This window comes from Nannobrachium achirus, assembly GCF_963921795.1.
Source record: "Nannobrachium achirus genome assembly, chromosome: 2".
NCBI classification, from domain to species: Eukaryota; Metazoa; Chordata; class Actinopteri; order Myctophiformes; family Myctophidae; genus Nannobrachium; species Nannobrachium achirus.
The window spans coordinates 28,477,300-28,603,636 of NC_137811.1; the positions used below are offsets into that span (position 1 = coordinate 28,477,300).

Consider the following 126,337-nt stretch of genomic DNA (forward strand, 5'->3'; position numbering starts at 1 on the left):
ACGAATAAGTGATTGCATCATTGTTTCGTAACCTGTGGATCAGGATGCCAAAAAGTTGCCACAACATGTTGTAACAAGGAATAATGTTAACAATGTTATTATAGATGCATGTTGAATAAATTCAGGTCACTGCTCTAGGATAGGAAAAGCAGTTTGTATGTGCCTGATCTTCCGTTTAGTTTTAGTCCAATTTATTAGTAAGCATAGCACGTTCTAAATACTTTGCTGACTGTAATGAGCAAAGTAAGGTTGTTTTTTTGTTACCTTTTTTTTTTTACTCATTATGAAAGTGCAGATCGTAAGTTTTAAACTGCGTGCCACATACATTAAAATACATGCATGCTTACTTGAAATGAATGTTGCCATTAAAGCTCAAAACAAGAAGATTTGTGTTATCTCACACAAAGGCTTGGATGCCTAAATTATGGGTTTTTGATTGAAGCAACCTCACCTGCAACACGCGACCACAGCTGATTCTTCACTGTCCTGTCCTGAAACCACCGGAAAAGGGTGTGATTCAAGTGGCAACGTGGGGCTACTAACAACAGTGAGCGGATACCATATATCCACTATATATTGCATGTGTGCGTGTGTGTGTGTGTGTGTGTGTGTACAGGAAAGGATGTGGCAGACCGCTGGTACGATGAGGTAAAGCAGTACAACTTCAACCGGCCTGGATTCTCCTCTGGCACTGGTGAGCTACTTCATGTTCAAGAATGCACTCTTTTCATGCATCTACTAATCTGCCTCTGTTTATGTACCTATCTACCTTCTGTAACCATCTACCAACTGTAACCCTAGCTATCTGTCGATTGATCTTAAAGGTTGATCGCATTACTCCGTTCCCTGTTATTCTGTAGGGTCCATTTGTGTCTTACAGCACACAACCAGGCTGTGATTCAACACCAATCAGCCGTATGTGTAAGGATTATAGAGTCAGACCAAATGTGAGCAGTATGAGCAATAACAGGTTACACACGTACACTACATCAGGTATTGTTCAGTATGAACATCAATGTGTTACACTACAGGTATTGTCCAGGCTGCGCTTCTAAGACCCATTGTCCACAGCAGCTGAAAGGTCACATTTCGCAGTGGCATATGAAGGTCGTGTGAAAGGCATTGCATTGTCACAGTCGGGGAACAGAATGTGGCGAGTTCCACATGATTCTCCTCATTCCAGTGAATCACACTTGGACTGGTTCCCAGTCTGACTCATGAGAGGGGAATGAAAGAAGAATTAATGGAGCGCTGGAGACGGAGAAAGAGAGAGAGAGAGAGAGAGAGAGAGAGAGAGGAAAGAGAAGCGATTTAAGAGCCTGGTGTCTGTAAATATTTAGAGGAAATATACATGGTGTACTAACAGAATGTCTCTCTATTTGTCTCTCTCTTACCTTACCATTTCTCCACCTCTGTGTCTGTGTGTCTCTCTCTCTCTGTCTCTCTCTCTGTCCCCCCATCTTCTCTGTGTATTAAGGCCGTATCAGAGTGTACGGTGGAGAGCTATCCACCGGTGGAGAGCTTTCCACCGCAAGTCAGAAAATAAGTGCAGGACATCATAGTCACGGGGCCCACGGTGAAGTCCTCCCCCGCCTCCCTCTGGTTCAGACGCAAACTCCGTCTAGATTGACCAATCAGTGAACGAGGTGTAGAGCCTGTCTGTCTGATAGTAAAAACAGAGAGATGTGTTGGGACTTGCGGTGTAAAGCTCTCCACCGCGAGGAATGACGTAACGTTGTAGTTTCATGACTCAAAAAGACTCGAAAAGACTACACGGCGGTGTAAAGCCTTCCACCGCCCAGGCGACTATGATGTCGGCTTTACTCTTCACTTTCTGTCCTCTCCCTGCTTTGTCTCTTTCCCTCACCCCCACCCTGGTCTCATCTCTCCATCTTTTCTGTCATCATCTTTCCTCTTTCCGTCTGCCTTCTCTCTACCTCCTCTCCACCTTCCCTCTATCCCTCTCTCGGACCCCACACTCCCTGGTCTCATCAGTTTACTGCAGAGATGAAAGAATGTAATGATTATTTTCATTCCACAATGGAAAATTCTTGATCTCTCTCTCTCTCATGTCATCTCAGGTCATTTTACGGCGATGGTTTGGAAGAGCACTACGAAGCTGGGTGTGGGAAAGGCTGTGGCATCAGATGGCTCTTCCTTTGTGGTGGCCAGGTACTTCCCCGCAGGCAACATCACCAACCAAGGACACTTTGAGAGCAACGTGCTCCCAGTTACTGCACCGCCAAGCTCCTAAAGACGGAAGGAAAGACTCTCCTTTTTCGAGGCCAGTTCAGATCAAAATGTGCAACTAGTCATCACGCTGTTACGGTTCCAACTGGAGAGACTTGTCGTGTAATTACGCCTCTGTCCACACTGTCCTTTCTCGGAACGACCTAAATAAAAGTTTAAGCTGCCACCAAAATAGTATTCCGAAAGAACCCCGATGGGATGATACAGTTTTAAGAACATTGCAGAGAATAATGTCAGCAGTGGGAACTAACCCGTCTCAGAAGTCTGTTGGCAGATGTTGTCGTTCATCTGAACTGGCTTTAAGACACTGAGAACTGATTCCGTCACTGCAGATACCGCCCACGGTACCAGGCAGACTGTCTGGAGTTATGTTTAGTCACGGGCTGAGAGCCAGAGTCCTTTCCCCTCTCCTTACAAGTGCCACTACCACCATCCAGCTTTGGCTTTGAAATACGACTTTGGACTAATTTGAGGGGGGGTGTCTGTCTAATCAAAAAGTTGATAACTTAGAAAACTAGGAGCTGTCTGGGTCCTAAGGACTAGAGTTTATAGAGCCACTAAAATGGAATGAAAGGTCTTGCTAATATTTCCATCCCTGTTTTAAATGTGTTTTTTTTTTTTTACTCTATACTGATAAAAGCATTCCATACAGGCCTTTTCAGACACTGAGATAATCATACCCTGTTCATATCGATAAAGGCTGCATTATAAACAACTGTAATTCATTTGAACACACATCTTCTCTCCATGTTTATACAAAGTATGATCAGAAATTCAGGTTGGGCCAAGGCAATTATGATCTTTTTAATTCGAATTGTATTTAGTGTTTGACTTCAAATACAAACTAGCATTACTATACTGCGTGTCACTGTTTGTGACAATTACAGTATTTTTTAATCAAGAACTGAACGGTATAGCCTATGTCAAAAATGTTTTTTGTGTGTTAAAGCCCTGTTACAGAAGCCAAGGTGTAGACGTCCGCATGAAAAGCTGACAAGAGGAGGTGGAGGTGAAAGGGTTAGTGTTACTCGAGGAGAAGTTACTTACTGTGTTTGTCCAACAATGTGCTGTGAGTGAGTGCACAGGGAGTGGATAGCCAAGCTAAGTGTCTTGCTCAGGGCTTTAACCAGGCAACACAAAGCCCAGGGGAGTCGGGATCAAACCAGGAACCTTTTGATTCTATACATTTCCTGTGCGCTATTAATTTGGAGGAGGCCTCCTGACATTGGCGCTCCACCGAGCACTTTGGTTGTTTTGTGTGATCGTGTGGTGTATTGCTTTTAATTGTGTACTTTTTCTTTTTAGTGTATTTTATATCAGTTGTTTGTTTCATTACATTATTGTATTGTGATTTTCTGTACTTGAAGATGATTGACAAAAGTGATTGTCAAATGACTTTGTATTAAATCATTTATCAAATGTTTCTATAAATAAAAGCATCAAAATCAAGCAGGATTATCACTTACAAGTTAAAATCGTAGATAGAATATACTTTTATTAAGGCAACCAAAAACACCCAGGGAGAATGTGGGAGAATTGATAGTGGGAGAAGGTCATTAAACACTCAGGTAGGTGGTCAAATAGTTCTCTAGTGAAAGCAAAGAGCACGGCATCAGCATAAAGATAAGAGGCAGCAGGATGGCTTGTTTCATAGGACCAATCTGTACTCAAAACAATAAATATCAGGCCTGTGTGTCATGGTGTCTTGGTATTCAGTTGGTCAGAACATACAGGGGCAAAACAACCTAATGTAAGAAATAATTCACCTACAATTCAAACTCGTGTACATACACTGCATGCAGTATATATGGGCCGAGGAACTCAGTAAGGCAAAGACATCATGAACCATAATATACAGAACCAATCATATAACAATCTCCAGGAACAGGAAGGAATCATTCATATTCAAAAGGCGATAGATGGTAAAAGATGAAAAAAAAGAAAAAGATCTACTGTAGGTAGAGTTGTAGTATCTGTTGACAGTTTTGTTATTTTGATCCATCAATGTAATGAAAGCAAACAGCTCAGTGATATTGGTCGGCAAGCTCAAAAAGCTGCTATCATGAAAGCTGGTTAAGGGGGTTTGGGGGCCCTGATGCACGCAAGTAAGCCACAGTCAAGCTGTTGTTAAAAATCATAACATGCTTTTAGAAATGTCAGTTCAATCATTATGCGAGTACAGAATTGCAAATACTTTGCATCTTGTCTTCTACTCAACATTTCATTTTAATCTTCATCAATGACTTATCAGATGTTTGCTTCAGGGAACCGTGTATTGTAATCGTCATCTGGGCTGCCGTAACCTCTGCCACGATGACGGTGGACTCTCTGATTTTCTGGCTTTGCCTTGAATCTCACCTCTGAGTAGTTGAGCTCTATGTCTTCTTCACTGGTCTCTGTGTCAGAGTTTGTCTGCTTGGGGTACTTTGGAGGACATTCTCCTTTGATGTTCTCATAGTCCTCCAGCCCTTTCTTCTCATCCTAAGAGTGATCAGTTACATTTAAGCGCCATCAGATCATTTGTGAGTTGTTCATTGTTGTGTGCATTGTATTTGTTGTAGATGTGTATGAGTTTGACCCATGGCACGCATCAAGAACAGACTATCCACCATGTTTCCATGAACGCCATACAAATGTCCTATTGATCCTGATATGAAAAGATGCTTTGTTTAAAAATGTATTAAATGTAAATGCCATAATTGTACATAAGAAACAGATTCTTACTCTAGTGGCGATATTGTATTGATAAAGTATTCAAGGACCCCTGGGGGTACCTGGATCACTCTCTGAAAACCATTGTTGTACAGAGATGGTGGATGATGGATCAGTCAAAATAAAACCTATCCATATCTACGTATTCAGAGCCTTATGGCCATAAGGCTCTGAATATAATATTTAGATGTTATTATTACTCAAAATTTTTTTGCATATGTTTTGTTGCATATGACATTGTTATATATCATCGTTGTCGGTGGAAAACTTGTCCAGAACCGTTTGTTTTGTATTTATCATTTTAAAAATGATTTAAACTAGTTAAAACAGCCGACCTACAAGCACATAACGCCTCGCACCGCGAGGCATTGTGTGCTTGTAGATCTGGTGTTTTCACTACTTTTGAGTGACGGCCTTGTATGATGAAGCAGTGCTTTGCTTTGCTAAAAAAATTACAAATTTGAAACTTGGAGATACGAGGTTTCTGCCCGACAGTGACGATATATGCATATGACAAGATTCTGAAATTAATGACATAAATGAGATTGCTCCATAGACAACATGCTGTTCAGGAATATGGAAGTGGTTATTTCAGTGTTTTTCGCAGACCTTTGAATATATTTTTGAACTCAAATCTTTGTTTCCGGGGGTTCCCTGGAACAACATATTTTGAGATAGGGGTCCGCGGCCAAATACTGATATGGCAACATTAGTTTTCATAAAACTGTTTAGGATTTAGAAGACATTTCTAGGTCATAATGGGGTAAGCCTGATAAATACTCCCCGTGCCAAAAAATACCAATCTACAAGCTCAGTACTGTGAGCGGGACCCGACAGAGAATCAATTTACGCTTAATACGCAACAAATTGAACGCTTTATACACCAACACTTTTCCGAGCCAAGAGGATTATTATAAATGCTTTTAAAGCTTAGAGGTGAAGAGGTCCAAAATGTAGGTGGAAAGAGAATAATTATGCAAGTGCTGTTGCTGAAGCAACCACTAATTACAAAATGTAAGACTTTTACGTAAGCCCCATATTTAAAGGAGCAGTTCACCCAAACTCAATCAATTACACACTCCATGAAGCCTTGAATTCACGGAGATTGTTTTTAGTTTTTGTCACATTCCTAAGAAAAACCATGTGATGACCGGCAGATTGACCTGCATTTGATTCTCCGCCGGTCATCACAGTATATTGGCTTAGGAATGCAACAAGTAAAATAAAAAGATCTCCATGAATTTAAGGCTTTGTAATCAATAGAAAATACATACTTTTTTGTGTAAACCCCTTTAGTTTTTTTTTACAGTATAAACAGCAAATAGCAAAATATGGCAAAGCTACTCTGCCCTACAAAGCCAAAGTGCAGTAACTGCGAACAAAAAAGTGACTGAGAAATTGGTCCGTAAGCCTTATGTTCAGATGAAAAATTGTTGTTATTGTATAATGTTCTATCATACAGATTCGTTAAAATAGCATTGTAATAAGGTTTTTACTGGATTGCAAATTCAATGTACATCAGATGAAAGATCGCTCACCTTTTTATGTGGCTGGACCACCTTAGCATAAACACCATCCTCGCCAGCTTTTGCTTTTAGCCCTGGTGTATTCCTGAAAAACAATAAAAGAATTAGATTTTATTTTTTATTTTTTTCCTTGGAAGTGCCTTCTCAGTTGTTGAGCACCGGATTTGATAATTGGGAAAGTCTCACTTTTCCTCATCTCCAAAGTATAAGAAGGCATAATTGACAGCATCGTCCCGTGTGTCCCCATCTCCATCCCTGATGGGCTGTTGAGGCGAAGGGGTCTGAACAGAACGATCAAGCTTCAGTGAGCAGTGGTAGAAAAAGTACAGAATTCCTTCATTAAAAGTAATGGTACTGCAATGTATGAAATACTCTGTTAGGTCACGGTCACACCGGAATAATATTCTACCTAATATGAGAGTGGATTCTGCCAATGCAATTCAATAGAAAGGAGCTCCATTTCCATTGAAATGCATTGGCAGAACCCACTCTCATAGGTAGAATAAAAGTAAAATAAAGCTAAAGTAAAATAAAATACCTAAAACTGTTCTTAAGTAAATGTACTTTACACCACTGTCAGGGAGTACAGTAGAAATGGAAGCAGTTCATTCACTCCTTCAAAGAGAGGCTGTACTGTAAAGGGTGATTTACGGTATACTTATTTGCATTCCAATGCCACGTTTGTAGATCAATGCACAACAAAGCATGCAATCAAGTATAAACAAGGTGATTTACAATACAGTAGTCTGACAGTTGTTGACACAGCACATCTGACAAATACTTTAACTATATAGTAGTTGTTTTTTATCTTTCACCATGTTATTGCAGCTTTGCTTTGACATTTTATATAATGTCAACGGCCTGAAAATGATGTCACCTGTTCTCCAAAAGGCAGGTTCACAGTGCTGTAGACAGTGTGGATGTTGTTACACAGCCTGAAAAGAAATGATAAGAACCATAACCTCTGCATGTGGTACTGTAGCACAGAACACCACACATGGAGACATCATTCACAAACAATATGTTGTCATTTACATTTAGAATTCCACAAAGGAATGTTCACTTTATTGTATACTGTATACCATAATTGCTGCTGCAATGATTATATGTGATAGCCTATATTCAGAACTCTCGTGAATGTATATTCATCAACATATATGCACATGCAAATAAGTAGATTATCATGACTGAAAAACAGCTTGTGTGAACAATGTAACATGCATCACAAATGCACTCACATTTGTACTGAATGTGAATGCAAACTAAGTGGGATCAATGAGTTGAGATTACATGCTAGCCCTTTCAGCTACACAGTGTGTTCATCAATATGTCCATAGACCTACATGGACAGTGTCCGTGGCAAAGACGGTCTTGTCCGTGACAAATGTACCGAATGCCAGTCTCCTGGTTTTCAGAATATGTATGACACTTATTTACTACGACACTGGCATAATTGGGAGTAATTTGAGTGGTTCTCAAATGTTTTATTTGCAAGGACCACCTTAACTCGAGAGTGTACAAAACAAATGGAACCATAGGGGTGGCAGTGGCTGGTAGAGTTGTCATCTTAGAACACAGAGGGTTCCCGAAGGGTTCCCAGTTAGCGTCGAAGAGTCCTTGAGCAAGACTAGGGCTAGCTCTTTATGTTATTCTCCTTCTTCTTCTTATTCTCATTTTGTCCATGGAAAAATTGAAATTTGACAAAATTCTATTTCAACCATCTTGACCTTGAAGGGTGTGGTGTTTGTCTTCCTGCTGTCTTACATGTTGTCTGGACGAGGCCTGCCGGGTCTGGAGTCTGGCATTTGGTTTGGGTCGCCTGTCGACAGATCCTCTCTGCTCCTGTGAGACTCTGACACACCAGTTTCACTCACCAGGTTTTCCCTTGTGCTGTTCCACTGACCCTGAATAGAACAAACACGCACACACATGCACACATGCACGCACACGCACACACGCACACACACACACACACACACACACACACACACACACACACACACACACACATGCACACACACACGTAAAACATGTCATGCATTTTCTGTAGGATATGTTCAGAGAACTAAACAGCAAAGTGGTCCATCACCAGAAAAATGAAAGGGTTCCAACAAGGAATGGTATTAGACGTCCCCTGCTGGACTGACTTGTTTCTGTTGTGTCTGAATAAAAAGGCAAAAAAAGAGACCAAATTAGCTATGAATGTATGTAAGTTTGATACAGGGTTTATGTTAACGGTTTGCCTTACCTGTACATGAGACAGATAAGTAGAACGACAAGCAGTAGAAGAAGAAATAAAAGGACGAATGGCATAGCCTTCATAAAGCTTCCTGTGATTGGGGAAAGGGGAAAAGCATCATCATTTGGTTTGCATTTAGCTTGTGATTTTCATGTTCATGTAAAATAAACGAATACTAAAAGGCTTGCACCAAAACATAGTCGCCCTGGGGCAAATCCGGAGACCTTGAAACGGTCGCCACCTGGTCCAAGAACCGGTCCAATACAACACAAGAACTGGGGGCTAGCATTCCGGTTGGTTACCAAACAAAAATCATTCAGTCACTCATTCACTCACTCAATTAAATAATTTGAATTTCTCACTCACTTTCTAGGAACAAGTCAACCGTGTCAGACCTTTTGGCTGCAATTTCATTCAAGGCCACACAGTAGTACGTCCCCGGTTGGGTCGGGGGAACGGTAAGGTTCTGATCTTCCGAAACAAACTTGTCCACAAATTTGCCTTTTACTGTCCAGTACCATTTATATTGTATGATGGGAGGAAAGCTGTAACTGCTGCAACTTAGCACCACAGAACCTGACCCTCCAGGCTGCAAGCTGCTGCTTATAATGGATGCGTGTTTTGGAGCATCTATGGGGAGGTAAATCATATTAGACATCTGCCATTTTTACCAAATGGGAAATGTGGCAGCCTACTTTTAAGTAACTCCTCAATATTATATTAGGCTACACTGCCCAACAGTACTTATATGACTTTGGGAGAGAATCAAGTTGTGCTCCATATTACAAGACAGAACAGAACACTTAAACCAGTGGTTCTCAAACTTTTCATGTCAAGGACCCCCAAATTGATGTGTATTTGACTGTGGACCCGCATCTGAAAAGGTTTTGTGTCAGGGACCCCCCGAAGAGAAGATTTATGTTGAAATTATGAGATTCACAGTATTCAAATATTTTCAAAATAGCAGATCTACAAGCTCACAGCGAAACTTGTACATCTGCTAACCAATGTCTTAAACTGAATGGCACTTCCCTTTAAGTAATGTACCATTTTAGAAAAGCTTCTGTGTACTAACATTTGACTTTGACCTCAACCTCCAGGGATTTTCCCGCTCCGAGGACGTTGTTGGCCGTGCAGCCGTACCATCCACTGTGGGAGGGGCTGAGAGAGCGGATGGTCATGTTCTGGACCTGATGCCCCACCATGGTCTCCATCTTCCCGGCATGGGTGCTTTTCTCCCAGCAGAAGGACGTAGCGGGCGGATTAGACTGGGCCATGCAGCTCAGCACTAGCTGTCCATTCTCAGTCACCGTGGTACCGGGATTAGCCACCACGCTCACGTTTTTGGGACTATCTATTGTTGTCGAAATACAGAAATATATACTACATAAATACAGCACTTTTATTCAAGAGGAAGGATTCTGCCAATGCATTTCAATGGGAATAGAAATTATGGATGTAAGATGATAAGGTTACAGTAATGGGATCATGCCAACAATGCTTGTGATCATATAATCCAATGACAAACCCTGTGTGTTTACTTCACCTTATAATCTTGTAACACAAATCTACAGTACATAATATGTTGCTATAGAATTAAATGGGAGAAAGTGATGAGAAATGCAGTACACTTACATGTCACCACCAACTCCTTCTCTGTTCTGTCTGAGCCCTCAGAGTTTCTGGCATTGCAAGTATAAAGGCCCGCGTGGGACAGTGTCACATTAAATGACACATGGAGAACATTTGGAGCGTGTGAACCATAGTTGCGAGGCAGTGGCCTAATAGGAGTGTGAGACTTTGACATGGATGTCCTCCTTGACAAGGTGAGTTCTGACACAGGGAAACTTTGGACGGTGCAGTTGATGGTGAGACGATCGCCCTCCTTCACCTCAGACACCATTGACAGTTCAGGTTTGTTTGGGCCGTCTGTGGACAGGTTACAATACAGTATTATAGCTTGACTGTCAGCCAAATTGTCTATGAATAAGAGACAAATTGGGTGGAAACCTTGTATGTCCAAAACCGTTTGTTTTGTATTTGTCATTTTAAAAATGATTTAAACTAGTGAAAACAGCCAATCTACAAGCACACAACGCCTCGCGTGCGAGGCGTTGTGTGCTTGTAGATCTGCTGTTTTCACTACTTTTGTGCGACGGCCTTGTATGATGAAGCAGGGCTTTGCTTTGCGAAAAGAATGTACAAATTTGAAACTTGGAGAAACGAGGTTTCCGCCCGACAGTGACGAAATGCTGAACTGGGTTTTGGCATTTTATACATCCACTTTGTTCAATCAATTTGGATATCTAACGGAGCAACTATTGAAGATATCCTGCCATTTTGGAGTTTGCAAGGTATAGGCTAACTACACAACCAGCCGCTACCAAATAATTGTTCTACTTTAATGTAGATCACACTTACACAACACCTGTATAGACAATCTACTGCTATTCCTCCCTGTTCCAACTGGGTTCGTGGCACTGCACATGTAAGAACATCCATGGTCAGATATTTGAACATGCATCAGTTTTATGGTGCTGTGCCTCTCATTGCCCATCCAGTCCACACGGTTGTGTGCACTGATCCGGTACCAGGAGTAATATGACGGTGCAGGATAGGCATCGGTCTCACAGAGGAATGTGAGAGGGTTATTGACTTTTACGGTGTTGCTGGGACGGGCGTACATGCTCGTGTTCGTTGGCCTATCTGTAACAATGAAAAGCACAGTGGTGAAAAAAAAGCACTCAAATCAGAAATATCAATATTGCAATGTAGAAAATCTAGAAATACTCTGTTAGGGCACAGTCACACCGCACTTTTATTCAACCTATATGAGGGCGGATTACTGCCAATGCAGTTTTTTGGCAGAAATCTGCAAATGGCAGCAAACCACTCCATTCCCATTGAAATGCATTGGCAGAATCCACCCTCTAGATAGAATTTAAAGTTTTACTATGTAACTTTTTTTATAAAACAAATCTTAAAATTGTCCTAACTGTTAAATCGCTAAAGTTTTAGAACACCCACTCCGTTATTTTCAGCTTCTGAAGCCTTCTCTTTATATGTTTTCTATGAGCCGTGAGGGGGGGAGAATTTCGCGCCATGATTACGTAATCTGCATCATCTGTATACGTTGTGTATACGTTGCCCAATCACATCGCCGATCATGCACACATGGTACACTACCGGCCAATGCAGCGCATCTTGAAGTGGGGTCGCCATATTTGTAGTCGCCCGTGTGTCTCTTTACTCAAAAGGTAATTCTCGCCTACCAGGCAGGGTGAAATAGTCCGTTTCTCCGGAATGCCTGAACGCACAGGAACCAGGGACCCCTCTAAAGATAGCTCTCGGCGTTGTGGAGGCAGACGCGGGGGTGTGAAGGTACGAAAAACGGGCGAAAGACGCGAACGCGACCGCGGTTTGCTATATGGCTACTGACCACTAGTTGAGAATCTTACACAGTATAGCTTTAAGTGTGGTGTGACCCGTTTCACAAAATGTATACAAATATTTTGAAAATATCAGATCTACAAGCTCACAATGCATTGGGATGTGACGCATTGTGAGCCATCTTTTACCAGTGTAACATGGTGATAAATCTTACATTGGACTTCAATCTGAAGGCGAAGGGATTTTGTTTTGCCCACACTGTTACCAGCTTCACACGTGTAGGAGCCACTGTTCTCTCTCCGTATGTTGTGAAGCTTGTGTGTCTGTTGGTTAAAACCGGTTACCATTTCCTTTTCATTCTTATACCAAATGTAAGTGACCGGTTTTGGGTTGCTTGTCTTCACTTCACAGGTTAATGTTATGTCATCTCCTTCATTAAGTAGACATTTATCAGTCTTCTTTATGCAAACCTCAAATGTAGTTTTTATGTCAACTCCAACTGGGGCATCTGAAACGGAAAGTGTGAGAATGGTTGGTTCTGATGGTCAACAGAAGCTTGTTGAGGTCTCAAATAAATAAAAGAATGAGGACATTATAAATTATAAAACCTTCCCTACATTTGACATCAATATTAAGTATGTTTGAATTGTCACTCCCATGCTTGTTTTGAGCTTGGCAGTGGTACTTTCCACTCTGTGAAGGCTTAATGGAGTAAATCCTCCAATATGTTCCCCCAGCAGCAGCCTTTTGACCATCTTTAAACCAGGACATGGTAGAGTTAGGGTGCCCTCTACTGGAACAAGTTAGAGTTACATAGTCTTTATCCTTGATGTCCAGAGACCTTACACTGGCAGTTGTACCTTTGGGGGCATCTGTATCAACAGAAGAAAACAGACAAGATCAAATGTAAAGAAGGGGGAAAAAATATACATTAACTCACTGTACAGATCAAGATGATGCAATCATCTCCATGTGTGACAGTGCAAATCCACTAATTGTTTTAAATACATTCATTTATTTAAAGGAGTAGTTGAACTCTACTCTCCATGGCATGACTAATCAATAGAAAAAAAGTCATTTTGGGGGTGAACTACTCCTTTAAGGTTCCTCAAATAGTAGCAAGCATGGTAAGACACTGTTGATGAAGGCAGAGAGACCGAAACTTCGTGACATTTTGAATACAAACTGAAGCTGCTGAGCAAGAGCGGAGGGTGAGATTTTTGTTCATGAATATTTGCTCATGATTGTTTCAGCACACAAAATGTGTTCACGGGCACAAAACACTTACATTCCACCTTTAGGATGATGTAGCGAGCTAAACATTTGTCCTTGTTATCCTTATCTTGTGGATGGCAAGATAGCACTTTACCATCATCTTCCCAGTTAACTTGGAACGTTGCTGTGATATTTCTATAGTTTGAGCCATTCTCCTTTTCAAGTGTTATGGTCTGGTTAAGCCCTTTCAGTTCTGGGTCTGGACATGAACTTGAGGTGGAACACTGGGCTGAAACAATGTCAAACTCTTTCAACATGACTGGTGAAGACTCAAAGATGACCTGGCAGGGGTTATCTGCAATTGCACACAGCAGGTTATGGTAGTACACAATCCAACTACACAAAGGTCATGTTTAGTCTATAGCTGTCATATCACCAGTGGTGGAAAAAGTACTCCATTTTTAAAGTAAAAGTATATCAATATTGCAATATAGAAATACTTACAAGTTAAAGTCCGTAATTCAGAATTTACTTAAAGGAGTAGTTCACCCCCAAAATGACTTTTTTTCTATTGATTAGTCACGCCATGGAGAGTAGAGTTCAATAATATTTCTTGTTTTTTGCCACATTCCTAAGACAAAAATTTGATTAGAGTAAATTTACCCCCATTGATTCCGGATGGGGACCCGTTTCGAAACGGGTCCCCATCCGGAACGAATGGGGTAAATTTATTGTTATCACATTTTTGTCTTAGGAATGCGACAAAAAACTAAACATATTATTGAACTCTACTCTCCATGGCGTGACTAATCAATAGAAAAAAAAGTCATTTTGGGGGTGAACTACTCCTTAAAGTAAAAGTGCAAAGGTATTGGTATCAAAATATACATAAAGTTCCAAATGTAAAAGTAGGCTACTCATTATGTAGAATGTCCAGTTTCACAAGTTATCATAATCATATCTGTCTAGAATCTATTAAAATATTTTGAAAATGCCAGATGCACAAACTTACAACACGTTGTGATGCGAAGTGTTGTGAGCTTGTAGATCGGCTATTTCCAAATTGCAAACATTATATAGGGTTGAAGTGTGTATATTTTGTAATAATAATCCAAATCTACAAAGTAACTATATAGTAACTAAAGTCCTCAAATAATTTCAGTGGAGTAAAAGTACAATGTAGTGGAGTAAGTATAGAAATGTAGTAAAAGTTTAGAAAATCCAGCAAAAGTATAGAAAATTCAAAATAATCCAGTTAAGTAAAGTTGCCTCAAAATTGTACTTAAGTAGGCCTACAGTACTTACTTATAGTTACTTTAGTTTGCACCACAGGATATCACTGACATGTTAACTTGCCTTGTACTGTAAGATTCACCTCTGGTTTAGTTATCCATTTGTTTTCTTTCCCAACAAATCTGAAAGCATAGTTTCCACTGTCTGCTTTTTGTAGATTGCTGATTAAAATATCACATCTGGAGCCTGATCGAAAGTGGTCTGAGCCGATGTATGAAACCCTTCCGGCGAGGTCTTGAGGCTCAGGGTGTGTCCGAGTGTTGCTGCTGTACATAACGGTGCCTGTAAAGTCTCTTGATGTGTCGCTCCATTCTGCATTCTTTATCCAGAACCAACCCAGTGTGCGTTTTTTATCAACAAGATAAGTAACACTGCAATTGATTGTAACGCATGACCCCTCTTTGGCTGTCAAATGCGTGTCTTCCGTTTTGAAGGGATTTGGTAAGAGATCTGAGCCAACAGAATCTGTATAGTGGTGAAAACATTCAATTTAAACATTGTACATGATATGCATGATTCTATGTAGGCCTATGTAATGTGTGTGTGTGTGTGTGTGTGTGTGTGTGCGTGCGTGCGTGTGTGTGTGTGTGTGTGTGTGTGTGTGTGTGTGTGTGTGTGTGTATGTACATAGATGTATGTACTGTATGTTAAGGCCTATGTGTGTATGTATACCGGTATGCATGTAGGCTATGTAGGTAGGCTACTGTAGTATGTCAAAATAGAGTATCCTACTACTACATACAATTCTTACCTCTCACCAACATCAAATATGCCAACAAACTGCATGTCCATGCATTATTTTTGTGAATCATGTTTACAATCTTGAAATCTGAAAAAAGGAAAGGAAATATATGAAAGCAGGTTGTGGCAGCTCGCTTCTATCATGTGAAAACTGGGCATTAAGACATTTTCTATTTTTCATATTTGAACAGGAGGTTGGAACTAGAAGTGTATTCCTTGTACAAATGTAAAACAAATGTACTATGGCCCTCTACCACTGAATTATGGATTTATTGTCCCCGTGGGACAATTTGGTTTGCACTAGTAGTCAACATAACCACCACACATCATACAATACCTAATAAATACTAAAAAGTGGCTCAAGGAAATATTTCTGAGTGGCTCAAGGAAATATGGTTCAGATCATTCATGTTAGTGCCAATGGTCTTTTGGCTAAGTTTAATGATGAAGCTGAGGTCATATCAAGGTAAAAGGTCAAATAGACTCAATAAGTGATGTATAAAATATGAACATTATATCAACAATGAAAGCCCCCAACTCTCTGGTCATTTTGTCTGTACCATTTCCACAACTGTGGCAATGATAAAATGTGTTACAATGTTCATTTTATTGATGTATTGTAGGGGATGGAAAAACATGAATAGATTCAAATAATTGTTTTATTCTAACTGTAATGTTTTTGGTATAGTGACACATTTTGGGAGAGGTCAAACAATTCTAAGAATACAATATGAAAATTGACTCTGGTATGTGTTCCTTATGGTATGTACCATACATGGTCAAGGTTTTGGGGAAATAGCATAGATATTTCAAAGTCAATTTCATAGTACGACGGAGTATACATAAGTTAACAGAATGACAGTGTGAATGCTTTTTGTTTATTGTAAAGAATATTGTATTTTTTTCCAATAACAGAGAAAAGATTGCCAGAGAGATCAAGCATTTTACATTTCCTAACTTATTCACAAATGTTGAATTCCCACAGAAATGCATACAATGGAGGACACATTTACATGTACATAATTCATGATTCTTACCTCAAGGGCACTTCTTGCAGTAGTCTACTTTGGGGCTCAGTACATCTCCACCTACTGTAATTCCAGATCAAAACTCAAATAATTTGCATCATTTTGCAAAAATAGATGTTTTCACTTCCTCTATTGTCCAATGCTTTGGTGCATTAAAAGGCCATCCACCAACGTGTGAGAAACATTTCTGACAATATTTAAAGAAAAGACAAAAGAATAGCCTCTATACTGTTACTGCAGATTTCCAGAATGCAGCTAAATGTTGATTGTATTATTATTTTGTATGTTGTTTGTATTGTGATGTAATATTTTGTAACATGTACCGAAACATTTGTGTGATTTAGCATTTTAAATTATTACAAATATAAACTTGAAACTTGCTATCAGATCTTACTTTACAAGAATCTTAATGCCATGCCCCTTACTTTAGGTACCTTCCCCTTTTTTTCTGCAGCTGCCAAGGGCTCTCTCACTTCCCCCATGGTAATCTCCGCTGACAAGTCACAATTCAGTAGGCTTTAAGCTTCACTGGTTCCAAGTCTCTCTTTTTTTTTTGTCAGTGCTGCATTCCAATCGATTCATCAAACAGACACAGTGATGTTCATGCTCTGGTCAGGATCCTCACTCACTTGTGTAGTATGATTTATTATGGCCCGAGCACTGGACCAGTGCAAACCCCTGTTGCAATGGAGTGGAATTATTTTATGCACAAATAAATCACATTTTTGAAGGCCTACAGGTGCTAAAACAAGTTGCACAAATGATTTATGGATCTTGGACATTCTTCTTCTTCCAGTTAATTTCTGTTGGGGGTCGCCCACAAGCCACGTTTCCATCTATTTCTGTCCTGGGCTGGCATCCTCTTCAGTCTCTCCAGCCACCTGCATGGCTGCATGTCCTCACCACCACATCCATAAACCACCTCTTTGGCCTTCCTCCTTTCCTCTTACCTGGCAGTTCCATTTTCAGTATCCATCTCCCAATATAGCCATCACAATAACTCTTCCATACATGTCCAAACCATCTCAGCCTCACCTCTCCTATAACCCACATCGTCCAACCTGGGCTGTCCCCCTTAATACACTCGTTCCTGATGATGTCCAGGGACTGTAGCAGTGACTCAGTCACTCAGCCATTTATAATACAAGAAAGAAAGAAAAGCCAACTTAAACCAATTTAAACGTGGTTGAATATAGCAGCATATGATGGCAGTAGTGCTCTCTCTCTCTCTCTACTTTATAAAATGCTATAGCGTATTTCATTTCTGAAAAAAATAATTGTTGAAATGGAGGTATTCACTTTCAAATCTTTTTTTATTTCAATAAAACAGTTTTGGCAAGTAAAATAACTGATAACTTTAAAATATATTTGCCATATTGGCTGGTGATCAAAAAAGGTTAACGCCACGCCCTGGTCAAGCAGCTAGAGGAAGATGGACAAGTTATTCCCCAAACCCCCTGCTTTTCAGTGAGTTTTGAGTGACAATGTCTGAAGGAAAGCTTGAGAAGCTCTGGGAGAACTATCAGTCCATTTCAATCCTGGTTTGTTTGGCAATTGGAAAAGATGTTCAGGTTGGGCAGTTAAAAAACTGTCAGAGGAAGAGCAGAGATACATCAGGATTTGCTGGCTCAATGTGTTGTTGAGCATCTTCAGTGGATAAACATACAGTAGAATGACACTTTTTCAGTGACATAGTATGTCATTTCTTTCAAATAAAGTACATATTCCTTTTTTAAATTGACAGTATAGTATGCCATTTATGCAATGACAGTGAGTACAGTAGTACAGTATGACATTTTCTTTAGTTACAGCATAGTATGGCACATTTTTAGAGACATACAGTATGGGGAAGGGAGAATCCTTCCCATTCTTTCTATGATGAGATAGTGAAGATGAGCCACAGTCATCTCTCATTGTATATCACAAGCTAAGTGCCTTAATTGGCCAGTCCGTTGTGCTTCAAGCCATCAGGCTTGACTGACTGGTACGCCTTCAACATTCTGACAGTTGACTCCTGCATGGACTGTAGGCTGTGGCACACTTGCACATGGACTTGCCAAGATATTGATTTTCCCTACATTTTCTCACTCTGTTGGGAAATATGTCTACAGTTGTACATTTCCCAAGGAACGTAGACATTTATATTTTTCCTAAATTTGCTGCTTTCCTATTATTTCTGTCTGTGGAAGATTTCTAGTATAGCTCAAAACACAACACACAACGCTTTTTTTGTGCTCATTTGCTTTTAAGGTGCTGTTTGTTCACTGCTATGCACTACTTTTAGCTTTAATAAATGTTTTGCATTAGAGGAGCATCCCTTTTCATTATTTCTTTCCCTTTCCTATATTTACTGTGACACACGCACACACGCACGCACGCACGCACGCACGCACACACACACACACACACACACACACACACACACACACACACATATTCATTCATAATTGTCTACAGTATATATAAAGTTTATATATATACACAGATATAACAATTGATCGATCAATCAATCGATCAATAGATTGATAGATAGTAGCGGCATGGCGGTACACATATTCGTATTGAACCGTCCGGTATGAGGCAGTCAATTTAGTATGTGCTACAAACTGTACAGTATGTATCAACTTCCAACGATGCGCTCTGCGCTCAACAAGGCAGCTGCCATAGCCGTGTGAGGTCGAGATACAGAGAGAGAGAGAGACAGAGCGAGAGAGGAAGAGAGAACGCATACAGTAGCTTGTGTGTGTGTGTGCGTGTGCGTGCGTGCGTGCGTGCGTGCGTGCGTGCGTGCGTGCGTGCGTGCGTGTGTGTGCTTGAAATATGTTGATTAATTTTCCTTTTTTTCATACGTTTGACATAAGTATTCTCTTCTGGGGGTCCCTGGCACAAAACATTTTCAGATAATTTTCAGGGGTCAGAGGACAAAAATATTATTATTTGGGGGGCTGCAGCCTGAAAAGGTTAAGAACCACTGCACTAGAACCTGGGCTCTCATCACCGGCTGTTCCTCCTGGATCAGTGTCCTCCCCAGGTATACCTGTTGAACGGTCCCTTCCTTCTCCTGGGGCCAGCAGGGTACGTGACGTACGTCCATGGGTATTCCCTTTAGATGTCTCAGGTGCCGTCTGCTGTTGCTGGCGATCCAAGCCGGCACCCCATCTGACCATGCGCTGGTGTTGCCGGCCCTTAGTGCGACGTGATGGACCCGTCCAGGCTTTATCCTGAGTGGTTGGTGGCTCTGGGGAAGGTGAAAGACAATGTGTATGCCAATTAAACGTCCACTCAATCATTGTTTAGCCAAATGCTATACTTAGTACAAGTATGCAATTTAGCGTAGGCCTATTTTCTTGCTTGAAGGATAATTTCACCCTTGATTGATATGTATCACAACTTTTAACGATTGAGTGTTATAATTCACATGATCTGTACTATTTTTCTCTCAACTATATTGTCTACTTCTAGTGCAAGTATCAATTAAGTTCAACTTATGTCCAAAGTTAAAGATGCCCCAAGTCCAGTTGACTTTTGCATTAATGACAATTCTGGACTCAGATGCAGCACCTAACGGTAAGTTATCCAACGCTGAATATAGTATTAATTTAGTTTAGAGTATTTGACATGGATAGCGTTGTTGCAATGCACAGCCATTGATAAGACAATTTGTTAGTCTTGAAGAGAAACAATTCCCGGCCATTCGACAATTTTATTACCCATTCTAAATTATTAATTATTATTACTAATTATCGATTTCCATCCGTAATAATTATGCAATTCACATTGTTAGTATTATGGAAATATCAGTGCATTACTTACGCTAACAGGATTTCAAATTGAGCTTTGACACACTGTAAAGTTAACAGTGAGTCCTGTCGAACTGCTTGGAAATGAGTGATAGGGTGCACCCACAAACTATTTAACTTACTGAGATAGAAAGGTTTCTCTCCAATGTGAAGTCTTTGATGTCTGTTGAAATTAGAGGTCGTGGTGAAGTGTTTTCCACACTGGTCACAGCAATAAGGCTTTTCTCCAGTGTGAATTCTATGGTGTATTTTGAGTTCATACATTTTAGTAAAGCCTTTTCCACAATAGTCACAGCAGTGCGACTTCAGTCCATTATGGGTGCGCTGATGAGACTTTAGGCTTCCATATTGTCTGAAACTCTTCCCACATTGTTCACAGCAATAGGGCTTTTCTCCAGAATGAACTTTCTGGTGTCTTTTCAGATGAAACATCGTGGTGAAGCCTTTTGCACACTGACCACAGCAGTAAGACTTCACCCCAGTGTGAACTTTCTGGTGTCTTATGAAATTGGACATTGTGCTGAAGCGTTTTCCACACTGGTCACAGCAGTAAGGTTTTACTCCAGTGTGAACTCTTTGGTGTCTTTTGAGATGAGTCTTTGTGACGAAGCGTTTTCCGCACTGGTCACAGCAGTAAGGCTTCACTCCTGTGTGAATTCTCTGGTGTTTTCTGAGTTCATACATTGTGGTGAAGCTTTTCCCGCAATGGCCACAGCCGTGAGACTTCACTCCGGTGTGAACTAGCTGGTGTCGTTTGAGATGAGACGTTGTGGTGAAACGTTTCCTACACTGGTCACAGTAGTAAGACTTCGTCCCAGTGTGAATCCTCTGGTGTCTCTTCAGCTCAGAACGCGTGCTGAAGCAGTTTCCACACTGGTCACAGGAAAGACGTCTTCGTTTAGCTGGGGAGAGGGCAGGTAAGACAAGGACATATTATGCATTATGCAAATAAAATGTATTATAAAATACTATTGTTGTAAATGGGGCTGCCATGTCATTTCTTTTAAATAAAATACTATTGTTGACCGCAAATTAACAGAGAAACTATGAAACTTACTGAGGTCCGGATGGTGCTCAGGTTCCCCCTCTTCAGTAGAAACACCACGGGCTGGTTCTGGGGAACTCATCTCGACCTGCAGTCTGGACTCCATAGACTGGTCTGGGAGTATAGGCAAAGTTTCTTTAAAAAATAAAAATAGAGGATTAAATCATATGATGAAGTAATACAGATAAAAACCACCAACCAAATTGTGTTCTCACAAGCTTGTGTGTGGCCATAAATGGACTTCCAGTCCACTTTGCTGGTCACGCAAGAACAAAAACAACCTAAGGGTGAGGTCACACCGAACATTATTCTGCCTATGCAGCAGATTCTACCAATGGTACCAATGGAACAGATCGGTTTGTTGCCAACTTCGTGGATTTCCACCCAAAAATATGCTTCCGTTCCCATTGAAAAGCATTTGCAGAATCTGCTGCATAGGAAGAATTAAAGTTCAGTGTGACCGCACCCTAACACTGAGTTCTACTAGAGTCCATAATGGAACTATTAGCAGCTTGGGCCTGAGAGAAACAGAGAGAGAATGAAACTTACTGAGGTCCTGGGGGTCTTCAGCATCCTCCTTTTTAACAGTGACGGCCATGGCTGGGTATGGAGAGTTCATCTTCACCTGCAGACTGGACTCCGCAGGCTCATCTGGAACAATTACAATCTCTGTAGAGATGGGATGAAGATGAAAACACTTTGTACTCAACTTCAACAATAACAGACTAGAGGAGTAACTTAGTGAATCGTTTTTGTGGGCCCTGACATCGACGGAAAAGCTGTCCTTGAGTGTCTGTAGCTGACATTCATCCAGAGTGCCACAGTGTTCTACAATAAAAACCTTGAACCTTGAACCAAACCCAACCATCAAATTATGCTCACAGATAGGGAGATAATACGATCATGCATAGACAAACATCTTGCTTACTTTGGCGACTGATTTTCGCCAGCAGGCAGGATTAGAGAAATGGGCGTTTTCCTGCAAAATTGAACACAGGAGCCAATGGAGATTTTTTTTTTTTTTATCACGCCTACTTCCTGTTTCCGGGTTAGGGTTAGGGTGTGCTGCTTTTCGAGCAGATCGGCACCAGCGTGATTTTGGATTAAATGAAATAAAACAAATATCTTGTGAATCTCCGGCGTGGCGGCCTGGACCAACGGGAAATCTGGGGTTGGGGCAGTCAATGAGTTAAGAAACAGAACTTACTGAGGTCTTCTGGTTCCTCCTTTTTGATAGAATCGTCCCCAGCTGGTTCTGAAGAGTTCATCTCCACCTGTGGTCTGGACTCTAGAGACTGGTCTGGAACAAAGGAAATATATAAGGGCTTTAATTATAAGGACTTAAATGTAGATTCCATTTGAGATGGGTTGTCGAGATGGTTGAATGTAAAGCAGAGTATAAATGAATGTTTTTCAAAGGCTGGGTTCTGATTCAAAATACTTTACATACCGAATTGGGGTGTAAAAATGTATCTATAGGCCTTGATTTGGATTTTGGAATGTTTTAATCGATTATAATCAATTATGATGACTATTTAAAAACAAACAGAAAACACTTTATATAATGTTGTTTTAGCCAAAATCGAAATAATAATGAAATAGCAACACAAGGGCTGCTAGCAAACGGAACCACCTGGTGAGGAAGGCTAGCTCCATAGGGGACAAGAAGCCACAGACATATTGTCCCCCTGCACAAGCTTTCCACATTCCTTACTAGCCATCAAGCTCCACAACAAAGAGCCCATACAGTAAAGTTATCTTCTGTTCTTGGATTACTGACCGACTCCTGCCTGACTCGATCTGCACATGGACAACTGGGATGCACACTAATAAATGGTGTGTGTGAGAGAGAGAGAGAGAGAGAGAGAGAGAGAGAGAGAGAGAGAGAGAGAGAGAGAGAGAGACAGAGAGAGAGAGAGACAGAGACAGAGACAGAGACAGAGACAGAGACAGAGACAGAGAGAGAAACACCACTACTGCTACCATCTCCAACTAAGAAACAGCTTGCAACCTACTGCAGTCCTTGTGGTCTTCAGGTTCCTCCTGTTTAATAGAAACTGGGTCTGGGCAGTTTATCTCCACCTGCGGTCTGGACTCAAACTCTGACTGGTCTGGAATTAAATAATTGAATAAGCACTTTAATGGTTGAATATGAAAGCTTTTTTTTTTACTAAGCTGTGATTCCAAATAGGCTACACATAACCAAGCTTCAGATTGAGATTTACTTTTCTGAACAATTTTCAAATACAACTATGATGTCGAACTTTTACGATGTCATTGTGTGAAACAAAACAACAACAACAACAACAACAACAACCTATCTATAGAGAAAACCATAGTTATTTCTCCTGTTTAGCCTATGAACTCAATTAGTGACTGAGAGAGAATGAACCTTACTGAGGTCTTGGTGTTCTTCAGGTTCCACCTGTATAATAAAAACATCCCTGGATGAATCATAGTCAGAAGGCTTCACTCCAGTGTGGACGCTCTGATGGGACTTTAACTGATCGTTTAATCTAAAACTCTCCCCACACATTTCACAGTAGAAAGGCTTCTCTCCAGTGTGAATTCTCTGGTGTAGCTTGAGACCAAACCTTCTGGTGAAGCTTTTACCACACTGGCCACACCCGTACGGCTTTTCCCCCGTATGGATGCGCTGATGGATCTTTAATATTCTCACTTCGCTAAAACTCCTCCCACATTGTTCACAGCAGAACGGTTTTTCCCCAGTGTGAACACTCTGGTGACTTTCCAGGCCAGACCTTCTGGTGAAGTTTTTCCCACACTGGGCACAGCGATAGGGTTTTTCTCCAGTGTGAGTTCTCTGGTGTCTCCGGAGGTCAGAAATTCGGGTAAAGCTTTTACCACACTGGCCACAGCAGTGAGGCTTCTCTCCTGTGTGGATGCGCTGATGAATCTTAAGTTTTCCCGAGTGGCGAAAGCTCTTCCCACATTGTTCACAGCAGAATGGTCCTGATAATTCCTCTCCCGTGTGAATTGTCTTGTGTGTTTTGAGAAGGGCCAACGTTGCAAAGCTTTTCCCACACTGCTCACAGCGGTGACCTCTCTGTTTCACTGGGGACAGAGCAGGACGAGTATCAAATATTACACATTACAGTAGTTTGTCTGTGTTACTTCTACTTATTATGTTTAATAAAACAATAATGTGTATGTTTCGTACAGTATGTAATCCTTCTGTTAGCATGTAACAGACAGCACAAGTGTGTGTACAGTACATCAATTGTGTTAATCAATCAGAGAAAGCCCATGTCAGAGAGAGATTAAATAGATTTAGTGTCGGGCCTCTGTCAGGCTCAGGCCAATAAATTGCAGACCCTTGTCGGGTTGAGGCTCGAACACCACGGGCCAGGGACAGGCTGGAGTTTTGGGTCTGTATAGGGCTCTACTGGTTCTCAACCTGTGGGCCTAGGGTCCCCAAATTATTTTTGGGGGGTCCCCAGATGATTAACTTAATGTGAAACATTGTTTTCTCACTCAACAGTAAACAAATCAACATGACGTTTAAGTGTATAGAGGGTAACTGCACATTTCTAAAGTGACATTTGAAGGACTTTTTAATACCTCAAAAATTACAAATTAAACATTGGCCAAATTGTCAAATATTAGAGGCAGAAATTGTGAAAATAGCCAATCTAGATCGGCTATTTTCACAATAGGACCGTGTTATACAAAATGTAATGACTCAACTCTTAGTGCTCGTCAGGGTGGAAGGGTCTCCAGATAAAATATGATTATTTTGGGGATCAGAGCCTGAAAAGGTTGAGAACCACTGCTCTACCGCTCCCTGAATAGGGACGGGTCAGTCAAGTCAGGTTTACACTTTTACTATTATTATAGGCCAGTGAAGTGTAAAACTTGAAACAGAACAAAGACAACTTGCTTACTTGTAGTTTTATACTTACTTGTAGTTTTATACTAGTAAACAGAGGTCAACAGAACAGACAAAAAGTAAATGAATAGAATATGGAACTTACTGAGGCCCTGATGTTCTTCAGGTTCCTCCGTCTCAATTGAAACAGCTATGGCTGGATCTGGAGAGTTCGTCTCCAACTGCAGTCTGGACTCCACAGAATGGTCTGGAATGAAGGACTTGAATGAGGACTTAAATAATAAGGTTTTTGATGTGAGATTGCTTGTAGATGGTTGGATAAAAAACAGGAATAGAGGGTGTAAAGAATTGTTTGGCTGTGACCCATAATACATCTTGAAGTTTCAAATCAATAGAAAAAGTCATTTCGGGGATGAACTACTCCTTTAATCCTATTAGGCCTATCACCCCTATTTAAAAATATATATATTACAGTGTTGCCCGGGTGAAATAAGCACGTAAAGTACTTGACTTCTATGACCAACAGTTCTTAACTTTTGCTAAAATGAATGTTCATTGCCCAATTAAATGAGGCTTTCTGAAAGATTGTGGCCAACTGCAAGTGCAATATCTGGCTACCAACAAAGATGGCAGACAGAAGGCCCCTTTGCAAACAAATCACTAAACTTCCTTAGTGGAAGGTGGCCTTGTGCTAATTTGTTGTAGGGTGAATACAATTGCTCATACATAGTACTTGACAACGATCAAGTTGCATTGTGACTATGCCACTAGAGGGTGCTGTTAATTAAGGAATGTTGAGGACTGCACTTTATTCACATTTATACTGTATGGCTGTGCAGTTAATTGGAGAAATGCATCATCCCGGCTGCTATATTATAGCAAACTGTTAATGCAGTGGTTCTCAAAGTGGGGACATCGCAATCTGTTTAACCAATTCAACCCCATATACAGTGTATATACAGTACATATTTGTGTGAGCTTGTAGATATTGTCAAAACATCTTGAAAATGGTTTGGATATTTTTGAAAGGTCCCTGGCACAACATATATTATTATCCAGATGTGTCCACGACCAAATACATATTAACTTGGTGGCCCTTGGGATGAAAAGTTAGAAAGACACTGTCCTAATGCAGGTATGTCCCATGCATGTCTATGGTCATGTACTGCAGGTGGAAGCAGGAGGTCTCCCCACAATTAAAACCATCATTATACTCGCTGAATTCTCAACTGATTCTCAAAAGTCAGACATGTAATCTGAGTTCCCAGAAGTTTACACCAGCTCTCAGATTGTTATGGTACAGAATATTTGGTAGGAAAAAAATCAACCTCACGTTATGTCAATCACGTTTGCACACTGCCACCCGTTTCGTATTTATTTTCGGACCAGGGTTGATTTGTTTCGATTTTCACAACTGTCACCACTGGGTCCCTTGCTCGCTCTCTCCTCTCTCTCTCCTTAGCCTGAAAAACTTTTTTTGGCGGATTTCGGATTTCCAAAACACAACGAAAAAACTAAGCAGTGTGCAACCAGCTTCAGTGTTTGGACCAGAGAGAAAGAAACAAAACTTACTCAGGTCCTGGTGGTATTCAGGTTCCTCCCTCTTAATAGAATTGGCTCTGGCTGGAGAGATCATCTTCACCTGCAGTCTGGACTCCACAGACCGCTCTGGAGTGAAGGAACGTATATCCCTGCAGGAAATGTGGAGGAATTAAAATGACAAGCTCCTCCTCATCTCCTTTATTTTATTACAGTGTCAGTTAAATGTGAAAAGAAAACAACATTTCTACTGAAACCATTCAACCTGTACTAGTTTCATATTTGTTGTCAATTTCAATGGGTCTCTCTTGGCTTTTGTCCTGTATAATAGTGGGGTTCTCAAACATGTTCATGTCAAGGACCCCTATGTATTTGGCTGCAGACTTTGAGAACCAGTGCTCTACAGCAGTGGTTCTCAACCTGTGGGTATGAGCTTGTAGATTGGCTATTTTCACAACATTTATCTGTGGAACTGAGTCAAACTAAATTGAATGCTTCAACTCCTACATTCCAAGTGCTTATCAGGGTGGAGGGTCCCCAGTTCAAATATGATTATTTGGGGTCACAGCCTGAAAAGGTTGAGAACCAACCACTACTATCCAGTATACAGTCAGGCAGTGATATATACGAGAAAGATTTGTCACGTTCATTAACTTAAAAGTTAATAAGATATATTGTTTTTCTTGAAATTTAAATATTGGGATTTCTGTCCTTCCCACTTCATATTTGTTAACCACTTAATCTATTTTTTGTATAAAACAAACCTGAGTTACATCTGTACTTCGACCACTTTTTCTCCATCTACACCAAATCTCTCTTTACAAAAAATGCAGATGTAGGCCTATATAGGCCTACAGCTCTCTATATATCGTCACCTTCTTAAAATAATGGCATACTGTAGGCCAGGGGTCCTCAATAGGCGGACCGCGGTCCATGTCCGGACCGCGAGGCACCGCCGACCGGACCCAGGACCAATTATAGTAAAAAAAAAAGTGGAAAAACATCTCCACGTTTTTGTTTCCACTTCTCGTATTCATTCACTTTCATTGCATGCGCTGAGTGTGTGTGTGAGAGAGAGAGAGAGAGAGAGAGAGAGACAACGACGCGGTGATTGGCTGATGCCTGGCAACAAAGTATTATGGGCTGTCATGTCTTTGACAGCGATGCGCTGATAGGCTATTGCTACAGACCGCGGATGTTTTCGGAGCAGCAGCAACAGCAGCAGCCACCAACAATGCAACTAGTTTGGCTAAACATCATCAACGTGAATACGTTTGCAGGATTGTAATCTTATCTCCAGAGTTTGTCACGACGTGCCACGGCACGACGGCCCGTGACGGCTGCCTCTCTTTCTGCATGGATGTTGTTCTCCCATGGTTCTCCCCACCGGGGGAAATGGATGCTGTGTGGCAGCGCGCCGCATCCAGCTGGGGTTACCGTGCGGCACTTTAACGTGCGTCGATACCACGATGCGACGCTGCGCAGCCGTCCACGTTCAGTGTGTGCTCCCCTGTCTCTGACGCGCGACACCTTGTTTTCATATCGATATTCACGTTGCGACACAAGCATACATTATTCGAAGATTATCCCAGTTTGTTAAAAGAAACCAGAGCACTAGCGCAAAATATCTCTGCTCCATTGAACATTCTGTTCTCCCTGCTTTAATGGGTTGTTTATCTTCAATCAAGTAATGCCCCCAAATGATTTTGGAGGAGTCCCCAGCCCAGATGACAGTGAAGTCATAATTTAAGGACCCTTTTAATAAAGAAAGAAACGGGAAAAGACCATTACTGCATGAAGCCTGGTGGGCGAGGTTATTACTGTATCAACAAACTACTACTAAAAAAAAACAACAACACATCAGCCATTGTAAAAAAATAAGGAAGGGATCCCTAATTATGTAAGATGAACAATAATGAGGGCAAGTGGCCATGACTGAGGGCAAGTAGAACATGACCTGTACTTTCCAGACGGACAAGTGCCTCTGAGACCATGGTGTCAACCCCTGGTTGGTACTTTTTTGTATCTTAGCCTACTATTTAAGATTGACCGACATAATAAAAATAAGCGAATATAAATATATTTTAATATATATATATATATATATATATATATATTAATTGTTTTATTTTTTCCCCGGACCCGGGCCTGTTTCAAAAAAATATTTGTGGACCTTCAAGATTTGTATTTGAGGACCCCTGCTGTAGGCCTACCTACCTACGTCCCTTTTTTGAGGAAAATTATATTTTTGTCTAAATCAGCTCTTCATCATGACACTGGCCAGTCCACCTCTGGTAAAATGTTAGGCCATTATTTTAAGAAGTTGGCGATAATGTAGACCTGCTGTTTCTGCCAAATTTTCTCCCCAGAATAAGCATGTTGGGATTCAAATGGTTAAACAACAGACAGTAAAATCATCTTTAGGCTACAACACTTTAACTTCGAAATGCACTTTGTATTTTTCATCCTGATAAGACTCCTCTGTAGGCTATGTTTGAACTCAGCTAGACCAAGTGCAGACTCTAATTCATGTATTTTAATAAACTGCACCAATCATGCGTATAGGCCTACTGCTGTTGCTATAACACTTGACTTTCCTCAAGGGGATCAATAATCATATTCCCCCCTGTATGCATAAATGCACTTGTTTAAACTCTTCTTTTTTTCCTTAGGGAGAATGTAGCAGAATAAGCAGATATTGTTTAAGATAAATGCAAATACAGAAGAAACATTTATTCGTGTCAAATATATTACAGTGCAAAATAATAAAACAAAATAAAACAGGTATTAAATACCGATTAATTAATAGCTTTATCAGTGTTCTGGTAATTATTCTTAACATGCCAACTGCATGTTTTTGAATGATTGATGATTCGATCCACCTGCCATCACTTGTGCTGTCTAATAAATAACATTGAAACATACAGAGCCTATTGTGTAATAACAGTGAAACAGCAATGTTACAGAGCCTACTGTAGGCTATATGAAAACAGTGAAACAGACAGTAATGTTACATACTGTGTAACTTGATAAGTGGCTTCAACATCATGGCATGATGGCGGCCTACATCACTGCTACAATGTTGTTCTAGAGACGCTGGTGGGCATTTTAGGACGCTATTTCCATTAGAAATCCCAAACCGCAGCAGCTTTAGATGAACACTCGGCGAGATAGACTCTCCAGATGTTTCTACAGTTTGTGTTGTTGTCGCCCTCACGTTTCTACTGTTCCTGGCTACGTAAATATAAAGCTCATCATAATATTACGATTTCCGGTTGCAACTTTCAAAATAAAAGTTTTTTTTTACTCTTCAGAGCCCAAGAAGTTATGACAAAGTATTTCTGTATTGGTTCTCAAAGTGGTCCAGGGGTCCTTGAGGGAGTTCCAGGAGGTCCCCAGCTATAAGAAGCAAATGGACCCTTATCTGGTACGTAACTAATGGAACCAAATGGACCCGTCAGAGTTAAATTAACATTGATTTTACAATATAAATTGGGGTCCCAGAGATAGAGAATGCCATTAAATGGGGGTCCGTAGCTTAACGCATGTCAAACTGGGGGGTCCTTGAATTTAAAATGGTTGAGAATCACTGCTATAGAGCCCTGAGTCTTCTCATATGGGGGTCCCTGGCGTATGTTTTCAAATGGGGGTCCACAACCACGGGCCAAGTGTCAGTTTGGGGGTCCTTGACATGAAAATGTTTGAGAACCACTGCTGTAAGAGACACTCTTTTAACGGTGGCACATAGAAACAAATAGATGAATAATTTCTGACACCGGTATGACCCTTGCAAAATATTGGCATATAGGCCTATATCGTTCACAGTATCTCTGTAGCCATTAAACGAAAAGGGTTTCTTACATTGATGCTCCTACATCATGCAAGCACCAGTTAAAGTTACTTTCCATCCCTCATATACTGTGTGCACAGTGCACATCCCATAACCCACACACTGCACATCATTTTGGAGCTCATATCTTTGAACGGGTAAGGGCTAGTGTAAATAAATTGTATAACATGCGAAAACACATCTGACAAGTTTGGGGTTGGGGGGAAATCTCTCACATACACAAACTCACAATGTGTCACAACTCACAAGCACATTGTTGTGCGCTTAATAGATGTGCCCTCTTTGCTCTGGTAAAAAACATAGGCCCGCATGATGGTCCTAAACCTGCCTACCTACATGCACTCTGGCTAACCATTCAAATAAAAGGGAACGCCCACTCTGTTTTGTTCCTTTTCATTTAATCTGATGCAGCATCAGAGTCTGTTCTTGAGAGATTAACCAACATGTACATGAGTGACCACAGAAATATTGTGATTGATAAGTTATATTGATCCATCATCATATAACATATTAAATGTCGGTGAAATAAACATTTGAAAATCAGGATTTTGCATACAAAGATAGAAATATTATCCAAATATCCATACGTAAAGTGCTTTGTCTGTAGGTGGTCCACAGGCATAACCTGCACTTGTCAATCTCTCAAGGAGCAAAGAACAAATTGATCTCAGCCAGGATGTCAAATGTACCAACACAATTTATTTAAACGTTTCTGTATAGGCTACCAGTGGCAATTCTTATAATGATTATCCTTTTATTAATGTCTAATAAAGGTGTATTGTCATGAATCCTCAGACACTTCATTATGGCATGTATGTAAACTAGACAGACGTCCCCCTGCTCATTACTGGGTACAAATGTGGGCTACTGTACATGCATGTACTGTTAAGCCTCAGTCTTTCAGTGCAAAAAACTAATTTTGTTCAATATTTCCACAATACCATGAAACCATAATTTGTTTGTCAATCACACGTTTTAGTATCATTACCTGAATGTCCACACACATTATGTATCAACTTCGGTGCCTATATCAATAACACCTATTTTTTATCGTTCTACATTTTATCCTACCAGGCCAGCACTAGTCTTCCTTTTAAAAATCAAACCCAGTTTGAAGTGAGCAGTTCATTTGAGCAGTTCATTTCATTAAGCTATACCCTGTGTGTGTGTGTGCGTGTGCGTGTGCGTGTGTGTGTGCGTGCGTGCGTGCGTGTGTGTGTGTGTGTGTGTGTGTGTGTTCGTGAGTGTGCTCAACAGTGCCACTTGGTCACCCAGGGCTGCCATGTCTCACAGGTTTGAGAAAATGGTGAAGGTTTCAAAGTGTGTTTCTTAGCAATTCTGCGCAGATCGCCATTGTTAGGCATGAAAGGATATGGTTTGTGTTGGATGAGTGATGTCAGACCAGCCTATATAGGTTGTTGCAGATGACTTGCCAGAAGAGACAACATAGTTACATAGTTAGTTCCACCACTACCACCATCCAGGTTACCATCTGCCACTGGTAAACATACTAGAGAGCCCAGCCACCACCAACACAAGCCATCACCAACCAGTAAGCATGAGTGGCGAACAACCACCACAGTCTGCTGCCGATGTGGAGAGCCCATCCAGCCTGGCACGCTTAGCTTCCACAGGGGATAAGAAGGTCATCGCAACAAGAGTCTTGGGTACAGTGAAATGGTTTAATGTCAGGAATGGCTACGGTTTCATCAACAGGAATGATACCAAAGAGGATGTCTTTGTACACCAGACGGACATAAAAAAGAACAACCCAAGGAAGTTCCTTCCCAGTGTTGGAGACGGAGAAACTGTGGAATTTGACGTGGTTGAAGGGGAGAAGGGAGCAGAGGCAGCCAACGTCACCGGCCCAGGAGGTGCTCCAGTCGAAGGGAGCAATCATGCCCCTGACAGGAATCGCTTCAGACGCTTCCCCGGCCGCAGGAGTGGCCCATCCCGCGACAGAAACTATGCAGACAACTACCAGAGTGACAATGTGGGGGAGCCTGGCAGTGGAGGCCGGCCAAGGTTCAGACCAAGGGGTCCAGCCCATCCTAGACTCCGGCCGGACGGAGAGGAGGACATAGAGAACCAGGGTAGCAAGGGTGGCCAGAACCAAGAGTCCCTAGCCGCACAGCTATCACCACAACTACCGTCGCAGAAACCCACAGGCTGGCGGCAAGCCCGGGCAGTATGACAAGGAGGCCAAGACAGGAGGAGGTGATCCATCCATTGAGAAAAAAGTCTGCCCAGCCGTGCCCTATTGGGCCTCAGAACAAAAGAATAACTTTTGAGGCAAAGAGAACTGTTTGTGATACTTGGTTATTAGGTTATTAGCTCCGCCATGCCAGAACGGCCAGGGGCGGGATTACGTTTTCACCAATCTCTGGCACCACTGCACCGATTAGTGTGAAACCTTATGTACAGTACCAGTAAGCCAAGGAAGAACCGATTAAATAGATTAAAATCTATTACAATTGATTACTAAATTAGTTGGCAGCTAATTCAATAGCCAAGTTTTTCCACTTTTTATAACTTAACATAGTTAGGAACCAGCCATTTGCATTCTGGGAGCATTTCACCCTCAACATCAAAAATGATTAGCATCAATATCTGTAAGATGGACTTTGCTTGGCATGGGTGGAGCACGTCCACACAGCATATTCAGTCAAGCATGTGAATCCAGTTAAAACTTATATAACGGAACACAACCTGTTGTTTAGTGTTGCTTAACCACTCATTAATGATAATAACTTGATTGAGTGTTGGTGAATAAATGTTAATTGTTTTAAATGACACATTTGAGTTTAAACGTTATTTTAACCTGTAGCCTAGCAATTGAATTTATTTAATCAGATTTATGCAGTCAGAAGAAAAGAGTAAAGGTACCATGGGTGGCTTTTATTTAGATGTTTCTTTCGTATGTGTGTACATGCCTAAAACAGTCTCAAACAAAAGGTAATAGAGGAGCCATAATCCGATTAATAATTTAAATAATGACAGATTAATTGATTATCAAAATATAACACAATTTTACCTACCAGTTACTCCCAGTAGCATACCTGACCCAGTTTGAGTTGGCAATATAGCTTTCACATGTCAATGTTGACAGGTTAACAGGTGTGATTTGTCCCAAAGTGTTGTTTTTTTGCATTTCAAATTGTCACGCTTTTGGACACATTTTCTTTTGATACGTCACATACTTGAAACCATATATTCAGGCCATGAACCCGCCTACTCCATAGCTGGTATCTGAGTCATTTCCATACACAATTTTGTGTTACCCTTTAGTCTTGCTTTTTAATGATTAATTATTATATTATTACTATATGTTTTATGGCATGGCTCTGTGCCACCGCATTTCTTTGACAGTAGGCCAAGGAAGTACCTCCATTCTTTTGTTTACTCCACACTTCATTATTTTTTCCCACGCCGTACAAATCAGCAGTTATGAGACACCAGTCTCTGGCCATTTAAAATGATCTGATTGATGTCAAAACTGTTGAATTTTATAATTTTTGTTAACCTGAAGACCACCAGGATCTAAGTATGTTGTTCATTTGTTTTAGTATATTCTGTTATCCATCATTATTTACTTCTCATGTACAAATAAGCATTAGCCTACTGTATCTGTCTGCTCTTTTGTCAGTTTTACAATGACATAGTTTTTGTTTACTTTTTTTCTCATTGTATCTCATTAATTTTCTTCTTGACTTTCACACCAAGTCAGCTGATATGATATTATAATTTTCTCCTTTTAAAGACATGTGTTGAATGTTAAAGGTAAGGGATGTTTTTGCGGTGCTCCTGTAAGGAGCTAACCACTCCTACATCTGGCTTTGTCCCACGTCCGTTTATATGTCCAGGGTCTCATTGGCCAAGCTTTGCAGGACGCTTAATGAAATGAACTCATCATAACTAGAATGTATGGACTTCTTTGCACCAGCAGAGCGCGCCATGAGGTCCGCCCACCACTGGCATCACCAGGAATGCTGGTACCCTCATTGGCATGCCTAAATGCCTCCATACGCAGCCGAACGCAGTACTTGCGCGCTCTGATGGCGCAAGTAAAAAGCACCGCTCACTTCACACTGTGTGTGATTTCTTTTGTTAAAATAAGTTTAAATTGCTTTATATTCTGATATTCATTGCTATAGAATGTTTGTTCAGGAACAGATGGACAGATGTCTCCCCGTCCCTCCAGCTCTTAATTAAACAGACAATGCATTTTCAGGTTGGGATCCAATCAGGACAGAGAGCTCACACAGGATGCAGATTAAACAAGTGAAATTGGACGTCATGACACAAAGAAATCAGCGACAAATTAGAACTGGAACATATGTTTGTGGCTTATAAATGGGTACTTTCTCCTGATTGGCTGAAGATTGGCCACACACCTGAAAACTAATTTTCTGTTTATTAAAAAAATGGAGACTAACAAACACTCTAGCAATGATTACTATCACAATATTATGCTTTAACATTTTAAGCAAAAAAATAAAATAGAGATTTTCCTTTGCTTTCATTTCAAAATAAATATTAGCTTTTTTTTCATTATGAAGAAAAAACACTTATTGCATGAGGCTGACTCGTGATTTAGACTAAATAAATAGAAGTATGAATTGCTGTCATGAAAGGAGACATTTGCTGATTTGCAAACATTTGTATGTTTGGCTATCTTTCATGCTGAAAGAAAAAAAAAAATCATTTCACTTTATTTCTTTTTTCATATACCTTACCTTGCTTTATTTATTTTACTTTCGTTTTAAAGGACTTAGTACGTTTGTTTTTGAAAAGTGCTTTACAAATAAAGTTAATTAAATGTAAAGTATTAACTCAGATTCCACCACAGTAGTGAGGATTCTATGTGCAGTCATCTAAATTGCCCATCACTTCTGATGGGTAACGTTTTTTGTTGTTTTTTTGTATATCGTCAGGAAGCACTTTTTTTTTCTCATATCATTCAAAGTTGCAAAATGCATTATACACAGACATAGAGTTAGACCTGTGTGTTTTATTCTGTCCCTCAAGATGTCTAATTCTAAGTCTGTTTGTGTATAATGCATTTTGCAACTTTGTTTTAGAAAAGCGCTTTACAAATGAAGTTTATTAAATGTATTATTAACTCAGACGAGATTTTGAATAGATATAGGGGTTGAGCCCTTGAGTCTCACACAATGCATTCTCAAACACAACCGATTCTGAGAGCTCCCTCACTGAGTGAAAGGGTGAAGTAGATACCAGCTATAAACATGGGAAAGGAAAAAATGGAAGACAGAAGAGAGAGAGGGGAACATGCACACTGTGCCTTTTGTTTGCATGTTTCGGTTTGAACGAGACCCAAACAAAATAAGGCAACTACAATCAATTCAACAATTGAAACCAGTTGTTCTCAAACCTTTTTGTCTCAGATCACCCCTGGAAATAACCTTTTCATCCAAGGCACCCGTGAATTACATTGTTACTTTATAGAACCTTACATTTAAGTCACATTAGAGGAAGACTTGAGAGAATAGTAGTATAATAGTTTCCATTGTGACAGATAAGCCTGAGGAAGGTCTCACGAAGATATTCTCTAGAACTTGCAAGTGGCTGTGTGTGGGTCTAAACTTTGTAAGATTCCCTGCTTATACTGTCTTGTCACCTACGCACCTGCTTGAGAGCAACTGGGTGTGCGGAAGTCTTCTCTTCACATTATGACAGATTGAAAATAACCTCATTCTTGACATTTAACCACAGCATCTCGATTCTGGAGGAACATTGTACCAAAAATAGCAGATCTACAACACGTCACAATATTTGGCATGGAGGTTTGGTGGTCCGTCTCACTAAGTATAGAGGGTTTTAAGTGGTTAAACTAAAGTGATATTGATCAATTCCAAATATCAAAGTATTCTGCTGCACCCCTGGACTTGCATCACAGGACCCTAGGCCTAGGGTGCCACAGCACCTACTTTTTAGAACTGATCTAAACAGCCTGGAAAAAAGTGAAGGTGTCGGCAGTCACTTAATCTTATCACCCTCCTAAGCTGGAGTAGTTGTTATGCATCAATGACCATCATTCCCAGCTTGGAAAATGATCTCTCCCTGCTGGTATTTTAAATGGGGAAAGAAAGGCCAGATAAAAGATATACCTAAAGGTAGGTGAAAGTAAGTGAAAGTAGGTGATGGCATACAGAGGAACCATAATCTATGTTCCCAGGCTCCACCCTAAACCTAGTATGCCCAATTTTCAATTCAGGTGAACATAACACAGGATAACTTGATCATCAGGATACAGACACAGGTACATGGAGGCGATAACAAGAACGGAACTACTGTATCACAAATAGCATCAGGAGAGAAATACAGAACTCATGACAATATGAAAAGGGTCTAGTTATGCTGACTGGAGAACACTCTGGAGAGACATGATATACAGGGTTCCCACACATCTTTACCAATTAATCTCCAAAAAAAAATCCAAAACTTTTCCAGAATATTTAACCCGAATTCCAGGACTATATAACAACTAGAAAAATATTGTTCCTTCGAAACAATTGTGGGCTCGCTTCAAGCCAGAAAACAATGGCTATAAAAGCACAAAATGTCAAGATCGCAGGCAGTGCTCTCTTTGACGTTACTGACGTCAAAGATTGGTCCATTTTGTTCCAAAAATGTGTTGTGCAAAAGTTGACCCGCTGGTGGCGCTATAACAGGCCAATGTGAGAAGGTTGGTATCTGTTCCTTGACCTATTGGGAATGTGCTTGCAAGATTTCACGCACATCCCAGGCTGTGTTCATGATTTGAGGTGTTTTTGGCTTTGGACACTTTATCGCTGCTTGCAGCTATATTTATTATTATTATTTTATAATTTTTTTGTGTGCACTTCATAGGCATGTTAGATAAAGGTCCTTAGATTGCGTGTAGAATGTTTCATGCAAATTGCAAAAAAAATCCTAGAATAAAAACGGGTTTAAGCGTTTTACAAACTGCTCAAAATTATATAGCGCCCCCCTTTGGCCATTTGGGGTAAGATTGGTTTCAGTGATATTTGAACTAACCCTCTACACTATTTTGTCATGAAAATGTGACTTTGCTTGTATGTTTTAGAGGCAGAAGAATAATTTGCATAAAAATGCAATATTGTTTGAATTATTTAAAAAAGCATGTTTCAATGTTAAAGAAATCCGATCTGACAGATCTTTAGATATCGGTCCAAAGTTCACGTAAAAAAAGTTTTGTGCACGTGACGCGAAAATTCCAGAATAAAAGCGGGTTTACGCGTTTTACAAACTGCTCAAAGTGGCGGAAAATCGAAGGGCGGAGCTTACTTAACAATGACACAGATGTTTCCGCTTGAGTCAAAGCACGCGTGTAACAAGTTGCATGTCTTCAAACGAAACGAGTCATGACTTATGCCTGTTTGAAGTTTGAATTTTCAGACGCTTCGTATAGCGCCCCCCTTTGGCCGATTGGAATAAAATTGGTTTCAGTGATACTTTGACTAACCCTCCACATCTTTGCCAAATGCCATGAACGTGTAACTTTGCATGTATGATTTAGAGGCAGAAGAATAATTTGCATAAAACCGCAATATATATTGAATTATTAAAAAATTATATTTCACTTTAAAAGAAATCCAACCAGACAGTTTGACCGTATTGGTCCAAAGTTCATGTGAAAAAAGTTTTGTGCACTTGACGCGAAAATCCCAGGAGGAGATAGATTTTTACTGTTTTTCATATAATTCCGAATTGTGGGAGACCTAAAGGTCAGAGGTCAAAAGTTAGAGGGTAAAAGTTGTTCGGCATGAGGAGACGCATAAGTGTATACAGGTTTCATGGCTGTACGTATAACAGAGCATGAGCTATACCTGTTCAAAGATCGCACTTTCGAAGGCTTCCTACAGCGCCACCATTTGGCCGATTGCTATATAAAATAATAGCACACTTCGCCACTGTAAACTGAACACATTGATGTTTTTATTTTCATTTTCTCACTAAGTATGTAGGAGTAGAAAGGAACCGAAGTTTTGAGGAGAACTTGATATGACTAGTATAGTATAGTATAGAAATAATGACAATATCTAAAGTGTGCTCGCCTTATAGGCGAGCCCACAATAATTCAGCTCAATAACGAGTCGCTTACTCCTATGCGCAATGCTCAAAGACAGGTAGTGTATGGCAGTGGTTATCAACCTTTTCTGGGCGTGACCCACAAAATAAGCATATTTGAACTGGGGACCCGGGCACCCTGACGGGAGTAAAGGAATTTTGTATAACACGGTTTTATTGTGAAAATAGCAGATCTACATGCTCACAACGCCTCGCAAGATCGGCTATTTTCACAATTTCTGCCTCTAACATTTGACAATTTGGCCCATGTTTAATTTGTAATTTCAGAGGTATTAACAAAATCAAGAATCAAAGACAATGCATAGCTATTTTTCCAGGACCTTCCAGGACCCTTGATCAATTCCAAAACTTTTCCAACTGGAAAAATATTTTTCTAATTCAAAATATTTCCAGGAATTTCATGATCGTGGGAACCCTGGATATTGGTAAAGAAGAATCGAATATAACTCGGCGCCACATCTCCATTGAACTCAATGGATGTCGTCATGTTCTATTCGGTTAGAATGGTGTTCTCAGGCTTGATTTCTCTCCTGATGCTGCTTTGTGAATATTTCTGTTCTAGTGTTATCACAAATATCAAATGGACAGTTCACCTACTACATGGTCTTCTTCTCTCCCCCTCGGTCCATGTCTCATGCTCGCCCAGCCCAGGTCATTCCTATGGTATAATTATGAATATAGTACAGAAAAGTACATATAAAAATAAAATGAAAAGACTACATGACAGTCAGGTTGTATACAGTGTGATTCCTGGCAATGAGTACGTATTAGGAGGACATTTACAAAATATACACTAAGTACATCATAGTTATAACATTAATGCTTCCTTTTAATAATTTACACAGTAAATGATTCCATTTTCAAATACAGAATTGTGAAATTAGTGAGATTCTACATGAGCCTAGTGACAATATGCACAAGGTGGTTTGTGCGATTAGTTCCAAACAGACACACTTATTGATGGGACAGCCATTTTCAGAGCAAGGGAGAGGAAAATAAATAAATAGATGAATGCAACACAAAAGCAGAATTTGGAGGAGAGGAATAGTTTCTTATGCTGTTATAGAGGCCATTCCTGACATTCCATTCCTGACAACTGCTCATCTGACTTCACACATGACACTGCACTTCATTGTGTCCACTCATGGCAATACACCAAGTGTAAAGTCGACCAGTTGGGCAGTTCTTGAGACATCATGAGTGCCTGTTTGGAATGGGCCAGTTCTGGATAACCGCTCCTTCGATCAACTTTACACTCGACATTCCAGTTCTTTGTGTCCTAAGGAATACAAGTTGTGTGTGTGAATGGTTAAGTTGATCGGATGAATGGTTAAGGTATGCAAAAGACAGATACATACAGAGACTACTGGAATTTGAGCGCATGCATAGAAAATGATTGCTCTTCTGCCCCTGCTCAGACACCACACCCATCATTTTAGTGGAGGTAGCCTATTGTCAGAAATGATTGCTACGAAGATATTTGGGGACGCAAGACGGCAAAGCTGCTTAAACCAGTGGTTCCCAATCATGTTCATGTCAAGGAACCCCAAGGTGTCAACCAATAGCCCCCAGACGTCACGTCATAGATTTTCTTTTTTTTAAACAGGGTAAATTCTAGACTATGAAATAATTGTGAAATTAAACTATTCTTGATTTTGCTGGGGACCACCTGGCTCCTCCTCAAGGACCCCTGGGGGTCCCCAGACCAGACTTCGAGAACCACTGGCTTACCAAAAAGCAGCTGGTAATGCTCATGTTCGGCTTTCTGTTGAGGTGACTTTTGGAGGGCCTTCTTCCAAGTATAATCCTTTTCAATAAGAGTCAGCGGTATCATACCGCAACAGACTGGGCAGGGTAATCGCAAGCATACGGATTCATAAAAGAAATTCTAGCACTGCTCATGTGCCGAGTCAAGGCATTCACATCTCTATAAAACAATTGCAAAATGACATTGTTTTCTCTCATCTGTATAATATACCCTTTAATAAAAGCTTTGAGTCTGCACTTTGACATATGAATAGTTTGATTACAGATAACATGAAATCAGAAACATCCAGGTGGTTTCAATAATGTGTGAATATATATATATTTCTATATACACACATACGCAAATCAAGAAAGTAAAATATATAAAAAAAAAAAAAAAAAAAACAGCAAACGGGCGATAATTTTTTTCTTTACCTGCCAGGCCAACAGAGTACCCATATTTACCTGCAGAAGTAAAGGGTAGATCAGATAACCTTAGTTAACCTAGGTCAAGCTTTATTACGTTAAATAATCAGATAATATGATTGAGATTAAGTCACAAATAGCCAACATCTTAATGCAGTGGAATAAAGAAGGCAGGGGTGCACACATCATACTCTCTCAAATGTCCTACATGTAAATCTAGTCATGCCGTTTGTCACAGAAACGATGCTGAACATGCTGGTGGTATCATGAAAAATATTAAGAGAGAAATTAGGTCATATTAGATATGCCGGCATCTAAAGATCCATGCAAGGTTACTTTGACCTAACGTTTGGGCATCAACAATAACCGGCGTTTCCAAGCCCCGGTATTTTAAGGTTCGATCTGACAAATGGCTTGAATTAACATTAACAGCCAGTCAGTTGAGTGGTGCTCGACTAGAGTAGTGGTGCTCAAAAAGCTCCAGAGGGGTGAAGTTAGGTCAACTATAGGTGCACCCATTTGGCTCCGCACTAAACACTTGATTCGGACGATTGTCCCAGGCCTGTTAACCTCACAACGCCGTCTTTTTGTGAATTCTTGGGTGATATGTGTAGTAGGTAGACAGACATACTGTAATCCACATAATGTCAATGTTAACACATACATAGGTTTATTCTCCTATAAGAGGTATGTCACGTCACTACATAATTATTACATTTCTAGGCGCAAGCAGTGCAACTTGCCCATTTAAAGACGAGCTGAAATGGTATTTTGAGAGCATTTAATTACCATATTGTGACATATTTAATAATTATACTGTAGATAGGAAGCAGGACATAGCGTTGAGCAGAGAGCTGTGCCAATCACAGCGATGTGCGCAAGGTTACTTACAGTATATATAACTTTGGAGCTATACAACATGTCTTTTAGCCACTTCTATGTGCATGGAGGCTACATGTTTATTGCATACTCTGCACAGCCCTCTAGCAGGGGTTGACACCAAGGTCCCACTTGCCCGAAAAGTAAATTGTCCATTGAATTATGTTAACATTTCTTTTTTTTCATGCTTTAAAGAAAATGTCATATCTCAATTTGTGTGCCAATACCCTTCATATCTATGAATATGACTGAGTTCACACTTATTTTATATCATAAGTGTAGCACAGCACACAGCACAGAATACAGACCAGAAGACAGAGCGCTCTAGACGGTTGCGTCCCCTCTCAAATGAGCACTTGCCCAGCGGGCAACCTGAGAGCAAACTCCACCTGTTCCAAAGTTTTATTTACCTGCCAGGGGCAGGTGGGCAACCCTTCGTGTCAACGCCTGCCCTCTAGTGTCTGTAGCACAATTATGGCTCCATGTGGAACAATGATTGTTCCACATAGTGCAGCTGTCATGAAGTATTGGTTGAAACGTGTTAGTACGTGGCATGCAAATATAAGAATGTCAAAATATGTTGTACAGAAGGTACTCAAGATTTGATTTTTGATACAAAAACAAAGACATTTATATTTATTTCTAAGAATTTTGGCACGTATTGTTAAATAGGCCCCCGTTATGGCCTATGCTCAAAAAGGGATAAAACACTTTTTACATTTCAGCTCAACTTTAAAGTGACTATGGCTTTCCTTTTTGTGAAGTATGTTGTAAGTGTGTTTGTTTCCACAAACACTACACTGTTTCTTCTGTAGCTTTTAAACATGCTGAATTAAAATTGATTTAATTTGTGCCTTACAGAACATCATAAGATGCCTAGCCCTAACGGGCTTATGCCACTATAATTCACTAAAGTGTGACACCACATTGCACACAAATACAATACAATGCCAGTAAACAAAATACAATAGCAAAAAAAAAAGAAAAAGAAGAAAAAAAAGACTCCCACAACCCATAAAAGCAAAAAAAACAAACAAAAAAAACACTTGTTATATGCACAGCGCACACGTTACATACACTGCACTAATATACAGAGAAAGGTTGTAGAAGCAAAATGTTTGCCCTAGAAACAAGGCAGAAAGTAGATGAGCATTCAGTTCATGGTTGTCAGTTTTTTTGTTCAAAGTCAGATGATTTTGAGTGGACTAAATTGAACCGTTGTTGATGTCCCAAAAAGTATGGGCAAATGCGAACACAGCCTGGTCATAGCGGGGGATGGGCGTGTTCATAACTGTACATATTCAAAAATGTATAGAGAAAGATGGATATTACATGGTTAGTATCACGGATAAGAATGAACACTTCATAGGAAGGGAACCACGTGAACAAGCAGAACTCTTGGTGTACCAGAAGTGGTTTTATCTTAGTCTTCATAGGCAACTGTCATTCATCCCTTTGTGCTCCAGCGCCGCTATTCCTGCAGCAGCCACCTCCATCGCCACAGCCATCTGTTCAGGACCTGTGGAGAAGATCCTTTCGTTTTTTTAACCCAGTATGGACTGAACAACAAAAAAAGGTGGACATTCTATTTACAATATCTTGATGAATTAGATTGACCGCCAAAGACGTGATATTTCCGACACTAGCCTATGAGTCACCGTTTGTTTTCGTCACTCTCTGGACCACGTGGAGCCACGTGACGTGGATCACACGACTGCAAAGAAATTAGCTGATTTGCATCACATTCATTCCAATGGCAGCAAGTCGATCAACCGGGCTGCGGTCTACTGCCTGTATCTCTGTCTGCATTGGATTATCGCCACAGGGCCTTTTCCCCCCCTGACTTCAAGAGAGCCACGTGCGTCTTTTGAGATCATTGGTAAAAACAATCCAATACCTAAGCACTGAACATGGTTGGTTGTACTGGCACAGACTCAGTTTTCCATATTGCAGTACAAACTTTCAGAAGGCCGATGCACACCTCAAAAGGTTGGTGACAGGTGCGTACAGTAGGACAACCGAAAAGGTGCAAATGTTCAGAAGGGAATCTTATAACAAAATTAAAGAAAAGGGTCACGCAAACTGTCTGGAGCAAAAGTGTTGCTCTTTATTAAGCGTCGTTAGAACTTCAGAACAGACATGTGGTGCAGTTATCTCTGCCAGGCCTTAACACCCAGTAGCAGGGATTATGTTTTCGCCCCTGTCCGTTGACTAGTGTACAGCTCATCTTGGACACCACACCACTGGACAGATTGGCATGAAACTTTGCACGCACACTACCAGTAGGCCATGGAGGAACCTCCCCCCCATTGTCTTTTTGTTTTGTTTTTCAAGTCAGCCTCATGGTGGTAATTTAATCACCTTCTGGCCTATAACTCTTGAGCGCACGCACGCACAAACTACTGTAGGCAGACAAGTTCCATGGTGATACTCACCAGAAGGTGAAGGATATCACTGGTCGTAGTCCAATGCCTCTCGTTCATATTGTTCAGGATCCTGCACCTCCACTTTTACAACTGTTTTTAATTTGTATTGTTTTAGGATGGAGAAAAAAATATTTGATATTAACTAGGGGTGCAACAGTTAATCGAAATAGTCAATTTGATCGATTATAAAAAATAATCAATCCTATATTATAGTTGCCTAATGGGTGAGCAGTGGGTGGGTGGGCGTTAGGACAACATGCATCGATGTCAGACACAAACAAAAACATGTGGGCCTAGATGCCTTGAGGGTACGACGGTACGTCGGTCGATTGGCGGACCACATACAGTACGTCACAAACGTAACATGCCTGTTGTGGTCCACTGTGTCCCTTTTATGCCCATATATGGAGTTCCGTTTAAGCCATGCCCAAATATGGAGTCCAGGCCAGACTATGACGTTGGTAATATTATGTCCTATTGATAATGACATGATCAGAGTACTCCATATATGGGACCCTGATGGTCGGTTGGTGGACAACGTGCACTGATGTCAAACAACAGAAGCCGTTTTGAATGTGGCTCCTGGTACACCCATGGGCATATCGGTCGGATCGGCGGTGCGACGTAGGTGCGAGAGCCGCTCAGCCTAAATGGGCTGTTCAGTTCAATACCTAACGACTTTCAACCTATTTTGGGCATGTCATTATAGGCACAAATATTTTGTTTAAAATTTTAAATACAGAAGGTAGCGGATCTACAACCTCACAATTCACAATACCATTGTACGACGATAAGGTATAGTGCAGGGCTTAGGTGGCTCACAATTCATTGATATATCTTTCTGACTGTGGTGTGAAAAAACGCGAAGAAAAAGTCCACGAACAACAACAACACAGTCATGTAAAACTGTGAAAAGAGCAACCGACGTGTAATGATGATGAGCAACAAAAACAAAGAAGAAACAGACATGAAACTTACTGAGGTTCTGGTGTTCTTCGTCTGGCTCCTCCTGTTCACTAGACTGCAGACTGGAATCCACAACCTGGTCTGGAAACAAGGAATTGAATATGGACTGAAATGAGGACTTTGACATGACATGGGATACACAGATAACAGACGACAGGACCAAAGTGGTTGGAACCGACCATTCGACCAACATTGCCATCCTTTAGAACAGTGGTTCACAATCACAACCTGTGTGTTGGGACCCCAAATTATTTTGGGGGGTCCCCAGATGATTAGCTTAATGTGAAACATTGTTTCTCACTCAGCAGTATAGAGGGTATCCGCACATTTCTAAAGTGACAAATATTAAAGGTAGAAATTGTGATAATAGTAATAGCTGATCTACATGCTCACAACGAATGTAGATCAGCTATTTTCACAATAGAACCGTGTTATACAAAATGTAATGCCTCGACTCTTAGCGCTTGTCAGGGTGGGGGGTCCCCAGTTCAAATATGATTATTTGGGGGGTCGCTGCCTGAAAAGGTTGAGAACCACTGCTTTAGAGCCCCGTGCTCTCACCAGGCCATTGTATATTAACTGAAGGCAGTGCTAGAATAGAGTACGGTGACAGTGATTTTCAATACTCTTTACACTCCGCTTTTCAATCTGCCCCCCAGCACTATCATTAGACATTTACCATGTTCTGTTCCGTTGAAAAGTGGAGTCGGTATTAAAATGAAAATAACTGAAAAGTCCTGTGTGTGCATGGAATGTGCATGCATGTACATGAGATCATGTTGTTCATCAAAGGTCTCGTATTGGGTGTTTGAATATAATGATTTAAAGCAATGACACAGGGTCACCAAAGATCTGTAGGGTTCATCCTACACTCTGTCAATGTAGATTCCCTTTTAAACACAACATGGTAATAGCTGCTGGTTTGCAAATATTTTACAAACCATTGTGAAAATAATTGTCGTACAATCAAAAAAAAGAAAGAAAAAAGAAAATAGATTTAATTGTAATTGAATTAAATCTTTGAGTTTAAGTAAGTAATTAGATTGCCAGTCCACAAAGAAAACAAGTTAACACTGAGCAATGGTTAGTCTAGAGAGCCCAAACTGGGCCTGAGAGAAAAAAGAAAAGAAAAAAAAGAGAATGACACTTACCGATGTCCTCGTGTTCTCCGATGTCATCGTGGTCTCCGATGTCCTCGTGTTCTTCGATGTCCTCGTGGTCTCCGATGTCCTCGTGTTCTACGATGTCCTCAAGGCCAACAGTTTCGTTTAGGTCAGTAGAAACGACAGGGTCTGAAGAGCTCACCTCCAGATTAGACGCCACAGACTGGTCTGGAAAAAAGGAATTGAAATAAATTAACTGAGTGTTGTAGCACCACCACAAGGCCAATTCAATAGGCTGCTTCACATTTTGGCCTATATAAATATAACTGGTTGGCTCATGATGCAATTCCCCATATACAGCCCACCCATTTCCAACTTTTCAACTCTATTGTCTATTCTGTTTTTGGATTCTTCATTCACCATTAAGGAATGCATACAAACAAACTCTCCATGATTCCAAACCGTCACAGGGTGAGTAATCGATCGAATAAATCATTTGGGGGGGTGACGTATTCCTTTAATAAAAGTATTTTCTTAACTCATTTAGTGCCACCCCTTTCACCACTAGAGGGCGCCCAGTGGCCATAGAAAATCCCATAGAGATATGCTGGTATATGCAGAAGCCCTGCAGCCATGACTTGCCTGAACACTTTCCTTTGTGCATGTACAGGAAGAGGATGAAGTTAGCTTGAAGTTAGCTATTGGCTACCAAGCATTTTAGAAGCCTTATTTTCGTCAACTTAGCCATGATTAAACCTTGCACACCTCATGCATGGGAAAAAAAACAGAGAAGAATGAGCTCTAAAAAATCCAATGCAATCCTGGATTGCATTGGAGTGGATTTGTGCAGTTTGTTCACAGCTTTCAAACAAAAAAATCCGATTGGAAATCCGTTCAGGCATTCTTGAGATAATCGCCATTATGTTTTACATGTTATGTAAACAAACATGGCTGCCCTGTATGTTAGATGGGGTTGTATGGGGGTGGAACATGCAAAATCGCGATTGAAATCATGTTCACCAGATTTGATGGGGTCCAAAAAAAAAAAAAAAAAAAAATCAAAAAAAAAAATTTCAATTTTTTTTTTTCTTTTTTTTTTTTAAAGCCGAACTTGTTCGGGATCGGCACTCTGCGATACGATAATAAAGCCGAACTAGTTCGGGATTGGCACTCAATGAGTTAAAGGCTTATCTTCGTCACTAGAATTAAGTCATAATGTGTAACCTTTTCAGTTAAACAAGTTATGTTGTAATCTTTCACTGGTACAGTATATTTCACAATAACCATTCCACAATACATTGTTATTTTTGACCAGTCCTCTACACAAAATCTTCATTCATGAGTTTCTGCCAGAGACACTCATGATGATGCAGGTATAAAAATGTACCAGATATTGCTGTTGCATTTCAAAATACCTCTGCACTAGTACACTGCGGCATTTGTTTTGGAAAGGTAGTAGCGTGTTTTTGTTTCAAACTGAATTATGGGAATTGCAGTTCAACAGACGATGGAGATACCGTAGAATGCAGGCTCCACAGTTGCACAGAATTTGTATTAATAGAAGAAGCATGCACAGCTCCCAACACGGCTGTCGTCAGGTGCAGAGTTCAGAACAAAGAGACCACTGAATGTATTGGTATATAGTAAATGGTTGAGAATAATCTTTTTTTCCCCCCTCCAAAATCCTGCCACAGACCGGGCTGAACTAGCCTAGCTCAGCTTGACAATCCACCCATGTTAAAACAAGGTGGGGATGTATACATGCTGCAGTTAGTATATAGGCTGGTTATGTCAGGCTAGTGCTGAACCCCTTTGCGGGCAGGTCGTGGGCAGGTGAAAGAAACAAAGAGGAACTTACCGAGGTCCGGGTTATCGTCAGGTTCCTCCTCCTGTACATTAGCAATGGCCCTGGCTTGTAATTTCAACTTCACCCGCAGTCTTGACTTCACCAATTGGTCTGGAATAAAGGAATAGATTAAAGACTTTAATGGGTGATGGGTTAGTCGCACAATTGAAAAAATAATACAAATTTAATTAAAGACTTTAATGGGTGATGGGTTAGTCGCACAATTGAAAAAATACAAATTTAATAAAAAACAATCTCAATTCACACTTCTATGTGATCTCTTTCTAAATGAGGATTCCATTGACGACATTTTGAGTTCGTCCATATCCAAATTATCTTTTTTCTCCCTATGGTTCATGAGTCATGTCAAAATGTGAATTGGCCCGTTATGGTGTTACCATGAGGCTGATTTCTTGGCCTACTAGGACTGTGTGCAAAGTTTCACGTTGTGTCATGTTTCAGTCCAGTGTGGCCCTTAATTGGCAGTTTACCGACGGACTCACAAGAGTGAAGACATAATCCCTCGCCTTTGGTAGTTCAGGCCTGCAGGCGATGAAGACAGAATGAAACTTACTAATGTCCAGGTTGTCCTCAGGTTCTTTTTGTTTAGTAGACTCGTCCGTGACTTCGTCGGGAGAGTTCTCCTGATCTGGGAAGAACACATTTAAATTAATTCATTACATTTAGCGGTGAGCCACAATTAAGGTTGTCAAATCACAGAAGAAGACGACTAGTACGAGAAGATGAAGAGAAAGATCATTACTTTCAGGTGAAGATGATTAACAGAAAACAAACATTTGTCGCTTCACAGCGAGATTTGAAAAGCACAGCTGGTGTATTGCTCTTCACAAAATTAATTAATGGTTTGGAAATCTGGGTAATTTTAGAGTCAGTCTGTGTCTCATTGGAAGGCTGTGAACACTTCTGTCAGAAACCTGACCAGTGACATCATTAGGCAGGTCTTTTCATTAGGCAGTGTTGACTAAAACTATGACGAAAAATGTTCGTTGACTAATTTTTTCACAGACGAAAACTAAATAAAAGCTAAATAATGTGTTATTTTAATTAATGCTAGATCAATGGCTTCCATTATAGTATACTACATTTACAGAAATAGATAGTTTGATGATGACGATGATGTCACTGGTAGGCGGGGTTCTGAACTGCCCACAGTCCTCCTCAGATACCAAAGAGATATAGTTGAAAATGGGTGAAGTCGTCCTTTAATACAAAATCTGACATAATCTGCAAGAGGCCTCCATTGGTTGCAGTGCGATGTGTTAAGGCAAGGCACAAGTCTGCTCACCAGGTGCATTTAGTCATCAGTGTCTTACTCTTAATGACAGACACTTTTGAGATTCATGGAATCCTTGCTTCCCATGGAAGCAAGTTTGAATAGGACACCTTGAGAATCAAACCAGGGACCTTGTGTCTCCAGAGAAGTTGAAACTCTTTGAAATAGCAAAGATAAAAAACAGATCAAAGTTGAGACGTACGCCAAATTGGCGTTGTCAGTGCTATTTCGCTGTCGCGTTCTGAGAATACTGTGAGTTTCCATGCATTGTGGCAGGAGTTGGAGCTAGCAAACGAGTCAAAGTTGAGAAAATGTACTCTGACTAAAATAAACTGTTCGTCAACTACCTTTTTTCACAGACAAACTAAATAAAAGCTAAGCTACAAGATGAAAATATATTGAAAATGTTGTCAACAAATAAAAACTAGACCAAAATACAAGAAAGGAGGGCTAGTGGAGATAAGATCCAGTAGAGCTAAAATACGTCATTTTTGGTTTGGTTGTGCTCAGGTATTACGCACTGAAAATAGCAGATCTACAAGCTCACTTGTAGATCGCCTATTTTCAGCTTACAACTAAGAGTAAAATCAGCAATCAAGGCCTGACAAAATACATTTGTCAACAAAACCAACTGTAGATTTAGTCAACTAATATATATTTAGTCGACTAAAAATAGACATGTCAGATTTGCTGTCAAAATTAACACTGCTGTTAAGTAGTCGTGGACTAGGCATACACTAGACACAACAGAAACGGAGTACTGCATGAACTTTTATCCCTCGTCACCAAATCCTGTAACCAAAAATAGCCGATCTACTGCCATTTCTGCCAGATGTTTTCCCCAGAATAGAAGCACTAGGGTTCAAGTGCTTAATGGGCTGGACACAGAAAGTGGTAGACACTCGCATCAAGAAACACACTTGTCGTTTTAACTGTCACACTGGAGGTCCCAAGTAAAATGCGTCAAACCTGAGATGAAATAAGCATCATTGATGCTTTCTATCTGTCAATATGTTTAGTTTACGGTTATAGCCATATCAGAATAACCGTTGTTGTCTGAGTATTAGGTGAGAGTTGCTAAATTCAGGAACTAGCTAGCGTTAAAGATCTGCAGTGAGAGAGAGAAAGACAGAAAGAAAGAAAGTTTACTGTTTGTAAACCCAATTAACTGATCAAATCAGTTAATTTTCTGTTTATAATTAACAGAAAAAAGAGAGGAGTAAGTTGGGCAATCACTTGCCAATAATAGGAAAGCTACTTTTGTGATCAAGCACTTCCTGAATATTCAATGATAACTGTTAGAAATTGGGTCTGGGCAAGTAAAATTCAAGTCTACTTGGCTGACCGGGCAACAACTGAGCTCTGGTTCTACTAGAGAGACAATGAGCCCTGGTTCTACTAGAGACAGCAGCTTCGACCCGAGTCAAAGAATGAAACAGAGAGGGGAACTTACTGAGGTCCTGGTTGTCTTCAGGTTCCTCCTGTTCATTAGAAACAGCCCTAGCCGGGAATTTCAGCTTCACCTGCAGTCTGGATTTCACAGACTTGTCTGGAATCAAGGAATTGAATAAGGACTGATATAATAAAGTAAATCAATGTGACACGGGTTGCACAGATAAATGACAACCGGACCATCATGGTTTGAGCCACTTTAGAGCCCCTTGCTCTCACAAGGCTTATATAGTATATTTAATGAGGGAGGCACTAGAAGAAAGGACATGAGTTCACCAAAACCACTCGGATTTGGTGCAAACTCTCCTGGAATCTGCCGATGTAGTTTCATTTTAAACTTAAATGGCAGTAGGTAAATAAGCCTTGTGGTATTTCCAGTTTCCGGAGCTTGAGGCCGCTGGATGTACTAGTACACCCTCTGGACAATGACACTAGTATGTCACAGGGACCCCCAAATCCAACCCTTGGTGCCGAGTATCAAGCAGGGAGGTATTGGGTACCATTGTTATAGTCTTTTGTATGACTGTCAGGGACTGATTGAACCCATGACCTCCCTATCTCAGGGCAACACAAACCACAAGGCCCAAAGATGGTTGGTGTCAAATGGTTCTCAATAAACACTTTTCATGAATCGTTTTTAATAGATAGATACAGTGTAGAGAGACAGGAAACACAGAAAGAGATGAGGGGTGACATGCAGCAAATGATCGGGTCAGGAGGGAATCGATCTCAGGCATTAGAGCCGGTGTGTTACACTCCCCAACTAGGGTTGGAAACTGGAACCGGAGGAACAGGATCCAACATCAAGGAATCTGAGTCTGTTCCATCACATTTGGAACCGTTTTCGGAACAGGTTTCATCACACTGTCAGAGCTGGTATGTGGACTTCACCTCTGCTAGACAATTACAATAGGCCTACTAATTTTTCTTTTTTAATTTCAAGCACCACCATAACTCACAAGTTACAGACCCGTAAGATTCCAATTCGAACCCCTTATAGGAATCGTTAAGTGGAACCGTTAAGGAACCGGAATCGTTAAAATCCTAAAGGATCCCAACCCTATCCCGAACAACTCGGCTATCGGACATCCCCAAACAATTCATGAAGAGTTGTGCTGATTTGCAAATCTTTCGCACATCATCATGACTACAATTTATAATGGCCGATAGGTCGGAGGCACTTCGCTGGCACGTCGTCTCACTACACCACTCTTCCATTAAAATACTTGGTAAACCTGCTACCTCAAGTGGCGTATTGCTTTATTGCATTACGCAGTATTAAGCCTAATATATGCTCTGTGGCTCAACAGTATTGCTCATCAGAATAGTTCAAATTTACTGGCAAACTTAAAGGAGCTATAGTCAACTTTTTCTTGAAAAGCGGATGTTAAAATAAAAATAATGTTTCGAAAATATTTTATAAAAAAATAAGCTTCATATATGTGTTTCAATAAAAAAATGACCACAAAAAGCGTAAAATAATGATAAAATAATCATTTTGGCCCTTTGTTTACATTTACAGGGCCCGTACTTTGTTTACATCCTAGTCTGTAGACTAGGATGTACACCTACAATGAAAAAGTTGACTATAGCTCCTTTAAGCACAAAAGAAAAATGTTAACACTGAGCCTGGTTATTCCTGAAAGCCCGAACTGGAACAACTAGTAGTTTGGACTGTAGAGAAAGAAAGAAACAGAGAGAATGATACTTACTGGTGTTTCCAGGTTCCTTTTCTTTAGCAGAACCGTTCTTGGCTGTTTTTGAAGAGTTCCCCTGCTCTGCAGACTTGTCTGGGGGGGGGGGGGGGATTAGGGTGGAGAGGAATGAAATTAAGTAATTAACTGATTGAACGAAGATGAAAATATCCTCTAATAATTAACGTAATGATAGACAGGGTGGAGTTAGTTTGCCAATCACTTATCAAATGGACATGGTACATTTTTGATCGAGCAATTCCTCAATCTTCAACGTTAACTTCTTCTTACTTAATTTAATTACTATTGTCTATCCACAAATAATTGTTTTGATGAAATTGTAGAATTTGTACGAAGACTTAATTTATATTTTGTTTATATAGGCAGTGATGTCATTACGTGCGCGTCCCGCGTCAAATACGCGTTCATGTCGCCCAGAGACGCATTCACGTCTTGTTTCTGGGGTCCCGGGGACGCGCCTCCATTATTAATCCATAATTTACCGCATCGCGGTAAAAGAAAAACATTAGCGATTAGCGAATCGCAAAGGCCGCGATGTTCTGCTAAGTAGACTTCCCAAGCAATATGGAGACGTTTAAATTTTTGAAATCCCTTCATAATTGACTACGCAATGATCAAATCAAACCGTGGTGTCTGTCTTTGCTTCCTATTAAACCTGCGGAGAGGAGAGGAGCCAACTGTCTGTCTAACAGCACGTACAAGTTTATTTCCGTTCCAACAGAGTAGGTTCCAACGGAGTAGGCCTACTCCATAGCTACAGGTAGTGAATGTTCTTGTAATCATTATAAATATAATGTCCTTAAATCCTTGTGCATTGATTAAAAGCTGCCGTTTGTCATAAGCTGAAAGTGAAAGTGATTTCTGTGCAACGGTGGCTGCCCCTCCTCTTTCCCCCGCACACACAACTTTTGGTGTGTGTCTTAGGGTGCTTTTTTTTGCCTTGATGAAACTTAAGCAAGGCAGCGACATGCGGTACTTTCTTCCTTGACAATAATGAGAGGCAGACAATACCATTACTGACATTTTGCTGAATATAAAAACGTTTTATATTGCTAATAGCAAAGTAAAAGGGAATCTTTTGGAAACTTAATGGGTCTGTTACTCGGTGAACACATGGAACCAAATGGACCTGTTCCATTTGTAGGCCTACTCTAGTTTTTTAAAATGTAATATAAATTGGGGTCCCAGTGATATAAATATAATTAAATGCGTGTCTGTAGCCTAGTGTATTTAGAAATCCTAGTTCTAAGTTCAAACATTAGCCAAATTGTAAAATAAATATAAGAAATAGGCAAACATTTTGAAAATAGCCGATCTACAAGCTCAGTCTTTAGACGGCCTTAATAACCTATTGTGGTGTGTAAAATAGCCTATAGAAAAAAGTTAATAATACTAATAATAATGGTAATAATAAGGGTAGTAATAATAATAATAATACATAAAAAAGTATCGAAAACGGTATCGAAAAAGGTATCGTATCGATTCCCAGGTATCGAAAAAGGTATCGTATCGATTCAGAGGTGAACGATACCCATCTCCGCGGCGTTGAATTTTTTTGGGACCCATAAAATATCCCTGGGACTCATCCGAAAAACTCTTCTGGGGTCCCGGGACTCATTACATTAAAAACCTATTAACATCACTGTATAGGTTCTGTTTAAACTCATTAAGGAATTTCACACTTTTACAATTACAAATTACGTTTGGGCGATTAGACCTCCAGTCCACTTAGGTGGCTGGGTAATAAAACAAGTTACAAGAGTTCATGGCAGAACCTTTCAGCAGCTTGGACCCGAGTGAAAGATAAAAAACAAAGAGGAACTTACTGAGGTCCGCGTCATCTTCAGGCTCCTCCTGTTTGATAGAAATGGCGCTGCAGAAAGGATTCCTTTTCTGGTGTGATTTGAGACTGTTCTTTTGGTGGAAGCATTTCCCACACTGGTCACAGCCGAAGGGCTTCTCTCCGGTGTGAGTTCTCTGGTGTGATTTGAGGATGAACCTTGTGGTGAAGCTTGTCCCACACTGGTCGCAGGTGTACGGCTTCACTCCAGTATGCATGCGCTTATGCTTGCAGAAGTTTGAAGAGTCGTGGAACTTCTTTCCACACAGTTCACATTTGAAAGGTTTGTCTCCGTTATGAATTCTCTGGTGTCTCTTCAGGTGCGACAGTGTGGTGAAGTTTTTGTCACACTGGTCACAGCCAAACGGCTTCACTCCGCTATGGTTGAACTCGTGAGTCTTTAAGTCTCCAAACTCGGCGAATCTCTTACCGCACTGCTCACAGCAGTAAGGCTTCACGGTATGCATTCTGCGTATATGCTTTTTGAAGTTTGTGGAGTCGTTGAAACTCTTTCCGCAGAGTTCACAGTAGAAAGGTTTCTCTCTGTTGTGAATTATCCGGTGTCTTTTGAGATGAGACACCGTAGCGAAGGTTTTATCGCAGTCGTCACAGTTGAAAGGCCTCACTTCAGAATGCATGAGCTCGTGAGACCTTAAATGGCCATACTGAGTGAATCTCTTCCCACATTGTTCACAGCTATAGGGTTTTTCTCCAGTATGCATGAGCTTGTGGTTTTTTAAGGATCCTGAGTGACTAAAACTCTTCCCACACAGGTCACAGTAGAAAGGTTTCTCTCCCGTGTGAGTTATCTGGTGTGTTTTCAGACTGGACATTTGGGTGAAGCGTTTCCCACACTCCCCACAACAGTAAGGCCTCTCCCCCGTGTGGACTCTCTGGTGGATTTTGAGCTCAGTCCGTCTGGCGAACCTTTTAAGACACTGATCACAGCAGTAAGGCTTCTCGCCGGTGTGAACCTTGGTGGTTCTCTGGCGTTTTTTGGTAGGGGTAGGGGCAGTGGTAGCGGGCAAACTGGGAATTGTGTTGAAGTTTACGTTACAATGGTCAAAGGAGATGTGTTTTCCTTTCATCGGAGCCGGGGCAGACTGGGCATCTGAAACAGAAAAAGAAAGAAAGAGATCATTCTCACATGTAAAATAATATTTGTTGGAAGAAAATTTTTAAATTGTAGCTTAATGCAATGACCACTACTCTTCACCTTGAAAAGAAACATGGTTCTCTATTTAGAACAAAGTGTTACAATATGGGTTTGGCTGTTTTTTGTCCCTTACATGAGAGATAACAAATAGTGTACACTGTCCAGGACACTACGCATGTAGTCGAACGTCCAGTACCATCTTCACTTTGAGTCCTTGTTCGGAGGAAGGAAGACTCTGGCGAAAGCGCGTGCCAACAAATTGTAATTAATTAATTCATTCGATTAAATAAATTCCCTTAATTTTCATTCATTCTTATGTTTGCCCTCAACATAGGAGGAGAAGTTGCTTAAACAAACACAAACGCAAACGAATATTTGTTTTGCACGTTTAGGAGGAATTTTACATCATTTTCACCAGACTCTTTGCCGGGTGCCATAGATTTGGCCAATAAAGCGCTGCAGGAAACCCTGAACATACAGTAATTTGGAATAAAACAAAGACAAATTGATGTTTAAATGTGACTGTTTAGTCACACCTGATGAAATCCATATTTTTATAGCTGTGCAACAATCACTCAATCAGAATAAATGTATCCATGGATTGCACAATTTTTAGTCTCTTCTTTGTTTACAAAGATGTCTCACTACTAGTCACACTTTTCCAAAACAGTTAGTACAACAGAAATCTGTGTGCAAACGTGTGAAAGTTAGTCATTGTTGTGCCACAGAATGCATTCATTGACTGCATTGAATTAATTTGGCACAACTCAATTAATCTTATGTTCTCATTATATGATCTTCACAGAAAAAGATGTCATAAAGCTTCTCCTCTCTCTCTTCTAATACTATATATGTATTTAATAAGCCATGTGGTGTACAATTTAGAGTTGCGCCGATTGATCGGTGAGTGATCGCGCACGAACGATGATGCCTATATCGGCTTTGATCAGCGTTCTAAAAATAGATCAAAGCGGCCGATCCTGGTTGACAATATTAATGCAGGTTTGCAAGCAACTCTGAATTAGGTACTAAAGGACGGACCCCAATGTAAACAAGAGATTGTCTTTTTGGGGGTTTAAATCCTTTTAGTAGACCTTGAATCTGAACTGTACTTTCCCTATGCGAACTGCTAATAAAGTATTCAGTCAGTCAGACACAAAGCACAATATAATTGTTGTTAAGTGATGTGCATTTAATAACCGGTAGGAGGTTTTTATTTTCCACAGGAAAGCTACAGTTCATTGTATGTAAGGTCCAAGTTGTGTCTCTAAGAGTCAGAGTCTCTAGAGTGTGTAATATTGCACATTGCCTCAGCCTGCAATATAACTTTTGTCAATTCATGATACCTTCTCATCTCCTAATGTTTATAAAATATAGAAATACTGCTACAGTAACACAATAAATAGAAGAATCTATGGATTTGGCACTGTGATAGGGAATATCGGGATTGGCAGATACTTATTCCAGTTGATCGGTGATCGGCCCCGAAAATCATAATCGGAACATCTTTAGTACAATTGGTCAAGAAAGAATACTGTAGATACTGTAGATCATACATTGGCAACTGGCGGCCCGGGGATCACATGGCATGCGGCCCTCACTCAGGTTAATATATTGGAATACTGATATATTATTGATTTCAGCCGTTTCAATTCCTAACATGCAAACATGACCCACTTTAATTACTCCAGTCTACAGTATATTAGTAGCTTACAAATTTTACTTTTCGTGATTACAGTTACAAAATAGACATTCTACGAACTTGTAGATTGACTATGTTTGCTTCTTTTGTGTGACAGAGTATAAGGAAGTAGGGCATTAATTACAAAAAAGGTATATGCAATGTGAACCTCTGGAGTTAGTGTGGAAATATAGTGGCCCTCTGGAGTGAGTGTGGAAATATAGTGGCCCTCTGGAGTGAGTGTGGAAATATAGTGGCCCTCTGTAGTGAGTGTGGAAATATAGTGGCCCTCTGGAGTGAGAGTGGAAATATAGTGGCCCTCTGGAGTGAGTGTGGAAATATAGTGACCCTCTGGAGTGAGTGTGGAAATATAGTGGCCCTCTCCATCATCAAGTTGCCAACCCCTGCTGTAGATGCATTAAGAACTAAATAAAAGCTAAACTACCGGTAAACAAAAACCCACTCTTCCCTTGGTACAGTCTGACAAGGTATTTGACAGTCTTGACAATTGATTGACATTAGCTTGAGGGGCCAGTCTGACTGGAACTACATGAAACATGGGCTGTAGTCCGTTGTAGTCCAGGAAAAACTGACATTCTCTACTGTGATGTCATAGTAACCAGCAGCAGTACAGGAAGATAATCAGGCTTCTCGGAGTGCGAGGCGTTGAGAGCTTTGGCAAATAGGTTTGGTGTAGAGGTAAAAAAGATCAGACCAAGTACTGAGTGAAAGGTCAAGTTTACTAAGTATCGACGATTTAAGATTTTAAGTGGTTAAGTGTCAAACAAGTCTATGAATCTATCTATGAAATCGATGAGACTCTCCATCACACAGTTATACAATATGTATGCTTCATCTCCCTCTCAGCTAAGGGGTCCTTGGCCTAAAAACGTTGAAGACCCCAGCTGTATTATATTTCTGCTATTTTTAACCATGCCACAAGGTAAACACTTAACACGTTTGGGGACGCGATTGAATTTTCAATTCACTGATTTCATCGTTACATCCCTATGAAACGGTCAACTTAAAAATTTAAGCCAGGAAAGAAGGATGGAAAAGACCATAGTCACGCTTGGGATGTTAATGACTCAGTATTTTGCGAGTCGGCGTGTCAAGGACAAATTTCTATCTTTTTCTCTTCTTTTTTTTGCTGCGCAGTTGAGATGAGAGAGCAAAATGCACTGCTAGTCCCAAAACATGGTCGTGCCGGCCCCAAATCCACCAGGTACTCCTAAATGTAACCTCAGTAAAAAAAAACTGGGGAACACTGGCCCTCATTTATCAATGGAGTGTAAAAAACGGTCTATTTTTTTCACCAAATTTTGCGTAGGGCAACGTTTGCGTGGCATTTACGAACACGTCCTAAACAGACACACCTGGCCTACATTTGATCCCAGCATTGATAAATGCGCAGGCTGAAATTTAAATAACACGCCCTTAATTATTCTCGAAACGCCCCGATTTTACGACCAGAACAACCCGAATACGACATAACAACCAAAGAAAAGCCATGTCCGCGTCCCACACAGACCACGCACACATGCACGCACGCACGCACACACCTACACACGCAACTAGGCTACTTGGAACAGCAGCATTTTGGTTTACACAGCAGTCTTTGACAGTGGAAACGTGGGATTAACCAACGGTACAATCTTTGACAAGGAGGCTATAGCACTGCAGCCGACATGAATGACACAAGTCACTGCCATGAATACTTTTGGATATTAAAGCTATACTGTGTAAGTTGCTCAACTAGTGGTCAGTAGCGGTATTGCTTTTTTCGGCCGTTTTTCGGCCGGAGTCGTCGCGGACCACCGCCGCGGACCACCGGAGCGGCGCCAGCAAACCACCGCGACCGATAGTAATCCGTGGAGGGGTAGAACGCATGGTAGAACGTAATTTTCTGTCCAGGATTTGTGGATTAAGAGGTTAAAATCCTTCACCATGGTAAACACTGTAGCCAAGCGGAGGCGCTTCCTGGAGACCAGAGCAGATAAGCTGTGATTGGCCGGTAGTGTACCATGTGTGCATGATCGGCGATGTGATTGGGCAACGTATACACAACGTATACAGATGATGCAGATTACGTCATTTTGGCGCAAAATCCCGCCCCTGTCACTGCTAAGAAGAAAACATATAAAGAGAAGGCTTCAGAAGCTGAAAATAACGGAGTGGGTGTTCTAAAACTTTAGCGATTTAACAGTTAGGACAATTTTAAGATTTGTTTTATAAAAAAAGTTACATGGTACAACTTTAATTTAAACCATAGCCTACCCGTGCCGTGCGTGCGCAGACAGAGCGCGTTCATTTGGTTACAAGCAATCATAATTCCCCATGGCCATGATCTCACGGCTCGCCACGTCGGGTTTCATCATTAACTCCAGCATAGTGTACAGCTACTGTATAAATGGAGAGACCCCACGGTTACGTTTTAGATATTAATTTAACCCAATTTCGGCGACGAGCGCAATGCGCGTTTGAGTGCTTGAACTAGCAATCATGTACCGTTCCTGCGCGGGCTGGTCTTCTCCCCGGTGGGCCGTGGCGTGGACCCCCAAATAAATCATCCGCAGCTTGCGTGCGCTGGGCTGGGCACAGCCAGGTTTGGACCTTAGGTTTTATCCATATTTAAAAGGACTCACGACTCACAGCAGTGCCGCGCTGGTCCCGAAAATGCTCTCCATGCGTTCGTATATGTGCTTGTTCTGAACTTCTGAGCCAGATCTCCAATCTTAAGATTTATTCTGTTAAAGCAATTAACAGTAGATTTCTTCCATATCGCTAGATTTAAATTGCTTAATGCTTGTCATTGTAACTGTGGAAATAAAATCGGCGTGAATGTCCATGATGTAGCCGGCTATAGGCTATGCTTTTATAAAATGTTATATTTTCACAGGATTATTTATTATTGTGTTGGATATACATTTTCGAGTTGCCTGTCAGATAATTAGACAATACTGCTCCGCACGTCTACAATGGAACAAAGTGGTGTAGGTGTAGGATGATTCCTACACCACCTCAGGACTTGACGTGAGATTTGATCCTACCCTAGACCAAAGTCAAAGTCAAGTTGAAATGATAAATGCAGAGACTTGCCTAAATTTCGGTGTACACCCAAATTTTGATCTGCACCACGTTGATAAATGAGGGCCAGTGTGTTTGGGGTGATCGTTCCGGTTACCTCAGTGTACATTCTCTCTCTCGTCGCGCTGTCAATATTTGGCGACAGGGCACAGTGTATTCTGGTTCGAGAAATGCCATCAGCTCACTAAAGCCTTTCCCCTCAACAACACTAATAGTACCTTGGCATATCTTTGGCTATCGTCTTGGCTGTCAAATCAGTGATCCTTTCTGCCTGTGCATCACAATGGAGAGGTTTCGTTTCACAGTGAAGTCTGCCACTCTGCATTTGGACTGGCTGTCTCGCATTAATGTGATTTGACATCACATCACTGATGTTGACGACAAGTCAAGTGACACGTCTACTTGTGTTGCGTTTTATTGTAAATCTTGAAAAAAATCAAGATCATCCTACATGAAGTCGTCATTTCCAAGGTATGCACTAACACAGACACACACACTGTTACTCTCCCATTTGAAAAGCATTAACGTTTATAACGTTTTTGAACAAGCCATTAAAACATTTTTGTAAAAAGAATAAAAAACATTTTTACGATTAAAGGTTTTTGAGGTATGACGAGTCGAAAACCGCCTTTTTATCACATCCCTAAGTCAAACCATAGATGAAATATGGGACCTATGACTAGATTAAGTAAACAATATGGCTGCAGCATTTTGTGCAAGCTGTGGCAAAACAGTGGTCTAAAAGAGAGAAGATGAGGGTATGAATCCATGTTGAGGTTTACCAGTAAGACTCCCTAAATCGGGAGATAAGCGACCGTCAGGTCGCATACATTAACTTTAGAAGGCAATGGTAGCCAATCAGGAGGGAATATGGGACAGATCCATGTTGATGACATGACTTTAGAGATACTGTGTACCGCTTTGCGGATCACATGGGCAAACAGAAGAAAATCTGATTTTTAAAACCGTAAATGCACACGAGCACACAATCCTCCCTTTAGAAAATCAACTGGACAATGTGCACATATGCACAAGCCTGTGCATATCCTGCCCCATTAACTCCCACAATTAAGCATAGAGAATACAAATGTGAGCAGCTTGGTGGTACAATACAATTGAAGCCAGCACGATGCAGTAGGTTAAGATGACATGGGCTATTACATTAATGATAAAGTACAGCTTTATGGTTAAAAAGTCAGCAAAATGTAAGCATTATAGTTTCACATTTTCACCACATAAATTCACATAAAAGAGCAGCATAATTCACAGCATAATCAAGGATTTTTGCTCGCAAAATCAAGGATTTTAGCCCGCATAATCACAGATTTTTCTCGCGTTTTTTCTGGAGGGTATAATATATGAAGATTCCTGATGTCATCGATATACATCATTGGCCAGATGGCCAAGATATGGCCCATATATGTGTGGCTGGTTCAGATAGGTATCTCCGTGTATGGGCATAAAAGGGATTGTATGTTTTGAAGTCATGTGAACCACTAACAGAATCCCTTTTATCCCCATATATGGAGATCCCTGATGTCATCAATTAACAGCCCATATCTAACAGGACTTCATATGGGAATGCCCATATATGGAGGAAGACAGCCCATATCTGTGTGGCTGATTCAGACAGGGATCTCCATGTATGGGCATAAAAGGGATGTACCATATACGGTACAGTACATGGATCTCCATATATAGGTACCAGGGGTCTCTATGGGTAACTGGCCCGATATACGTCACTGGCCAGATCGTATGTCGCCCTGAGGCGTGTTAGTAAGTATTAACTTCCACATTTAAAACTATGCCATTTATTCCATCTAACGTTGTGGAACTTACTGATATCCTGGTGGTATACTGGCCCCTCGTGCCCAATGGTAACGACCCTGGCTGCATCTGGAGGGTTCATGTTCACCTGCATTCTGGACTCCACAGCGACAGACTGGTCTGCAATGAAAGAATTGAAAAAGAACACAGGGGATTTAGGATTAGGATGAATTAAGATGTAAAAATAAAAAAGGTAAACCGTAAAAGACAACTTTATATGTTTACATACATCTAGACAATATCAGTTTTTTATATCATTATATGGAAGTTACGTCAAATTCAAGTTTCTGAAAAGGTGACTATAAAGGTGGCAGAATGGAATTTAAAAAATTGTGACATCACGAATGGAGAAAGTCGCTTGTTGTACATGCTTTATTGAAAACTAGCCATTTGCAAAGCTCTTTTCCTGTTAAAATAGATTCTGTATGTTTATGGGAGCAAAGTTCACCAGGGTGGATATCTTAGTCCACTTTTGAAATCACAGCCATAATGTGGGTTGATGATTTCCAGAATGTTTATAACATATCAAAATGCCAAATGACAACATTAGTGCTGATTTTAACTTAAATGGATTTCATCGGATTATATACATATCCCCTGAAGCAAAATAATGTGAGAATCACTATTCACCAGAGAGGCATAAACATAAATGAGCAATGCACTGAATTGAAACGAGCTATTACAGAAAATATACGTGTGCACTTTTATTCATGTAGTGTGTGTGTGTGTGGGGGGGGGGCTGTCATTCAACCATACTGTTGAATTTGCTGCAAGTTTGGAAAAGCTGCAATAGTTCCGGTAATTGAATAATAGCTTCCCAAAGCCTTTGTACATTTTCAATGTTTCATCAATCCTAAGGGGTTTGGCTGAATAAAGTCATATCTAAGCCCTTCTTGTGACTTTTTTCTTTTCATGGATGAATTATAGCCTACATAAATGTTCCTTATATGAAATAGGCTCAGAATCCAAAACAATGCCTGACAAAGCGCTCTGACAGAACAGCACAACCGGCAATAGATCTCCAACAAAACTTTCAGGTATTAAAACCGTCTTCAACCAAATCTTCAACATTTTAAAGTCTAACAAGTGTCAAACAAAGATACAAAACACACATATTTCTGTTACAATAATACTTTTAATAAGAATAACAGTAGGCCTAACAGTGTAATGCTCCAAGACATTTTCCTGACAAAGCATGCAGAAATCAGAAATACAATCATCATCTAAAAATTCCAGGAATCTTTGAAAGTCTGTCTTTCTGTCTGTCCTTCGCAAATCTCCCGAACCGCTCATCTGACTGACTTCACACTTGGGAGGGTGTATTGCTGAGGCCCCAAGGAAGTGCAAGGTCGATTTGAGTGTTAAGTCCATCAGATGAGCGGTTTTCCAGAACTGTCCAAGGCCACTCGGACCAGGGCACACATACGTTACGAACCACTCATTCGATCTACTTCACCCTTGGTGTGTGTACTGCTGTGGACCCAAGGAAGTGCAGTGTCGAGTGTAAAGTCCATCGGATCAGCTGTTCTCCAGAACTGGCCCAGCCTGCTCCAACTGGACACACGCATCTCATGAACCACTCATCCGATCGACTTCACACTTGGCGGGTGTATTGTCGGTGACCCAAGGAACTGCAGTAGAGTGTAAAGTCCATCGGATCAGTGGTTCTCCAGACCCCGCCCACTCCAAACCAGCACACAGTATTTGGCACTGCAGTAAAGGGTATTTAATTAAACAAAGAACGAAAATTAAATGAATGGCCTTGCAGGCCTGTGGGCTAAGAATACAACAATCTGTAAAGAGATAGAACAAACACGCAGTCTTGATTCACTCTACTCTATACATTAATTCTATGCAATAGGGTGCCATGGCATTGGTCCGAAGGTTCATTAGTCCGAAGGTTCATTAGTCCGAATTTGTTAAGAATACTATACCTAACTCTAACCCCTAACCTTAACCTCAGTAACCCTAACTTAATTCGGACTAATGAACCTTCGGACTTATGGGCAGTCCCCTGCAATAGTTCATATCACATAAGGCCCACGCAGTTGTGATATGACAACAATTGTGTTGGACAAGGAGATGAAGATTGTGGTTAAACCTCACCTTCTAATGCAGCATCTCCAGCCTGCCCTTGGTAGCAGCTTCATCGTCTGTTGCCGTCCACTCAGTACAGTTTAGTTGGGTGTATAATATACAAATGACGAACTCAACAGAAAGTGTTTAAAACATAAGCCACTGGAGAGTAATCCCTAACAGCTATGCAAATGACTTAATCTCAAGAGCATCACTGCTAGCTTTCCTCCTAAGTGCATAATGCATTAGTTAGTAGAAGTCAATTCTACTTCACATGCCATCTCCAAATGACTGCTAGTCCAACAAGCAAGCACCGGCACAAAGCTCTGGCAAACCCAGGCATACTAATGTCTAAACTTCAAGAGACACAACATATGCCCTATGCACCTTACTTGTAACCTCTATCGTAACAGAGCAATAATAGTAAAGTTACATACAATACAATCTTTAAAATAAAATAAAAATCAGGCTGCAAACTTCAATGAACTAAACCCACATCCACATTCTCTGTAAACTTAGAACTTGTGATCTTGCTCATGATTTTTAGACAGGCTTTGATAAAATGTGCTCCGACAAGGTTAAGTGGCACACAAAGGTAGTTTGGCTGCAAATTTCAGTTTTTGGTAGTGGTCGCCATTTTGCTTCATGCAAGTGGGACAGATTGGAATTGTATGTTTTAAAGTATTTCTCCATCCCTTTCTTTACACCATCTCCGTCATGTTCTGTTTATGGGGTTTGGGGCTTTTGGCTCTTCTTCCACGTCCCGAATTGTCGCTTTTGCAGATGTGCACCAAGGACCACCTTGAAATTAAATGTCATTGTATTAGTAAAATCCGCAAATATGTCATGCAGTAGATAAAGTAGTGTGGCATAATAATGGTTAATAATATGTGATTTTAATTTAATTTAATAGTTTTATAATAAAATGAGTCTAACCTTAATATCCTCCTCAGTCGAGGAATGAGTTGCTTGAATCATTGGCTGAGTAATGAAGAAAGGATGTTGATGTTACTGGTCTGCAAACCTAACACTTGCCATCTGATATACAGCAAATATCTTGATTAGTCTGGCAAGGGCTATCATCCTCCTCTGGTGACAGGTGGCAGTTTCCTCTGGTCTAAAATCCCTACTTTGATTCTGGGATCTGACAAATAGCTCTCACTGGCCAGCATTGCTCCACCAGTCCATCAAGCATGACTCATGCTAAGTTCTAAGTCTGGCTTGATCATCTTCATTCATTATCTGAAGCCCTCGCCACCAACTACATTACTGGGCAGTGATCCTCCTCATATCCATCATGTACTGTATCTACAATATTATCTCCCTCTTTCTTTTCTCTGCTTGGAACTGTAAGCTCTGTGGTGTAATTTGGGGCTGGTTGAGGATGTTAATGTGACTGAATGCCTGGGGATCTACTTATAATAATAATAATAATAAAGTTCAAGTTCTATTAGGCTAAGCTACTCAACACTTCTGATGCAAAATTATGGAAATTGATATGTTCTTTAATGATAGCTGGAATGTTAGCCAAATGTACCTAGCTAGCACAGGAAAAATATTTACATTGACAAACAATAGGTCTACTTACAGCATTCAGGTGACTTTTTAAGCATGTAGTGCCTCCATGGAGGTAAGTTTCAAATTGCATACTTTGCAGTTTGTTTCTTCTTTAACTTGCCATTGTTAGGTCATCTGTTCATTTCAAGTTTTCCCACACAGCTGAGATCTTCTGCATTTTGTCTACTTTCCTTCAACACCCAAGGTGAACTGAAGCACACATGTTTGATTGAGGGATGTCTTGTGCCCTATTAGAAATTATATTTTGTACCGGAATGTGCTGACAAAATGTATTTTGCTGTTTGCCTTCATTGATAGACTACATTTAGCGCATATACCCTATTATTTTGTGCATACACCATATTATATATACGCTATTTGTAATGCCTACCCAACAAAAGAATATTCAAATGTGAATAGTTGAGGCCAGCCCTACCCAATGTATTGAAAAGTCATCATTTGCAACGTTTAAGTGTGTTAAAACAGAAAATACACCCCAAAATAGCACAATAACCTCTCAAGACAGAAATCGGTTAAAATGCAATTTGTAATACAGGAATCAGACATACATGTTGATTACAGGCTTTCAAACATGCAATGAATCAACAGTGTTATGTTCTGGTGTATCCAGCCCTGCATCAAACTGGCCTTGAGTTCAGATAGTCTCCTTGATACATCAGTTGTTTACTGTGAATGCAGGCTGTGTGTTGGTTAAGTAGTTGACAGTAGTGGTGTATAGTGTGTGCATGAGTGCGTATGGAGGGGTGGGGGAGTATACAAGAGGGACCCAGCCTGTGTCACAAACCTGCTAGGGGGCCCCACCAGTTGCTATACCAGTGAACAGTGGAATGACTCCATGCAAATTAGTCAAGTGTTAATTAAATATACAAGGTAATACAAAGATATTAATGGACACTATGAAGACTGCACAAAATGGTGTTAATTCAATATGCATTGTAAAACCACAGTCGTCTTCACACTGCAGACCCGTTAAAATGCAGTAGCTGTCCTGGGGTAGAATTAATGACGATCAATTTCCACAGACGCTCTTTGTCCATCTTTTACCCCCGTGTGAACATCTTTACACTGCAGAGAAGCATCCGTGGGGTGTGGGGTGGGGGTTGGGTTTGGGGGCGCAATTGACTATCTTGTGTGACGGGGTCAGGACTACTATGAGCTATGTGTCCCCAGTCGTACTGTATAGAGGGAATATTTTTCTATAGCATAAAAAAGGCCTTATTCTAGTCCCAAATCATGTAAGGTGTTATAAACCTTTAATATTTGTCATTTTCTGATTTTGATTTGTGTGAATAAAACAATTTCAATAGAAGACTCACTGTCCCGTCAACTTGCCTTTCCGGCATATGGGTGTAAACTACTCAAATCAAAGTCATATAGGGCTAACTGTGTAAAATAGTAAAACTGTATACATTTCATTTTTTGCTGATTTAGCAGTAGGCCTATAACTTTACCTATATTTGCAATTACTTCTCTCAGTAAAGAGGGAAGTGAGAGAGGCTCCTTGGCTGAAAGAGTGTGAGCCTGCCGACAGCCTGCGGGACAGATTATAACGATTATACGATTACAGCGCATTGGTGAAGGAACATATTCGAACATAATTGTTCATAACATATTAAGTAAACATTAGTATGGCTCACCTGGTAAGATTGCGTGCCACATGTTTGGGACTGTGTTCCTTCCCACAGCTGGCCCGGGTTCTTGCATGGCCCGATGCTGCATCCCCACTCCTGGCTTTCCCGTCTCTCTCCCCGTCACTGTCGGGGATGAAGCAAAAATGCAGGGGAAGAATAAAATAAATAAATATGATCAGTATGCGTTATTTTACAAAAACATATACCCCCGTAATTGCCGGACTATAAGCCGCGGCTTTTTTCCCATGTTTTGAACCCTGCGGCTTATACAAAGGTGCGGCTTATATAACGATTTTTACAGCTAACGGCCAGTTTGTTAGTTTTACAATGGTCTTTAACAAGGATTTATATATTGATTTATACAGCTAACGTCCACCAGGGGCACTCTAGCAGGAAGCAGGAAGGACCCCTGCGGCTTATAGTCAGGTGCGGCTTATATATGTAAAGATTTGTTTTCTTTTCTAAATTTAGCTGGTGCGGCTTATATTCAGGTGCGGCTTATAGTCCAGCAATTAGGGTATATATTCCACTGGGATCGTCTGTCGTGTGCCCTGCAGTCTTTGTGTCGACTTGTCTTTGTGTCAACTTTCTCCCATGTTTTTTGTTCTTCTTTTTTTCCAAGTTGTTAACCTTTGCACTGGTGCTGCCGAAGCCTATTGTAACATTATTAGAAAGCTAGCTTCAATTCGATCTTGAATCTCTCCTCATGGGGCAGTGGCTCCCAGAGCTAGAGAAGCTGCCTGAGAACTGGAACCACTTTCAATGCCAGGATGAAAGTGGTTAAAAGCAGTCCACCACCAAATTGGAGTAGCTTGTTTTATCTTTTGTCATGTTGCACTGAATATACCACACTCAATTCCCAACTAGTGCCTCTAATTTAATAATCTAATTTATTTGTAATGTGTTTGCATTGATGATTACATTTGAGTCACAGATCTAAGCATTGACATTGTAGGAATTAATTGAAAGTAAAACACTCGACAAGCCATTTTATGTTATTGTATATTTTTAAAAGATGTCATTGTGAAAGACTGCTAGTGGTTGAATTGTTTATCACTTCAGAAGCCAAATCGTGTGCATCAAGGAAGCCAATGTGGACAAGAAAAAAAGGGGAAAAAAAGTGTGTGAAATGAGCAACAATTCTACAAGAAATACATTGGAACAGTTAACCCTGTCAAGTGAATCAAATGCCTCAAACACATGAACATTTAGTTAAATGGGAGGAGCACATCACCAAGAGAGCTCAATAGGTCACAAAATGCTTGATGTGCAGGCGGTGCAGCATGTGCCCAAGAAATGCTGATCTTGTGGGCACACCTTACAGTTCTATTTGCAAGATCTGGATTTAGTGCGCATATCATATCATGTTATTCTTGAGTTTAAAACTTAAGTTCCTGTCTCAGCTAATATATTTCCAAGTAATAAAGCAAACTAGGGCATTCCATTGTCTGGGTCATCTGCAGTAAAACAAAAAAGAAATTAATTTCCATGGGTTGTACAATAAACATGCCCCTCTCCAAGGCAATGCTATTAGAATGTATGATGCCACCACAGATATAGAAATTGGTATTACATGGTGGAGATTTTTCCTGTTTGGGAATGGAACCGGAGACACCGTCAGGCATCAATGTCTATGAGGCAATGCCTATGTGGTATGCGCCTGGACCAGTAGGCCAGCGGGTGCCCCGCTAATACAATGTTTTAACATATCTAAATTCCTACCTTAATACTTAAAAGACCACTTGACCCATTTTCACCCTGGGTGGGTGGACATTAGCCAAAAATAGCAGATCTATAAGCTCACAACACATCTGTGACGCATTGTGAACTTAAAGCGAAGAGGTTTGGTGTATAGGGAAAAAAAGAGCAGACTAAGTACCGAGCCAAAAGGTGAAGTTTACAAGGTATTGACAGTTTAAGTCACACATTTAACATGAATCCAATATGTAGTGGGGTCCCTGCTTCATCTCTCTCTCAGCTAAGGGGTCCTTCGTGGCTTGGTCTTTTAAAATGTTTAAGACCCCTGAATTAAATTGTTGTACATTTGACAAGAGTTTCAGTTCAATCGGTCATCAGACTTATCCATTATAGCAATTTGTATATATTAAAAGGTATTAGTTTGTAGGTATTAATGCGTTATTGATTACATAGCAAAATAAGAAGAAAAAAAAAGGTGAAAACACCTAAATAAAGCGAGAGCAGTGGGTAAACAGCGTCACTCTACTCAGTCAGTGGCTGATAACTGCTGGTATAGAACAGTGGTTCTCAACCTTTATACACGGCCAACACAATCATATTTGAACTGCTATCATTTCGGGCCCTGTCACCGACAGAATGTTGTCCGTGCGAGGCTCCTTACTTGACCACACGTTTTCTACCAGAACTTTCAAATGGATATGAAACTAGGGGACAATATCTGACTTCCAAGTTACAGCAATTCATTATTGGGTGAGTACACAGGCAGAGTCGACGACACAACTTATAATGCACCCATGTCCCATGATCAGTCTGTTACCTGGGCGGGCATAACCTCGCCCACCAGGCTTTCTGAGAAAAAGCCTGGTGTTCATTCACAACAGCCCGTTTGGTTTCCGCCTAGAGCGCGGAAACCACTAGAAGAAGCGGCGTCGCTTTGATTTGGTTCCCTCCGTTTGTTTCCCCAATCCCTATTACAATGCTCGAGTAGCCTAGTGTAGTCTTGCCAGTCGCTAAAAGTTGGACTAAAAGATGCCCATACCAAACGAATTTTTCAAAAGCAAAACTACTCCGCATCAAGGAGTTTATTAGGTAGGCCCTAAAAGTATGTCCTTGAGCGCAGGGGAATATTTTGGGTTAAAACTGAATCCGGTTTGATCTTTCCGGCAAATTGTAGTCCTTTGAGTACTACAACATGACGTTTTGTGGTTTCCGCTCCAGACCGGTTACAAGCCCGAAAAGTGAAGTGATCCCAGACTAGGGCGGGCATGGGGTGATCTATGGATGTGGATCTGGAAAGTAATAGCACAACTATTCTTGGGCTGGGAGTGTGTGGGCGCACACACGCACACACACACACACACACACACACAGAGAGGAGTTGAAACTAAGGTCTGAGAGGCACTTGCCCGTCAGGCAAGTACAGGTCATGTTCTACTTGCCCAAAGGTCATGCCCACTTGCATGAAAAGTTAACAGGTAAAGTTTTAATCACCGTTCTTTTTTTTTTTACTTTACTTGAGAATTCTGGGGCTGTGCCATATGGACATGTCTCAATATTTATGCCAAATATTTAGCTATACAACAATATATGACTTATTTAAAATTTCACAGACACTTGCCCATCGAGCAACCTGAAAGCAAACTCCACCTGCTGCCCGAACGTTTTATTTCCCATGGGCAGTCGGACACCGTAGGTATATACAGTATGTGTGTGTGTGTGTGTGTGTGTGTGTGTGTGTGTGTGTGTATATTTGTGTACATTCATTGTGTGCATTTTATGTAAACAGCATTACGTTAACTGTTATTGTGTGTTCACTGTTATCTGGCATCTTTTCAGGAAACAATAAACATCGACACAAATAACACATCTAATTCTAAATTAACATATGTGACGTCATAGTAAAGACTTTAGGAGCAAGCTTTTCAGTAGAAAAGAATTGCCACTGGACTGGAGCTGGGGTGCCGTCTCTCTGTGCCAGTCCCAGGGACCACCAGCGGTCCTTGACACGGTTCCAACTTCCAGGTGGTCCCCAGCTAAATGATGGGGAGTTGGTAACCAAATGCACCCTTATATTTAACTCTTGAAAGCATAAAATGTCATGCTCTCAAGAGTTACATTATTGTTACATCTGCATTACTTAATTTACAAGAAGTCTGCACAATTAGAGAATGTAGAATTATTAATTTGATCAACATTTGCCTGTCTTCTCTCCTACTATGGCACCAACATCAATACAGCATGGAATCGTGGACAAAATCTTAACCAATGACAACATTATATTCTCCCCTTTGTGTCTGAGTCTAAGTATAAACTAAGATTTATTTAATCCCTTTTGGTGCAAGCCGCCCTGAGAAGCTAAAATCTCATCAAATGGTGGTTCGTGGCTCAGATATCGAATAAATAATGGACCTTGATATGAAAAGGGTTGAAACCAGTGCTCTGTGCAGCCAGTAGGGCAGACTAGAGGCTCTCATTCCTACATCCTGCTCCTTTTTGGACAGACTCCATCTTTGTCAGAACTCCATTTAGTGCATCCACAACGTTAGGCCATCCCCTGGATTATAACGCTATACCAGCATGTAATAATGTTATATCGGTTTTAAACTCGAGAATTTTAAAGGTGGATTGTTAGTATAAAGAACAGAGACAACGTATTAAAGGCTTGATTTATATAGCCTACTGCTCCATCGCTCGCGCGGGGTGTCGTTTGCTGAAAAAGAACAGCTCTGCAAGCCGAAACGCGTCGTCGGTGGCTTGTAGATCAGTGCCCTTTAGGGCGCGCGACACCGTCGTACTACGAAGTATAAATCCATAACATACATAATATAAAGAGACGATTTTTTTTTTCCTGTGTGAGAGTACATGCAGATATTATATAAACATACCCATGGTCATTCTTTGTAATTCGCTCACTGGTTGGAACATGGCGGCCTGCATTTCTGCTGCCAGTTCTTTTCTTCGGACCAGACGCTGTTGTAGGGGCTGTTGTTGCGTATTTCACAATTTCAAATAATAGCGCTAGGTTTTAACGAACGGGTTCTCCGTTTCTCGTTGTTTTTGTTGTTGTTTTTGCCGTTAACTAGTGGCTATAATCCCGGTACAGTTATATATGTCTTCGTTGGTCGTCGCTCTCACGACCGCCTGTTAAATCTAAGAGCAAGAAGCTAAACATAAATCACACAACACTTCCGGGCGATACTTTCTTTGGCGTACTCGTAACTTTCAAAATAAAGGTTTTGGTGGGCACATCGATGTAAATTTGACAATTTTGGTCAAAATGTTAAAACGAAACGATGTGAACATGCACCAATGAGGTATCATTATCAGACTAACCTTATCCTTCAACTTCTTGTTTATGCCCCAAAATGACAGATAGTCCCTCAGGTTTTGTAGCAGTTTGTAGCAATTGTAGAAATATTTAGGCCTTCTTCTTTACATTATGGACAAATAGCCTGGTACCATTACCATGGTAATGGTAATGTATGTGCTTTTACTCTTTTAGGCCCTGTCTATACATAAAAAAATCCCCGGGGGTTTCTGACTCGTTTTGAAACCTCTACGCCTCCACACGGGCCCGTGTAGAAAAATATGTGTGTCCACATGGTATTATAAAAACGCTATAAATCCCTGTCTGTGCGTCACCGAAGCGGGTGGCGCGTCCCCCTGCTCTCATGCAATCATTGCAGCAGCTATCTATCTATAGGCTATCTATCCAAGTTTCACAATCTTCACACTTTAACATGCACAATTGCTATTTAAACATTCATTTAACTATTTCTAGAGCAGGAGAGGGGAGAGGAATCGTCGAGTGTGGTGCGCTCGCTCGCTCTCTCTCTCTCTCTCTCTCTCTCTCTCTCTCTGTGTTAAACGAATGTAACTCTATCAATCACTTCGTGGTCAAGCAAGCATCACTTGGTATTGAGAGAGAGAGTGGTGCGCTCTCTCAGACGGACTTTTGTTTTAGCTTGCGCTGATCGTGGAAATAATTTAAAAGGAGGCACATGCCGTGAATAATCAACATATTCTCACCTTCAAAGCGTCAGACAACTGATGAGAATGGACTGGAGTAATGCCTGCATTCATGCGTATGTCTCCATTAGGCTATGCTTGAAATCATTTGATATTGGCATTTGATATCCAAACTTTGACAAAGAGAAGAGGCAGCGCGTCGCGTCAGATATGCTCCTTTAACAAGATGATCGAGGGCTGCATCTCGTTATTGATAATGAGCACCTGATCGATCCAGCTTATTGAGCCGGTGGAAAGCTATATGAACAAATTCAGAACATAACTGGTATCTTTTGCAACTGTGAGTTCGTGGCTGACCAGTGACCACCATCTATGAAGATGACATTTGACAAGAGTAACAAATAGCCTATCATTAAAACAATCATTCATAAATCATTAGGGCTCCATCCCTAACAAGACAGCCGAGCTTAACATGTCGTGAATGCGCTGATAAATAGGGATATTCTACAGAGAGCACCATGCTGCCACGGGATTCTCTCATAGCAAGGACAGGAGGAGGAGGCGAGGAGCACAGGTGACGTAAGCATGCAAGCACTTCTCCGTTTACGGTGTCCACATTGTAAAAGAAATACGCCCGGGTAACAAAAATGCTCTGCAGCCGGAGTTTTGGAAACTATTCGGCTAGTCCTCCGTTTGCATGCGTCTGCATGTGGACACCCATGGGCGTTCGTGGCTTTACCCCCCCGGGGATTAAAAATACGTTGTCGTCTGGATAGGGCCTTAATTACAATAAACTATCTTATCTTTGTCTACCATTCACCAGAGCTCACATTACCTTTTATACCACAAGAGGGAGCACTTCATCTTTGCAACTGATTTAAGCTTGATTTAGGACATTTTTCACAAGAAAGTCATCTTGTCTATTATTTTAAGCATCACATAAGCAATAGGGCCTACATTGCAATTTAAATAATTACAAGTGAGATATGGGCACATATTAACTAAAAATATGCAGCCTACATTAGGTACAACTTCAATCAATCAGTTCAATCACTCCTGCAGGGGAGCTGTACTTGTGGTGTGCTACTTGTTGGTGTGCTACCCATAGGTGCTATTGACACCATTATCTACATTTCTCAATGGAATAGACACCTCCAACCACTGCATATGAGCTTGTTACACACAGTCAGATTGATTAAAATAATGTGTAATTCATTACAATGTGGTGTTTTGCTCTGGGACTATGTGAAGAGTGTTATTGTTATTTTTACTCTACTGTCCATTTTATGACAATGCTGTAGGCCTACATACCACACATAAAGTCCAAATGCAGAGGGCCAGGCAAGTTTTAAAGTTGTAGTTAAAATTAATTCCAGATTGAGAAATGTTGTAAGGTGGAAATGAGGATAGAAAAAATATATTGCGTAATTATATTCAATCCCCAAGGTTCCATTCATGTGACATCACAATGTAATATAATTGGTAGGACGGAATTCATTTCCCAGCAGATTCCAAGTCTAGGTCCAACCACACTTGCACTTTCCCAGAATTGCACCTTTCTGTTTATCCATAGCTGTAGGCCTATCTGCTTTTTCTGTAGGCCTACTGTATCTGTCCTGTGTCTTTTTACTGCACGTAGTGCCTAAATTTCCCCCTGCACGGGGCGGGATCAATATAGGTCTAGCAGGCATTGACACTAAGTCTTGCCCACCTGCCCCCGGCAGGTAAATAAAACGTCAGGGCAGGTGAAGTTGGCTTTCAGGTTGCCCGACAGGGCAAGTGCTCATTTGAGAGGGGACACAAATGTCTATAAACACAACACGAGATATCTGTGTAAAACACCTGAACGTGGCCAGAGCGCTGTGTCTTCTGGTATGTGGAATGTAAACTAAGAGCACTATTTACCTATAATGTGCTGTTGCTACATTTAAAAATAAAAGATAACAAGTGTGAACCCATAGACATATTCAATCATAGCTAAAGTATTTGGATTTGGAGGTATTGAGGTATGACATTTTATCACACAGCCCCAGAAAGTAAAGAAATAAGTGTTAAATTGAGTGGTAATTAAAATCTTACCTATCATTTTATAATGGACGATTTACTTTTCGGGCAAGTGGGCATTACCTTCGGGCAAGTAGAACATGACCTGTACTTGCCCGATGGGCAAGTGCCTCTGAGACCTTAGTGTCAACCCCTGGGTCTAGTTCTTTAAAATTAGTTCCAGATTGAGAAATGAGGATAGAAAGACACACACACACACACACACACACACACACACACACACACACACACACACACACACACACACACACACACACACACACACACACACACACACACACACACACACCAGCTCCATTAAAAAGGAAACACATTTTGTCTACCCTGCCTCAATATCATGTCTCTGTTCAACTAATCTCTCAAGACAGATTCTGATAATAGCAGGACGAAATATATTTTTCCCCTTTTGAGTGGTGGAAGCTCTCCCAAGCTTGACCGAGTGTCTCCATGTTTGCAGTAGACCTAGTATGAGTAGCAAAAGCTACCACTGGATGACCAAGTGGCGCAGCCTTGTGACATTAATGGACAACAGAAGAATTAATATAGTTACTCAAAGGCACCACTCGCTTCACACTGGGTGGTATTTTCTTTTTTTACTGAATGGTTTCCCAGATCGTGGTTTAACAGGCATCAGCTGTTTATACAGTACAATGACATTATATTGTCAATTGTGCAAAAGGTTCTTTTTTAAGGGAGGTTAGGACGGAGGGATATTTGGTTTCATTCAGGTAGTGTGAGAATGGTGTCACAGTGTTCGTTAATCCTGTTATGTTGAGAGCACTTCACCATTCTAGTGGCATCAATACAGCTCCACTGGGACATTGCAGTCAGGTGTGCCTGCCGGGCAAAGCACGTTCCCTACCCAGGTTTCAGCCAATCAAAAGCCACGGCATTCAGATCTCATGCTACGCAGTGTTGTTTTTGACAGCACATTTTGATTTAGTTTTAGTCATTGTCTTTTGAATAAAATGTATTTTAGTTTTAGTCCTAATTTAGTCACCTGAAAAGTTTTAGTTTTAGTCTAAACCTACAGTTGATTTAGTCAACTAAATTGTATTTTGGCAGGCCTTGATGACATTGTAATGGCTGATTTTACACTTGGTTGTGTGCTGAAAATTGCCGATCTTGTAGATCTGCTATTTTCAGCCCGCAACACCTGAGAGCAACCAAACATAAAATTACTCTGTTCTCCACTAGTCCCTCCCTAACGTTTTAGTCTAGTTTTTATTTTGTTGACGAAATTGTCAATATATTTAGTCCTAGTTTTAGTCATCACAGCTTACTTTATATTTCGTTTTTATTTAGTTTTCGTCAGTGAAAAAAACGCAGTCGACAAACATTTTTCGTCATAGTTTTAGTCGACGAAATCAACACTGATGCTACGGCAACTATTAGCGCCTCCCTGGCCCAGGGCAGGCCCAAGAGCTCACAGGGCCCTATAGCCAGTGTTGACTTGGTGCTGTTATTAGTGGGGCTGAAGTTGACTGAAGTTATCCAGGTTATAAGGCCGGATGCCCTGGACAATATAATGTCCAATCAGACAGGATTGGTCATGCTTCACTTGTATCACAATATATAATACAAATGGTAAGAAAAAATAAATTTCCCTGTGGATTCCTCGCGACTTGCATCAATGCAACCGAGAGAGAGAAAGAGGCCAAACAGTGATGGACAATGATGGAGCAGCAAATTAAAGGACCAACAGAGAAAGTGTCCCTGAGTAAAAGACAAGACACTTAACCCCCAATTGCTCCCCAAGGCGCTGCCGCTGTATATGGCATGGTTATCTTACTGACCACAGTACACAGTACATGCTATACTATCTTAGAAATGTTTTGGGTACTTCCTGGGCAGTTTTGAGTTGTTTTAAGATCTTAGAAGACAGCAAAATGCAGAGAATTAAAAAGGCGCATGCTCTCAATGCTTTGAATCTCTGCCAGGAAGTGTGGTCAGTCTATGACAACAGTCATCTACTGTAGTACTATGATGTCAGTCATCTCCATATTTGGGCAAAGTTTCATCCCAATCTATCATCCATTGACTTCCAGTATAAAGTTCAAAAAGTAAAAATAATAATTGACAATATCTGGATTTACTTAGTTCTTGTGACAGCTTGCAAAAGAACTTGGCGCAGATTGGCCGCAGACAAACACACGCACAGGCCAAAAACATAATCTCCCCACCTTGCCTTCGGTCTGGCAGTGATAACAACGAACAGCAGGACATTTGACGTCAGCAAACGGCACACTAGCTAGCTAGCCAGCCAGATAGTTATCTATTCAAATGGAAAATCGGGTGTTGTTTCTCTGTGTGCTATACTAAATAGTTGCTGGAGATGTCCTAGTGTCCAGTCATTTGTTCGCTTCATGTGCACTACTGATCCAGTCTCCTCGCCAGTCACCGTGGTGGAGAATGATGCTGTAAACCTCCTCATGACTTATGAGATCGGCCATGGTGAGCTGGTGCCCCCGCATGGCTTATGTTGGATATCGGTTGTGTCCTGCCTCCTGCTCGCCTGCTCTTATGTAGGGAGCTTATACGTTTGGAAGAGTAACCTGCCGAGTGATCACCCAACGGTGATAAAGAGGCGCTTCGCAAGTGTCCTAACCGTATCAACCCTGTCGCCCATCTTCGTTTGGACATGGAGAGAAGTCACAGGTGTGCGGCCCAGCCCCTCGTTGTGGGCTCTGATGGGGATCCGTTTCGAGGGCCTCATCCCTGCAGCCATGCTTCCCCTGCTGCTCACCATGGTGCTGTTTCTTGGTCCTGTCATCCAGCTGGCCATGGACTGTCCCTGGAACTTTGCGGACGGCATACAGGTTGCCTTTGACCCGTGGTTCTGGATGCAGTGTTTCAGTGACATGCGCTGGCTCAGGAACCAGGTGGTGGCTCCGCTGACAGAGGAGCTGGTGTTCCGGGCGTGCATGCTGCCCATGATTGTGCCCTGTACCGGTCCCTCCACTGCCATGGTCACCTGCCCGCTCTTCTTCGGAGTGGCCCACTTTCACCACGTCATTGAGCTCTTGCGCTTCAGACAGGGGACAGTGTCAGGAATCCTTCTTTCAGCTGTGTTCCAGTTTTCCTACACAGCGGTCTTTGGGGCCTATGTGGCCTTCATCTTCATCAGAACAGGTCACCTGGTGGGTCCTGTGCTGTGTCACTCGTTCTGCAACTACATGGGTTTCCCTGCCCTCAGCGAGGCACTGGAGCACCCGCACCGCCTCACCCTTCTCTGCTGCTACCTGCTGGGTGTCCTCCTCTTCTCCCTCTTCCTCTTCCCACTCACCCACCCCACCTACTACGACCTGCCCAGCCCCATCTGCACCCTGTCATCCTCCCACTCGTCCCTCTGTATCTCCTGAAGACCCTCGGGACCATTACAGTATACGCGATGCTATCCCTGAATACATGACGGTCATATACATGACCGTCATGTTTCCCCCTCAACCTCGCGACCAGTGAGGTTTTCATAGCGCAACGGTTTGAGCTACAAATGTCAGATTTCAAAAATGAAGTGCTTACCCAAGTCTCATTTCGCTCAGAAATGATGCCGTTCAACGATAATTACATGCTGCTCCCGGATTATTTAATAAAAATAATTTTTGAGCAGTGGTAAACCGCTCCATAGAGTGGCTGTGCGTGTGTCTGTAGCCTTTTTCCTCAGCGTTTAGCCATAGCAAAATGTGTGTACGTAGCATCATGTTTGTCTAGTGATGTCACATGTCGTATGTCTGTAGCCTTTTTCCTCAGCGTTTTGCCATAGCAAAACGTGTGTGTGTAGCATAGCCTGTACATCCTAGACTCAAATCCTAGTCTGAAGACGTTATGCAAGCACGACCACCGCTCACTTCACATTGGGTGTGATTTTTATCCTTGTATTTCCTGAATTTCCCCCTCTAGTGGAGAGTCTTGTGACGCGACTCTCCACTAGAGGGGGAAATACAAGGTAAAACAGGATAAAAATGCTTTTTATTAAACAATCAAGGGAGCGGCATGTAATTATCGTTGAACGGCATCATTTCTGAGTAAAAGGAGACTTGGGTAAGCACTTTATTTTTTGAATCTGACGTTTGTAGCTCAAACCGTTACGCTATGAAAACCTCACTGGTCGCGAGGTTGAGAGGGAAACATGACGGTCATGTATATGACCATCATGTATTCAGGGCTAACACGATGCTGACTCAGTCAGTGAAGGGGGGGGTGCATCAGTTAATATGGTCATTTGTTTTGGTGCTATTGCTATGAATTGCAAATCAATATGACATCATCATAGTACTGACGCCATAGACTGATGTATATGAAAACTAGACCAGGTCACCTGGTTGTGCCAGACCCGCAATGAAAACTAGTATGGCACTGAACTAACACATGAACACACAGGATTTTATAGTCTCAGCAACAAAGCGTAGTGAGCTTGTAGATCGGCTGTTTTCACTAGTATGGCACTGAACTAACACATGAACACAGGATTTTATAGTCTCAGCAACAAAGCGTAGTGAGCTTGTAGATCGGCTGTTTTGACTAGTATGGCACTGAACTAACACATGAACACACAGGATTTTATAGGCTGAGCAGCTGGAAATGTTTGTGAGCTTGTAGATGGGCTGTTTTCACTAGTATGGCTGTGGGCCAAATGTTTTGCAGCACTGAACTAACACATGAACACACAGGAATTTATAGTCTCAGCAGCTCGTCAGCCAACTCAACTCAGCTGGTCCCGTACAGGTGACGGCACTCAAGGCAATCAGCCGAGCAAGGGAAGGGAGGGGCAGATGAGCAGTCAGAGGCAAACACAGGCACACTGAGGAAAAGAGGGACCGACCGACAGACCGACAGACCGACAGAGCCTTATGTAGGCCGACCCCCTGGGTCTGGCAATAATAGGTACAGTACTGGACTAAGTAGAGCCTACTATGATAATGGCTACTCTCTGACAATGGGTACAACAGATATTGCATAATTGAGGTGTGCATCGGTCTACAGGCTATATATTTTAAATTAAATTGTTCCAATTCTAAACTGGGTAGTTTTGAGCAGGTAGACAGAACTGGGCTGGATCATCATCAGAGCAAAAAGCAGTACTGATAAAGGGCAGCGATAGCCTAAAGATGTTCACAGTCTTACGTCTTTACGCGAAGCCCATATCAGGTACATAAGAGTAAACCTTTTTTCCGGCTTCCTTCTAACATTTTATTATTATTATTATGTAATTAATTATAAGTGTAATAATAATATAGTAACTAGAAATACTGTTCCTACGAAACAGTGTGGGCTCGCTTTTGACTCTATTCTGCAGCGTGCTAACTGTCATGGCTCAGTATTGGCTCAACCAATACTCCAGCTAACACCACTCCCAGATTTAACGCACCTCAATTGCAAAGGCCCTGCCTTTGTACTGTCGTGGCGGAACTTGATAAATAAATAATAGTGTTCTCGCCTTTCAAGCGAGCCCACAATTAGAGAAAAGATTAAAAAAAGAGAGCAGGCTTATACTAATAGGACAAGATAAATCAGCTTCTGTATGCTATGTGCATATATGTACACAGCTCATTATGTACACTAACATCCCTTCTCCAGTAACTTCCACAGTACCGTATATATAGCACCTTGAGTTGCAAAAAAAGAGGAACAGTGTTGTGGCTTGTTGTTGACGTTTAAGAATGTATGTAAACTACATCTAATGTAAACATAATATGAGCATCAGGCAGGAATTTCAGGGAGGCCATGGCTGCCATTGACCCTCAGTTTGGCCTTGTGCCCCTCAAACCAATGGCATGACTTGAGGCCACAGTACCTTAATGCCCAAGCTCCCCATCTTTAAACCAATCCAGTGACTTTGATTGGTGCTGGGCTGAGCATAGATCAGATTATTCATTTCACTGCAGATTAGGTCATCATCCTTAACCCTTAAACTTAACAAATTATGGACTAAAATCTTGTTTTATCTGATGGCCTTCCTGCCCTAGCATTTGGCCTTTGTGTCCTCAAAAAATGGACAACACCAAAGGCCAAGTGACCTTGCCCCTAAAATGACAAAATTCCAGGCCTGATGAGCATGCTCAAGCATGCTGGAGTTATAAAGAGACTGTGTGCAGCTTACTCCCCAGGTGAGTTAACATTTTGCGGCTTTCCAGTGTAGCTATTGATGGAGGGAGTGTGTGTGTGTGTGTGTGTGTGGGGGGGGGCAGATTAATTCTTTCTCCTGTGAAGTTTGGTTCTTCTCTCATCTCTCATGTTTTCGCCACCTTTGTGATGTTTTGTTCTCTCATCATCAGACCTTGATGTCAACAGTGGATCACTGGATCAACGCTCTCTGATGCTAGCTCATCAGGAAGTACACACTTCCACAAGCCATAGGTTTTCCCCACTGCCGTCTGCCACAGACGCAGTGTCCCGTCCTCAGAGCCACTGGCATACAGCTCGCCGTCTGGGCTGAAGCGAACACAGTGGACCGGCCCAAAGTGACCCTTGTAGGACTCCAACTCCTCCAAGGTGCTGTAGTCATATTTGTAGAGCTTTAAGTCATCTCCACCGGCCACAAGGAAGTCCTTCTTTGGGTGAAGGGAAGATGAGTTGATGGAGGTTGGTGTCTCAACAGTCTTTATCAGGTCCAGGCTGAGGGCATTGTAAAAAGCGATAGTCTTTCCGTAGGTGATAATCAGAATCTCTCCATCAGCCACAACCTCCATGCTGCTCACCGAAGAGTCGAAGGACAGCGTCTTCACAGCGTCAGCGGAATTCCTGTCCCACAGACATACGGTTTTGTCTTCTGCCGCTGAGAGGATCTGCTTGTCACCATTGCACCACAGGGCTTTCTTTATGGCTTTAGTGTGACCATGGAACTCCTGTGGCTCGGCTTCAGGTTTACTGAGATCATAGATGCGCAGTACCTTGTCATTTCCTCCTGTGAGCAGACAGTTGCTGTCCTGTGTAAAGCTGACAGACTTGACAATGTGCTTGTGTTCCAATGTAAGGACCTCATCTCCACTCATTGCATCCCACACCTTCGCTGTGAAATCAGCTGCAGCAGTGGCTGCTTTGGTGGCGTCTGTGTTCAAGGTGGCTCCCCAGACAGCGCCTTTGTGACCAAGGAATGTTCCTATCCAATCCCCTGTGTCTCCCTGACGCAACATGGGCTTACCATCTTTGCAGGCACTGATAAGAAAATACCCATGGGGAGTTACTCCACTGAAGGCTAGATCCACTACAGGTCGAGTGTGACCTGAGCAGGTGAGTGGTGTTTGTCTCATAGCCATGACTCTTCCTCCTGCCAAACAAGGGTGTTAAAATTTAGTAAATACAGCAATGTAAGGGAAAGACCACTAAAGCTTAGCTGACTGTTCGCTTAAGAATTCAATTGCTGGAAACTCAGGCTAAGAAGTTGAACAGCGACCAATGATTTGGTTTTATATTGAGGGTTCAGTCAAATAAAACTGAAAGTGAGTAATAAATACTCAATCACAAAATAAACCCTGTTTTTGTCTTTCACTCTGTGAAAGACAGAAACTTGTCTCACGTCACACACAACAAACCGTTGTCATGCTTGCCTAACAATGCCAATTAGCACAGGCATTCTAATCTGCGCTGTGCTGTGAGACACGGTTGTCCTTGTCCCCTTTTATGGGCATAAAAGGGATTCTAAAAGTGTGGTTGCCCTAACAGGGCATCATCTGGAAATCAGATGTAGAGGTCATCTCCATGTATGGATATCCAGGGTTTGATCTTTGATGAGGTGATGTCACGTGATGTCCCGAGTTTGCGACCGTCCACCGGCTGTCCGTCAGTCTGTCTGTCCGTCACACGTCACACTTTTTCCCTACTCATATCTCCGCCACCATTGCCCCTATCAATGCCAATCTTTGCACACACACTCCTTGGCTGCCAAACCACAACCACCACCACTCATGTCTCACATGGCCCTCTTCTAGCGCCACCATGAGGCTGATTCTTGCATAACACATTTTTGGACACTGCTCCTATACAGATCTTGCCCTAAAATCACGCAAAGCGGTACACAGTATCTCTAAAGTCATGTCATCAACATGGATCTGCCCCATTTCCCATATTCCCTCCTGATTGGCTACCATTGCCTTCTAAATGTTGTCTATGCGACCTGGCGGTCGCGATCAGGGAGTCTTACTGGTGTCACAATGTCAACAAAATTGAGGTGTATAGTTGCCAAGCGTTACTGAGATTCGTACTGAGTTTCATAGTGACAAGATGTGACGGTTCTCATACTTAACTGCGACCTACGGTCGCAACAAGAACTACTACAGGTGTGCATGTGTCAGCTCTCAGTTTCTATCTTTTGTCTCTTTACTTTCGCTAGTGTGGCCAAAAACTGTTATCCACTGACTTGTGTGATGTAATGTTTGTCTGAAACTCAACAGGTGTTTTAGCCAAACAGGGCAAACTACAACCACGTCGAGGAATTCTGGTATCATCCAGGATGTTGAGGCAAACTGAGTCAGAGACACGCAAGTATTTCGAAGTTACCGGTAGTAGAACATCACCTACAGTTAGTGGAGTAGTCAATAAAAGAGTTTTTCTTGACCTATTTATAAATAGAGAGGGAGCTATACTCATACATATAAGGTTAAGCTACAGTCTTCGATGTTCAGATTAAACATATCAGAAATAAAAGTCATGGACACCCTGACCCCCATGTCACATGCATGTTAAACGCAAGTGATGTTGTAATTGTAAATTGTTCTACAGTCAGTCCACATGTGACTGGAGACACTGCATGGTCTTACTTGTACTGCTTGTTGGCTTACAGTGAATACTATTTTTCAATTGTTAAGCATTATTAAAGATATTATTCCACGATGGCTGTAATGTATTACAAGAGAATGTGTTGTTCAGTTGTTCTTGCACCATATTGCATACTACTTGCCAACAGGTTCAGTTTCTGTCGACAATGTTTTTCTTCATACATTTTGCGTTACCAGTTAATTGGCAGTTCATTAAAATCATGCCTCAGGAAATCCAGGAGCGTCATCAAAGACTCCACCTACCCCCATAACAGCCTGCTCACACTGTTGCCATGAGGGAAGAGGTACAGGATCCTCAAAACAGACATGAGCAGCTTCTCCCCCAGGCTATAAAACAGATAAATAAGAAAGGTTATCAACACCTTATTGCTGTACCTATCGGTGGGGCAGTGCATTATTATTGCCTTGTAATGCTTTGCTCTGGGTCTTAATTTGTTTTTAAACCATATTCATTGTTTTTTAGGACTGTCACTGTGATTACTGTTATTTATGGCGTTACTGGCCAATGGGCTGCATTTACATAGTGCCTTTAATTATCCAAGGTGCTTTACATTCACCCATTCACACACACATTCATACACCAATGCCAGAGGAAACCATGCAAGGAAGGCACCAACCTGCTCACCGGCAGCAACTAGGGGTTCAGAGTCTTGCTCAAGGACCCTTCGACACTAACTCTGCGGGAGCCCGGGATCAAACTGGGAACCCTTCGGGAACACTCCTTGTTCTAAGCCAGCAACTCTACACCTGAGCCACTGTCGCCCATTGTGTTTTGTTTCGTGTTTTTTATTGAAGTTGTGACAATACAATCTCTTGAATCGTGGAAATATGATAACAGCGGTTAGATCAATTCAGGGGCGTCATTTGGGGCATCAGCCAGGGGATGGCAATGGCCACCCTCACCCGCTATTTTGGAAATGTGGTTTAAGTGGTAAACACTTTTTTTTTGCCACCCTCTATTTCTTTCTGAAATTATGCCTCTGGATCAATTGAAAGCGAAGAATAGTGTCATTTGGATTCAGCGTTGTCATCAAGTAGACAATGCCCCTGTAATGGAAAAGTGGGTGTTGACCAGAACCTGTTGTATCCAATCAGATGTGGAGGGTGGGCATAGCAGAAACCATGGATGAAAACTATAGAGCTATATATGATGATGAAAACCATGAAGCGAGGTACTTGTTACCTTGCATCACACGATCTGGGAACCCACTTGCTGTCCTGAGAGATTATACACACACTTGAGTGGAGCGGAGCGGAGACATGAAGCTAATCATCGTGTTGGGTGGTGTTCTACTACTCTCTCTGTCTGGTAAGCAACCTACCGTACTAATATCTGGGCAGAAATATTCTGCAATGGGAAATGATTAGGCTTGCCGGCATGGTCAGAAATAAATACCAAAGATGTGTAAGCTGTAATATTCAGCACAGGTTAACCTCTGTATTACTTTGGAAGTTTCACTGTAAATTGCTGTAGCCTAATTACTTCATCACTTCATGAACTGCATGTACAGTATATTGTCCAAAGCCTGCAATTCTGGTGTTAAAGCTTTGCTCTTTGTTCTTACATTGCTCAGTTTTAAGCAAAGTGTACCATTACAAATCTAATCTATGTCTGAAAAACTATTTTGACCACTTTCATGACAGTTGTGTTACATTAACCTGCACCAGTGTATGCAACAGGTTATGGCTATATCATGAAAAATAGGAAAATTACCAAACGGGAAGTTGAGAATGTTATTATACATGTATGTATGTGTATGTATGTATATATATTTTTTCCCTTTTTTTTAATTGATGACTCATCTCTCGTCCCTCTATAGTCCTGTCATATAATTTTGGGGATGATTATGGAGATGAGTTTGGAGATGAAGAGTTTCGTGTTCGGATGGGCAGAGAGGTACCACTGTTTTACAATACTATATATTGTTATAAATTGCTTATATTATTTTATGAACTTTTATTAAATTACACATTTTGTTGCCATGCTGTTATTATCTCTATTATTGTTACTACAATTCTATTTAGTAATTAAGTCATTTTGATCATAGTTTGATTCTTATTAAATTAAAGGAAGAGTTATTAGCTTTATTTAAACCCGTTAGCTGCAGTCAATTCCACGTTTCTTTAAAGCTTCATATAGTGGAGACGTAACCATGAAGCTGTGAAACACAATTTGATGGGGACATATTGAGTTGCCCAGGAGTAGTTATGTTTCATTTGAAGGTGTAACTCACTCACAAGAAAAAACAGGCTGCTGTTATAGAGGAAAATTACTGGTTAACTTTAAAGAAGTAATGAAAATACTGTAGCAGATCTACAACCTCACAATGCATTGTGACTTGTGAGCCTGTATATTGTCTATTTTCACATTTCTTCCTTCCCCCTCCCCACACAAACACACACACATACCAGCCCGACTGTGACAAGTATGGAAGTGCCGGCTGTCCCAAGCTGTTCGAGCCGCTGTGTGCGTCTAATGGAAGAACATACACCAACGAGTGCCTTTTGTGCCAGGAGATCAGGTATAGTATGCCTGACAGGCTAACACACTGACTGAAGGGTAAAAGATTCGACACAATGGTGTCTACCTACATTAGGTATTCATGTATTGTGAGCTTTTAGATTGGCTATTTCTGCAAATTCTCTGAGTTTTTTTAATCGTGCCCCATGCAGACTACCCCATATTCCAGTAAGAAAAAATATATATATATCAACTAAACTCAAACTGAGGCTTTTAAAAAAGTGGAAATTTAAAAAACTAGAAACCCTACTTTAAAAATGATTAAAACTAAACTGAAATTGAAAAGTAAACAAAAATGTACACACAGTGTGAATTGAGCGGTGCCAAACACACATACTGTACATACATACATACATACATACATACATACATACATACCTACCACCCTGGGCACGATAAGACTTCCGGGTGGTTCTAGCTGAAGTGGCGGAAGTGCCTGCGTTTAACGGAAGTTACGTCATGCGTTCCAGTCTTGTTTACATCCCCCAGCGAAACAAACACAAATAGATTGTAGCCAGGGTTCCCACACATTTGAAAAGTACTTGCTTTTGAGGAGTACTTGCTTTTCAGTAAAAACTACAAAGTACATTATATTTTTAATATCTATACATTCCAGCATTACATTTAGCAATTTTCCCAAAACTGGCTTGTGGCTTTTTTCCAGACATTTTCAAAAATAGGGAAAATAGCAGACCTACAAGCTACAAGACCTCCAAATACTTAAGCAAGCTACAGACACACATATAGTTTTTTGTTAAGGGCAGTACTAAAGTAACGTTAAGATACATGCATTGTCTGAAGCATAATCTGAACCAATATTCTTAATATTCGTATTTTGAATACAATACACGTCTAATTAGGATAATTATTTTGTAGGTGTACACCAGGGTTCCCCAATTAGTTTCCCCAAGGGCTGAATTATGTGTAGGGTATCAAGCCGAGGGCCACAACATTGCGGGAGGCGACGGCGGCGTTCCCGCTACTCCAGCCAGCGACAAAGATATACTAGTGTTTTTGCTTCTCTTATACCAACATTATTATACCGTTATTATTATTGGTTGTGGCACTAATAATTTAGCCCTGGGATTCTTAAAGCTGTACTGTGGAAGCTGCTCAACTAGTGGTCAGTAGCGGTATTGCTTTTTTCGGCCGGAGTCGCCGCGGACCACCGGAACGGGGGTCCGCCGCGATCACCTCCGCCTCGCCGATACGCATCCGTAGAGCCGTCTCCCGTCATTTTTAGACCAGGATTGAGGGAGTAGCCTGCAAGATTCCTTCACCAATGTAAACACAGTTGCTGAGGGAAGCTACTTCCTAGAGACAGCAAGACTCGCTGTGATTGGCCGGTAGTGTATCATGTGGGAGATGACATCATTTTGCCGGGAAATTCTCCCCCCCTCACAACTCATAGAAAACATATAAAGAGAAGGCTTCAGAAGCTGAAAATAACAGAGTGGGTGTTCTAAAACTTTAGCGATTTAACAGTTAAGGGGATTGCACACGGTACGCGGTCACCGCCTGCTAGTAATTCATTTTCAATGAGAGGCGGGCGGCTATTTCGTCCGCGCAGCGAAGTTTAGAGGCGGCGAGGCGAGCGGGCGCAGTCCCGTGAAAATCCCCGCGAGCGTGCTCGTTTGTGCATGCGTACGCGGGCGGTGAGAGATGGATTGTGTTCATCTTTGTGAAATACCGCGCAGCGTTTACTCAAAGAGCGAGTGTGTTTGTGTATCACCGCGGCGTGTTCCTCGCAGATCCAAGCGGGAGCCCCGGCGGCAACCGCTGTCCGTCTGTAGAGCGCCTTAGGACAATTTTAGGATTTGTTTTATAAAAAAAGTTACATGGTATAACTTTAAATCCTGTGTTGAGTGCCCAAGGAGAAATGCACTCCTTAAAGTTAAGAAAACAATTAAAGGTCCGCTGTCAGCCCCGAAATTATAATAGTATGATACAGTAGTTCATGTGGTCTCTCTCCCGTGTGGATCCTGAAACAGTCTGAAACTGTCTCAGTGTAATCTGCCCAACAACAGCTGATCAGTACAGTAAGTAGTCATACAGTCAGGCTATACAGACAATTAATTTGATTGTCTTATAATTGCGCATCCCCACAATGACATCATAAAAATATTAACTTGTTTTTTAAGATGATTCTTAAAGTGACAGTAACCCTTTAGGTGACAGGCCCCCTTTAACCAGTCTGCTTGAAAGGTAGGCCTATGCTGGAGTCTGTCTCATTTCTCTCCAAAAGCCCTTTAATGATTGAAAATGATTAAGGATTACTGTGATTATGGTAAGCTTATCGTATGGTAATCTTATTAAGATTGTGGGGAAAAAAAAGGTTTTGACTGGTGTTGGTGGCGGCCAGACAGAACCCCCCCCCCCCCCCCCCCCCAAATTGAGGAAACCTGGTGTATACCTTACAGTTTTATGCTGTTCTCTTATCTGCTGTAGATATTCTATTCTATAAGTATGAGAGCAATGCACCAAATACAATCTCTTTGAATATATTTGGCCCATGTTGGAACTTAGTGCTGAGAAAGTAACAATGTAACACAGCTGGCAACCCAGAGACATCTACGTACACACAAGAGCGCGCACCCAACGAACACCGTCACCAACACCCACACGCAACAGATAGACATCCACACACAACACCCACAGAGTGGAGGATGTCAAAACAGACTGACCCACACTCAAGACATTAGAAACACACAAATGTGCACACACACACACACACACACACACACACACACACACACACACACACACACACACACACACACACACACACACACACACACACACACACACACACACACACACACACACACACACACACCTTATAGACATACAAAACAGCTAAGAGAAAACAAAAGAGTGAACACACACCATCTCTGTAATATGGGAACAGTTTGTTAAGTGTGTGTGTGTGTGTGTGTGTGTGTGTGTGTGTGTGTGTGTGTGTGTGTGTGTGTGTGTGTGTGTGTGTGTGTGTGTGTGTGTGTGTGTGTGTGTGTGTGTGTGTGTGCGTGCGTGCGTGCGTGCGTGCGTGCGTGCGTGCGTGTGATTTATTTAAAATTCTGATATTATAATACTGTTTATTATTTTTATTATTCAAGCCTGACAGCACATTGTGTGATGATACATGACATTAGGCATTATGTGTTTTTCTGTCACAGGAAGACCGAGGTGGCTGTGAAGGTCATTGCTATGGGACAATGTTGAACCAAAACATCCTGAGACTATGATTGACACACAGCCACAAATACAAACACACTTCTCCTCTTCTGCCTATATGTTCTTTCTTGCCTCATTAGAGATACTACTTAATTTAATTGACAGTGAAGACAAATTTCGCTTCGGGGGCAATAACGATTATTATTATTATTAATCTGCTTTGTGACGCATTTCTGTAAACACTAGAACTCAACTGTGGTAGTATGTTCTTGGATCATTAAAGATAATACTTAATTTAATCTGCTTTGTGGCTCATTTCTGTAAATTAGTAAAGGGTTCTTCAGCACTATGCTCATTAAACCCCTGGCCTGTTGTTACATGCACCTTTAAGCTGGATTCAAGCCAACAGTTTGATATGCATTAGGGCATGGACCCCCATTTAAAGACAATTACATTTTTCGTCCCTGAGCCCCCGGTAGCTCCATTCACAGCAGCAGCAGCCATATTGGATTTGTTTTGCTTACTTACTTCACAACTCTTACCAATTAAACTAATTTGGGCTTTGTTCCATTTAATCCTCTGGCGTCTGGTATTTCGTTTTATAATGCTATTTTGTGTTGTGGGTGGGATGGACCCCCATAACTCTGAGAGTGGACAAACAGAACCAACAAATGGACCCAGAGTGGGCACACCCATAAGGGAACAAAATTAGAACCCCCTCAAGGAAACATGAGGGTACCTGGACCACACTTTGAGACTGAATTGGTGTCGCAGGTTGTTTCCAGTGAGCCAACACCAACATGCACAATATCATCACCCTGAATCTGTTTGACCAGAATGGAACAGAACCTTAAAGGAAGCAAGGAACAAGGCAGGCCCAGTTTTCTTTCCCAATTTCTTTCCAATATGGCTGTTGTGCAGAGAGCCAATCTACCCTGCAAATCCTTAGTGTTAATGTAACTCTGCTATTCTTTGGTGTAAAATTAAAAAAGGGCAGACCAAGAGAAAGTTTAATTACAACATATTGACAGTTATAGTTAAATGTCTGAAAATGCACATAAAAATGAATCCAACACTGATGATAGTGCAGTCAAACAAACAAGTATAGTCCTAGTGGCTCAGTGGCTGCTTCCCAGTTCGATCCCGGGCTCCCCCAGAGTAACTGTCGAAGTGCCTTTAAAAGACCCTTCTCCACTACAGGGTCGAACCAGAACTAGAACCAGAACTTTGCAGAACCAAGAACTTTCAAGAACCCGTGAAGTTCTGCTTAAGTTTCCACATATAACCAGACCCACCGGGAACTAGGTCAAAAAAAAAAAAAGCCTGGTACGTCATAAAATCTTTTCATTTTGAACAGACCTTACTAGCTCCCTCTAGATATTTTCTTCTCCACAGACACAAATAAGAGCCTGTACACCAATTTGTCGTTACTGTCATCTGGTGTCGTGTCCATAGCGTTTCTGATAACGTTTCTTGATAATTTTTCTGCCAGTCGGAAATAGGATTTAAAAAATGTTGTCTTGTGGGAGTTTCTCCTGCGGCCCCCTCTAAGTCGTCACCTCAGCTCGACCAATCGAGAGCAGTGGCCCTTCCCAGAACTCAGGTTTAGTTCTACCTCAAGAGCTGGACCGAAAAAAGGTACCCAGAACCTCGTCTGAAACCGGGCCGTGTGCTATGGAAACTAAACCAGAACAAACAAAAAATAGGTTCAGGTTCTGTAAAGTTCTGGTTCCACCTTGTAGTGGTAAGGGTGCTTTAGAGCAAGATGCTGAACACCCCTAATTTCTCCCGATGAGCAGGTTGGTGCCTTGCATGGTTTCCTCCGCCCATCTGTGTGAAGTGAATGGATGAATGTAATGCAAAATCTCTGTAAAGTGCCTTGGATAAAGGTGCTATGTAAATGCACCATTTATAGGCCTAGTGAATGATTGAATGATTGATTGAAGACTTTATTAGAAGTTTGCGTAGGAAAAGGTACAGTTTCATGACAGTACAGGACACTGGTACAAGGTCAACTAAAAGGATAAACATCTCAAGAAAGCTTGTGGGCTTGTTTCAATTGGGGGACCTTTTTTAAAAACTCGTAAAATTGAATGACAGACAAATAAAACACAGTAAGGTTAGGTTACAGACCTTTGTGAAGTTGGCAGGCACCCCATATGATGAAAACATATATAAAAATGGTGTCATTCTTTAGTGCTGAATTTGTGCTGAATTGTGCCGTAAATGTTATAATTTGTGCTGGTATCACTTTTTAGTTATTCTACATAATATATATAAAAACACAATTGATGATTTCAACGGCACAAATTAGAGCACATCCAGCACTACAGAATGAGACCCTTTTTTCCTGATATGGAGCCAAAAAATTGGGGGTGCAAGGCTCAGCAAAACTATAACTTGAAATATCTCAAAAATGATACCAGCACAAATTATAAAATTTACGGCAGCACAAATTCAGCACTAAATATATGTATTTTTATATACCGTATGTTTTCATCATATGGGGTGCCAACTTCACGCAGGTCATGATGATGTGATGAAAACAAGTATTTCCTTTTTTAGCTCCATGCAGCTAATCCCGCGTGATTTGAGTCGCATGAGAGTCGAGAGGGGGCGTGGCGGGGTTTATTGATTGTTTACACAGGTTACTCGAATACTCGTGGTCGTACTAGCCTAGCCTAGCAAGTAGCACCAAGTTACAAACACCTAGTATTCGTTCTTTCTTCTTACCGTGCGTACTAGTGATGGCGGAAACAGAGTCAGACGACTATTCCTCTGAAGAAGATGACAGTACAGACGAGGAAATGTTGAGAGCATTCCTTGAATTTGATGGCACCGGGTATCGGTATGAGCCAGAGTACACGGACGAGGAGCTACTGGAGATGGAGCGAGAGAGAAGCGGAGACATGCAGCAGACACAACACAGTGGGGGAGATGAAGCGGCTGCTACTACAACCACCACCACCACCACCGCCAGCAGCAGCATGCGAGTGTCTGCAATATTACCAATGATGGTGCTCCTGTGGTTGTTGTGTTCCAGTGGCCACGGGGGAAGACTGCCGGTGTCGTAGGCTAAAGACTGTGTTGTTGTGGTTAATTGACTTGACTGCGTTGGAAGATCCTACTGTACTGCTGTGTGAAATCAGTTGCGACGATTTCCCCCTTTCATCAACGCAGGGCAGGCAGGCTGCTATGTGCTTCAAACTTTCGTTCACGTCTCCATCCCTCTTAATACACTGGCAAAGGCGAGCCAAACCAGAAGAGGACCAAAAGTGAGTGTGTAGGCCAACCTATCATGACATAGATGTAGGCTATATTTAGGCCTATTTAGTTAATATTAGAGTAGACCTTTTTAGATTTTAAAATCTGATATACTAGTCTTGATCCAAGGTTATAGACTACTATTCTGTTCAATGTATAGAAGTGTAAGTCATATTTTAATTACCATTTGTCGTTTTAATTTACTTACACATTTATGTCACATGAACGTGATTACTTTTTTTGCGACCGTAGGTCGCAGTCTACTATGAAACCTGGCAGATGCTGTCCATCAGTGAGTCAGTCAGTAACGCCTAAATGTCTATTAATAGCTGACCTGTTGCGACATCACATTGTTGACTGTCACACTCCATATGATCAAGACAGCCTGTTCTGGAAATCACAAGATCCCTTGATCATCAATATTAAGCCCATATTTGGCAAAAAAGACTGCTGAGTATCATCACCTGGATCTCCATATGAAAGATAACATTAAGTATTTATGTGTATTCACCATAACGTTTCAATTCAAGTTTGTTGACATATTATTACCAGCTTGCTGTTGCATGATATGTATTTAATTCTTTCATTATTGTCTTATTATTTGTGCATCTTTTGTTTTCAGTCATCCAGCGGTCTCCTCGCCTATCATGTGGTGCTGGTGGAGTGGGCAGGGCACTTCAAGGACAAGGACAGCTGTCTTTGTAGAGAGACAAGAGTCCTACCCAGCTGCATTGACCGCTATCAGCAGTAACTACTACCCATCTTCCACCGGGACTTGTTGGATTCAAAGAGGCAGATTAATCATTTGATATTGTCTCATGATGTTACATGGCATTGTTTTTCCAACGTTATAATTTCAAGGTCCCCCAGTTTGGAATTCATTAGAGCTAAGACCCCCACAACTCTTGACAGTGTACTGTACAAGGTTCTTCCATTTATTACACAGTTGGTGTTACTATGCGTTACTGACCTGTAAAGGTCCACTTGGTTCTTAACTGTCAATAAGCTTGAAACCCCGGGAGGTCCCCGGAGGCCCGGACCCTGCTTTAAGAGACACTGTTCTATGTTGCTAATAGAATTCTCTTGTCTAATTTAATATATATATATATATATTTTACTAGGGGATCCTGAGGAATATTTTGTATTCTAATAACACTACTTATTTTATAATAAATGTTCATACTGTAACAATTAACATTTAATTCAGTGCATACTATCTGAATACTCTTATTTCACTTTGTATACTCGTGTTGGCACATGGGTTCTTGATTTCCACTCACACCACAAATAATAATTGTGATGAACATAGAAAATTCTATGCATTTTCAATAACAATAGCAGTACAACTTTTGTTTCAGTTCTCCATGTTTAGAAAAAAATGTTTGTAATAAATGAAGAACTAAAAAATATATACATTTTGGACAAAATATTGTTCAATCTCACCTGCATTTCTTATAAATATAGATACTGTATTATTTGATTGCATAGATGTTTAGCTTGTTACAATGTTGAAGGATCAGGCCTTTGCGGAATCTGAGCAATATTTTGAAGCAGACATTTATCTTGTGTGTGGCAAGAGTAGATGAGACATTTGTCTTGTATCATCTCTCCTCCAGTACACACTACACAAGTTCTGGATGGAAGTCCAGTGTTGTGCTGTCATAAATTCCATGCATGACTGAGTTTGCTGAACAAGTTTTTGTACCTGTCTTCATCTGTTCAGAACATACATGTATGCAGTGGTGTGTTCTAGACTTTTTTTGAGGGCATACTATAATCTATGATCCGCGGCTATTCGTGTGGCCAGGGCATACGCCAGTGCATAATGCCTATCAAATACGCTACTTTGAAAGGTTCACAAGGGTAGACGCTATTCATATTTCCGACAGCAGACACCGTATACGTGTGTTACAGCACTGCATGTATACAAGAGTGTAACAATTAGTTTAATAACTTTAATAAAATTGTAGATTTTTTTTCTTGCCACTGTTTTGGCAGCTGGTCTTCCAACAATCATTATGATCCATGAGTGATAATTCTGTAGAGACAAACATGGAATCATATATATTATTTTTGGTGTATATTCCAGCATAGAAGAAAGTGCATTATGAACATGTGACAACTTACTTTACACTAGAAGTTATATTAGTGCTGTATTTTTTTAGTCTCAGATGGTAATGATGGTAGCTCAGTGTAATGACAAGAGTATGAATACACTGCTTTTAGTACTCAACTTTTAGTTTTCTTATTCATATAGGCAATGTTTTATGAATGTCGTTCTTGAACGATACACATATTATGAACAAGGCCTGCCTTTGTGCCTAAAATAGGTCATCGGCTTACAGTTTACAGTTTAGGCATTTAGCAGACGCTTTTAATCCAAAGCGATTTACAATAAGCAAATAAACATCACAATAATAAACAAGATTAAGTGTCAGTACATCAACAGCAATATAACAAATGTGAATGAATATATATCTAGAAAAAAAAAACTATATAATCCGTAAAAAACCTAAAAACAAATGCTAACTAGCTTCATGTATGGTCATTGATTTTTCCAGTAGTGCTAAGGGTTTAGGCTTACGTCTCAGAGTATGTTCTTGTCCATCACAATCGCTTTCAGAGCTCCTTTGACAGAAGGTGAATCTTCTTGAAGCTAATTATTCTTCTATCTTTGCTGCTCCTCTGTGAAGGCCCAAGGGTGGGTGATGAAGCACAGATTTCCACCAACACTCAAGCTCAAAAAAGGAATTCTACATTAACATCATTTCCTTATAAACCTAAAAACATGTTGTCTGTCGGTGTGGAAACCTTGTATGTTCAAAACTGTTACTGGAACTGGGAAAAAATGGTTTCAATGCAGTTATTACACTGTTGTTAATACTTCATTCATTGGTTCAATATTTCTAAAACCCATAGACACTGAAACACTTTCACTTTAAGGAGTACGTAAAGTAGAAAAGGTATTTACGGTATATATAATATATTTATTTTCTTGGTGTGTGTGGAGGGGGGCATTAACTATTGCCTCTTCAAATGTCAGGTCACAATGAGGTAAACTCACTGTTTACTGTGGCATGCATTGCTCATTGAATAGTTATATACTACCCCCTACTGGACTAACGCACATCACTGGCATTGGATGCAGAGATGGTGACATATTAATAGACAAGGTTGTTCCATGCATGCATGTAATGTCCATGCTATTATTCATGAACTTATTGTCTCCGCCAGGCCGAAAGGCATGGCCCAGACTATGTTTTTCCCCCTGTCCGTCCATCCCCGTCCGTCTGTCTGTCACCAGTTAATCTCTGGCACCGTTGGCCCGGTCGCTACCAAACGGAGTACACATAATCCCTGGATGCCAATTCAGAAACTCAGCCCGACATTTTTCACATGGGCCTGTTTCTAGCGCCAACATGAGGACGACTTTTGCAAAACAAATCTTTGACAGTGTTTTGTCCAAAAAGCACACAATCAGTAGAATCTCTAGTCTTCAGTCATGTGACCAACATGGATCTGTCTCATATTCCATCCTGATTGGCTAAGATTGGCAGGATTGGTCCGTTTTGAACAAAATGCCTCAAATCATGAACGCGGCTGGTCTTTTTGTAACCCAGGGTGCGTTTGAATAAACAAACGACCAGAGTGCCCTCAGTTCCTATATCCAAACGCACCCTGCGTTACGAAATGAACCACCCTCACCTGCCTCTGATTGGCCTACCTAGATCACGCTGGCCTACCAAACTTCCGTTTCTGTGACGCACGTGGAAGCTGCCCTCCCACCTCACAATGCACGTGCCCCAGAGCCGGAGAAAACGTCTACCTCTCTGTCTATGAGCTCCACTACTGAGTTTTGACTTAACAGAAAATATTTAGACTTTTATAATCCTACCGCACTTTATCCATTTGTCACCCTTAATTGGGCCTCACTATTGCTCATATAAGACTCTGCATCTCAGAGGTGGGCTGTGGACAGTTAAATATAGTCTATAGCAGGGGTCCCCAAACTAAGGCCCGGACACGGCCAGCCTCCACATTTGACCCGGCCCCCTGAACAATGACGAAAAAAAACAAAAATGTTGCTACTACAACCTCACTTTGTTTGCCCCAGTCATAGAACGTGAACGTGAGCCCCCCAGAACGGAATAATGGCAAAAAGGTTGGGTAAGACTAAGAGAAAAATTGATTCAGAATGCAGGGTATTTAACCCGCAGTGGACACACAATAATTTTTTTGTTCAACGCAAAGAAAAGGCTGTTTTGTCTCATCTGTCAAGACACGGTGGCGGTATTCAAAGAATACAATCTGGGCCGACATTATGAATCCCGTCACAAAGACAAGTATGATAGCTTGCAAGGCCAAATGCGAGCAGACAAACTCTCAAATCTAAAAAGTGGACTGTTAGTTCAGCAGACTACATTTGTACGCCAAACTCAGCTGAACCAATCGTCAGTTCGGGCCAGTTTCCGTGTTGCTTAGCTGATCGCAAGCGGCGGTAGACCTTTCACTGAGGGAGAGTTTGTCAAGAAATGTTTGAATGTTGTTGTAGAGGAGGTGTGTCCCGAGAAGAAAGATGTCTTTAACGCCGCGAGTCTGTTGGCGAGTACAGTCACCAGACGCGTTGAACCCCTGCGATAGGCACCCCTGCGATCCTTTTTTCTGTTGACCCTGGCCCCCCATCAGAGAAGGGAAAAGTTATGTGGCCCTCACTGGAAAAAGTTTGGGGACCCCTGGTCTATAGTAATGATTGCTATGGGAATATAGAGCTATTTAACCAAATAATTCACTTGATCACAATAATTGGCTTGACAATTACATTAAAGTCAACTAAAATGACATGATCATGACAGCCCTAGATAAAGCAGGGTTTCTGCACCTTTAAATCAGATTTAAGACTTTTTAATACTGCCGCTCAAAACAACTAAATTTAAAGGAGTAGTTCACCCCCCAAATGACCTTTTTTCTATTGATTACTCATGCCATGGAGACTTGAGTTCAATAATATTGTTTTGTTTTTTGTCCCATTCCTAAGACAATAATTTGATTTCAATAAATGTATCCCCATTGATTCCGGATGGTGACCCAAATGCATTTGGGTCCCCATCCGGAATCAATGGGGGCAAATTTACTATAGTACATTTTTTGTCTTAGGAATGCGACAAATACAAAAAAATATCATTGAACTCAAGTCTCCATGGTGTGAGTAATCAATAGAAAAAAGGTCATTTTTGGGGTGAACTACTCCTTTAAGATCAAGTTAAAAATAAAGAATCACAAAATAAGCACGCAATGATCTCAATTGCTCACATTTAGGGTCAATTTGGTCTCAAGGTTTATTGAGAATTGACCAAAAGGAAAGATAAATTAGAAAAAGTAAACAAAAATACAGTGACTGGTAGTCGTGTGCAGATGGCATGACATAATATAAATATAGTACATATCGTGTTTTTATAAAATGCAAATACCTATAAACAATTGTATTACAATAAAGCACAAAATACCAGTACAAAAACACTTACTGTATATGTAAATTGCATGTTCAAAACATAGCTAAGCTTTCATATTTAATGTTCTACAATTTATTTTTTAAACATTAAATTAAATGATCAGTGCATTCATTGTACCAGTGGTCACAGTCTCTTGGTGGTCAATCTGATAGGCATAGGCTCTCCCCTGAGATTAACAAGGGCTGCACAAACTTTAAGTATGTTGTCGATTTTAGGGACCAAATGTAAAGGCACAGTTTGAGAAAGAATCCTGTACATCTTGAGACGGTTTATTGCTCGTTCCACAGGAATGCGTTCATTAGCAACGTGCCGTGTTTGTGTGACCTCATTATTTATCAAATGGCATTGCTTCTGAGTACATGCTGGTAAGACCAAGCGCACATTCCGCTCCTCAAGCAAGTCCCCAATGCTTAAGCCATGGTGCCCTATCACCACATCTCCAGCTCGCAAATGGTCAAGAAACCCAGAGTTCTGTGCTATTAATCTATCACTACATATCCCACCATAGGCCTTTGAAATGAACAAAATCATCCCAGATGTAGCAGTTGCAACCAGATATTTCACATTATTATTGGCATAGTAGTGACTGTAAGATTCTGTCCCTGCATCCCCATTTATTGGTTTCTGCAAAACACATTCTGTGCACTCAATTATACAAGTTGTGTTTGGAAAATCATCTTGGCAAAGCTGTGGCATAGTAGCCTCCATCGTTTCACAAGGCAGCCAAGGAAAAAGTTCCTTGGTTTGCTCAGCAATTTCATCTATCCAGAAATTCAATGATTCACAGACCTGATCAGGTGACCATGTGAAACGCCTTGCTAAATCAGCAACCATAAAGTTCTGTCTGAGTGTCATTAATGTCAACAGAATTTGGTCTTTAACTGGAATTGTTGATGGTGTGGGGGCAGAAGCATTTAACCAAGACACAAGCGTGTAGAATTCTTTTAGTGGGATCCCTGTGTACAACACACAGTTTGTATCATCTCTTAAAAGAACATCTGCAACAGACAGTGATTGCTCATGGGCTGGTGCAGTCCGGTTCTTTGAAATAAGATACTCAGAAGCAGAAACTTCCCCAGGCTCCTCACCCAACTGCCCTGGCCCCACAAAAACAAAAGAATCCTCCCCTGCCCCCTCAGAATCCTCAGAGGATGACTCAGAATCCTCAGATGATGACTCGGAATCCCCAGATGATGACTCGGAATCCTCAGATGATGACTCGGAATCCCCTGATGACTCCATAGATTCCTCCCCTGACTCCTCAGAATCCTCCACAGGCTGCCCATAATCCTCCTCCAACACACCAGGCTCTCCTGCAGGTAACACATACAGTGCATATGTATATTAGGGCTGTGCGTAACGATAGAGGTTACTGTATCGATGTCGATATGACAGGCACCTATGGTCTGCGTCAGATTCCCCTTAGCACTCTTGCTAAGGGGACCACCCTCATAACCCAGCAAAGTATTAAAGCTGGGAGGGAATATGTAAAGTTTGTGACTAGTTTTAGATTTTTGGCATGGTGTTAGGTATGGGTATAAGGTTTTCAAAAAACATTGCAAACAAGTTGGGCTCGCCCCCTTGTGGTCCATTTGCAATGAATCCAATATAGAGGGTATGCTCGTGATGTTGTACCTAGAAGTGATGTGGGAACGCCTACTGAGTGGCAAAATCATCTAGCGAGTAGACCAAAATCTCAGGAAAAGGGGTGAATAAAACAACATGGCACCGGCAGCCATTCTTTCGGAGGGGAACGCTCTGAGTGGCTGAGGTGGCAGTGTCTTGGAGCTCCGTTCACATGATTCAGTAGTGCAGTCATCCTGTGAATCTATCACGGGAGCTTTTTTTTATAACGTCGCGCATACAGCCCGCGGCCCGCCCTCCCGTCCTGTGAGCTATTAGTTGAAGGGGGCGAAAGCGTGAACGTAATACCGTAGTTTAAGGAAATGAACGAATCGTTCATGATTCATTTTTGTGATTCATTCTTATAAAAACAAATTTCAGAAGCGTTTTTTTTATATATATATATATATATACTATAATACTTTTTCTGATCTTTTTGAATCTCGCCCCTGACAACCGTCAGACACACTCAAGCAGTCTCATAGACAGCGCACTCCGAACTGGCAAGCAGTGCCATAATTAGTTTAACCTTTTCACCACTAGACAGAACAGAAAAAAAGGGAGAGCATAAACTTACCGAAGTCCAGGCATATTTCGGTTTCCTCTTGTCCAATAGAGATGGGCCTGGCTGGGTCTTGGTAGGAAGGCTTCGACCTCACGTGCATTGCCTGGTGTGCTCTGAGACCCGAAATTGTGAGGAAGTCAAAGACACAGTGAGCACAGGAGTAAGACTTCTTCCCTCCACTGTGAACATCGTAGTGCACTACGAGACGCTGCACTGTGGCGAACTTTAACCCGCACTGGTCACAGCAGTAAGAGCGCTCTCCGCTATGAACTCCATTGTGTCTGTAGAGATCTGTACATCTGGTGAACTTTAAACCACACAGGTCACAGGAGTGATGCTGCTTTCTCAAGCGCATTTTCTTGTGGGTTGCGAGGTCCTGGCCGTCTACGGGTTCCTCTTGTTCAATAGAAATGGCCCCGGCTGGATCTTGGTAGAAATGATTAAATCTTGCCTGGTGCTTGTGAAGACCTGGCAATGCGAGGAAGCGTAAGGCACAATGATCACAGGAGTAAGACCTTGCTTCTCTGTGAAACGATATGTTGTGTCTGTAGAGATGCTTTAACTTGGCGAAATTTGAACCACACAGGTCACAGATGTAATCCATGAGCATTTTCTGGTGTGTCGCGAGGTCCTGGCAGACTTCGGCTTCCTCTTTTTTAATGTTAGGAATTGAACAAGGTACGTCTTCTGGTTCCTCTTGTTTAACAGGAATGGCCCTGGCTGGGTCTTGGTAGAAAGGCTCCATTAACCTTGTGTGCCTTGCCTGGTGTTCACAGAGTTCCGCCAATGTGAGGAAGTTAGCGCCACACTGGTCACAGGGGTAAAGCCTCTCTCTCTTTCTCCCACAGTGAGCACTGTGGATGCCCAGACCCTTCTGTGAGATGAATTGTAACTCACACCGTCCACAGGAGTAAGTAGACTGGGCATGGCTCACCATGTGTCTTTTCTGGTGTTCCTTTAGACGGTCCAAAGTGGTGAAGCATGACTGACACTTGTTACAGCTGTGAGGCCTCAACCTGGTGTGAACTCTACTCTGGTGAATTCTGAGACCACCAATTGTGGTGAAGCTTAACCCACAATAGGCACAGCGGTGAGGCTTCTTTAATATTCTGTTACAAATTCTCTGGTGTAGTCGCAGTTCATTGATTGAGGTGTAGATTCTGTCACAGCCGTCACAGAGGAGCCATGTTCCTGTCACTGGGTCCGAGCCAAGAAGGTGATCTGAGATAGGAAACAAGACAAGTTTCAAGTATAATAATGAATGAGACAACAAAAACAATCCAAAGTGTAAAGCTGAGAAACATCCATAGAGAGACAACTTAAAACTGCACTGCACATGTTACGTTCCTGTTCTACTTCTACCTAGCTATGGTTGTAGGTAAGCTACAACCATAGCTACTTAGCTAAGCTACCACCCCAGATGACAGTGTAGTGACAATGTAAGGACTTTTAAGACCTTTTCAATAAGAAAAAAGGTCATTACTGCATCAAAAGTAATCAACAAAGTACTATTCTAGCAAAACTGGTCAAACATTGGTCAAACAAAATCACACCAGTGCGAAGTGAGCGGTGCAAACACGATACACATGGGCCATTCTGTCTGTGATGTCAGTTGAGCTACTTTATGTGTATGAGCACAGATCTCAATTTTTTTGGCTAATACATTCAATACAAACACAAAAAGGTAAACGTAGGACCGGTTTGCACCACTCAAAAATAGCCGATCTAGAAGCTTGTAGATCTGCCATTTTCACAATATTTATCTGTGGAACAGAGTCGAACAAAATGTAATGCCTCAGCTCCTACAATTCCAACTAGTGATTGTCAGGGTGGGGGTCCCCAGTTAAAATAAGATTATTTTTTGGGGGGGGGGGGTCATGGCCTAAGTCACGTCTAAGCTACAACCATAGCCACGTAGCAAAGATAAGCTATAACCATAGCTATGTAGCAAAGAAGCTAAGCTATAACCATAGCCACTTAGCAAAGTAGCTAAGCTACAACCATTGCTAAAACCATAGTTGGATTAGTTGCTATGCTACAGCCAACTTATTATAACTCTATGGCTACAACCATAGCATAGTTACTTTGCCAAGTAGCTATGCTACAACCATAGCTACCTAGCAAAGTAGCTAAGCTACAACCATAGCAACATAAGCTAATTAGCAAAGGAGTCATGCTATGCTATGCTAATTCTCCACAACAACTGTATGTATGTTTTCGTTTTAGTAGCATTTTAGTAAATGTGATAGTGATAGCTTGGGTAAGTGGCTAAGCTCATAGCTTGGCCATGTATGCAGAAGCTTTCCTTCTAACATTAATTCTACCATAATAGAACCATAGAGGCAGGTATGTATACTATATAATAATATAAGTTAACAACTTGAGTAAAACGGTACACATACCTATTCTGGGTAATTTAACTACAGGGAGCAGGTCCAGTTCAGGGTGACCATGTCTTTTTAGGTTGATGGCATGGTCATAGATCCATGATTGCATTGTTGCTCTCATCTTTAGACTCTGATGGACAGACAGCTTTATGCTTTTACCCTGACAACTTCCGGACATCGTGTGTCCTAAAATAAACAACCAAATAACAGTAATGGCCTTGGCTTTGATGAACTCCGAGTGAGACGAAAACAGGTGAGATCTCAGTTTCTCCTTATAATGTACTTTTCACGTTCCGTAAATAGTAAACATGAAGTAAACAAAACTACAACACCATGTTGTACTTCCGCGATCGTATCTTCTTCTGTATTTTGGCGGATCGCAAATCAACGTGAAAGTCTACCGCCACCCACTGTAACGGAGTATATTAGATAATTAATCTTTAGGCTTGATTAACCTCGAGTCACAGACTTTCCACCTTGGCTTTATTGATTGATTTAAGAAAGATAAGATATTAGTTTGTATGGGGAGAAAGTACAGTTTAATGACATTACAAATCACTGGTAAAAGGTCAACTAAAGGAGATCCTCTAAGCTTTTTGGCTTATTTACACAGACAGGACCACTTTATGTATCTCATGAAAGACAGACGGATAGAACACGGTACTTTGCATAGGAAAATATCAGTAACAAAAGGGGGGGAAAATTGTCATAAAAAATCAAACCTTGGTTCGAAGTGAAGCGGTGAACTTTTATTCTAGATGTGTTCTAGAGTTATGAACTCTGTGATCTATACATTCTTTATATTCTGAATGAATTAATGATTTTATCTGGAGGGCCGAATTGTCATGTGAAGCTTGACCAATCCTCAAAGTATCCAATCATCAGACCGGGACGGACACTACACACATACGTACGGACGGACGTACGTACGTACGTACGTACGTACGGACGGACGGACGGACGGACGGACGGGACAGGACAGATAAAACCTGTTCATTCTGGACTGATATGAGCATATATGGACATGGGACAAACATTTTGTTTTTGAAAAAACCTATTCATTCTGGACTGATATTCTGGACGTACGGGACAGATAAAGTTCATTCTGGACTGGAATGACCATATATGGACAGACATTTTGTTTTTGATGAAACCTGTTCATTCTGGACAGGGATGACCATATATGGACATGAAACACACATTTTGTTTTTGAAAAAACCTGTTCATTCTGGACTGAAATGACCATATATGGGCGTGGGACACACAAAGCCACTCATTGGAAGCGGCTTTCACCGCTTCAAAAACAAGGGATAAAGAAATAATAGTAATAAAGATAATAGGAGATAGCCTATTTACAGTGGAAAAGGGTGAGGTATGGGCTTGGTCTATTAGGAGTTTCGAGTAGCAGCTGTCTGTAGCTGACTTTTCAAACGGATTTTGAAGGAGGTTCGAAATTTGCACTGCTTTAAGGCCTGCGGTAGGGCGTTCCATGTTGGTGGTATAGCAGGAGAACGAATTAGAGCCTTTTTGAGAGTTAAATCTGTGTTGAACATGATTTGTGGAGCTGCCTCTGGTGTTGTTTTTTGATTGATTGAATAATTTATTAGAAGTTTGCATAGGAAAAAGTACAGTTTCATGACAGTACAAATCACTGGTACAAGGTCAACTAAAAGGAGACCCTAGTAAGCTTTACGGCTTAGGCAACTCAGGAACCACTTTATCTCATATAACATTGAAAGACAGATGGATAAATTGTGATTGTGGACATCCTTGACATTTAGGAAGTATTTGTGTCAGGTACATGGGTATCTTGGTGGTGTAGTGTATCTTGTACACTAGGCCCATTGCAAGACGCTGTAGGCCTACTCTGTCAGCTACCGTGAGGCACCTCACGCTTATAGTGATAAGCGGTAAAGTGGTAATTCCAACAGATTTTGCATCCCGTATTTGGGACCGTACCTATGTTCCCCAGGTTCTGTGTTCCCCAATTACCACCTAAACCTAACCTTAACCCTAAACCTAACCTCAGTAAAACTAACACTGGTGAATGCCAACCTGGTGAAATTCTAACCTGCTGATGCTGGTGAATGCTAACCTGGTGAAATGCTAACCTGCCGACGCTGGTGAATGTTAACCTGGTGAATGTTAACCTGTGGGGAACACAGAACCTGGGTAACATAGGGTGGACCCTTAGAATGACTGTATGTGCAGGATCTAATTTGCACAAAGATGTGAGGGGACTTATGACTACATTGTTTAAAACTATGTTATTTTAAAAGAAAATCCTCACTCTCACAGTTATGTCAGTGTACCAGTAATCTGCCAAAGAATGATTGCCTCTAACCCTGATGATATGATATTGTTTTTGTAATGCGACAGGGCCCGCTTTTACCTATATGAGAGTCATTTCACGAAATGATTTACAAAAGAAAAGGTTAGCCGTTAGCAAGCATGTTCTTTCAAAAAAACGTATGCTTAGACAGGAAATTGATTTATATAATTTACATAAATTACATAAGAATATTGTCAAGAATAAATGGATTTACCTAATACTTGCCACAAAGGACACAATTTTATTTAATATATTTTATAATATTTTCTTTGGTCAGATTTTGTTAGTTCAGTAACAGGACTTGAGTAAACTTGAGAATACATTTTAAAGTGGGTTACAAATTACATCCACGAGGAGAGAACCCCACCCCACAAAGATCATATATCTGCTTGAGTTCCATTCCAATTTTGTCAGTTTATTCATTTGTTTAATCACTTCCAATTCCTTCCAATATCATGTTCCCAATATTCTTTGATGAAATTGGTATCCCGACCAAATATGTAGTTTATGTTTGCTAAATAGCTGGACAGTTGGAGAGACCCATGTTATTGAACAAATACTCTATACAGCAATGATTGCTATGGGAATATAGAGCTAGTTAACATTTATTTTAACAAAAAATGTCTAAACTTTCCTTTAATCTACGTGACCACAGAATAGTTTATTACAGTGCAGGCGGGTACAGCCACACTGACCATGTTGGTAGCAGCACAGCTGAGGGTCTACGCCTGGGCAGCTTGGTAGAGACGGGCTTTTCCTGATGTTAGTGGGCTGCAGATGTCCGTTGAGAACTTTCCTCACCACGTCAGGAAAGAGGCAGGTGATGGCGATAATTATGATGGCGAACCAGGCCCTGCTGCTGGACAGCAGCTGACCGACGACAAAGTACATGTGCTTGGTGTGGAGGAACGGCCAGAGGATGCTTCCCCAGAAAAGGGAAAAGATAAAATAGAAGGCTATTGAGCCCCACATCACCAAATGGTTCATCCATGTCCAGAGATGGGTCTCCAATGCCAACTTTAGGGTGACCGTGATTAACATGACAGTGAAGACGAATGCGCCGAATGTCCAGTTACCCGTGTCCTCCCCCATCAGTATATATGACCCAAAGAATAAGACAAAGCCATGACAGAAGCTCAGCAGTATCCAATACCGGCTCTCTGCTGTCCTGAAGCACAGCAGAGAGTTCCTACTGATGTCCTTATACAGGTCAGGTTTACTCTGCAGTACATATGGATGGATTGGCTGTTCAAACACACTGTACACCAAGATTGGCAGAGAGGTGAAACAGATGTTGTACAGCATGTCGTTCATACCATCATACAGAGTTTGTTGTGAAAACAGACAGAAGAATTGGTATAAAAACTGGGGCATGATGAAACAAACACTCTTGTAGAAAAAGTACTGCACAAGCGTAGCTATTCGGATGTAGTATAAGTGGCCGTGGACCAGCAGGAGTTTAGCCACAAATCTAAACCTGGCAATTGCATAGTCACTGTTTCTCACTGCCTGACGACCCTCCTTACCCATAATACCTATGCCCACATGGGCTTCGTGTATCATACTGACATCATTGGCTCCATCACCAATAGCTAGCGTGATGGGTTTCTCTGGAGATGTTTTTAAAAGACGTACCACCTTTGCTTTCTGTATGGGAGCCATGCGGCAACACAGCACAGCAGAACAACCTTTACACACTTCCATAAAGAGGTTCTCATGTTTTGTCAAGGCTGAAGAAAGACTTACCCCGTCCACTACCAAACCATGCTGGATCACATTGTCCTCCTTTATCCTTTTGGCAAATCTGCGGAGTTGTTCAGCACACTCATGCTCGGGCTGCTGAAGGAGCTCTAAAATGTTCATGTTGTGGTGTAAGTGGCCACACGACAGGCTGACACTGACTGCCGTCTCGTGTTTGTCCCCTGTCAACACCCATACTTTGATACCCGCCAGACGTAAGATCTCAATGGTCTCCTGTACCTTGTCCTGAAGTCTGTCTTCCACTGCTGTAGCGCCCAGAAGCTGTAGGTCTCTCTCTATGTAGCTGAAAGCCTCTTGTAGTTTTTCCTCCCTCTGCTGCAGAGAAGTGCGGGCTGCATTTAGACACCTGTCCACGTCAGCGTACTCCTCTGGGCTGAAGTGGCGACATGCAAACACCAAGGTCCGCAAACCTTTCTGAGCAAACTCGTCTACATGAAGCCTGGTCTTTTCTATCTCTCCACTGGTGGCGAAATGCAGGATGGCTGAGTCTGCTCCCTTGGTGAACAACACTTTACCTCCTGAAGGAGTCTGTAGAATGACACTCATCCTCCTGCGATTAGGATCAAACTCCAACACATGGAGCAGCTTGTACTTCTCTGACTTGTTAAATACTTCGATTTCCATGGTTTCTCCATTGTTGCCGGTTAAAGCTACTCCCATTCTTTTAGTAGCTTCTACCAAGGCTTTCTCATCGGGTGATAAGGCATAGTATTCCATCTGAGTTGATAAGCCATGAGCATGGGAGAATGGGTCTCCACCCGATACCAAACAGTCAGGCTGGTCAAAACTGATCTGAACCGTGTGACACAATGACACCGCCTTAAGAAATAACAACTCCTCATCAGTCAAGTGAGGTGTAGAATTGTTTGGTGACTTACTTGTCATTCCCTCTGGTACCAGCCTACCATTGACATCCTGGTACTTTGTTCCATTGATGGTACACTGTCGGAACTCCATTTCATTTTCTGTTAGTGTACCCGTCTTGTCAGTAAACACGTACTCCACCTGTCCCAGCACATCATTGAGGTCTGACGTGTTCACCTGGGCTGGCTGATCACTCTCCTCATGGTACAGGTCCAAATCCCAGGCAATGAAAAACGAACCCAAGAACTTCACCATCTCCATGGTGACGTAGAGTGATATAGGGATCATTTTGTTGTAGAGTACCAGGTATGCCAGGAAGTCTGAGATGAACCTCCAGGACATGCTGTTGTTTCTCTCCTGCTCTGTCATTGCGTTGTAGAAGGGCTTGTTCCATGCATTCCCAGCCTGCGAGACATACTTTAGGATGGTGCTGAAGGCTGTTAAAAACAGCAAGATGCCCAGGTAGATGATTACGATGGTGTTCATGGACTCCTCCACCACGGACCTTTTCTGGAACTTGCACTTATAGTTAAGCGCCATCTTGGATTCCATGCCCGTATAAACCGCTACGCCGAAAATCTCTTTGGTGTTTTTCAACCTAGCTCCTCGCAGCAGCAAATTCTCTGGTCCCAGTGGTCTGACAATCTCTTTCCCTTGGTGGGTCACTGTGATCCGAGAGGCAAATGTGTACAGGTCAGCCTCAGGCTGTTGACACTCCACCATGGCCTGAAGAGCCTCCAGTCTGGACACAGACTGACATGCCGCTGTCTCTGATATAGAGTAGTGGGTCTTGAGGTTGGTCTCTCCATCAAGGCTGGCAGTAGTGATGTGGCAGGTACCATCTAGGCGGTCTGAGGACAGTAACACCAGGTCAGCTGGGAACGTCTCATCTTTAGCCACACGCACTATATCCCCCACTTTGATGTTCTTGGATCTCATCTGGATTAGGCCTCCATTCCGAACCACAAACACCGGAGCATCGTTCACCTCGTTGTCCGCCTTGTGTCTCAGCCAATCCTCGTAGCCCTGTTTGATTGCAGTCACGGTAATGACAAAGGTGAGGGGCAGGCCATTGGTGCCCGGGTGAATAGGGGAGTCTATCGTCAACATTAAGAGGAAGATAACAAGGAAATAAAGGTTTGCTATCCTTGTGAACTGCTCAAACACATTCCTGGGGACAAAGTTCCAAGCGGTGTACTTGGACGAGATAATTCTGTTGTCAGCAAAATGTTGCGGTGTGTAGTCATGGCCATGCTGGGGGAAACGGTTAGCCACATAAACCCTCCTGGTCTCACTCTGGTGGGGAGGGTCAAAACCCAGCTTCTGTCGTATCCACTGGAGCATCGTTGTAGAATCCTCTCTCTCTCGCTCAAAAAACTCTCGCTCTTACTTGATCGCTCTATCTCTGGTTCTCTCTTACACTCGCTCGCTCGCTCGCTCGCCACTTCTCTCTAGAATTCAACGAGAACGGATTTGCGGGGGTTGAATACATCTCACTAGAATTCAGCTGCATTAACAGCTGACCCTCTGTCTTCTTATACCAGAGCTCTGGTCTGACATCACCATCAACACAAAACCGTTGCCATGTATGTACATTACGTTGGCCATGCTTAGTAATGCCGATTTGCAAAGGTGCCATTGCCATTCATCCATGAGTGTCTTGGGTTTGGCCTTGTAATGCAGTAGCCTTCATTGGAGGGCAATGTACATCATTTGTGGGCAGTACCCGTACTGACCTATTATCCCAGTATAGGGGAGACCATGGGGCAACTACATTTCCCTCATAATGCTAATGCTTTTGTTATAAGAAACATATGTGCCCTAATTAGTAATCCCATTTAGGCTATATAACAGTAATCATTTAGCAGATCCTTATACCCATCAGCTGCAGTCTGTTTAATGAAATACCATTATGATTTATTCAGGTTTTTAATTGATTTCGAATAAAAGATTAACATACTTTCGCATAAATCCAGCAAATATTTCCACTCCCAAGTTAATAGGGCCAAGAAAGACTTGAAAGATATCCCTCTAAGTTACATTGTGACCTGATAAAAGCTGATGACTTATTTGCGATTAATCGCGCGATTAACTACATAAATCATGCGATTAATCGCGATTAAAATATTTAATCGTTGGACACCACTAGTCTTTACAATTAACCCTGGAATAATTCATTGATTTTAAATGTGTAAACAGTTTCAAATAGTAAAGTTTTACAACTCACACATGTACCACCCGTGTGAGTTCCCATTGAAATGCATTGGCAGAATCCTCCCACATAGGTAAAATAGTGTGGTGACAGTGGCTGTATTGTAGAGATTCTGACAAGGCATCTGAATTTTGTCCTCCTTTTGTGAAAATAATAATAATCTAGAGATCTAGAGATTTGAAAATAGGAAGAGCTGCAAGCTCACTGCAAAGCAAAGCAGACACATTGTGCCCAGGTAATGTCTTTTTGACATTGTGAGCTTATTTGTTACGTTTTTAACCTGTAAAATTTGACATTCTACACAATGAGTAGCCTACTTTTACTTTTAGAACATTGAGTATATTTAGATGCAGATACTTTAGTACTTTTACTCAACTTCTACTTGTAACAGATATCTACATTGCAGACAGTATGATACGTTTATATATTAAGAAGTGTGATTACCTTTACCACCATTGCTTACTACTACTGCATTTGAAGAACCAGCAGAGGGCAGCAGATACACATCATGGACAGACAGGCAGCAAAGCTCATTAAAATAAAAGGCAAAAAGCTGGGTCCTTGATTGTTGTGTGTGTGTGTGTGTGTGTGTGTGTGTGTGTGTGTGTGTGTGTGTGTGTGTGTGTGTGTGTGTGTGTGTGTGTGTGTGTGTGCGTGCGTGCGTGCGTGCGTGCGTGCGTGCGTGCGCGTGCGCACTTCTCATCCTCTTCTTCTTTTCCTTTCGGCTGTTCCCTTCAGGGGTCTCCACAGCGGATCATCTGCCTCCATCTCACCCTGTCCTCTGCCTGCTCTTCTTTCACACCAACTAACTTCATGTATACTCTTTCACTATACATCCATAAATCTCCTCTTTGGTCTTCCTCTAGGCCCCCTGTCTGGCAGTTCCAACCTCAGCATCCTTCCTTCTACCACTATCCCTCCTCTGTAGCTTACATGTCCAAACCATCTCAGTCTGGCCTCTAGCTGGCTTTATCTCCAAATCAGCAAAACATGTGCCTGTCCCTCTGCTGTACCCGTTCCTGATCCTATCCATCCTTGTAACTCCCAGAGAGAACCTAAACATCTGTCATGCTTTAAAGGAGCTATATAGTCAACTTTTTCATTTTGGCCGTTGTCAGGCTGTCTTTGTTTACATCCCTCTTCTATTCTTTTATATAGAATAGAAGAGGGATGTAAACAAAGTCAGCTTGACAATGGCCAAAATGAAAAAGTTGACTATAGCTCCTTTAATATGCAATTTAAAAAAAATCACACCAGTGCGAAGTGAGCGATACAAACACGACACACACATGCATATTGCCTTGTATGGGCCTACAGGTCCTTGATCTTGACCCACCTCCCAAAAATCTGTACGACGGGCCAACATGTTTGTTATTTATTTCTATAATTGACATAAAAACTTAGTTGGGCAGAAAAAAATAGAAAAAAAGAAAAGAAGGTCTGGGCCACAGGGTAGAGGCCCAGTAATAATATTGAACTCAAGTCTCCATGGGGTGAGTAATCAATAGAAAAAAAGTCATTTTGGGGGTGAGCTACTCCTATAAAGGCAGAAAAAGAAGAAAAGAAAATAACATTATCAATGCTGCTCCGATAGATGATGTAATGCAGTTTTCCTCAGCGGTATGAGAGCCGACACTCCAGTTGGTTTTGCCTAATACCAAGTGTCATGTGCTGGGCTTTCCACCCAGATAACATAATAACATCTAAATTCGCTAAATTGGAGTGGACACACCTCTGGTGCAATTTGCACCCTGCGTTTTAGGCCATGTGCCTAGACCGTCTAAATAGTGTTGTTGACATGCATCAGCCCACAGGATTGGAATACATGTGGATACTTCCTGGTGTGCAAATTGATCAAATTAGACATCAGAGTGTATAGGTCATCTTCATGACCATTCTTGTCAGGAATCAGACAAATGATGATACAGCTACAGTACAGTACATGATACTGAACCACAAGACAGGAAGAATTCACGCCCACATTGACACAAAAACACACAAAGCACAGGAAGGAATCAATGTGCTTCCATTAAAGACAACAATTCCATCATGTTCCTTAGTTTATTATGTGCCTTCTCAAACTTTTGCATTTCAAGGACCCCCAAATGAATATTTATTTGGAGATATGTATTCGAACCCCCAAATCGGAAGATAGTTTGTACCAGGGACCACCCCCATAGAATGTTTTGACATTTTAAGATTTGGGGAAAATAGCAGATCTGTAAGCTCAGCACGTTTCATAGCACTACTTTGGAGGTGTGACACACTATTCAATGGACAACACAGAGAAAATTAGCCAGTAACACAAGAGCCAAGCTGTGATAGGACTCCATAATACAATCACTGCAGAAAGAGGAACCTGAGATGGCGCCTCCTACAGGAGGGATTAGGATATCGACGAGCTTCACACTCGTTATGCTGCCGGTAATTAGACCAGGGACTATGTCAGCTCAGCTCGGTTTTATCTCGTATATTGTCTGATATATTCTCCGTGCCCTCGGCTGTCTTCTCTCATACCTGCAGAGCTCTGAAAGCTTTAGCAGTGATGAGATGAAATCCTTTTAGACTACAGCTAATTCTGTCTGAGACTGAGTGCTGGATCAAGCTGCCTGCAACAATCTGATTAATGTATTTTCAGGTTTAAAAAAAAAGAGAAGGAAGACATTTTATTTCATTCTATTTCATTGAAGTAAGGCGATGCCTGCAGAACGCATGCACCTCTGTTATGCAATACCCGTTGTACCCATTGTATCCCTGTCAGGAATACAAGAATTCTCGCCCCAGGTCAAATCTGACTACAAATCTAAACATAACCTCAGTACCAGTAAGACTCCCTAATCGGGAGATAAGCGACCGTAGGTGGCTTATCTCCACAAATAGGGCTAAAATTTGTTTTTCCAAAATCTTCCTGATCCATGTTGATGACATGAGTGTAGACATGCTGTGTAGTGATATTCGTGATTTTAGGGCAAAAACTGTAGGAGCAGTGTCCAAAAATGTGTTTTAAAAATCGGCCTGAAGGTGGCGCTAGAATAGGGCCATGTGAGAAATGAGGGGTGGGGTCTCCGCGTTGCCTTGGCGGACGAATAGGTACCGGCCCCGGCTCTCCCGGACGCTCCTAGCCCGAGTTACGGCATTTTATGTGCGCTGCAGTGGCAGGGGGTCCTCCACTGGGGGCGCCACCACTTTTGCATCCGTTCTGGAGCACCAGGAGTCGGTGGTCCCCGGGAATTCCCCGTGAGCAGCCCCGTTGGGGTGGTCATTTGGTCATTTTTGCACATTTGGTCATTTTTTACATCTGGGGGTCCCCCAGGGACCTGGGGGTCCCTGGGGCTCTGGGGGTCCTTGGAGGTTGTAGTTTGGCAGGCAAGGAGTGTGTGTGTAAAATGTGGCATGGATCGGGTCAACGGGTGCGGAGATATAAGCAGGGAAAAAGTGTGACGTGTGACGTGTGAGCACATTTGGTCATTTTTTACATCTGGGGGTCCCCCAGGGACCTGGGGGTCCCTGGGGCTCCGGGGGTCCTTGGAGGTTGTAGTTTGGCAGTCAAGGAGTGTGTGTGCAAAATTTTGCATGGATGGGGGCAACGGTTGTGGAGATATGAGCAGGGCAAAAGTGTGACTGACTGACTCACTCACTCACAGACAGCCAGTGTAGGTTTTGGTAGTAAATGCGACCTACGGTCGCAAAAACTCTGCCTAAACCTACATAACCTTATTCCTAAACGTAACCTCAGTAAAACTAGGACTAAACCTAACCTTCGATGCCTATTTTACCATATTCCTAACCGTATCCTCTGTAAAACGAATACAAGAATACAAGAACCACTTCGGAGCCCGCAGGTAAAAAGGAGCGAGTGCAGTTTTGGGGAAAGCCTTCTGGTTATCATTGTCATGCGTTCGGAACACATGTCCCTTCGTTTATGCGTTACCCACTCTGTTATAAGCTTTGTGAGCTTGTAAATCTGCTATTTTCAAAAGATGTTTATATATTTTGAAACTTGTATGTGTATGTGCATAATGATACAATACAATACTTTCTACTTTTGGTACTTTAAGTACATTTTGATACCAATACCTTTGTACTTTTACTAAAGTAAATTTAGAATTCCGGACTTTTACTTAACAGAGTATTTCTACTGTGCAGTATTGATACTTTTACTCAAGTAAAAACATATTTGAGTAGCCTACTTTTTACTCCAAAGACGAGGCTGAGGAGGGTAGATAATTAGGAATAGCCGTCTGAAGATTTCAAGGTCTTTTTTTTATATTCTGCTTTACTTTCCTTCCCGTTATCATTTACAAACCTGCTGCTGTGACACACACACACGCACGCACGCACGCACGCACACACACACACACACACGCACGCACACACACACACACACTCAAATGTCTGCCAGCCCAGATGTTACTATGTAATTGGCAACCGGCCTCCTGCTGAGAGATATTTTAAATGCATACACATAGACGCACGCACGCACGCATGCACACACACACTCACAGCGCACAGTGCACGCACGCACGCACACACACACTCACAGCGCACAGTGCACACACACACACACACACACACACACACACACACACACACACACACACACACACACACACACACACACAGAAACACACACACACACACACACAGAAACACACACACACACACACACACACACACACACACACACACACACACACACACACACACACACACACACACACACAACGTACCAGGTGACAACCTCTGTTTTTTAACCACTGGACATCACTTCTATGTGTGTGTGTGTGTGTGTGTGTGTGTGTGTGTGTGTGTGTGTGTGTGTGTGTGTGTGTGTGTGTGCGTGCGTGCGTGCTTGCGGTTGTGCATACGTGCTGCTGTTTCTTCATGGGGATGAGGGTAGCCTACTTTCTTCCTTGGCAGAGTGAAAAAGACCTCTTCAGCAGTGAGGACTATCTCTTCCCTGTGAAACATGTGGATGTTTAGACAATTTGTTGTGACATTAACAGTGTCAATAGACAGGGAAAAGGTTCCTACATCCAATAGAATACCTACCGTCTACAGTTATGTCCTACAGCATGTCAGTGGTTGGTTGTCAAACATTTACATGTCAAGGACCCTCAATTCGGAAATATGCCAGGACCCCCACAGAACACCCTAATAATTTAGATCACAACATCGTGAGCTTGTAGATCAGCTATTTTCAAATAGCTTATGAATGTATACAGGGTTAAAGTGGTTAAACTAACTTTGATGCTATATTCACTCATTTTGCCGGGGACCCCTGGAATCCCCTCAAGGACCCCTGGGGCTCCCTAGATCCCAGTTTGAGAACCACTGTCCTGTGTGATCCTATACAATATCCAGAATCCACTCACTGGGAAGGCTTGGTTATGGAGCAGCTCATCGTCCACGTCCCTATCGTTGTTTTAGCAACAGGCCTACAGAGACCGTTGACGGACTTAGGCCTATCACCTTGTATCCATCATTACAGTTGGTGAATGCGATATGTGTTGTTCAAAAAAAGAAACCCCACAAAGATTATTTTATCAGCTTAAAATTAAATGGTGTAGTGTTACAGAACCAATTGTGTCTGCTCTTTCCTCTTCTTCTTCTTCTTCTTCTTCTTCTTCTTCTTCTTTTTCCTTTTCACTTGTTTATCCTGTATAACTTCTCTCTCCTGACTGGGTAACATTGGTGTACCAGTTTACTTAAACAGATGTGAGATGAGGATATAGAGAGCTTTCAGAATATAGAGCTAAACAACACAAAAAGAAATGAAATCACTTACAAACCCTTTAATTCTTCCAATAAAAACCGAAACAAAAAGTATTCCTTTATACATACGTGACGCCAAAATACTGTAATTGAACTGTGTGCGCAATTAGAATGAAGTTTTCAGAGAGGGTATGTTTTCCACAGTGTTTGCTCACACAATACACAGGGACCATACAGTCGAACCTTCGAGGTGTCGAGCTCACACATACAATTACTATCCGATGACCGCTGCAGCTCAAAGAGAGATGGAGAGCGAGAGAGAGGAGAGAATTAAGGGAGGAGAGGAGGGGGAGAGAGAGAGAGAGAGAGAGAGAGAGAGAGAGAGAGAGAGAGAGCGAGAGAGAGAGAGTGGGATGTATCAAAGAACAGCCCCCCTGCTGAGTGGGGAATGGAGAATCCGTTACCACTGCCATGAATATTTTAGTAGCTAGCTCCAGCTCTCCTCCGTACCTTTTTCTCTCTCCATCTTCCTGTCTCCCTCTCCATCTCTGTCTTTCACTGTCTCTCTCCCTCGCCGCCCCGTCCTCCTCTATCCCTCCGCTCTGCTTTCTCTCCCTTGCACTCCCTTCCTTTCTTCTTGTCTCTCTGCGAGTCAGTTAATTAGATAACGCAGTTCGAAGAGGAGCGTATTATAATATAGCGCACGGTCAATATGAAAAAAAAACTCAGACAGACAGAGACAGAGACACACACACACACACTCTGCATCCAAAATAGTCCACTTCCCTTTGCTGTTGGCCACTTCTCCTGAGTTTGCGCATTCATGTGACTTTCGGCTGTTTGGGGTGATGCGTTGCATCATGATTCACCCTCTTCTAGTGAGTCTGTATCGATGGCCACTTTCAGAAGGAGTGAGGGCTGGAGGTATTTGTTCGGGAAAGAAAGTCAAAAAGACCCTACACTGTATTTAATGGCAGGGTATAGGATATCCTGAAGATTCCACTAGATGGCATTGGCAGCTATATAGAGGAATGAGGGACACTACTTATTTTTCTTCCAGGGATCAGTGTATGTGTGATGGAGTGAAAGAGGGAGATGGGGAGAGAGAAGAAGTGGGAACTGGGAAATCTGCAAATGGCACCCTGAATTTGAACATGGGATCAATACCATCACATTCTCGCCTTTCTTATCAGATGCCAGGAAGCACCTTAATTCATCATTAATAATTACATTATTGTATTTCAGGGAAACAGAATTTCCTATTTTGTTATTCTTTTTCTGCAGCGTTTTGGCCGATAACAGTCATTCAGAAGTATTTATATTAATAATTCACCTCATTGAGGCATTAAGCCAATTATAACCTGCCTACAAAAGCAGTGGTCCGATTTAGGTGGTGTTATAAATAATGACATGTAACTCCTCGTGAACAACAACAGCCCCTGTTACCTTTTTATCCACCATTTTGAATTAAAAAGAAAACAAACTGAAATATAAGTCAGGTTGGCACAACATTATGTAGCCTACCTGTGATATGAACATTGGATTGGATTTCTAACTTAAAAAAAAATCTTCTGGAAAGTGTCAAATTATTGTCACCTCTACTCAAATTCAGCATACTAATTTAATACTTTGTGATAAGTGTAATAATAAGACTACTTACCTAGCCCAAAAATGTATTAGCATCAAGTGGCTCAGAATGGAGGAGAGAGTATCACATGTTAAAATGTGTACTGTATAGTGGATTGCAAAACAATGTTCTTACTCAAATATCTATGCAATTACTCAGAGTCAAAAGCCGTTTTATACTGTTTTGTGGGTGTTGCACACCATAATATCCGATCTACAAACTCGCTCACAACGTTTCACAGCATTGAGAGCTTGTATCTGCACCTTTTGATCAGTGACATCTGAGCACAACTACGGTAACTAAGTATAAAGATCCAGTGTAAAGGTTAATTCCCTATGTCCCAATATGTCGGCGTTCACATCAATTATGACGGCTTTATCGTTGTGATGTGGACACTGCCATCCACTTCAATTGAGAATATCGTTATCGTTATCTTTATCTTTATCGTTATCGAGTTTCGCACCCAGTGGGAAAGGGCCTTAAGACTTGAAGCTACACCCTGCAAATCTCTTGTCTGACTAGAATGTTATTTGGACCAATATGTAGGCCTATGTTAGATTATGTTGCTACAATATGACTTACCTTTTATCCACCTGTAAAAAGTGCCCTCTCCAGAACATGAATGTAGTTTTTACTTGAAAGAAATGCAAATGCACTCTTTTCATGCCATACCCGAAGGAAGCATTCAATAGAATTGCCTTGTCCAAACCCTCCTGAACTTGAACTCAGCATCATATTTTGGAAGAATTGCCCTCTCGTGTAGAAATCAAGGATCGAAAATAGCCGACCTCCAAAATTAAAGTTCTCCCCAGAGCAAGTAGCCATTTTATACTTTCTTGAGTAATTCCAATGTCCAATACTTTTACTTCTACTCCACTACATCTTGGATCCAGATATTTCCACTACGATTATTTGAAAACTTTAGTTACTAAGATCTAGATCTAGATCTAGATTATTATTACAAAACATAAATTAACAACTTCAGCCCAGTATACATTTCACAATGCGATGTATTATTGTGAGCTTGTAGATCTTCTTTTTTTTTTTTTATATTTGCATACGTTTGAAAACTTGAAATAGGACATTCTGCATTCTGCTTTGATTGATTGATTGAAGGCTTTATTCGAAGTTTGCATAGGAAAATATACAGTTTCATGACGGTACAGTTCACTGGTACAAGGTCTACTAAAAGGAGATCCATGAAAAGACTAAGCTTATTTCAACAGGAAACCATTAACGTATCTCATATAACTTTGAATGACAGACAAATAGAACACAGTACTATGCAGTAGATATGTAAAGAAAAGGAGAAAAAAAGAAAGAAAAGAAAACAGTAAGTCTAAACAAACAGTAAGTATATACAAGGAAGGGGCAGGGGAGGGTAGGGTTGGGCTAGGTTTTTACCAGTTGCGAACGGCTGCTGCCTGTAAGTGGTTTTTCAGGGCAATTTTAAAGGATGCTAGTGATCCACACTCCTTTATGGCCTTCGGTAAGGCATTCCACATTTTTGTGGTATAGCAGAAGAACGAGTTTGACCCTTTCTTTGAGTTGACTCTGGGTTGAACGTGATCTGTGGCACGGCCTCTGGTGTTGTAATTATGGACATCCTTAACGTTTATAAAGTATTTTGACAGGTACTTGGGTATCATAGTGGTGTAGTGTATCTTGTACACCAGGCCCATTGCAAGTTGCTGTACTCTGTCATCTACTCTGAGCCACCCCACTCTTAACTGGTGAGTAGCGGTGAGGTGAGTCTGATAGGGAAGGTTAAGCAGGACCCTAATTAGTTTATTTTGGGCTGTTTGGAGTTTAGTTTTTAGGGCTTGTGGGGCGTCACGATACCATACGTGGACTCCGTAGTCAAAGAGGGGCTGGATTATTGCACCAGCTATGGTCTTCAGTGTGTTGAAGTTGACCACATTTACTTTTAGTACTTTAAGTACATTTTGATACCAATACTTTTGTACTTAATTACTCAAGTAAATGTTGAATTCCAGATTTTATTACATTGCAGTACATTTTACTACATTGCAGTATTGATACTTTTACTTAGAAATGTGAGTACTTTTTCCACCACTGAGGATAGGACAGTCACAAAGTGCAGCTTCAAGGTCAAAGATCAGTGGTTCTTAATCTGGGGGTCCCCAAATTATTTTGGGGGGTCCCCAGATGATTAACTTAATGTGAAACATTGTTTTCTCTCTCAACAGTAAACAAGCCAACATAAAGTTTAAGTGTATAGATAGAGGGTATCTCTGCACATTTGTGTCAATGTAAGAACTTTTTATTACCTAAAAAATGACAAATTAAACATTGGCCGAATTGTCAAATATTAGAGACAGAAATTGTGAAAATTGCCGATCTAGAGGCGTTGTGATCTCTAGATATGCTATTTTCCTGACCGTGTTATACAAAATGTAATGCATACATTTTTAGTGCTCGTCAGGGTTGCCACTGAAATAGATTTACTCAGGGCAGGAATTTCACGAGAGCCATATTTATCCAAGCAAATGGCATCTTAATACTGTATGAAACTATTTCAAGTGTATTACTACTAACAAAGTCAAGTCTGAGTTAATTTTCCAGTCACTAGTGGAAACTTCCAATCACTGCCATATAGCTAAATTATTATATAGATTTGTATTTTGTATTATTATGTCATCTTTTATTTTATTTATTGTGATAGGACAGTGAAGAGATGCAGGCCAGTGAGGGTTGAGTGGAGTGTACTGGTTGGACTGGAGATAGTAATGCCCTCGGTGAGCCAAGTTAGAAACCATTAAAATACTCTGATAACACTGCAGATAGCACTGAATATATGTGTGTGTGTGCGTGCGTGCGTGCGTGCGTGCGTGCGTGCGTGCGTGCGTGCGTGCGTGTGTGCGCTCTACGTATGAAAGATAAGTGGGAGAGTTTTGTGTGTGTGTGTGTGTGTGTGTGTGTGTGTGTGTGTGTGTGTGTGTGTGTGTGTGTGTGTGTGTGTGTGGTGGGGTGGGGTGGGGAGGGGAGGGGAGGGCATGTTTTGAAAGATTACCAAAGAAAGTCTGGGTTTCTGCATGATGACTTGTGTGCGTGGTTGAGTGCAGGTGAAGTGAGTTGTCTGTGTTTCATGGTGGTAAACGTATTTTGTAGCCTGTCTGCCTGTTCATCTACCTTTCTTTTTCTCTTCCTCATGCAGTCAGTCCTATACAGTATCTGCCCAACTGTCCTTCTGCATAGTACTGTGTTCTATCTGTCTGTCATTCAGTGTTATGTGAGTTTTAAACTAATAACACTATGCCCACTATACAAAACAGTGTGGGCTCGCTTGGAACACCATTTATGGGCATAAAGATCTACCCAACGCGCACTCCAACATGGAACAGGCCCTGCCTTTGTACTGTCGGACAGTTTTTTGAGAAGAATAAGCTTAGTATATAAAGATTTGGGAGAACATACAGGCCTGGGAGAACATGCGCTTTCAGCGAGCCCACAAATCCTTACTATATAAAGATTTGGGAGAACATACTACAAAAATATTCTAAAATCTAAATCATGGGTACGATATTCAACAGGGGGTCTGCAACCCCTAGGGGGGTCCTCAGAGACATTGCAGGGGGGCCACCAAGTTATTGTGGTAACGTTTTGAGTATTTATTCATGTTTAAATATGTCTGAAAATACCCTAATACACATTTTACCCTGTACATCTCTGAGGCTACCTATGTACTTTCTGTCATCTTTCCTCTTTCTAAATGGCCCCTTAATTGATCTGAACATTTCAAATCAATCAGGAAAACCAGAGACAGACGGATGCTTTTAATAATGTCCACGCTGGGAGTTTTTGTCTCCTCTCTTCCTTGGCTTTGCTCTCTCTAAGTTGCCCTTTGATGCCTATGAACTTCTCATTGGTATAGAAACAGCAGTGCACTCAGTGCCACTCACCCACCATTATTATTAGACCCCCAATCGGTATAGAAGGTCCCTAAATCCACTTTGAGAACCAATGACATAATGTATACGTTGTCATACAATAGTGGTGCTCACTGAAAATAACACATTTTCAAGTATATATATATATACATTACATACATTTTCAGTGGACTGTTTAAAATTGTTTTTACTGCACTTCCTGTATGCTTGTCTTTATGTCTGTTGGCTGTTAACACCTTAATGTTAGTGTGTGTATGTACGTGCGTGCGCGCGGCCATGCGTGCGGCCGTGCTTGAAGCCGTGCACGAATGCATTAATTGCTTTTCTCCCGTTCCCTGTCAGCACACAAGGTCGGAATCATTAAGAATATATTGTCTGTATCTGTTTTGGTTTACAGAGCTACAGCCAAGGCTAACACCTATTAAAACCAATCCAACACAAACCTCTGCTGCAATATTAATGAGATATATCCCACACTAAAGGTTAGTCTCCTGTTTTTGGACTGCGCAATTTGTGCAAAGAAAAGATGCATCATAGAGTAGCCATAGCAATACGTCAAGCCTCCATTTTCCTCCTACTGTCACTGCTGCTTATGTATTGTGCAACAATGCGACATAGTATATGACGGTGTGTGTGTGTGTGTGTGTGTGTGTGTGTGTGTGTGTGTGTGTGTGTGTGTGTGTGTGTGTGTGCGTGTGTGTGTGTGTGTGTGTGTGTGTGTGTGTGTGTGTGTGTGTGTGTGTGTGTGTGTGTGTGTGTGTGTGTGTGTGTGTGTGTGTGTGTGTGTGTGCATGCGCGTGTGTTTTGAATGAAGGGCAGTCATGGTAATTTGAGTCTGTCAGTATACTCTAAAGGCCATCACTGTAGATAGGCCATCAGCCTCACCTCAAACATACACACACACACACACACACACACACAACCAGCGATACTGCAAATGTCATCAGCATCACAGTGTGTGTGTGTGCGCGTGTGTGCGTATATGCGTGGCTTCATGTGTGATTATAGTATATTTGTAACATACCGGTATAGTGTCTATCTCATATCCTGCTCTGCCCTTACCTGTCTAACTTGTGTGTGTCTGTGTGTCTGTCTGTCTGTCTGCCTCAGAGAAAAAAGGTGTGCATCAAGTATAGAGCCCTGGGGGACCCCTAAGTAGGGTTTAAGTGGTTAAGGGCATCACAAGATTCTACAGGCTGCCAGTAGGGATATGCTAAAGAAGGGTGTCTAACTGTCTATCTACACAGCACTTGATGGTCATACATCATATCTCAAAGAGCTCATTGTGCCCTTTTAGCCCACTGGAACTCTGTTCACCCAGAATAGGGGCCTACTTGTGATTCCTAGAATGTCCGAAAAAAGACTGGGAAGCAGGGCCTTAAACTATCAGGGTGCTCTCCCTGCACCACCTCCCAGTGTCAGTCTGGTAGGCATGCATACACCCTCTGTACGTTTAAGAGTAGACATGAAACCTTCCTTCGTGATAAAGCTCATATTGAGTTAGGCTGGCTCAGGCCTGCCTTGGTCTACCTCTTACGCTGCTATAGACTCATAGAGTTATATATAATATAGAGTACGGACAGCCCCGCCCCAAGCTATTCATTTCAAGCACCCGGAAGAAGCAAATCCAGGTGCATTGTGGGGGAAATTGGCAAACAAAAGTTTGTAAATTTTACTTAAGTTGAGATGTCAAGAAGTCACAAACGTCGCTCGACGTCCATTGAACCGTATTGTAGACCCTAGCGGCGTGCTCTAATGCTTGTGCATTTAGTTCCAGCTTTGGCCAGTAGGGCTGGCCGCATCAACTTTCTACCGCATGGTTCTGGGGGCTTTAGACTGCTGTAGGAGTTCTAACGATTCAGTGAGCTCCTGTCTCCTCCTTTACTTCTCCATGTGTGTGCATTAATGTCCCATTAATGCATGTTACTAACCTTGACTGCTCCCCCAGAGATTAGTGTGCTTTCTCATTCCACAGGCTTCCATGGACCGTGATTACAAACCCCTAGCCTTTGGGTTGAGGGTTTCTGTTGCTACAGTATATAGATTGATAGTGTACATGTGTATGGAGATGTTGTAGAGCAATCTGAGGATGCAGGGACCCACTTATTCAGAAGATGTATCCAGTGTGCCCCATTTGTGGTCCTAAGCACTGTTCAAGGAACTTGAACTCAGTGCCATTGATGAAGATAGGGCCGTGCCTTCTGTAGTCCATGATCAGCTCCTTGGTTTTGTTGACACAATAATAGAGGTTGTTCTCTTTTGGATATGGGTTCTATAGAACTGCAGATTAACATTTGGGTTAGATTTGTTGGTTTAATGAAATAAAAATAAATTGCGGTTTGGCAACAATGTTCTATTCTGATGACTTGCAATGCGAGTTTGCCTGCAGACAGGGAAATCACATGTTTACTTCAAATTGATGTGATTCATACGAAGAAACATCAAATTCTGACACCTTGACATGAGACAAGCTTGGATCCGATCCGAGCATACTGTAAATATGTCCAGGTAGGCCTAATATTCGATTGATCCATCACGCCTAAGCCATGTCCACTGTAACTCACTCACATCCACTTCCACTGTGTCTCGAAGTCTATTATTAATTATGCATGTCTGTGGTGTTGGATCAATGTTTCTCAATATATCCAGTTCTGACATATGTGCCAATGCATCTTTATCAAACTGGAGACAACATGCCATCAATATGAACTATATTGTACTTGAAGTTTGACATGTTTTTATTGCAAAGATATTTAAAAAAAGGCCAAAGCTTGAATATACAGTATTTCATTTGCTTGTGTTGCAGGGTGTGTGCGTGAGTGCGTGTGTGCGTGCGTGCGTATGTGCGTTATTGTATTGTATTGTAGGCCTATGTGTGGCGTGCTGGATAATGCCTCTTGACAATGACTCTCTATAGACAGATACGGCTTCAAACTGACTGAATAGGACTTAGACTCCATTCAACAAGACCTGAAAGAAATGACCCCTCTGTCAGGGTGTGCGTGCGTGAGGGCATGCATGCGCACACATGCAGATTGTAGAAGTGTTAAGAGCCTAGTATTCCATTGTCCTCTGACTGGTAGATCAATGACATTCTCCACATTTTGGATTTCACTATTTGTCCGTCTGTCTGGTTTGCATGTCTGTCTGTCTCTTTCTATTCTGCTTGTTTGTATGTATGTATGTCTGTCTGTCTGTCTGTCTTGTTTGCATGTACATGTATCTGTCATTTTCTGTATGTCTGTCTGTCTCTCTGTTATACTTTTGTCTTGTTTACATGTCTTTCTGCAAGTCTATCTGTTATGATCGTTCTGTCTGTATGTCTGTACTCTGCACAGAAAATAATACTTATACATTTAAAGGTAGGGTAGTGATTTCACTTGAGTTTCAGTTTTCATGTAGGTGACAGGCAGGGGCCTTCCTCCAATCATGATCAAGAGGGGGCAGGCCTTTGTGCGCATAAGGCCTGTGTTCACAGTTTGTTTTGGTAGCTAAGGTAAGGATATGGAAAGGTTCCAACTCTGTGGTGTGTGCGTGCGTGCGTGCATGTGTGCGTGTGCGTGTGCGCATGCACGTGCGTGCGAATGCGAATGCGATCAATCTGAATCTATAATGCTGATCAAGCATGTGCCAAAGCACATTTCAAGTTAGAATCTCATGCACATTTGGCAATACATTGTTTCTGACAATATTCCTGGAAGGAGTGGAGGAAAGGATATTGACTGAAAGCCAGCGGTGTAAAGTAACTAAGTACATTTACTCAAGTAGTGTAATTTCCAATTTTCTATACAGTTATACTTCTATACTCTACACTACATCTCTGAGGCAAATATTGTACTTCTCCTCCACTACAAATATTTAAAAACTTTAGCTACTAGTTACTTTGTCGATTTGTATTATTAGCCTACTAGTAGATGCTCTGTAGAACCAGCCACACAGATATGTCTTGGCCATATATGGATTCTGTTAGTGTGGTATGTGGCCGCTGTGGCCTCCATATATGGTCATTCCATATGAAGTCCTGTTAATGTAGATATGGGCTTAAAAAAGTGATTCTGTAAAGCTCTGTACATACTGGCGAATTAGCGAAAGCGACATGAATAAGCGAACCAAAAAGGCGAAGAATTCACGATTCGCTTTTTTCCATAAACACCAAAAAGCAACGCGAATATGCGTATAATATTCGCTTAATTCGCCTAAATACGAGGGGGTGATATCTGCCTGTAGCCACAGGAGAAAGGAGAAGAAAGGAGAGAGAGGAGAGAGGAGACCGGACGGGGAAACAAATAAAACAATGGAAACTACATCCTCAAGTGATGATGACCTGGCCGTGGTTGTTAGCCTATTAAATAAGAAAAAGAAAAAGAAGAAGTCTTCACCGGCGCACACAACCCATCACATCACAGAAGAGACAACACGCGTTCACCGTTCCCCCTCCGCTCGGTTCCCCCACAGACAGGCAGCTCGCAGCAGCAGTGGTGTAAAGTAATTAAAAGTACATTTACTTGAATAGCCTGTACTTGTAGGTATTTGTACTTGAGTCCAATTCCCAGTACTTTCCTTCTACTCCACTACATTTATTTCGGATCCTATTGTATTTAATACCCAGCGATTTATTTTAAAACATTAGTCTTTTTGCATATATAAATTAACAATAAAACATACATAAACCATGCTTTTACCAGTAGACATTCGAGTACTTTTTCCAAGCAGCCACACAGACGAGAGACACGGAAAAGCAATGCAAAGGGAAGGGTCCCTCTACCTTCCTCTCTCTTTCTCTTTAAGTAGGATAGAATGAGCTTGATTTAATACAGAGAGAGAGAGGAGTTCACCAGCAAATGTTCGCTAAATTCGACACAAGGGCGAATGAAAAACAGACGCCTTTTTGCTTTTTTTAAATTCGCGTTTGGTGTGGATGCTTCCATTGACTTTATAAGGTTTTAAACAAAAGGCGAATTATACGCTAATTCGCTATTCGCCAATTCGCCGGAGGTATGTACGGACCTTCAGTGTGACATCACAGTGAAGCCAGAGCGTGATG

At 41.5% G+C, this 126,337-nt stretch overlaps 6 protein-coding genes and 1 pseudogene across 10 annotated transcripts in view; 3 read left to right on the top strand and 4 right to left on the bottom strand.

The window, feature by feature from the left end:
* glipr2l (GLI pathogenesis-related 2, like) overlaps positions 1-2,254 on the top strand; it is a gene marked incomplete at both ends in the record, with an annotated part of 15,550 nt that extends 13,296 nt beyond the window's left edge. The window contains 2 exons of the mRNA XM_080740816.1: positions 617-694; positions 2,082-2,254. Of these exons, the coding sequence (XP_080596942.1) occupies positions 617-694; positions 2,082-2,254 (251 nt within the window). The remainder of the gene's footprint in view (positions 1-616; positions 695-2,081) is intronic.
* Positions 2,255-32,036: 29,782 nt separating this feature from the next.
* On the top strand, positions 32,037-32,769 carry LOC308297417 (Y-box-binding protein 1-like; annotated as a pseudogene). The gene has a single exon. The product of its transcript is annotated as a Y-box-binding protein 1-like (transcript).
* A 7,449-nt stretch (positions 32,770-40,218) lies between these two features.
* On the bottom strand, positions 40,219-72,142 carry LOC308302183 (uncharacterized protein). 4 transcript variants are annotated; one of them, XM_080746426.1, is made up of 12 exons: positions 71,906-72,142; positions 67,329-67,445; positions 62,050-62,157; positions 54,273-55,397; positions 52,444-52,521; positions 50,733-50,828; positions 48,560-48,634; positions 47,998-48,096; positions 46,188-46,367; positions 45,049-45,117; positions 44,080-44,160; positions 40,219-43,163 (listed from the first exon to the last, which is right to left on the bottom strand). In XM_080746426.1, exons 1-11 carry the CDS (start codon positions 71,955-71,957, stop codon positions 44,096-44,098), a joined length of 2,064 nt encoding a protein of 687 aa, XP_080602552.1. In that variant the 5' UTR covers positions 71,958-72,142; the 3' UTR covers positions 40,219-43,163; positions 44,080-44,095. The 4 variants fall into 4 exon arrangements, with proteins under 4 accessions (XP_080602552.1, XP_080602551.1, XP_080602549.1 ...); XM_080746425.1 differs by lacking the exon at positions 44,080-44,160; XM_080746423.1 differs by lacking the exons at positions 40,219-43,163; positions 44,080-44,160 and having other exon boundaries at positions 44,545-45,117.
* A 5,277-nt stretch (positions 72,143-77,419) lies between these two features.
* Positions 77,420-78,415, top strand: LOC308297428 (CAAX prenyl protease 2-like; the record flags this gene model as incomplete). The annotated part of the gene is made up of 1 exon (XM_080740836.1): positions 77,420-78,415. The coding sequence occupies one exon, from the start codon at positions 77,420-77,422 to the stop codon at positions 78,413-78,415; it is 996 nt and encodes a 331-aa protein (XP_080596962.1).
* A 2,922-nt stretch (positions 78,416-81,337) lies between these two features.
* On the bottom strand, positions 81,338-82,309 carry LOC308297439 (serine-threonine kinase receptor-associated protein-like; the record flags this gene model as incomplete). Its single annotated transcript, XM_080740845.1, has 1 exon — positions 81,338-82,309. One exon carries the CDS (start codon positions 82,307-82,309, stop codon positions 81,338-81,340), a length of 972 nt encoding a protein of 323 aa, XP_080596971.1.
* A 23,530-nt stretch (positions 82,310-105,839) lies between these two features.
* On the bottom strand, positions 105,840-107,588 carry LOC308297450 (phospholipid-transporting ATPase IF-like; the record flags this gene model as incomplete). Its single annotated transcript, XM_080740856.1, has 1 exon — positions 105,840-107,588. The coding sequence occupies one exon, from the start codon at positions 107,586-107,588 to the stop codon at positions 105,840-105,842; it is 1,749 nt and encodes a 582-aa protein (XP_080596982.1).
* A 157-nt stretch (positions 107,589-107,745) lies between these two features.
* Positions 107,746-109,172, bottom strand: LOC308297461 (phospholipid-transporting ATPase IF-like; the record flags this gene model as incomplete). Its single annotated transcript, XM_080740867.1, has 2 exons — positions 107,746-107,756; positions 107,843-109,172. 2 exons carry the CDS (start codon positions 109,170-109,172, stop codon positions 107,746-107,748), a joined length of 1,341 nt encoding a protein of 446 aa, XP_080596993.1.
* Positions 109,173-126,337: the final 17,165 nt, after the last annotated feature.

Bases quoted from the DNA above. Each gene is read 5' to 3' on its own strand.
- LOC308302183 (XM_080746423.1), bottom strand. From the start codon at position 71,957: ATGCAGGCCGCCATGTTCCAACCAGTGAGCGAATTACAAAGAATGACC. The intron at 67,446-71,905 runs GTATGTTTATAT...CATCCCCGACAG, and splicing joins ATTACAAAGAATGACCATGG to TGACGGGGAGAGAGACGGGA. The intron at 48,635-50,732 runs GTAAGTTCCCCT...TGTTCTTCCCAG, and splicing joins TGAAGACAACCAGGACCTCA to ATCAGGAGAACTCTCCCGAC.